General features: G+C 45.4%; 1 protein-coding gene across 1 annotated transcript; it reads right to left on the bottom strand.

The window, feature by feature from the left end:
- Positions 1 to 36,887: 36,887 nt before the first annotated feature.
- LOC147729341 (embryonic protein UVS.2-like) lies at positions 36,888 to 118,342 on the bottom strand. Its single transcript, XM_086959831.1, has 12 exons — positions 118,219 to 118,342; positions 116,181 to 116,205; positions 113,668 to 113,733; positions 97,068 to 97,208; positions 96,849 to 96,966; positions 75,911 to 76,086; positions 74,721 to 74,802; positions 72,049 to 72,176; positions 68,313 to 68,428; positions 63,886 to 64,111; positions 58,556 to 58,674; positions 36,888 to 37,139 (listed from the first exon to the last, which is right to left on the bottom strand). Exons 1-12 carry the CDS (start codon positions 118,285 to 118,287, stop codon positions 36,888 to 36,890), a joined length of 1,518 nt encoding a protein of 505 aa, XP_086815957.1. The 5' UTR covers positions 118,288 to 118,342.
- Between the last annotated feature and the right edge of the window lie 25,837 nt (positions 118,343 to 144,179).

The following is a 144,179-nucleotide window of genomic DNA, read 5'->3' as shown; positions in this document are numbered from 1 at the left end:
CCTATTCCTCCCCACCGCATTTCGAACACACATCACGCGGAGAGGCTTTGGAATTGCTCTTAGCTACTTTTAACCTTTACGAATCATGTAGTTGCCCCACAGGCCCGAGGTTACCAACATATGTGGGCAATGACACAGGCACAATTATAGACTATATCTTTTTATCTTCTAGTATTCTGCCTGAAGTTATTAACTATAAGGTAGAAACAACAGTTTTTAGCGATCATAACCCTGTGATTCTAGAGATCATATCACAGGGAGTCTTGGGAAAAAGGGAGATTGATGCTTTCTGTGTGACAGAATTAGTCCCGAGAGATCAGAATCGTAGACTGAAATGGGATCAAGTAACCCCAATCACCTTTTTACAGGAAACTCTGGCTAAAGTTGAGGGGGAGGTTGCCATTTGTTTGGATAATAATAATTCTGGTACCACCATGATAGAGGCTTTCAATGTTATCTGCCGTCAGGTCAATTTAGACCTGACCATAAAGACAATGCCTAATAGGCTCAGGGGTCCCAAATGGTTTGACTCAAATTGTTCCAAGGCTCACTCAATCCTCCTAAAGGCTCTAAAAAATAAACCTAGAGATAAAGAGCAGATAGCATCACTGAGGAAACAATACAGTTATGCTATCAGGGTGAGGAAATCTGAGATTAAAAAGGAGGCCTGGAATGATTTATTATTGCCTGATATACAGAGAGACAGCGCCAAATTCTGGGCAATAATAAACCACCCATACTTCGTGGGACTAGAGAATCAGAGAGCAGATTGCATTATACCAGACGAACAGTGGGTGACACATTTCAGTAACGGATCACTGAAAAAATATCGACGGACACAATATCGACTTGCCAGAATATCGTGGACAAAATATCGACAGTCAAAATATCGAGTTTGTATCTACAAACAGGTAAGTACAAAAATATCGAGTACAAAATATCGTTAACAATAATATAGATGTAAAAAATATCGACTTTATTAAAAACAGTGTTAAATTAAATTACTATTAAATGTAAATTACTAAAATATACTTAAAACTACTTAAATTAAATTATAATAATTAAATAATAAATGAAAATAATAAAAATAATTTTTTACAATCTTATTAGTTGACCCTGAACCCTAAAAATACCCCTTTACCCAAAAACCCCAAACTGACCCTGAACCCTAAAAATAACCCTTTACCCAAAAACCCAAAACTGACCCTGAACCCTAAAAATGCCCCTTTACCCAAAAACTGAAAACTGACCCTGAACCCTAAAAATACCCCTTTACCCAAGAACTGAAAACTGACCCTGAACCCTAAAAATACCCCTTTACCCATGAACTGAAAACTGACCCTGAACCCTAAAAATACCCCTTTACCCATGAACTGAAAACTGACCCTGAACCCTAAAAATACCCCTTTACCCATGAACTGAAAACTGACCCTGAACCCTAAAAATGCCCCTTTACCCATGAACTGAAAACTGACCCTGAACCCCAAAAATACCCCTTTACCCATGAACTGAAAACTGACCCTGAACCCTAAAAATACCCCTTTATCCATGAACTGAAAACTGACCCTGAACCCTAAAAATGCCCCTTTACCCAAAAACTGAAAACTGACCCTGAACCCCAAAAATACCCCTTTACCCTAAAACTGAAAACTAACCCTGAACCCTAAAAATGCTCCTTTACCCAAAATGTATCAATATTATTTAATTACCAATTAATTATTAATTAACAATAACAATAAAGTAAATATATTAGAACATTAGCTGTAATTATTTTAATAATTAATATTATTTTTTCCAAATTAATTACTTAAAAATAACACAAAATTAAATATATAAAAAATTTACTCTAATTAATGTAATTAACTAATTACAAATAATTAATTAACAATTCATTACTGATACAAAATATGTTCAAAATTATATTAATAATTAACTAATTAATATTAATTAATTATCAATTAATTATTAATTAAAAATATTAACAAACATATATTAATTAATTAATTATTATTAAATTACTTCCCACCCTATTCCCCTATAAACCCACAACCCGCTACAGAATTACATTACGCAATTATTATAAAAACAAAATTCATTAAATAAAATATTTTATAACATTAATACACACTATTCACACATATTATTACATAAAAATACACTATAAAATATTATGTATTATTAAAAATTTGATATTTTTGCTATCTATATTTTATACAGTCGATATTACTTCACTTACCTGAAAAACGATATTTTTGTAGTCGATATTATGTCCAGTCGATATTATGTCCAGTCTATATTTAAAACTCGATATTATGTCCAGTCGATATTTTGGAGTCGATATTTTGTCTGTACACCTTCAGTAACATCTATAGCTGTCCTGATACAACTCCAGACTGTGAAATGCCATTTACACAAGCAGTAACTACCATCTCTCCTTTTAGTTTAGAGGAGGTGAAAAAAGCAATTAATGACACACTCTATAAAAAGGCACCGGGGCCCGATGGGGTTCCCGCAGATTTCTTCAAGAGTGCCCCTGAACTAAGTGCCAAGATTCTCACAAACATTTTTAATGCTACAAGGGATCTCATCTTTCCTACTAGTTGGGCCAAGTCCACAATAGTACCGATCTTTAAAAAAGGACAGAGGACAGACCCGGCCTGTTTTAGGCCAATCTCTCTCATTGATTCCAGTGTTAAAATCTTGGTTAGGAAGACTGACTCAGCTTTTAGAAGGGAAGGGTGTCCTATCAAATGCACAATACGGTTTTAGAGCCAAAAGAGGAACTTTAGACCAGTGCCTAAACCTAGAACTGATCATAAATAAATACGTAATCGCCAAGGGGGGTTCTCTGTACATGGCCTTTATGGACCTCTCCTCAGCCTTTGACCTGGTCAACAGGGCTAAGCTGTGGAGGGTCCTTTTGACCATGGGCATTGACCCCCCTTTGGTTGGATACCTGGCTGAGCTACATAGGGACCTCAAGACCTCGGTCAGAGTGACCAGGGAAGGAAGATGCACTTGCCACTTTAAGTCAGAGAGGGGGGTTAGGCAAGGGTGTATCCTTGCCCCCCTCCTCTTTACTCTTTACATAAACGATCTCGAGGTAGTCTTGGCAGCATCCCACACCGATATCCCGCGTGCAGGTGAGACAAAGATACCTGTCCTCCTGTACGCGGACGACGCAGTTCTTTTGGCACGCTCCGGAGTGGCACTTAATAAACTCCTTTCATCTTTTGGGGACTTCATGTCCTTGTTGGACATGAAAACCAACACAGAGAAATCTCACGTAATGATTGCAGGAGCTGCAGGCAGGAAAAGAAAGTCGAAAACATTTTTTTGTGCTGGGAAAGAGGTCAGGAGAGTTCCATCTTTTCCATATTTAGGGGTGACCTTCGATGAAAAGGGCACTTGGGGCCCCCAGCATTCCGTTAAAAGCAACGCTGTTGCAAGAGCGGCAGCAGGGTTGCTTGGCTTTGCTAAAAAACTGGGAGCCCGCCCCATGGAAAGCATTATAAAGGTCTATAAAGCAAAATGTTTGTCTGTTGCCCAGTACGGTTCTGTTATTTGGGGGTACACTAATCATGACAAAATCCAGAAAGTAGAAAACAAATTTCTGAGAACCCTGCTTTCTGTCCCCCAATCGACTTCCACCTATGCAATACACACAGCGCTAGGATTGGGCTATATAACTGACATTTTAAAACTAGCCCCAGTTATTGGATGGATGAAAACTTGGCTTAACCAGGAGCTTACATTAAATCACATCATCTTAAAAGATTGTTTAGCCCTGGACAGAGCCCAAAACATCCCGTGGGTAAAATATGTACAAACGCAGCTAATTTTAGCCGGCTGACCGGAGCTTTCCTCATCTCCAGATTTGATAAGGCAGGAAGATCTTAAAATAGTAAAAAATACCCTGACAAATTTATATGTTATGGAGAGGGAAGCCATAGAGCTAAAAAAAAACATGGTTAGGAAACACTGTTTGTTGACATCTGTCCCAGGAATGGACCATACCTTTTCCTGGTAACTAAACCATACCATTGTTTCCTTCTAACGAGATTCCGTTTTGATTTGATCCACTTCATTCTGGGCAATTTTAAAATATGGAATAGACCCGATAATGCTGAACCATGTGATTGTGATCACTTTTCCACCCAGGACACGACTCACTTTACCATGTTCTGCGGCCATTATACTGAGATTAGAAAAAGATATTTGCTTCCAATTTTCCGCAATCTAGGTTTTATTCAGGTAAAACCAGCCCTGATGTTCCTGCAACTCCTTCCCAATGTAAGAGTAGCTTTTCATGTTGCTAGTTTTTTAGTTGCAGGAGCACGCATACATAAGCACCGCACAAGAACTAGGCACCTTATTCCTGAATATTGATTTCCCTTTTTTATTTCACTGATTTTAAACGCTTTTTTTTTTTTTTTTAAGTCTCTTCTTAATATTCTTAACATTTTCGTATAACTCATCTTGTACATTGTGATTGTAGAGTTTTTAAATATTGATTGTCTGTTAAAATTATGTACTAATTCGTGTTCTGATGAAATGTTGCTATGTAATAATGCTCGTTCTTTTATGATTTTTAATAATCGAATAAAGATAATTGACTGACTGACTGATTAGGGCTTGCATTATTCATCAGGATTAATTATCTGTGTGTCTGGGTGTTTCTGCCATTTATTGGAGCAGTCACCCGTGCCCTTGTATTATAGCATTTATATATAGCGCTTGCTCCTCCTGTCTGCGGTGCTGAAGCGCTTACTCACGCGCCTAGCTAGTGATACCAGGCCGAACGTGTTGAGGTTTTTATGAAACAACGCAATTTAAGTACAAATTGATAATTCTGCTATTGTTGCAGAGCGCTACAGATCATACGTCTGATGTAGCGCTTGGTGGCCCTGGGAAGCGCTACGTGTAGGGGGAATTCCACTGGTGGGTAAAGAGAGTGCGTTGAAGGTCTTTCTGCCCGTGGGATCAACCCGAGTTTTCGCTCCTTCGAGAAATGGGGGGATTTTTAATCACCCCCCAACTATGTCCGGCCGAAAACTGCTGGTTTAAATGAACCAATCATTAACCTCCACGTCACCAGCTCAGAGAATGTGGCATAACCACCTACCAGAGGCTCGGGCCAGAACAGCGTATTCATAACCTCATCACTAGCAGAACCAGGCTCTGGGCACCCCAGAAAAGGCTGGAACGAGGCAGCACTGCAGACAGCGCTTTGAAGTCATACAGTGGCAGTGTGCGCTATAGAGATGATGATAAAATACAAGAACAGTCTTACCTCAATGATGGAAAGTGCATGGTGGGGGTACTGGGGGAGGATGTGATGCTGAACGAAAGTGTTCATTTTGCTCAGCGCACAATAGTACTTTTCACACTTTTTTTTAGCTCGTTATAAGATAAAAGTTGTTGGGCTAAAAGCGGGTAACAAGCAAATGGCTGTTTTTTTTCTTTTTTAAAAGCGTTTTTCTTTGTTGCCAGTGTCAGGACACCTCTGGTAACCATGTGATTTATCATTTGTGTAATAAGCCAGTCGATGAATAACCTTGACACTTGGGGGTTATTTACAAACCTTAACTAATTTACGAGTGTAGTGTTACTACTTGTAGCTTTTCACATGGATCTCTTCTAGTGGCATTGTAAATGACAGTGCCATTTATTTATGTTTTAAAAACAAAAAAATAAATAAAAATAATGTCATGAGCAATGCCAATAGCTCTAACTTTAACAATGCTGAGACCATTGCATTGCAAATGCTTGTTTAAGTTATATGATGGTTCTGGTTTCCTGTGAAGGGATATGTAGTTTTAGTATTGTTGTTCTTTGAAGAGGCAGCTGAGTGGAAATAAAGAAAGGGGTATACATAATCCTCACCTTTAAGTCCTTAATAGAGTCTTAACTCTCCATTACAAGGCTACAAAATTCATTAATACATTCTAGCCTGTGATTCTTATGTTTACTCAGGTAATCGTGGTAGGAACATTAACCACTGAAGTATTTTACCAAAGATATCTGTTGGCCAAGTGATCTGTTCGTGGGATAGTTTAGGTGGTTAAGCACCTTCTGCAGAGACCCATGTGACTCAGTGTCTCTCATGGTAACGTACTACACCTCTGGTGGTTAATGCACTTGCTGCATAGATCCTGGAAATCAGCTGGTCACAGGTTTGATTCATCATAAATTACCTTATAAGGTTAATGACCCTGCTGCAGAGCATATCTCTTTTGCTCAAATCCAAATACGAGAAAATGTTTGTGGGGAATGGATAAAATGTGTCTGGAGAACTGATATGGTTGAAAGAGGCTTTACGATATTATTTTTGGGTAGAGGTGCAGGTCTGTGCTTGGGTCTATATGTTATTTTGGTTGTAAAGTGTTGTGGTGCATTACTAAGTGTGTAAAGTTACCTTCAATATTATTATGCGTGTAATACCGGTGTAAAATGCTGAAAGAGCTTGTCTAAAGTGCTGTACGATATTCAAATGCGCGTAAAGTGCTGCTGGGTATTAATAATGGTTTAGTGAACAATAGTCTGCCGCGGGAAATTGATCTGGGTTTGTGATCCCGGGGTGCCCATTGGATGTACATTGCCAGCTGTGAACGAGTGGGGGAGCGAGGTCGGTACTCGCACGAGCAGGGCAGAAGCTGACCGAGCAGGCCGCACCCCCATCCGTGGCTCCAGACAGTCAGTCGGCAGGTGGCGTGGTGGCCGGAGCTCCCGCTCAGCCGCAGCCTGCCATTACCGCCAGCCCTCGGGGCCTCTCGTCCGCAGTTTCAGGCTCATTAGCAGCCGCATCGCTTGCAGAGACGGCTCGCCGGTTGGAATCCCGCACATGCAGCGAGCCTGGGGCTGCAGAGACGAAGCTGCCCATCGGAGTCCCCCGGGGTGGGCACTGGTTAAAGATCAGTGACCCGGCCTGCCATTGTCCTCGGAGGCACCCTTGACCCGGTGGCCGCGATCACAGGGTGCAGACCTCACCTGAAGAGCTCTTTGCTGCTCACTGTTGGCCACAGCTCAGCCTCGTGCTAAAGAAGGAGGCGCCCGCGTTAGGGTCACCCACGCTCTGCTACCACTGCGCTACGGGTGCCCCGGTAGCTCATGCCAACATGTCAACAATGGGGTGTCAATAATGTACCCAGGGCTTTAAAACTGGGATATAAAAACTGAGGGGGGAGGGGGTCTCTCAAAGGGGCGTGGCCCGTGTAATTAGGGGCGTGCTAAAAATCTGTGCTTACTTAGCATAATGTGCCGCCTGACTTGTATTTTGCTGTTTCTGCCATTGCAGCCAGGTATATGATACGACAAGTAACATCATACCTACAACAAGTCAGGACTATTGGCTTTGTCCATGGTTATTAGTTGCATAAAATAAAGAAGCTGCAACTATGGTTTGTTGCATATAATATTGAAAACGATTCAAATGAAAGCCCTGGCGACCCTACCACAAGGTTGCTGCTCTTGCCTTTTAGAAAGAAAGAAAATTACTCTCCAAAGGATTTCTCTTCCCCCACAACGCTCACCTGGCATGACCTCATGCCGTAACTTCTCTGCTAGTGAGAAGTGAGCAGTGTGGGCAGCGCACATCGATGTGCCTGCTGTCTCGAAACGGGTCTCTATCGGGCTGTTTTGCGCCCTGGCACTTTTTCCAGACTGCAGTGACAGCAAACTGCTGTCACTGCAGTTCGGAAAAAAAACGAAAAGCCTGTGCCAGGGCTCAAAACAGAGCCCGATAGAGACCCGTTTCGAGACCCCCTTTAAAAAACTGCCGGTGCTCGGACCCCTTGAGACCCGTCCGAATTAAAGCCCCGAATATACCCTTTAAAATGTATGTGATTCTGGGACGCACTGGTGGGGCATAGGTACGATTGCTGCAGCGGGTGCAGTGGCACCGATACCCAGAGTGTGAGGAGCCCACGACACGACACCCCCTTATAGATCTAAGCCTTGGGACTGGGGTGCAGTTTCTCTGCTTACCCTAAAGCCTGTTGTGCTATTGGTAGAAAACTGCACGATGGCTGCGTTTTGTGTCGGAGTGACGAACCATCACCACCCGCCGTGCCTGTTTTTCGTGTTTGGATGTGTAACAACAACACTGCGTTGTCAACTACCATGTGTGTTAGCTTGGACATAACAGGATTGCTTCTGTGGGCCTGCGGGTGTTCTCTGAAATACTGCCTGTGGCTCGCTGGAGACGGCGTCCTGCCTGCAGCCAGCAGGTCATTGCGCATGCGTGGCCGCAGGACTGTTCCGCTCTCCCAACAATCCTTTCACCCTCTCCTGGTTGAGGCAAGTATAATACAGGTGGTGATTGTTAACCTCCACATTTCAGCACTGTGCGGCGTATTTACAAGCCCCTTGCGCCGCCGGTGCGTCACTTTTAACGCGGGAAAGTGTGACGTATCGGCGGCGCAAGGAGCTTGTAAATACGCCCCTGTGTGTTTCTGAGCCGGTTTAATGACTGTTTAGTTGTGACGTTTCCTCCATGTAACCTTTGCAGTTATGATGTCAGTCGAGGGGTTCATCTCTGCGCGTTTTTTAATGGACCTTTCTCGTTGCTGTTCCCATGGATTCTAGTTGACAATCAACTCACTCATTCTACCCGAAGTCTCAACTTCTTGCTGTACTTTGATGCATTCCGTGGTATTTCTCGCCCTAACTCTCCGAATCTCAAACCCCAGGATATTGCGGAAATAGATGAGCACATTTAACGGCATAAAACAGGAATTTAGCGGCACAAAAAAAAGTTTAGGTGCAATTTAGTGTGCTACAGTTCTTTCATTAATTATACTAATAACAGCAAACACAGACAGCCTATTTTCCCCGAGGTCTACCAAACATGAACGTCTACGCCGAGACATTATTTAAAGAGTTTGTGCTGCAAGGTCTTCATCTTCTCTGTTGGATCACACTCATTAATGCAGCTGAAATTAGTACAACGTACTGCTGGTGTTTGTAGGGGAAAAAAAGTAATGCATGGATGTACAGCTAAGTAAGTGAGCGACTTGTAGCTGATAAAGTCATGTTATAGATGCTGTTGCTTCTTTCATCATGTACAGAACTAGTCACAGGGACTCTGTACACAGCTGCCACCTGGGACAGTCTTGGCATGCAGTCAGTCATCCCATGCCAAAGCAGGTCAGTGTCAATGGCACCCGAAAGTTATGCCTCAGCTGCTTCTAGACCTAAAGGTTCAAAGTAGAGACAACGTCCTTGGTCAGAAGGGAAACATCGTTTACAACGCGGGATTGCATCGCAATGCCATTTCATCGCGGTTGGATGGTGCTCTAGGACAAGGAATAGTATAATTTACTATCCAACACCTTCCCTACTGTACGTAGACTGGAGTTGGAATAGTAAATTATACTACTCCTAGATCCAGCGCCCTCCAACGCAAGTGGTTTTAACGACTTGCGTTGTAAAAACCGCGATGTAATGTACCGCGATGGAAATGTATGCGTTGTAACGTCATACATCCGATCAGAAGCCTCGCTTAAACCAAGGATAGCCAAATATGTTCTTTTATCCTGGAATTAGATGCAATGTCTTTCAGGGTTGAACAGGTTAACTTGCTTTAATAATTCAATCCAGTTTTTACAATCACCCATATATGACCCTCAGATTATCTGCTCCCTCTCCCACCAAACAGATAAAATCCCAACCCTCCCTCAACGCATGTCATGGAGTGCATGGCAGCAAGCAGCCTTGAACTTATCTGGGAGAAAAACTGAGGTCAAGGTGGCGGGAAACAACCCCTCCAGATGGATGAAGCTGAAATGGACTGAGACCCTTGGTAGTCAACCTATCCCAAAATCAGAAGTCAAAAGCCTATTTTTTTTCTCGACAATAAAGTAACAATTGCCACACAAGCCAACAAACTGGCAGCAAGGTGCTTTGGCACACTAAGGACTGTGAGGAAACGGCGAGGATGGTCACCAGAGCATTCATACAGGATAGCAGTACAAGGTTTGGTCGTCTCCAGGCTCGATTATGGGCATTACTCGTACCTAGGCAGTCCACAGACCATCGTAAAAAAACTTCAAGTCAGCAAAATTGCTGCAGCACATATCCTACTGAAAATTCCCATACGTCACTCTGACAATCAATCAATCAATCAGTGACACTTATAAAGCGCGCTACATACCCGTAGGGTCTCAAGGCGCTGGGGGGGGGGGAGCCGCTACTGCTCGAACAGCCAGGTCTTCAGCTTCTTCCTGAAGGAGAGGTGGTCTTGGGTCAGGCGCAGGTCGGTCGGGAGGGAGTTCCAGGTCTTGGCGGCCAGGTAGGAGAAGGACCTTCCTCCTGTAGTCGCTCTTCGGATGCGGGGGACGGCGGCGAGGGCGTGGTTGGCTGATCGGAGGTGGCGTTTGGGAGCGTAGAAGTTGACTCGGCTGTTGAGGTAGCTCGGGCCTTGGTCGTGTAGGGCTTTGTGTGCGTGGGTGAGGAGGCGGAAGGTGATTCTTTTGTTGACGGGGAGCCAGTGAAGGTCTCTCAGATGTCCGGAGATGTGGCTGGTTCGTGGGATGTCGAGGATGAGTCTGGCTGAGGCGTTCTGGATCCGCTGGAGTCTCTTCTGGAGCTTGGCGGTGGTACCGGCGTAGAGGGCGTTGCCGTAGTCCAGTCGGCTGGTGATGAGGGCCTGGGTGACGGTCTTCCTGGTCTCGGTGGGGATCCACCAGAAGATCTTCCGTAGCATGCGTAGGATGTTGAAGCATGCCGAGGAGACGTTGTTGACTTGCCTGGTCATGGAGAGGGAGGAGTCCAGGATGAAGCCCAGGTTGCGTGCATGGTCTGTCGGTTTGGGTGCGGTGCCCAGGGCGGGAGGCCACCAGGAGTCGTCCCAGGCGGAGGGAGAGGAGCCCAGGATGAGGACCTCCGTCTTGTCCGAGTTCAGTTTCAGGCGGCTGGTCGTCATCCACTCGGCTACCTCTTTCATCCCTTCATGCAGGTTGGCTCTGGCGGCGGCGGGGTCGTTGGTCAGGGAGAGGATCAGCTGGGTGTCGTCGGCGTAGGAGATTATGCTGAGGTTGTGTTTGCGTACGATGGCCGCGAGGGGGCTCATGTAGACGTTGAAGAGGGTGGGGCTCAGAGATGATCCTTGGGGGACGCCGCAGATGACTTCGGTGGCCTCTGACTTGTACGGTGGTAGGCGGACTCTCTGTGTTCTCCCGTCGAGGAAGGAGATGATCCATTCCAGCGCCTTGTCCTGGATTCCGACGTTGCTGAGGCGCCGTACTAGGGTGCGGTGGCAGACCGTGTCGAATGCCGCGGAGAGGTCCAGGAGGATGAGGGCCGCTGTTTCTCCGTTGTCCATCAGGGCTCGGATGTCATCGGTGGCGGCGATGAGGGCGGTCTCGGTGCTGTGGTTGGCTCGGAAGCCAGACTGTGAGGGGTCGAGGGATCCGTTCGTCTCGAGGAAAGCGGCCATCTGCTTGTTGACGGTCTTCTCGATGACTTTGGCTGGAAACGGGAGGAGCGAGATGGGGCGGTAATTCTTGAGGTCGGTGGGGTCCGCTGTTGGTTTCTTGAGTAGAGCGCTGAGTTCGGCGTGTTTCCAGCTCTCGGGGAAGATGGTGGTGTCGAAGGATGTGTTGATGATGTCTCGCAGGTGGGGTGCGATGACAGCGTCGGCCTTGTTGAAGACGTGGTGAGGGCAGGGGTCGGTCGGTGATCCGGAGTGGATGGAGTTCATCGTGCGGATGGTGTCTTCGGTGCTGATCGGGGTCCAGGCGTGGAGGGTGGTGGTGGGGGGTGGTTGTTCGGTCATGGTGTGCGTTGGTTGGTTGTTGAAGCTGTTGTGTATGTCCGCGATCTTGTTGTGGAAGTATGAAGCCAGGGAGTTGCAGAGGTCTTGCAATGGGGTGATGTCGTTGTTTCCTGCGCTGGGGTTGGAAAGCTCTTTGACGATGTTGAAGAGTTCCTTGCAGTTGTGTGCGTTGTTGTCCAACCGGTCCTTGAATGCTGTTTTCTTGGCGGCGCGGATCAGCTGGTGGTGTTTCCGGGTGGCAAGTTTGAAGGAGGTCCTGTTGTCCGGTGTCGGTTCCCTTCTCCAGACTTTCTCGAGGGCTCGGCAGTTCTTCTTGGAGCTCTTGAGTTCGTCGGTGAACCATGGGGCTTTCTTGCTGCCGGGTCTGCTGGGCGGGGTCCTCAGTGGGGCGAGTTCATCCGCGCAGTTGCTGATCCACTTCGTGAGGTTGTCGGCGGCCTGGCTGGGGTTCGCTGAGCTGGCAGGAGGGTGCTGGCTCAGGGAGGTGGCGAGCTGGTCTGCTGTGATCTTGTTCCAGCTTCTGCGGGCGGCCTGTTGCTGGTGGTGGTGGGTCGTTGTTTTCTTGAAGGTGAAGTGGACGCAGCTGTGGTCCGTCCATTGAAGCTCTGTGGCGTGGCTGAAGTCGATGTCCTTGCTGGATGTGAAGACAGCGTCGAGTGTGTGTCCGGCGAGGTGGGTGGGGGTGGACACCAGTTGCTTGAGTCCCAGGTTGGCGAGGTTGTCGAGCAGGGTGCTGGTGTTGCGGTCGTTGTTGTTCTCCAGATGGAAGTTGAGGTCTCCCAGGAGGATGTAGTCAGCGGAGGGGAGGGCATGTGGGCTGACGAAGTCGGCGATGTCCTCGCTGAATTGTGTGCGTGGTCCAGGGGGTCGGTAGATCAGGGTGCCTCTGAGGGTGGTGTTCGGGTTGGTGTGGATCTGGAAATGCAGGTGTTCGGCGGTGGTCAGGGAGTTGTCGGTGCTGGTCGTGAGACGGATGGTGCTCCTGTGGATGATGGCGATGCCTCCTCCCATCTGGTTGGCGTTTCGGTCCCTCCGGACGATCTTGTAGCCCTCTGGGATGGCGATGGCGATGTCGGGAGCTGAAGAGGCGTTCATCCAGGTCTCCGTGAGGAAGGCAACGTCTGGAGCTGTGGTGTCGAGGAGGTTCCAGAGTTCGATGGCATGTCTGTGGACGGAGCGGGTGTTGAGCAGGATGCACTTGAGGTGGGTGCTGCTGGTGTTCGGCTTGGTGGGTGCTGGTGTGAGGCAGGTCCGGATGCAGGTGAACTTGCAGGCGTGGCAGCTGAAGGGTCCGTGGGTACGTCGTGGAGAGGCTTGATGGCATTCTGGGAGTCGGCCGGTGTTGAGAGCGGTGAGGGTGGCGGCGGAGTACGTCAGGCGGGTCGGTCGGGGTCTTCGTGGGCCAGGGGTCCTGGCACTGGGCGCGGTCCAGGCGCGGACGGGCGTAGACGGGCTTACCTTTGGCGCGCCTTCGGCGCACAATCGGCGCGTCCGCTGCGCGTGACCGCTGCGCGTTCGCACGGTCGCCATTTAAGGCGAAGTGCGCGGGTGGGCGGAGCAGCTGGGAGGCGGGAGCGGGGAGGGTACAGAATAGAAAAAGGGGCGGGGAAAAGCGGCGGTGGCGGGAAGGGAGGGCGGAGGGCGGCGAGGTAGGCGGACAACAAGGAAGGAAACCACAACACGGGGGAAATAAAAATTATACAGAACGGGCACAAATTCTCAACAAAACAAGGAAAACAAGGAAAAAACCAAAGTTATATCAAACAGGCACAAATGTTAGACAAAACAAGGGCAAAAACAACCGCAGCGGCGCCCGCCGGCAATCGGCAAAACGAGGCAGCAGCGAGGCAGAGGGCAGGGGCGCCCGCCGGCAATCGGCAAAACGAGGCAGCAGCGAGGCAGAGGGCAGGCAAGGGGCACACGCAGCAGCTGGTGGCCGTGCGGCGCGGGGGTGTCCCACAAGTGGGTCACACTCACCTGCGTCGCACGGTCGCCATTTAAGGCCAAGTGCGCGGGTGGGCGGAGCAGCTGGGAGGCGGGAGCGGGGAGGGTACAGAATAGAAAATGGGGCGGGGAAAAGCGGCGGTGGCGGGAAGGGAGGGCGGAGGGCGGCGAGGTAGGCGGACAACAAGGAAGGAAACCACAACACGGGGGAAATAAAAATTATACAGAACGGGCACAAATTCTCAACAAAACAAGGAAAACAAGGAAAAAACCAAAGTTATATCAAACAGGCACAAATGTTAGACAAAACAAGGGCAAAAACAACCGCAGCGGCGCCCGCCGGCAATCGGCAAAACGAGGCAGCAGCGAGGCAGAGGGCAGGCAAGGGGCACACGCAGCAGCTGGTGGCCGTGCGGCGCGGGGGTGTCCCACAAGTGGGACCACAGCCCTGACAAGCCGTCATTGGCTGCTAGTGCTCAAGAGGATACACTTTGAGGTACAGTGCAAGGCCCACAACGTGATGCATAAAAGGGGTCCTAAATTAACTGAAAATATACTTCCCCCTTACAACCCCACGAGAACTCTGTGTTCTAACTCCCAGCATCTGTTTGCAGTCCCTGGGATAATGAGGACCTGGAGGAGAGGAAGGCCCTTTGCTTTCCTAGTACCAAAAGTCTGGAACACACTCCCACGAAACCTAAGCCAAACCAAATCAGAACTAGCAGTCAGGAAATTGCTAAAAACAACCCTTTTCTAACTGCAATCCTTTCTGTATGATACTTGGTAGTCATAGCGCTGGGAAGCCCTTCATAGTAGTTATACGCTTAAGAAATCTCCATGAATAAAATAGAATAGAAATGTATGTGCTTGTCTATCCACTTTTTTGAAGGGCATCAGGGTCGGCTCTTGGCGACCCTGGGCAAGGAGCGTAGCCAGGTGGCCCAAGAGGAGGGGGTCCGGGCAGGGCGGAGCACGGAGGCCAGTGAAGAGGGGGGGTCAGGGTGTTTGGAAGTGGTACAGAGCTAGAGGCCGCCATATCCCTGCCACTGGGGCCGCCATGCAAATATGTATCCATCCTCAGAGGATTATTATATTAAGGAGATATATTGGCGTGGCGGCCCCTGTGGTTTGGCGGCCCTGTTCAGGTGCACAGCTTGGTGTGAAAAATGGGGGCCCCTACCTTACAGGATAAACCCTAGCAGGGAATCAATATTTTTAGGAAAAGAAGGAATTTGCACCGGGTTGTGTGCAAGGATTTAAATTACCCAGTTAGGACGCTGAAAGAAGGTTCAGGTACTTGTGAATTTGTATATAAACTATTTTTTGTTTAATTTTATTAAGTTGTATCAAAAGGTCTGTTCACATATATTTTCCTTATATAAAAAACATTACATATTTTTTGAAACTATACAGAAAGCATCCTATTATCAATGACCTTATGTATAAATCAATAAATTACAAACACAGATACATTTCAAATAGTTGATCAGTCTTTTGTTGAAATACAGAACCAATTCCTCTTCAACGTGTTTCAGCGGTTAGCCTTCCTCAGGAATTCTGTATTTCTATCTATAATTCATTGATACTAAAATAGAGAAAAACCTGATTTTAGTTCATTAGTCTTACAGATTTGATTTCAATTCACAGCGTCTCACTGATTACATTATTTACATACATTTTGATTATCCTTGGGACTGATATTTGTATAGGGAGCTTCTCTAACATCATAACGCATTAGCTATTTTCTACATGACCCTTGGGGAGTATGACTCATGTTTATGTATACACAGATTCACCCCTATCCGCTGATGAGTTCTTAAGATGTAACACTAGCTGAAAAAGTCTTTATATTTATTGCACTTTTGTTTTGTAAATATTGTATATAATGTATATATGTATATGTTAAGTGAGATGTAAATTTTGAATGTGAATAGGGGTTAAATATAGTTAAATGTAGGTATGTAATAGAATCAGCTAGGATGATTAGACACATGACCCTTTTGGTGTTAGAGAAGCTATCAGGGAAGGAATGGTAGGGCATCTGCCCTTTTTAGCCCCCTTGCTGTGCACAAGGCACCCAAGTCTTTGTGGCTAAGTTTGTCATAGCTGGAAGTTGCCTTGGTAGGGTCAACTGTCACAGGGACAGAGCCTGAAGCTCTACCTGTGTCAGACATGACTGCTAGTGAGGTGCAAGTGGTGCACTTACCTACACTAAGTGTTTTCCTACTGTACCTTGATAGTGAGTTGTAGTCAGGGTGTGCTAATCCCTTTAATCTACAACTACTAAATTCAGTAGAACTTAATATGCTAAGCTTTTGATTTATATGGACCTAGGGTACTTTATGTGATCTTTCAATTTGATAAAAAGATTGCAATGGTAAAACAACAACAAACTCACATCCGCACCGCTGCGCACCAATGTGAGAAGTTGGCCTGATATGTGGTGTTTCCAATTCTGGAACCACCTTGTATCAGTCCAAACAATCCCTTATGGTGTCTGGTTCTAAGTCAACCTTGTTAGACAAGCTATCCTAGGGGTAGCATGGACTAAGCAGCCTTAAAGGCTTAACTTAAGAGGTCGTGTTAAGCGAGCTGTTTTACCACATACAATCCTGTAATACCAAATGAAAGGACACCACACAAGTATATATTATAAAAATATATGTGTTTATTTCTAAATTAATCCCCAGTACTCTTTATGAGCAAAGGGGCAAAAGCGTTAAATTAAAAGCACAGTATAACATACAAAGTTGCACAATTATGGATAAGGGCGGGTGGCCACTCAAACCATATATTAAACAAGCATTGGAAATGCAATAGGTCTCGCAGCATTAGAGTTAGTGCTTTTAGAATTGTTTATGAGTTTTTTTGGTAAATGTTTAGCATTTTTGTTTCCTGTAGCCAATGCTAAAGAATTACAAATAAAAGCCATAAACATTTCTAAAAGCTCTAACTGAAATGGTCTGAGACCTATTGCACTGTGTGAGGGTGAGGTGTTGAGGGTGAGTGAGGGTGAGCGTGAGGGTGAGTGAGGGTGAGGTGTTGAGGGTGAGGTGTTGAGGGTGAGTGAGAGGGTGAGTGAGAGTGAGAGTGAGAGTGAGGGTGAGAGTGAGAGTGAGAGTGAGGGTGAGGGTGAGTGAGGGTGAGTGAGGGTGAGGGTGAGTGAGGGTGAGGGTGAGTGAGGGTGAGGGTGAGGGTGAGTGAGGGTGAGGCGTTGAGGGTGAGGTGTTGAGGGTGAGGTGTTGAGGGTGAGTGAGAGTGAGGGTGAGTGAGAGTGAGGGTGAGGGTGAGAGTGAGGGTGAGTGAGGGTGAGTGAGAGTGAGAGTGAGGGTGAGGGTGAGCACATAGTTGGACACAGGCGTATGTATACACATGGAGATGCACCCACATGGGTGCCACAACAAAGACAGTTGGGTACACAGCTATCCTATTAAAATTGCTTTAATTCCGACGTTAAAAAAAAGGGCCACCACAGATTTTAGCAGGCTAGTCACGTTGCCAACAGCTGTACAGAGATGTAAACACACTGTTACACAGCACACATGCACGCCGACTAACAACGCTCTCTGTAACCTGTCGTGTAGCAGGCGACCCCCACCACTCACTCACACACGCACCCTGCCCGTGAACCACCAGATTGATACGACAATTTGCTTTTCCAAACTGCTTAGGGTTGGGCCCGGGAGGGGCCAGCTGATGCAACACGGTGCATTACAGCACCTCTCTCTGAGGGCAGATTATATCAAAGGTGATTACTGACTCAGGATAGTTTAACCCTGGGATTACCAGCCAGAGACAGGTGGGGGGCAGGAGGGGTAGGGAGGGGCAGCCAGATAAGGAGAGGTGTTTGTGTGCGTCGGAGGAAGAAAGAGGCAATACAGCAAGGTGGGGCTGACAGGGCCGATAAAAGAAATAAATAATCAAGAGCGGGGCAGCGGTGACAAGCACAGTATCTCAGGCCAGGCGAAGGGGGCTAGGGGACAGCAGTCAGGGTTCACGTGCATCGGAGGGGCGCCGAGCTTTTCCCAATCCATAACGTGTTCACCTCAAAGGAGCGATATTTACTGTAACCTTTGGAGAGCGGCTTCGCCCCCTCCTACCTCATACACGCAAACACCTTTTTGTGGGGGGGGGGGTGTTCTCATAGACCAGTGGAAGGCAAGAGAGCAGAAGAGAAATATGATAGGAGCAAGGGCGAGGAGAGAGGGAAGGACATATTGGAAAGAAGAGGAGAAAGACAGGGGACGAAGTAAAGGTGGTGAGACGTAGGAGGGAGAATGAGAGAATGGTTGAAGTATGTCTGGGGATAGAGAAAAGAGGGGAATACGAAAGAATGGATGGAATAGGGGGGGGAGATGGGGCAGTGCGAAGGAGAGAATGTAGAAAGGGACAAGGGATTGGGGGGGGGGGAGAAAAATGCGGCAATACGAACATTAACTTTATCCATCTAGCTCCTCAAACCGCAGTGTTGTTCCCTTTAAGTGAATAAAAAAAACGGGGGTAAGGAGAGAACACGTGAAAGTACCAGACATAAGGAGGCAGAAGCTAGAGAGGGGGGAGAGGCTATGGCTGGAAAACGAGAGCGGAAAGGCGGGCGGGGAGCGCGAATTGTCGAAGGAAAGTCAAAGAGAGTGGGTGAAAAGGACGGGGGTGCGAAGGGAGGCTGCGCGGAGGAAGGAGGGAAGCAGAGACGGGGAGAAAGAGAGAAGAAAGCTGAACAGGGAGGGTTTAGAAAACTAGACTTTAAACGGCGAGCGGGCGGGCAGAGAGAGTGAGGGGGCGGAGCGGGGGTGTGGGAGGAGTGCGGGAACAGACGGGAGGGGAGGAGAGTAGGAGGAGGAGTAGGGGAGGCACGGCCTAGCGGCCGTGCAATCAAGAAGTGAGGGGGCGGGAGAGTAGGCAAGGCAGGCGGCTGGGGCCATGTGCACGCGCTTTTAAGCTCAATGCGCATGCGCATTGAGCTTAAAAGTCACGGGCACTGCAAGGAATCGCCACGATTCCTTGCAAGTTAGATAAAGAGTCGATGAGCCCCCATAGTCTCGCTTGCTCGATGCGCATGCGCATCGACAGGCGAGACCTAAAAAGTGGTATTAGAGATACCAATCGAACAGTGGTTAGGCCCAGGGCCTAGGGAATCGCTGGGAGCAGTCTGGACTAGCAAGACTGAAGTCGGGAAAAGCCAGCGGGATTTGGGTGCAGCACGTAAATTGCGGCTTGCACCAATGCAATGTCAATGGTGCGTAAAAGTTACACAAAGCGAGTTTAAAGATACTTCCGCTGAACCTAGAGGAACAAAACTTAGGACACAGACCCTAGAGGTGTGTACCAATGTGGGCACACCGGCGTTGCAATGTTACCTCACCCACAGGAAGCGGGTGCATAGGGTTGAAGTTGCGTCGAGTTTTGACACGCAGGCTCTTGGTGCTTGGAGCTGAAGATGCTGCAGGCGATGGGAAGCAGAAGTGTCCGGTGTGATCCAAGGGTGGAACGAAGTCGAGAAGTATCTGAAAGCAGAGGGGACAGAGTCTGGGTCACTCAGCAGTGACCAGGGTGGAACCAGGACGGAACCAGGTAATGTCGGGCGCAAGCAGATGGTTGTCGAGGAGCTTCTCACCGCTGTCACGTGGGCTCTGGGGCATCTGCGACGTCCAGGAGCAGGTCACAATTTGTCCCACGCAGGTTCTCGCCGTCAGCACCATTGGCTTCAAGATTAGAGCAAACAGCACTTGGCAAAAGCAATCCACGCGGAACCGGGAGATTGCTTCTCACTCAGACCAGGAGGGTCAGAGCGGGGGCTCCTTTTCACAGGAGCTGGGGCAAATTTGGAGCAACCAGAAAAGCAAGTCGGTTTAAGGTTTTCGTCGGCACAGGGGCCACAAGCCAGCTGGCAAGTGACCGGGCCAACGCGTCAAGCCAACACAAGCAGAAGGGCCCCACGCAGCACTCTTCGAGTGTGGAGGGGGTAGCTGCGGTGCAAGAGCAGCTCAGGGGTGGGGCTTCTAAAACCCCGGTGTACAGCTTCAAGGGTCACTCGTGGGCTGCACGGTCAGCGTCTTGTGGCCTTTTCAAGATGGCGTGCCCCACGCTACCGGTCGCCTCCACGGGTCTCAGCTCTGCAGGGACTGTGAATCGGGCTGGAGGAAGGCAGGCAAGTTTGATCTCGTTGATCTCTGTCACTCGAGTTCCGGCCGGAACTGCAACAAAGCAAGGGTCGAGGTGCTGGATGGTGCCTGTTGGCACAGGGTGGTCACTCCTTGGCCACAAGGGAGATTCTTCAGTCTTCTACATTGAGTAGGATGTCGAAGGGTCCAGAGTTTTGTTTCTTATGTTTCTTCAGGATAATCTGAGTTTCATTGGCACTGCTCCCACTCTTATTCGAATCTGGTGGGCTGGATTACCTGCTAGGTCCCCTCCTATGGGTGGGACCCAGGAAGGGGGTGGATACACCCCTTTCCTTTGATCCAGGCCGCGCTGGGACTGGGGCTGGTGTGCCCCAGAACCGGTTTGGCCGGATTATGCAAGGGGCAGCCTTGTAGTCCCCAGGCAGTGTCTGGTTTCTTTGAAACCTCCCTGCTACATTCCACTATCTCCTATCTGGGGCGGTGTAACACCGCCCTGCGACTGGAAACCCTTTGTCCAGGCCACCATTTGCTGAGTTTCGGTCAGCAGCAGGAGGCCAGACCCGTGTCTGTGGCAGAGGCATCCATTTTGTGGATCTGAGGCTCTTTTAAAATCAACCCCGTTTCAGTAAAGTAACATGTCTTCTCCCTCTAGAAGGGTGGAATGCTACCCCCGTCGCCAGAACTGGCGAGGGGGTAGTATTCCAATTCGTATGACACCTTACACGACATGTGTTGATAAAGCCAAACCAAAGTTGCTATATAACCGCGAGGATTATAAGGCACCAAATATTATATGGTATGGCATTATCCCGGATCAGCTTAGGGAGTTGTTCCCGACAGCTGCAGACAGGCTCAGCTCATGCCAGAGCTCCATCTCACATCAAACCCCACACTCTGCCTCCAGGATTGATAAGGCCTTCCATAGGAGTGACTCACAGGTTTATATGTGTCCAGATATAGGTTTAGATATAGGTATACTATATCTAAGCAAGGGGTGATTACACCCACTTGCACCAGCTGAGTGATCAGCCAGTTGTGTCAATTTAAGAACCAGCAAGGGGTGGCAAAAGCTATGCTTCAGCCCCTGGTAGGCCTTGGTGAAACCTATGCCCTGAGCACCTATAGTGCATGGTACAGAGGCTGACAAGGAGTCCGTTTACAATTGTGGTATGTACCTATAGCACATGTATTACAAATTTAGAGAGAGAACAGCAGGCTGGGGGTCTGATTAGCAGGCCCACAGCCTCATTAAGTCGAAAACCAGTGAAGCAAAAAGCAAAAATTGGGGTGACCATAGGATAGCAGACCCTACTCTCCTACACTCTGCAAACTGTGAGCAAAACGAAATTTGACACCCAGGCGTATACAGTCCCATAGTTACATTGAGGAAGATATACCGTGTCTGCTAGGTGAGTCTGAATTAGACAACCACTTTGTGATGAGACCACTAAAAATAAAAAAATCGGTACACAACATTCCCTAACATCAGGTGTCTCATCAAATATAACACTAACCTTTCAATCTTGCAGTTACTTTTTAAGTCATCCTTAGCTTCTAAATATATTTTGGAGAGATACCCCTCTTGAAACTGATGACTTCCAGACTCACTTATCAATTCATTAATCTTATAGTGACTTCTAGCTGCAGATTCCTTACCTTAGAATAATTCCCAGGCATCTTTCTGGATCTGGAAACTTTTCAAGCAGTACCTCTGCGTGCCGGTTGGTGGCGTTGTTCGACTGGGCGTTAGCTGCGTCTTCACTTCTGTCCCGTGCCTATATCGAAGCACCCCAGCATGCTGACATCAGTTCTTTTCTTTCTGCACCAGCCAGCACAGATTTGTTGAAAGCTACGTCCCAGTAAATCTTTGAGGATTTGTCAAGCTTTTTTTTAGATTTTGTCTTCCAGTGTGACAGGATATCCCCTAAAAAATGGCGGGGTCAAAGCCCTGTGGTGCCTGTCTGTGACAGACCCCCATCTGGTTTGTCTTTGGTGCTTGCAGTCATACCTTGCCTACAAGACTAGTGAGAACAGCTATTCCAAGAACTAACCCTGGGCATAGTTCGTGTAGTAGCACTACGCTTAGCTACGCGACGTGCACTTCGCACTACGCGAGCTACGTGAACTGCTTAATGCATTGTGCAAAATGCTGTTCACACTGATTGCACAGTGCTGGATGCTTGTACGCACTGTGCAATCAGTGCAAACCGCATCTTGCACAGTGCAAGCAGTCGTTTTTTGCAGCTCGAGTAGAATTCTACTGGAGCGGCTGCTTTCTCAACACGGACTTGTATTTTCTCATTGCGAGCGGTTGCGAGCATACTCGACCACTCGCAATGAGAAACCTGACCACCCGCGTTGATAATCTCCATAATCTGATCGGTAACTTGATGTTGCTGATCATGAACGAGGAAAAAGTCTCGTCCATGATGTGATTTTGCTCGCTCGTGGTCGCCAACTTGCCATTGAGGACTGCGAGCAAGCAAAAAAGGACCGCTGCACTACGTTACGAGTGTTTGCACTGTGCTACGTGCAATTCGCGTAGTGCAAAGTAGCGCAAGCTTCACAAATTATGCAAGCGTAGCGTAGTGAACGTTTACAGATATGTATTTTTCGAGCGTGTTTAGATCCATTTTAACTAGTAGTGCATTTACATGCATTCCCTTTGTCGATCGTTTAAAGTTATTTGTTATTGTTGAGCGTTCACATATATTCTGTTTTGCGCGTTTAGACACATTGTAACTTTAGCGCGTTTACAAGTATTAGCTTTGTAGTGTGTTGTTTTTTTTTCCGGCGTTTTGCGCGTTGAGATTTATTATCCTTTTAGTGCGTTTAGATGTATTTTTGGAGCGCGTTTAGAATCATTTTAACTAGTAGTGCATTTACGGGATTGTAGCGTGTTTAGATATATTTGCGCTTTCGCGGGCTTAAATATTGTTCGCCTTGTGGCGTGGTTGTAAGTGAAATTGAGTTTTTTGTTGTAATTGCACGTTCACTATCCTTACATGTTACAAACAAAGACCTTTAGCGCTATGCTGTTTGCTTATTTGCATCTCATTGATGCTGGGAACAATGAGATTACTATCTTTAGTGCCGATCTTCAAACACTTAATTATCTTGGCCTGGTTTCGTTTCGCAGCTTTTTGGCCTGGTTTCGTTTCTCAGCTGGTGCAAAGAAGCTGACACCTCACACTCAACTAGACTTTCTGTCGTCTGTTTTTTTCATCCTTTGTAACATCGTATTCCCAATTGAAGGGTAATGCAAAGTGGCTACCTGCGTGTTGTATGGATCTGGGTAGAAATCACTTATGTCATGGTGTACATAGTTGCAACTTTTTAAGTCGTTTTACATTTTTTCCCTGTTCTTTTATGAAATTATAAGAAATGGCACGCCATGTACTGACTTTGTTCGGCTAGTAGGGTGAATTAAGTCCCGTAAATATGCAAACAAAATAGAATAATTTGCAAGCGTAAAATTGGTTCACATGTAGCATGGCAATGCATTTGCACAAAAGTACACATTTTTATTTAAAAGTATGTTTCATTTTATAGGGTCTAAATGTTTAGGCTTTGATACATTTTTATTCCCAATAAATAACACGCCGTGGACACATACTACTTAAGGGTATTACCAGTATGAGTGGTTGGCTTTATTAAGTGAGCTAAATATAAATGTGCATTTAATGTAACAAGCGTGTGTTACTTTTTTTATGTTTTACAATTGCACGTTTAGTCACTTTTTAGGTCGAGGACCGAAAGGCTGCATTTGCGCAGTCTCCGGGAGGAGACTTGATGTTTTGGAGTATGGGGGCTTGAACCCGCCTCTCTCCTCCATTCTCCTCCATTGGCTGGCTTCCTAAACAGAGGCCAGCCATTGGAGGAGAAAGGAGTCACTCCAATAAAGCCCCGTATCTTTTGGATTCAGGGGCGTGTTTTTTTGCGTTCTTTCCACTGTGACATCATCTGTCTCTCAGAAGCCAAACACACGTCCCCGAATCCGAAAATGTTCGGAGCTTTGCTGGCCGAGGTCCGGTCGCAGAGTGTCCGCATGGGGCTCGGCCCTTCACAGGTATGCAGGAACACCTCGGCACAAAAGCGGGTATGGCAGAGAAGACCACTGTTTCTACTCCTAGACACCTTTCACCTTTCTTTTCTCATGAGTTCGCCCTCTCCCTGTCCTCTGTCTTTCCTCGCCAGCCCCTGCAGTCCTTTACACCTGTCCGTTCCTCTTCGCCCGTCCCCTTTACCTCATTGGTAGCTGCTCCCCATTTCACCCGTATTCTCACTCCCATATCTCTCCTGCTGTCCTTTTTATCAGTCCAAAATCTATCTCTTGCTCATTCATCTCTGCTCTCCGTTTATCCGTCTTCCCTCTCCCTCTCTCTCTTATTAGTCCGTTGTCTCTCTTTCACTCATCTGCCCTACTAGTTTGTCGTCTTCTTGCACCAGTCGGCCACTCTCCACTCACACATCCCCGCTCTGCTTCCCGCCTGTCGCCTCTCCCTCACTAGCCCCTGCTCTCTTAACTAGTCTGTCCCCAAATCCTCGCTGGTTAGTGCTAGTTTCTAAATGAAGCCCGAAATGTGCTGACGTCGTCCTTCCCAGCCAACCACATGCAACAATGGTGTAATGCTTGCTGTGGCGGTCTTTTCATGTCGCAGTACCTTTGGTAAAAGATGGTTGACCTTGGAACCGGTTTTCATCTTGAAATATACACACACACGCCGCAAATTTAACATACGCGTCAACGTTTTAGAACAGGATAGTGAACTGAAAGAATGGACCATTTTAGGAGGAGAAATCGAGGGGATATATTTTCCCCAGTGACTTCTATTGAGGTAGCCGGAGTTTTAGGCGGGAGACAGCTAGAATAAATACATCAATTTTTGACTTAAACATTTTTGAGTCTCTGGCCTGCCTTTGGCATATATGGTCTAATTACATTTCTTGCTTTCCCTGAGCGAGGTTGCGTTTTCTGCTCAAGCACCTTAATGGGAAATACCATGGCACTGCCACAATTTTTGGGCCATTTTTCCTGTTATACTTTAACAGTTCCCTGCAGCTCTAAAAGTAGAAGTGCAGGTGAGTGTGTGTCCCTCTAGTGGTGGTTGGGGGAAGGGATGGGATGCGGTTGTTGGTTGGTTGGTGGGTGATGGGTGATGGGCAGAAGTTTAAATTATATGATGGGCCGATTGCACAGCTCGCCTTGTCCTAAAATATAGGCCTGCATGAAACTGTGATTATTTTGGAGTAATCAGAGTCATTTTCCATTACACTTTTGACATAAATGTACCGATTGCACTCATTCGTGTAGTTATGAGTAATTTGGCCAACAATCCTACAGCACAGGAACAACAAGCTTAGTGAGCGCAAGTGGCTGCTGTCTGCTACTGGTTGTTTTCTGTTGGGTTTGTTGATATTTCCTTAGAGCATGCATCCCTTATGCCGGTCAGAGAGCCCAACAGACAGTCTTCAATGAAGGTGATCTAGTCCTAGTCAAGTATTTGGGGGGCTGGCCATGTAGGATCTTGTGAGTTAGACAGAGTGTTTTAAACTGGATTCTCTGTTTCACCGGCAACCAGTGAAGACGGCGTAGGATGTGAGAAGTCGCGGAACGACTGATCCTGGAACGTCTCCCGGATTGGGCGTCGGAAAACAATGTCTTGACCAACCTTCAGTATGGATTTCAGGAGGAACTTGGCACAGTTGAACAGGCATTGAACCTAACCCTTTTAATAGGCAAGTATGTTGGGGCAAAAGGAGGCAATTTGTACCTAGTATATGTCGACCTCAGTGCAGCGTTCGACTGCGTGATACATTCTAGGCTGTGGTCCATTCTTAGCGAACTGGGGGTTGATCCCTCTCTTATTAAATTTCTTTGTGAGCTCTATTCCGACGCCACAGCGTGTGTAAGATACGGGATTGGCGGCAAATTATTGCCTTCATTCTCAGTAACTAAAGGAGTTAGGCAGGGCTGTGTCCTGGCCCCTTTCTTGTTTAATCTCTACACTAACGGGCTGGAAACGGCCATGCTAGCAAGGAACCAGGACCTTCCATCTATTAACCATCGCCCCTTTCCCGCATTACTTTATGCGGACGACTCCGTTATATTAGCAAGAACGCTAATCCAGTTGCAAAAACAACTGGATAAATATTGTCAGTTTATGCTCTCTTTGGGGTTAAAAGTTAACAAAAGTAAAACCTTCGTTATGCACACTGGGCCCAAGGTAAAGAATCCCAAACCTGTTTACATAGAACAAGTTATATTGGAACGTGCTAGGGAATATCCATATATAGGCATTTGAATGGACGATCAGCTATCATGGAAACAAGCAGTGGCAAGCAAAAAGTTGCTCTATCAGAGAGCAACTTCGGCACTTGTTTCCTTTTCAAGGAAATTGGGTAAACCAGCCCCATCTGAGTTGCTTAAAATATATCAAGCCAAATGTCACAGCATTGCAACCTATGGCGCAGGCGTCTGGGGCTATGCTACCGCAGACGACTTACAAAAAGTCCAAAATGGTTTTTTAAATACTTATTGGCACTTCCTCAAAGTGCTCCAATATACGGTTGCCAAATCGAACTAGGCATCGACTATCTAACTGACAACATCAGATGTCAGCCGATCCTTCTATGGCACCGTATTTGGAATAAACCCCAATGCTGTCATATGGTTATTAAGTTTCCATAGATTGTGTTAAGTTAGCATGTGCTTATTAAATGTTTAAACGCCATATTTTCTTTCTGCTTCGGTTTGCACACGACACCTAGTTGTTATTACAGCTTTTAACCTAGACGAAAGATGTGATTTATTTGAGAATAATATATTATTGTACTGGTATCAGTCGTGCCTGGAACACTTGGTACAACTGTCTGCACATTGAGAACTGCACACTCTAACACAAGGTTGCAGCAGGCCTGATCCTCGCACTACGTTAGTCATAACACAAATAATGTTTGTGCCAACTTTTGGCTTTACGTGAGTTCAAGATACAGTTACAGGGAATGAGAAAACACACTTGATGCTGGACATGCTGAGAGCTGGTAGCTGTTGATGTGATCTCCTCCTACTGAGAATTCGAGGTATGGGTCCGCCCAGCTAAGAGCCCAGATGAGACCTTCTTAGATATAAAATAATATGCTACTTAGGGTGCGCGAAATATAGGTGATACAGAATTCTATAGATTTTGCATCATAATATGTTATCACAGTTTGCTTACTATGGATTAGTGACTATGCTGCTGACTCTGATTTTTATAATATGTATGTTGATATTATACAAGATACTGCGTTTGAGAATGTTGCATTGAAAAATAAACATTTCAAACTTGCACGTGTTCTCATTGCCTCCCAGTTTCGGTTTGGAATGATAATATAACAAAAGAGTGTTCATGTGTTCCACGATACCTGAGGTATTCTAAGTTCATGTTCTGGATTGTCTAAGACATCGGGAAGTATTCACTGCCGATGAGATACTGTAGCTAGCTTGGTAAGGGGATTTCTGAAACATAGGTGAGTTGTGGGTCACCCTGACTCACCCAGGTTCTAGGTCTCTGTGCACAGTTCTGTGAGAGAACGGAAACCCTGCGACAATGCCACTTAACTCGTTCTTTGATATCTGACTGTCTATCCCTGGTGAGTTGGAAAAAAATTCCATGGTTATTGTATGTCTCCAACTTTTTAAAGGATCTGAATTGCACATCTTACTTCACAGAGCCCTCTTCAACATCTGATATTAGTAGAGGTGCTCTGATAAAACCTCTGCCTAAATCATCTCAGGGATTTACGCCTCTCCTGTGAAGTATCTAAGCCAACAAATGTCCAGAAACTAATGGTCCAAGCCTCCCCTGGTATTCAGCCCTATCTAACTTTATTTCTTTCTAACCACGAAAAATTTGTTCTAACTAGGTTTCGTTTTAATTCTTTTTTTCCGCCTTGTCACTTTCCCCACTGAGTTAAACTGGTCCCACGATCTGACCAAATGTCCATGTGATGGTGTTTCACCTCAATCGACTATCCACCTAACTTTGTTCTGCCAATATTACGAGCAACCACGCAAGCGTTGGATCATCCCTCTCCTTCGACAAATGGGGCTGAGAACTTGTCGGCCAGCCTTTCTGGCACTTCAGCTATTAGACTCACAACATGTAGCTAAATATGTAGCTCTTTTTCTAAAATCATGTTTGAAAATACGCAGTAAAATTGGGTTATTGTCTTCTTGATTTCATGTTTATTAGAATTAATTAGCAAAATGGTTTTATCTAACGTTTTTAAACAATATTCAGTTTTTATTTGTATAGCAACACTGTGTTTTTATGTGATTCTATTTGAATTCTATGATGTACTTTTTATGATTCACTAAATGTCTATCGAATAAAAGTTTATGAAACAAACGAGTAATTTGGCCAACAATCCTACAGCACAGGAACAACAAGCTTAGTGAGCGCAAGCGGCTGCTGTCTGCTACTGGTTGTTTCCTGTTGGGTTTGTTGATATTTCCTTAGTGCATGCATCCCTTATGTCGGTCAGAGAGCCCAACAGACAGTCTTCAATGAAGGTGATCTAGTCCTAGTCAAGTATTTGGGGGGCTGGCCATGTAGGATCTTGTGAGTTAGACAGAGTGTTTTAAACTGGATTCTCTGTTTCACCGGCAACCAGTGAAGACGGCGTAGGATGTGAGAAGTGTGGCAGCGTCTGGGGAGGGCAAGAAGAGTGCTAGCCGCAGCTATTTGAGCCCTTTGGAGTCTATTCATGGTCGTTTGGTTGGTACCATGAAATAGACTATTGCAGTAGTCCAGGTGGGATAGGACCAAGGACTGGACTAATACTTGTCTGGTAGATGGTTCAAAGAAGCCCAGAATGGGCTTAAGGGTGCGTAGGCGTCCAAAACAAGTACCAACCACCTTTTTTTGTATGCTACTCGACGGAGAGAGAGTGATCCATTAAAACTCCCAGATTCTTAACATCCTTCTTTGGAATTGGGGGAGAGCCCATCGTCGGGGGCCACCACTGGTCGCCCCATTTCTGTGAGTCCCGGCCAATAAGGAGCACCTCTGTTTTTGAAGAGTTAAGTTGGAGGCAGTTCTCCGTCATCCAGCTTGAGATGGCTATGACATCTTCCCGAAATTTTGCCTGGTCTGATATGGTATTGTTAGAAAAGGTAAAAATAAGCTGTGTGTCGTCAGTGTACGAAAACAATTTGATCCTGCGTTCTTTAGCTAACAGGGCCAGGGGGCGAACGTACACGTTAAACAGCATAGGGCTGAGGGCAGAACCCTGGGGGGCTGCCGCATTTCAGAGGGAACTTGCTGTATGAATAGGGTGGGGCGTGAATCTGAAAGGAGCGCTCAGACAGGAATGATGCGAACCATGCCAGAGCCTTGTCCCTGACCCCGATCTCCATATTAAATAAACTACGTAGAGGACCGAAAAAAGTTGCCAGAAAATATAATTTAAAATCGGGAAAATTGAGCCCGCCTTTATCTAAAGGACATTTGAGTAACGCCATCAACCTGCGTGCTTTCCGATACCCCCAAATAAAGCTACTGAATATCCCATCAAGCTTCTTAAAAAATAAGATTAGAATCCACTCTATACCACTCTATGACCATATAACACTTTACCTCACTCCACTCTAAGCCCCTCCACACTATGCCCCTCAAATATATGTACATCCACACTATGGCCCTGCCCTCTATGCCACTCTACACCCCTTTACACTACTCTACACCACTATATTCTACTCCACTCTACAACACTTTACTCCACTCTGTGTTATGCACCTCCATTCTATGGCCACTGCACGCTACAACACTGCACTCCACTCCACTCAATCATACTCCACTTTATGTCACTCCACTCCTCAACACTCTCCTTCACTCTACACCACTCTGCTATCTACACCATGACAGTCTACACCACATCAATCTGGACCCCTCCACTGTACAACTCTTCACTCTGACACTCCACTATATGCACGTGCACTGTAAAACACTGTACAATACTCTTCTCCCCTCTATGTAACTCTCTCAATGTACTCCACACCCACTTTACTCTACACCACTCCTCTCTACTGTATGACACTACTCTAATCTACTCCACTCTACAGCACGCCACTCTGTGCAACTCTATTCCACCCCACTCTACAACACTCAATGATGCTCCATCTTGAGACACTCCACTGTACTCTACACCACCAATCTACTCAACTACATTTTACTCCATTCCACAACACTCCAGTCCACTCCACTCTACTCCACCACACTTCACTCTACTCCATGACACTCCACTCCACAAAACTTCTCTCCAAATTTTGGTCACTCAAGAACACTCCACATCACTCTGCGCTCGTTCTCTCTACACCACTACACCCTACTCCTGGACACTCACAACACTATGCCTCTCCATTATAAAAACATTCTTTCTACGGCTCTCCGCTCTTCTCCCTGCTACGCTGTGCTCCTCTATGAGACTCCACTCTATAACACTCTAACGCCACTCCACTCTATAAAACTTTAGCTCACTCCACTCTATGCTCCTCAACTCTACGCATCTACACTCTGACACTGTACTCTATGACACTCCACTCCACTCTATGCTCCTCAACTCTACGCATCTACACTCTGACACTGTACTCTATGACACTCCACTCTGTGACACCCCACTCAGTCTTAATCAACTTTATCTCACTCCACTCTATCCCACTTCACTGTGTCCCACTCCACTATACAATACTCAACTCTATGACACTCTACTCCAGTCTATGCCACTCCACTATACCCAACTCTAAGCCCCTCTTATCTACAACACTTTACTTCACTCTACTCTACGCACTTCCACTCTACACCCCTCCCTTCTATGCAACTCTGCGCCACTCCAGTCTACTATTCTGTACTCCAATGTACTCTACACCACTCTACTCAGCTGTTCGCCACTCTACTCAGCTGTTTGCACCTCTACTCAGCAGTATGCGACTCTACTCAGCAGTTTGCCACTCTACTCAGCAGTTTGCCACTTTACTCCACTCTACGACACTTTATTCCACTCTATGACAATATATTCTGCAACACTCCACCCTATAGTCCTCTCCACACAGCCCTCCTCTATCCTGATCTACTTTATGATACTGCACTCTACAACACTCCACTCCATGACACTCCACTCTATGACACTCTCCCCCACTCTACTCTATGCTACTCCACTTTACAACCCTCTACTCCTATCTACACTACAAAACTCTACGCACTTTCACTCTTTGCCCCTCCACTCTATGACACCCCACTCTATGACCGTCCACTCTACAACACTGTATAACACTCTTCTCCACTCTACGCAACTCTCTCTGTACTTCATACCATTTTACTCTACACCACTGCACTTTTCTCTATGACACACTACTCCAATCTGCTCCACTACTCATGTACACCACTCCACTCTACACAACTCTATTCCACCCACTGTACAACACTCAATGCTGCTCCCTCCTATAACACTCTACTCTACTCCACAGCACTCCACTCTACTCAATGACAATCCACTCTACTCCACAACACACACATCTACTCCATGGCACTCCTCTCTACAACACTCCACAATCAATACTCCTCTGAAATCTATGCCACTACAAAATTCTCCATTCCACTCTGTGCCCCTCCACACTACTACACCCCACTCCTTGACACCCCAGGACACTCCACAACACTTCTGCCACTCTACAACCATCCACTATACTCTACTGGCTTCGAAGCCAATTGGTCTTGCATATGCAAGAGCTATTGGCTTTGCCAATGCTTGTTATGATTGTTCTTCACACACCCTTGGAAATGACTAAGGGTGGGCGTAAAATCCGTTTCGCGGGCGAATTTGCGGATTTTCCGCGATTTTGCGATCCGCGAATCTCGCGAAATCGCGGTAAAATCCGCGAATCAGCGGGGACGAATTTTCAGCCAAGCAAGGGTTACAGCAGCAGGTGCAAAAGTTGAACCTAATTTCTTTGTAACCTTTTACAAAAGGGTTACAAACAAATTAACTTCAACTTGGACACCTGCTGCTAATTGCTTCCTGGCGCCTCGTTGCCTACTTGCTACTATTCTCTGACCCTGCTCTGACCCTTGAAGCATGGTCAGAGAATAGTTACAAGTAGGCAACGAGGCACCTGTCCAAGGAATTAAACCTCATCAGGAAGCACTTACAGATATAAAAAACAGGAAGAAGGGAGAGGATGGCAAATACACCTATTTTGAGTTGTCAGGAGGGGTTAAACTAAAAGAGACCTTTACAGCACAATTTTCATATGCATTTTGCTAAAAATAAAAAGCTGTATGTTCTGTAGGGGCAACTCAGGAATCTGGCCCTTCAGAGATCTGGCCTCTCTTTCTTTCTCTCGTTCTCTCTCTCCCTCTCTCTTTCCTTCTCTTTCTCTCTCTTTCTATCTATCTATCTATCTATCTATCTATCTATCTATCTATCTATCTATCTATCTCTCTCTCCCTCTCCCATAAACGACTGCATGGGTAACTTCGCTATGCAAGCGGCTCGCAAAGACACAAAAATCCCCGCGAACACGCAAAAAACCCAGCGAACACGCAAAAAACCCCGCGAACACGCAAAAAACCCAAAAATCCGCAAATTCGCGAATTTTGCGGATCGCGAATTCGCAAATCCGCAAATTCGCGGATCGCGAATTCGCAAAATTCGCCCATGCTTAGAAATAACAACACACTGTTTTAATTTGGAAAGCTTTAGGAACAGTTTTTATATTAAGTAGTTCAAATGTACTTACATATAATGGCGATATTTGAATATATCTTCTAAGAAGTTTACTATTATTATAAGAACATACCTTTCCTGTTAAAAATAAACTTGCCCCATGCTGTGGGCTTAACATTGCTTCAGTTATCTGCCTGAGAGAAGGTAGCCTTTACCGCAAAACATAGTCTCTCACCCATCTAGTCACCATCTAAAAGAACATATTCCACGTTGTATAGTAATTTTTAAACAAAGGCAAAGCAATATAACGTCTCTGCATTTCTGGTATAAACATTAAACTGTAACAATTGCCAATGATGCCCTTAGGTTACTTGCCAAAAGCTAGTAAATCAGTTTATATTGTATTGCATTGTATTTCACCATCATTCTTTAATTGCAGGTAAGGATCAAATATCAATCATTATATTTTTTTAATCTGTGCCTTTTTATGCTATTGTTTTTGTAAAAGATTTTAGGTAATCATGCAATAAAGATTTACAGATTGCATGGATGACAAAAAAAATCTCAATAATGAAGTAAACTGGGATTCAAAGCTGACCCAAATTGCTTTTAGCAATCCCATAAAACCACTAACAATTTTTAGACCCATATTGTTTAAATTTAATAGATTCATGGCAATAAAGTTTTATATTAATAAATAGAGAAAGGGTTACTTTGAAAGAAAAATATTTGGATAAGCATAGAGTTATTCAGCTTTTGCTTAGAAATATCTGTCCTTTCTGCTGCTAGTGTATGTTTCTGGTGAGTAAAGTGTGCTTAAATGCAGTGCTTAAGGCTGCAGTTCAGCCTCCTGTCTACAGGGGCCAAGCTGAGCAAAAATGTAAACACGCTTACAGATAGGTCCCCACAAGCCAAATATTTAAATGTTGTAAAAATTGGCACATATGTTCCTGAAGTCATATTTTATCATTTAGAAGACATTGCCTTATGGGGACCTGGGTTCAGGTTCCCACAGTGCAATCAAGTCCCCACCTCGTGAATGTGTTATCACACCCAAGTCCCCACAAGGATAGTAACACAAGACGCCCCCCACACACACCAAAAATAGAAGACCCCAATCAGAAGGGCAGGGTCCACTGTACCAATATAATACAGATTCTGTTACATGATCTGCAAAAGAGTCAACACTTTATTTTATATCTTTATTTCACTTTAGCAGAACATTTTACACTCAGTGTAATTCATCATCAGATGCATCACTGGCAAATTAGGATCCAGATGTCAGGCAGGTTGAAAACACGATTAACAAGTGGCAACCACTGTTGGCTATCTGCGACAACAACACACAATGGATCATATCAAATCAAATCAAATCAAATCAAATCAAATCACATATGACAGAAGTTCATCAAGAGATAGAAGCAGGACGACCAAAAACTGAGGCTCAGAGAGAATCAACTGCAGCACTTAAACCCTTCACCCATTCTTCATGTTGAACAGAGGTACATCTGGAGTCAGGACCCTCTGTGCAGCTGTGGCATGTCAGCTTCGCCTGGGTTAGGCTCTCACTGCAGTAAATATTGGAAAACAGAGAGAAGTTGTTGAGGTGTGAAAAGACTCATCCGCAGATTGATTAGCAAAAATCACTCAGGTTTTAATGCTAGCCAAGAAATATGCACAATACACATTTACTGTGGTGATTATGTACTTATCATTTGATCATTCTAATATATGAATGGGGTTTGCTGTTCTGTGAACAGTCATTCCCAGCCCCATGATAGAGTTGGTCAGCAGCACTTTGGGGTCAGTCAGACACCAGCAGTCAGTGTGTGAAGGCTGCTGGGGGTGCAGAGGTACCGTCTCCCCCATGCCATGTCAAACCCCCCACCCCAGTTAAATGTAAGTTTTGCGGGATAGGTCCTTTTTGCATCTCACAAATGAGCCCCCAGAGCAGAGATTAATTTCCAAAAACAAAACAATCAAAACCAATGTCCCTGACATGCAGGCAGTTTCCAGCAGCACATGGAGGCCACTGTTGTTTGTCCCTGCCCGGTTTCACCATGTCTCCCATGACAGACACAGGCGGGGCAGATCTGCTTCCAAAGTGGAGGCTGCACCTGCAGTCAATCAGCAGTTGTCCACCTCCAAATAAGAGGAGGGACTACGAGTTTCCCAGAGCAGGACCCCACTAATGTACAACTGGACTCCCCTCGGTAAAACGCGGATCCCCTTGTCTTCCATATTACAATGGTGGCAGAGGAGGCTATTTATTACCTGCCACTAGTGCCCGTCTTTACCGGGCATCTATAGGAGACGTGGCAGGCCCTGAAATGACAATTAGCAGCAGGACTGCCACTCCACCACCTGCTAAATGAACACCTTAGTCTTCCACTGAAAGGGCAATGACAAATGTCACTTCTACCAAAGTTAGATGGTGGGAGATGAGGATATTCATTAATTAGACTATTGCACTTGAGAATGTCACTACTACAATAGTTAGATTGGATATGAAGTTATTTATTTATTGACACTAGTGCCCATGATAAGTGTCATTACTACCAAAGTTAGATGGGACACAAGGCTATTTATTAATTGACACTAGTGCCCTATGACACATGATACTACTATCAAAGTTAGCTGGTGGGAGATGAGGTTATTAAATAATTGGCACCAGTGCCCTATGACACGTACCACTACTACAAAATGTTAAATGGGAGACAAGGCTATTTATTAATTGGCACTAGCGCCCTTGCACGTGGCACTACCACCGGAGTAAGGTGGGAGAGGAGGCTATTTATTAATTAATATTAGTGCCCTTGACACATGTCACTTCTACCAAAGTTAGATGGTGGGAGACAGGCCTATTTATTACAGGGCACCAGTGCACTTCGTTATGGGCATCATCTGGAGATGTGAAAAGGTCCAACAGTGGCCACAGCTGTATCTGAACATGTATTTGAATCACATGCACTGACTTCAGGAGAGAGTTGAAAACTATTTCAGAGCTCTAGAATTCAAGATTGTTGTTTTTTATAAAGTAAACATACACATGTATGTTAATCCTTGTCTACTGCTACCACACCAATCTCAATCACTTACTGACTGGTGCTCATGGGACAGACCTCACCATTATTCAACATGTTCACCTAGAATGCTGAATATTTAAGGTCAATTTGTACTTGCATATTATAGTTTCTCTGCCCCTGCTCCCCTATTTATTGAGTCTCACGCTCTGATCTAAATCGCACAACCCTTCATTAATTGACATCACATGTGATAGCCCAGGTAGGACATATGAAACATTAGGTACCCGGTGTTGGAACTTTGAGTATTGGTGGACATGTGAATGGTTTGGCCTTCCACCGCACTAGGGTCACACCCTTAAATCCATTCCACGTATAGTTTGTATGAATATCTTCAACTGACCCCTAAGCCAAGAAAGGCACCTTCAGGACCCCTGTGGTTGATAAGTTGAACTGCAGGGCCAACGTGTGCTAATTGTACACACTTTGGGCCCGATGTAGGTACCAAATACCGGTCGGAAACGGCCGATTTCGGCCGTTTCCGACCGGTATTTGGCCTACTGAGATGTAGGGGACCTTTTCTTGTCCGATTCTGTATTTTACCGATTCGGTAAAACTACCGAATCGGTAATTTTACCGATTTTTTAAATTTGGGATGTAGGTGGGACTACTTTCAGTCCCACAGGCTATTCAGATTCGGTATTTTAACACCCAATCCAATTGGGTGTTAAAATACCGAATCCAGGTGTGCATGCACATGTGTGCATGCACACCTATGCCATGTGACAGACAGACATGCCCTTAGGGCATGTCTGTGTGCCACATGGCTCACATGCCTTTTTTTGGGGTGCTGGAGGGTGTCAAAGTGGCACCCCCTGCACCCTTGCACAAATCGGTAATTACCAAATCGGTAATTACCGATTCGGTAATGCCCATTCATTCCTATGGGCTTCAAGGCCCTTAGGAAGCAATGGGGGATACCGATTCGGTATTTACAGAATCGGTAAATACCGAATCTTACAGATTTGGTATTTACCGAATCTGAAATACCTACATCTCCCCCCCTCTAATTTACCACTTCATAAATACCGATTCGGTATGATTCGGTATTTATGAAGTGGTAAATGTAGATTTACCTACATCGGGCCCTAAATTCTTTATAGAACATGGGGTATCTCTTCTGAACAGGATCAGTACCCGTAGGGTGCAAGCTAATCCCATGCACAGTAAACTAGAGTGCATGCCATGGTGCCGCACAGGCCTTCTGACACTTCTTCTCAGATAAGAGCAAACACCTCCCTGCTGTGCTCAGCCTCAGGGATGAAGAGCCGAGATAAACTTACCGAAGGTGTAGGTGGCCTGGAATCCCTTCATGTTCAATATGTCATCACTGTGGAACTGGAGCAGAAGGGAGCTCCCGGTGGACGTCACTGGTGGGACGAGCTTGGATCCGCAGTATTTGCCAATAAGCGGGGATGTGGTCTTGGCACCATCGAAAATAGACAAGGAGTCATAGGAGCATGTTGAATCGGGTTCAACGGCAAAAGATATGAACGTCAATGAGACCTACAGGGTGTAAAAGAAGTATGTGTTAGACCGTACATTCTCTGTCATGCCAGCAGGAGGTAATGTGCCATAAGGATGAAAAACTATGTGACAGCCGTTTCTGCCCACCTCTAACATGCCAGTAGGGGGCAGTGTGACATAAGGAAGGAGAAGTTTGTGTTATCGCTTATTGACCATCACTCTCCCACCAGCAGGGGGCAATGTGAGATAAGGAAGAAGCATGCTTTGGCCAATATTGATCATCACTGTCCTGCCAGCAGGTGGCATTTGAGCTTTTATATATAAAGATCAGTTCCTAGGCACCTCCATCGCCCAGAAGCGGCATTTAATCATCAGTGGAATAGCATGCTAGGTCAATTTCTAGGCGTTGCCTGCACAGTGCTTGCTCTGTGCTTGTGAAATATATTGTTCTTAATATATCTTTTTTTTAACACAAACCTTATTGCATTTTTGTTTTACAATAAGAATACAGCACATTAAGCCACTTAATACATTCAAATACTTCAATGGTAATATACATACCAATTAGTCTGTATTAGAAGCAATCAACATTTCAAGAAATATGCTTTAAAAAAAAAACAACGAACCCCCTGTTAACAGTGATTTGTCATGTAATGAATGATTTATAATCGAGATGTGTGTGCAGTAGGACACATTCCAATAGATGTATGCTGGTACATGGCCGGACTGCCTTGTAACATCTTGTTCAGGGCTGTCTAAAAGAAGGAAGCGTTCAACCTGGAAGTGAGTCTGGGGCAGGAGTTCTTTATGTGTAATATGTTCCATTTTCAGAATTAGAAATCAATGGCTGTGGTGCCTCCCACGCAGTGCTTAATTTATAAAATATGAAGTGCCTGGGCTCTGACCAGGAGACCACTGCAGCTTGCACCACTCATCGCCCTTGTCAGTGCTGCCAAAACAACTACTAATAATCTCTCTCGCATGCAAATGCGCCAGTTCAGATTATTCCAGGTCCCCACAGCTAAAGGAATGGCTGGGGATGCAGGTATTAGCAATGTTAATGTATATAGTATTCCTAAACAACCGTTGTTCTGCTCGTCTCTAAATTAGATATGCAGCGCCACCATGTGGTAGACTGTTCCAAGTATGTGTTGTGTTCCCAGTTCTGGCACGCCTGTGACGCCACGGGCGTGCAACGCTGAGTCATGTGACTTCCTATAATAAAGAGGGGCCCCGCACGCACGTACGCCAGTCAGGCACGCAGACGGAGAGCCATGAAGTTATACCCAGTGTCCGCTTCTGTTATTTCTAGGGCCACGTGTTAGGCCTAGTTGTCCATAGATACCCCTGAGTGTAGGGTCCGAGTGATTACCCCTAGGGCTGCCACTACCCACACCTATGACACAACAACTGGCGACGAGGGCGGCTGCCGAGCCCTCGCCGGGTGTGCGTGTGTGCCTGCTGTCTCGTGCGGTGGCCGCGAGCCTGTCTCCCGGCTCGTGGTGCTCTTGCCTCACGCCCGCACACCACACGCTGTGCGACCACGAGAAAATCACTCCGATCCCAGTGTACGGTCAGGTGAGACGTTTGCTGCTGTGCCGGGGCCGTACCGCACAGCGATCCTGAGAAGCGCACTGTTGCGATCGCCTGCCTGCGGAGGGGGCCGTGTGCGCTCCGACCGGTGGATCTATCCTCAGCGCCGCACCTGGCTTCCCTGCCCGTGCGTGAAGCGCGCTTCTGCCCGAGTTGCACGGTTGGTGGGGCGGCGCCCTGCCCCTTCCCACGCATCTCGCGGCGTCGGCCGCTCCCGCTGCAGGCCTCGTTCGCCCGTGGTGAGTGCGCTGGTCGCACGCGCCTCGCCACGCTCCCTGGAGGGAGTGCCGTTGCCCCAGCCATCTGCAGCGCCTTCACCAGGGGAGCGGGCCCAGCGGCCACACTCGTAGCAGCGGCCTACGCCAGGCCCCAACGGACTCTGTTCTCATCAGTCTCCCCGCCCATCAGTGGCTCGTCTCGACCTCTGTGGTACAATGGCAACGATTCCGCCCATCGAACCCTTCGTGGTAGAGGGGTCGCCATCATCATTAGCCCCTAAATGGAAAGAGTGGGTGGACAGACTTCTCGTATTCTTCGAGGCCACAAAGGTACACAAAGAACAAAAGAGAGCCATGGTGCTCCACTTAGGAGGCAAAGACATACACTCTATCGCCAGAACACTCACTGAAGCGACTCCCAAAACACATCACACGCTGATTAATGCCTTGAATGCTCACTTTGAACCCATGGCCAACCAGGACTACAAAAGGTTCATTTTCAGGCAAGCGCGACAGTTGCCGGAGGAGTCTCTGGACATGTACCACACAAGGCTCAAGAAGCTAGCACTGTCCTGCGGCTTCACGGATGTCACGGAGGAAATCCGGGGACAAATAATCCAGGGCTGCGCATCCGCAAAGCTGAGGGAACGAATATTGGAGGAATCAGGCAAACCATTAGCGGACATTCTGACCCTCGGTCGCACAAAAGAACTGTCCAAAGCCAGGGCGGCACACATGGAAGCAGCACTACAGGCAACAGTCAAAGTGGAACCAGTCAACAAAATCCAGGTACACCCACCGTCCAAGTGGCACAAGAAGACGGCCCGGCCACCGAATGTGGCGTCCGGACACCCGTGTGGATACTGTGGAGGCCTGAGTCACCCGGCACCAGAGTGTCCGGCTAGAGGGAAGCGCTGCTCAGGATGTGGCAAGCTCAACCACTTCGAGAAGGTGTACTGCTCGAAGAAATTCCGCAGGCCCCGCCAAGTAGTAAACACAGTGCCGGAAAGTGAACAGAGCCACAGTGACATGGACGATGACGAAGAAGAAGAACGGACGGTACACAAAGTGCATTTGATTGGCACCGCCACTCGACGCACCAGAAAACTCCCACAATGTCCCATCAGAGTGGCTGAACAAGACATCATGGCTGTAGTAGACACTGGAGCCTCCATCAACCTCATGAGCGCGGCACTCTACAGAACAATGACGCAACCTCCTGCCCTAAGTCCCACGCCTATCACCGTGTTTGCGTATGGGCAGGATACCCCCCTCAAGATCCGAGGCAAATTCAGAGCCGCTGTTCGCCATGGGGACAAAATGATCAACGTGAACATTTTCCTATCAGAAGATGGGCAGGGCATGCTGCTAAGCTGCAGAGCGGCTGAGGACCTAGGGGCCGTGACTTTTGCTTTTGGCGTTCACGAAGAATCTGTGCAGCAGCTTATAATGGAGTTCTCCGACATATTTGAAGGAATTGGACGATTCAAAGGCCGTGAAATACACCTGCACATCGACCCAACGGTACAGCCGGTTACCCTGAGACACCGACGCATCGCGTTCCACCTTAGACCCCAGGTAGAGGAGGAACTTCGGAAGCTGGAGGCGGCTGGCATCATTGAAAAAGTATCGGGCCCCACCCCTTGGGTGTCGCCCATTGTGGTCACCAGAAAGCCAAAACAGCCAGGGGCGGTCAGAATATGCGTGGACACGCGCCTCCCCAATGCAGCCATAAAACGAGAACGTCATATCACTCCCACCATTGACGACTTAATTGGAGAAATGGCCGGAGCCTGTTGGTTTTCGAAGCTGGATCTACGGTCGGGTTACCACCAGTTAGTGCTGGACAAGGAGTCGCGAAACATAACGACCTTCTCGACCCACATAGGTCTCAGGAGGTACACCCGACTTAGCTTCGGTGTCTCCAGTGCAGCGGAGGTGTTCCAGAACCTAATCCAAGAGCTGATAACAGACATACCGGGCGTGATGAATGTCAGTGATGACATCATGATACATGCCCGTATCATCCCAGAGCACAATCAACGGCTAGCCCAGGTATTCCGAAGACTGCGAGACGCCGGACTCACTCTCCACAGAGAGAAATGCGAGTTCCTACAACGGAAGATAGGATTCTTCGGATACATCTTCTCTGCAGAAGGGGTCAACCCAGACCCGGAAAAGGTCAAAGATGTCAAAGACGCAAAACCCCCTACTACAATCACAGAAGTTCAGAGCTTCCTTGGCATGGTCAATTACTGCGGGAGGTTCATTAGAGATCTTGCCAACCTCACACTTCCCCTGAGAGAACCCACGAAGGACTCCACGCCATGGACCTGGGGACCGGAACAGGAGAAGGCTTTCGAGGACATCAAGGCATCACTCTCAGACAACACGACCCTGGCTTTCTTTGACCCCGAAACCTCACCATGATAGCAGTAGATGCAGGCCCAGCTGGGCTAGGGGCGGTCCTAATGCAGAAACAAAGAGATGAACTGGATTGGGTGCCTGTTGCCTTCGCGAGCCGCTCGCTCACAGATACCGAGCAACGATACTCTCAAATCGAGAAAGAAGCCATCGCCATCCACTGGGGATGCCGACACTTTCACCTATATGTGTATGGCAAACCGTTCACGGTCGTGACTGATCACAAACCCTTGGTAGCCTTATTCTCGGGGACCTCAACAAAACCACCACCCCGCATTGAAAAATGGATGCTACAACTACATGAGTACAACTGCAACATTGAATACCAGCCTGGGGCAAGGAACCCAGCAGACTACCTCTCACGTCATCCCCGGCCCGCCACTCCGGAAGAGATGGAATAAGCTGAAGAAACGGAAGCCTATGTCTAGTGTGTGACGGCGCGGTCATGTCCACGACCCCTCTCAGTAAGTGACATAGCGAAGGCCACAGCGCACGACGTCTGCATACAGAGGGCTCGAGAAGCTCTTCGAAAAGGGAATTGGCACCGTGCCAAGGAAAGTTGGAAATCACTCACACCAGAAGCACAAAGGATAATGGAAAGTCTGCACCACGTGAAAGAAGAGCTGAATGAGGATAGCACCGGATTCCTGCTGCGAGGGCACCGACTGGTAATACTCTCTGCACTAGCTGAACAAGTGGTACAACTCGCACACGTCGGTCACCAAGGAATGGTTAAAACCAAGGCACGCTTGAGAACAAAAGTGTGGTTCCCTCTGATGGATGAAATCTACCGGATGGAAGACACACCTTAGTGGTAATTGATGACCACTCCAAATACCCCGAGGTGGAAATAATACCCAGCACGAGTGCTGGAGAGGTCATACCAAAGCTGGAAAAGATCATTGCTGCTCATGGGGTAATGCGCGAGCTACGGACTGACAATGGGCCCCCGTTTCAAGGACAAGAACTAGCTACTTATCTAGCTTCCCTCGGTACTCAGCATCGCCGCATCACCCCTCGCTGGCCACAGGCTAATGGAGAAGCAGAGCGATTCATGAGAACTCTGAACAAAGTGATTCGCATTGCGCATGACAAGAGCCAGTCAATAGAGATGGCCATCTTCACATTCCTTCGGAGCTACAGGCAGACACCTCATTCAACCACGGGGGTGGCTCTAGCACATGTCCTCATGGGGCGGGTGGTGACTGACTCCATCCCTCACCCCCCCCGGTGGACCCCTGAGGGGGCGGATGAAGACCGGATTGCGAGGAAAAGGCAGGCCACGTACGCTCAAATCAGCAAGAGCCGTAACAGTCAAGTTCAGTAGAGGGGACTTGGTACTTCTCAGGAACAGAGTAACCAGCGGGAAATTTAGACTGAACTATGAACGAGGGCCTTGGCGGGTGATCAGTGTGAAAGGCACCTGCATCATAGCCGCACGTGGGCGAGAAACAGTAACAAGGAATGTGTCACATTTCAAATGGTTCCATCCTGTACCAAGGTCACCCTGTCCTCCAAAATTCACCTCAGAGAACGAGGTGGCTTTCAGTCCTACCAACCCTGAAACAGTAACAAGACGAGAAGTCACTCGGAGGAGCAACAGCCATGTGGATTCGAACAGCGGGCTGAATGAAGACACAGAGGCCATGGAGAATAAGGATTGTCCAGATGTTGAGACTGACAGGTCACAGTCACCAGTCCCAATCACTGAAGAAGACACGCTGAAGCGGGGAGAATCGCAGTATGGACTGAGAAGAAACCCAACACCCTCCTGTCGCCTGCGGGACTACCTCACGTAAAACTATTCTGATGTAAAATCTAAATGTTGAAGCAGTGACTGTTCGTTATGTTAACTATCATGCCCAGTAATCCGAACAACAGTTGAGTAGAGTTTGCCAACTGCAGCATATCAAGGTGGACTGTTGAAATTTTGTGTGTTTTCATTTCTTCATGTTTTAGGAGGAATGTTGTGTTCCCAGTTCTGGCACGCCTGTGACGCCACGGGCGTGCAACTTTGAGTCATGTGACTTCCTATAATAAAGAGGGGCCCCGCACGCACATACGCCAGTCAGGCGCGCAGACGGAGAGCCATGAAGTTATACCCAGTGTCCGCTTCTGTTATTTCTAGGGCCACGTGTTAGGCTTAGTTGTCCGCAGATGCCCCTGAGTGTAGGGTCCGAGTGATTACCCCTAGGGCTGTCACTACCCACACCTACGACACAACTGTATGGTGTTAACAATTAGGTGCCAGTGCAGAGCACCGGAAACCAATAAAGTGCGCAGTCCCCTAGTTTAGTAACCAGAGTCACAGCAGGCCTCCACACTCTTCAGGCCTCCAAAGTCTGCAACCGCAAACCTTCCATTGTTGTGTCCCATTCCAACGATATAGGTTTTTTATGAAGGCCCCTATATTCTTCGCTCCTCAGAACCTCATTTTCTGCCAACCCCCATTGCAAAACTACCTCCTGACGGGCAACTACCCTAGGAGCGTGTGCAGATTTACAGCGCTTTGTAAGCAACCTTTTTGCCAAGAGCGGAGAGAGGCCCATAAATAGCGGGTCACTTTAGAGCTTTTGGGCCACGGAGTAAACCACAATATAGTATTCTCTAGCGTGTTCCACCTATGTAGGCCAGTCAGGTCCGTTAGTGCTGCTGAAATCCCACCCGATTAATCAATCAGAGAATGGCAAGCCCAACGCATATATACTCATCAGCTTCTGGAGCGCAACGGCTTGGGCAAGTCGAGGGGGCTGTAGGGAACATTGTGTGTGGGGTTAAATATGCCCTATGTAATATGGAAAATTAGATATATTTAAATCTTGAGTTGCATGAGTTTTTCTTGGGGTATTCTAGTAACCAGGAACACTCCTTATCTGTGAGCTCCCTAACCAGGTCAGTCTCTCATTTAGATTTCAGGGGAGTGAGAGGTGCCATGAGGTGTTCCTGTGGTCCCCAGCAGACCCAGCCTATTAAGTGCCTCCTGTATCCCATAGTATGAAGTGCTTGGAGTAATGCAGAAGTGATGGGCTCTTGGGCATCTGGCACCCGATGTTTTTTAACATATCAAAGAACAATAGCATGCAACAGAAACACAGATTCTGGCAGTCTGTGAGCCTGTACAAAATCAGATTGTGGCATTAGGGTGCCATCTACAAACAGTGACCCCCACAGCAGTTACCCCTGCCTGTTCCAATGCAGTCAGTCTGTGTGCCTTTAGTTTGCCTGAGGGGTTGGGCGAGCGCAGAGTGGGATTTTTCTTGCATAAGGCACCCGTGGAATGGAATATTTCAGTGCCATTTTCCAGTATGCCAGGGCTATGCGCAGAAAAAGTGAGCTGAGGCATCAGGACAAATCAACCTATGTAATCGCCCCTGACTAAGTTGGGCTGCTGTGCATCATATTTTAAACAGGTAATGCTCAGCCTGCCAGTAGGATATCCACAGTAGTTGTCCGGCTATACACCAGGCTTTGAAGGCTCGAGCCCCCCATGCTGCCCCTGGACTTAGCTAACATCTGGAGCCCCACATGCTGGACTTAGCTAACTGAAGTTTAGGTAGACTGACTCAGTGGCGTCCCCTCCCCATGTGAGATCCATCTGTATGCTGTTCAACAGTTTAAACACCCATTCCAATATTATCATCAGTAAATTTACAAAGTGGTACAGCAAGCGTAGCAGCATCACCATTTTCACCAGAGCCCGATGGGCCGCTATCGACAGGAGTAATGCGCCCTAAAACGACCCTTGAGATCTCAGGGGCACATTAGCTACAACTTGCGATAATTATCGCAAACCGCGCATAGCGCGATTTTTTTTATCGCCTCCTATCGTTGGATTCTATTACAGAGATAACGCAGTATTGCCAACGTTTATCTCCACAAGGATAAAAAATCTAGCGATAGCGGCAAATCCCATTTATAACGTGAGATTTCCAGCGATAAAAATCCTATCGCTAAGGAAAATCTTGCTAATAGGCAGGTGGGAACATAGCCGTAGAATCCCCCTCCAATTGACTATTATGGCTAAGTCAGGTTTTTACCAGGTGTGAAATCCTGGCTCTAATCGTGGTTAGCGCATGTTTTTTATCACGTCGCGGGTATTGCTAATAAACGATAGCTGTGATAGCGACTGCTTTCATTCACTACCAGTTTGGGTACGCCCATTTTGATTGTCATTAGTGATAAATATCGCTGACATGCAAAGCGCCCCCCAAACCGGTCGCTATCGCCTGGAAGCTTGGTAATTGGGTGATAACAAAATTGCTGCTTTTTCGGCAAAAAGTGCAGCTAAAGCGGCGATAACGCCCTTGCTAATATGCCCCGTGGTGCGTTAATCGTACATATGAAGGTGTCTTCCAATAGGTCTTTTATTTTGCGGTATACCCAATCCCAAGGTAGAGGAAGGTGCTTGGTGCTGTTTGTAGTTGTGTGTCACCAAATCCATATATGGGGTCTGTAAAGGTATTAGTAAAGGAGTAAGTATTAGAATAATATGCAGCCCTGGCAAGTGGTCAAACAAGAAGAGCTACTGGGCTTGCTCTACCTTGTCCTCCCGGAGGTCTATGAAATATGACGCATGTCATCTGCATATAGAGACAGGGACTGCACCACTCGATCTATAGGGGTAACCCTGTGGTCCGCCACCTGACGGATACGCTGCGTGATTTTCTCGACCGCTGCTAATATGAAGAGGAGTGCGCAAAGCAACCCTGCCATGGCCGTTGGTGATGGATATAGTAGTTTCACCCACCGGATATAAGCACGGGGTAGCCCGTAGTGAGCCAAAGCAGCAAGCAGGTAGTTCCAGCCTAGGATATTAAAGACTTGTCGAATGGTGGTCTCAGGCAAATCGATTGTTCCAAACAGGCGCCTTATGTTCAAGGAGGTTTTGCATCGGGGAACAGAGCCACATTCATCCATGTGTTTCAAGTGCAAGAGTAACAAGAGCAGTCGGTGAGCCAGAATTGAATTGATAATTTTATATTCTGTATTCAGTAACGATAGTGGCTTGTACGAGGATAATTCAGTAGGCAATTTACTGAGTTTTAACTGGGATGTTATAAGAGCGTCCCTAGAATAGGGGGGCAGTGTGCCTATATCTATGAATGTATTATATAATTTCTTCAGCTGCTGCACCAATTTTGTGACATAGGTGGAATAGAATTTCACCGGGATTCCATCACAGCCCATCGTTTTATAGTGGGCCAACTCTGATGGTGCTAAGAATCTAATTTGCCATAATAGGAGCAGCAAGCTCTTCACATTCCGGTGCAGGCACCCTAGACAGAGCTGCTAAGTGTAGAAACTCAGATATTTCTAAAGAGTTCGGAGGCGGCAGAGGGGTGTGTAAAGCGGTTTAATAGTCTCAGAACGCTGTTTTGATCTCCAGTTGTGTCACCACGGGTCCCAGCGTGGATGTGTTGATTGGTAAAATCGGTGTAGGAGACAGTTCCTCACGAATTAATGAGCTGGGAGGGTGCCAGACCTGTAGGCTTCTGTGTGTGTTCTCTGAGTGTAGGCTCTCTGGTCAATCAGTCGTAGGCATTCTAGCAGCTCGGCGTGTGTGATTCTGGCTTCTCGCAATTCAGCAACTGTCTCATTGTTCTCAATCGCTTCTCTTTCCAGGGGGTATAATTTATACCCTAAGCTTGTGATTTCTCTAATGACCTTGTGCCTCGCTCCCACCACTGCTCCAATTGATGCACCTCGCACTACCACCTTGAAAGCTTCCCATTCCACTAACAGCGAGGAAGATGTACCAGCATTGTTGGAGTTAAATGTATCAATGGTTATGGCCAAAGTTTCTCTAAACACAACGTTTTCTAACAGACGTGACTGCAGGTGCCCGGTTGATATGGGAACAGGAACCCGTCTCCATGAGAGAGTAATTTCTAGTGGGTTGTGATCTAATAACGTCTTACACAGATACACGGCACGCATAATGCAAGATTGCAGTTGTTGAAGACAGAGGAATCTGTCAAGGTGAAAATGATGGGCATGTTGGGTAAGAGTAAAAGGAGTACTCTCGCAAACCAATGCTACGGTTATGCAATGCATCTGACAGATCCCACCCGTCCACCCAGTGAAGCAACTCCTTAGCCTTGCGCACTAAACCCGTTCCAGGGAGGGTTGGGTGTGAACAATCAAATATCGTGTTGCATACTGCATTGAAGTCCCCCCCAACACCCAGGGGTATTGAGACCAATCCACCAATGCTGTTGACAGGTGAGCTAGGAAGGTGTCCTGCTTGGTATGAAGCACATATACAGGACAAGCACTAATGGTTCCCCATTCAGTGTACCCCTAAGATATTACAACCTTGTGTGTCTACCTTGGATTCAAGAACTCCAAATAGGACCCCCACCCACAACCAGAACACGGCACCCCTTGAAAAATCGGATTATGAGGTATAGTTGGCCTCTCCACGATTTACTCAACTACTGAGCTTTAGTGACCCTAGGTGGGTTTCTTATAAGAATAAGATCTATGCGCGGCACCTGTACAATTGCGCTAATATTCATGGGGCATATTCACCAGGAAGTGGTAGAGCACGGCGTTAGCCTCCTTGGCTTAACGGGGCGCTCCGCCACTTCTGAAGCGCAGGGCTGCACAATATTTAAAAGAATATGGTGAAGCCCTGCACAGGCGCTAATTTTGCTGCCTAGCGCCAACAAAGGCACCCTTGTACCATAGTGCAAGGGTACACGCGTTGAAGGGAATGATTTCTTAAGTGCAGGAAGGTGTCCCTTTGTGCACTTAAACAATCTGAAATGGCATTTTGAAAACTTCTTTCTGTGCTTCTTAAGGTAGCATACTAAGAAGTTACAAAATGTAATTTTAAATAATTTTTTATGTGTAGGAAGAGACACCATAAACAACCAATGGCGGTTTGCTGTTTGTATCATAACGCAGCACACATGGAAATAGAAAAAAGGAGGCAAAATTAAAAATTTCTCCTTGTTGCGCCAGGTTAAGACTAGGTTTTCCCTGGTCTTCATTTTGGCTAGGCCCCATATTTAAGCTACACTTGTTAATATGGGGCAGCCTAAAAATCAATGGGTGTTGCGGTGGAATGGCCACCACAGCACATATTGCCCACCCCACGCTTAGTATAGCGTGATAGGATGCCTTAGTCACAAGGCGGCGTTAAGCCACTGGAAGTGGCTTTTAAGCCACCTTGTGAATAAGGTGAAGCCCCTATCACCACCACAAAGTCGAGAAAAGTGACATTGAGATGGCGATATGGGATTGTAAATATGTCCCCATGTCTTTTGTGTGCAGACCCTATACCTCTAACATTCCAAGTAATAATGTTATAAGCTTTGGCTACCTTTGACATAATTGAGGTGAGAAGTTAATAGTAAATACAATTCCCCACACAACACAATCCCCAGTTTTCACAAATACATTAGGTGACCACATCAAACTAGAAAATCATTCCCACAATACTGAACCAGTGACCAAACCTAAGAACAATATGAACAATGAAAAAACCATATGCACTCCCCAACGAGGAATATATTATCTTCCCCATAAGGAGGTCTAGGTGTGCGCAGAGCGTATATGAAGCTATTACAGAACAACCAGACACAGGGCCCCAGTAGGTGAGGGTCAAGATGCAGGACTGCAGCCAAAATGCCCATTCACATTGCATAAGGATTCACAGCAAAGCAGGTAATCACAAACATAGGTTCTGCGTAGGGTATACCTTGGCTGGCAGTACAGTTGCTTTAAATACAGGCGGGTTAGCTTATAAGTATAAGTATGAATCCCACCAATAAGATCTACATGAGTGGACATGTGCATACTGAGAGTACTCACGTCATTTACCCCAAGAAGTTATTACTCATTTGAGGAGTGATCATCAGTAACAGGGCCATGCTGCTGTTCGATGTCGAGTCCGACACACTGTTCTGGAGCTGACGGGCGGCCAAGGGGCCTTCAGAACAGACGCAGATTGGAATGTTGCCAGTTGACCTTCCAAAGCCTGTTGTGGGGAGGGCATCTACCCCAAGCTGTCCCGGCTGTTTGATCCGTACCATCAAGTGAACATTGTGACTTTGGAGGAGCAGACCCTCTGGGGCTGAGTCTTGCTGATTCTGGAAAATGTTGCTTCAAGCATTCCCATGCCCTTTCTGGATATTTGAAAAAGTGGGCACATTGGTCATGAATTACTTTAAGCTTGGCAGGGAATAAAAGAGCATTTGTGAGGTTAGCAGTACATAAGTACAGTTTTATTTGCTGAAAGGATGCGAGTTTGCAACTCACAGCATCTGTGTAGTCCGGGAACAGGGAGTTCCTCGAGTCAGCGATGAGAACGGGTGGGTGCTTTTTCATGAGCCACTTGTAGCATCACATCCCAGTCTCTAAAGTTGAGGATCTCAGCCACTATAGGTCATGGAGGCACACCAGGGATGGGCCGCCTAGTGGGGACTCAATGTGCCCTGTTGACATGTGAACAGTTCAGAGAGACAAGTGGGAGCTATCTCTCTCCAGAGCCAGTCTTCAATGTATTGTGTTGCACGAGGGCCTTCTGTTCTTTCAGGGATCCCCATGATCTGTACATTATTTCTGCTGGCCCTCCCTTCAGCCTCCTCCACTTGTTTCTGGAGATGTTCCAACTGTTGACGCAGTTGAGTAATCTGTGCAGTTTTGTACTTGTTACTAGGGGGCTGAGTGGCTAGCGATAATTAGTTAGTCTTAACTCTATCTGATTGCCTTCACCTAATATCTGTAGTGATTATGCCCAGCTGCGGTGCTGCGGCTATGGAGTCTTGAATTTCCTTGAGGATAACATCCAATGTATCCATGGGGGGTGCTGTTAGGGCATGCTATCATTTGAGGATTGGAGCGGTGAGCACCCAGAGGGCAAGGAGAGGAATTACACTTGGGCTGCAGGATTGCAGTTTTTGGTTTCTGCAATCCCCTTTAGTGCTGAGGAGTGGTCTGGCCCGATCCGCAGTTACTGCATGTAAGGTCTTGGTTGTGTATAATTTAGGGTACCAGGTTACAACGTTGTGGGGGCCCAGTGCTGCACACAGTCACCCCTGTGTGAGTGCTGTTGTTGGTAATGAAAGGCATATGGGAGATCCTGTGGTGTGGCAGCCAAGGGTGTGTAGCAAAGAGGGGGATCTAGGTGTAGTCTGTTGAGTAGCGTACTAGACATTTTTCACCTTTAGTCCGAGAGACGAGATGGTGCTGATGGGCCAGGCAAAGCCCTGCAGTCAATGATGTGGGTGCTCTTGTTGGTCCCGCACGCTTAGTGCTGTGTAGAAAGTGTCTGTTCAAAAACAGCACACCCCACACACAGCCCAGACCAGGTCTGCCAACCACGAGTCTCAGCATTACTCTAGCTGCAGTGGTTCGCGCCGTTGGATCGTTCCTATCCCCCTCATTTCAACTGAAATTCTCTTGGGCCTCCTATCGCACCCTTGTTCAGTTTGATTTGGAAAGAACCAAACCAATAACTTGTTCCTTCCATAGACAGTGGAAGAAAGTTACGGAGGAAAACTTTCAAACTGTCTTTCAGAGGCCAAATATTTTGACATCAGACAACATTGAAGAAGCCCTGCTCAAATATAACTCGGCAGTCTCCACAGCCGTTAATTATATAGCATCTCTGAAAAAATGTACCCAGCCCTCCCAATAGACCACAGGCAGCTTGGTTCTCTAGCCAATTGAGAGCTCAAATACAACTCTTCAGGAAGCTGGAGAGGTTGTGGCACCTTTCCCAAAGTGACACTGACAAGGTACAATTTCAGTACTCCCTATCGAGCTACCACAAAAACATAAAAGCAACTCGGAAATCATATATCACCTCTCAGCTAGCCATGGCCGGCAACTTCTCCAAAACTCTATACCATATTCTTCAATCCTTTGTTAATCCCAAAGCCTGCAATAGTATAGAGGCCCCCACTCAATCATTATGCAATGATACTGCCCTCTATCTCGCTCAAAAACTAGAGCTCATTTATGAAAAAATTATTGGTGATGGGGATATATTACAGATCCACATGGCTACATATCAGTCCAATCTCACTGATATTAGAGACTTTCCCTACTATTTCAGTAATGGAGTCGAATCATGGATTAATAAAGTTAAATCTGGTTCTCCTGCTGATTACATTCCTGCAAAAATTCTTCCTTCCCAGGCCAAAAATATGTCTCCTTCTATGCTAACTCTTATCAACCTCTCCCTAAAAGGAGGACATGTGCCATTAGAGTGGAAAGTCGCGCAGGTTAGGCCTATTCGTAAGAATAGCAAACTTCCATGGACGGAACTCTCTAACTTCTGCTCTATCTTGCTCCTTCCGTTTGCCAGCAAACTGTTGGAAAAATATGTAAATACCCCCCTCTCCAACTTTGTCAAACAAACTGGATGCCAAGATCCTTCCCAGTCCGGTTTCAGGCCCAAATACAGCACAGAATCAGCATTACTAGCGGTCACAGACAATATCAGGATGACCCTCGATAATGGCCACTCCATGATTTTGGTGCTGTTGGATCTGTCTGCAGCATTCGACACAGTCTCCCATAACATCCTGACTAACAGATTGGAAGAGATTGGGTTAAGAAAAACAGCCTTACAATGGATGAAGAGCTTTCTATCTGATCGCTCTCAGGTTGTCAACCTAGGCCCTTACAGATCGGCCCCCATAGAATTATCCAAGGGAGTACCTCAGGGCTCATGTTTGAGCCCTACATTATTTAACATCTATGTTGCTTCCTTGGCCAATCTCCTGAGGTCCCATGGGTTCATCCCCATATCATATGCCAATGACACCCAATTACTTTTTCCATTCGACAAGCTTACCTCAGAAGTACGGGCGGCCTTCTACAACGGAAGGAGAGCAATATCACACTGGATGAGGAATAATTTCCTCAAGTGCAATGTGGGGAAAACAGAAATCATGCTCTTTGGAGAGGCACCCCTCTTGTGGACACCCAACTGGTGGCCGACAGATCTAGGACCCCATCCTGTTCCCAAGACGTTAGTCAAAAATTTGGGGATCCGGCTAGATCAGGCACTGACAATGAAGGAGCATGCTGCTCAGACTGCAGGGTCTTGCTTCCATGTAATGGGCCTACTACGCCAAATCTTCCATTTGCTCCCTGATTCCTCCTGGAAAACCCTTGTCCAGGCACTTATATTAACACCTTGGCTGCTAATGGTTTTCCCCTCCTGTGCTGATATTCTTTGAATACCATTGTTCATGACGAGCTCAGCTCGTCATAAGCACAGCTCAACCGTGCCTCATGACGAGCTGAGCTCGTCATGAGCAGCGAAGGGGTTAAGTTGCCTGGACTATTGTAACAGCCTGTTAGTCTCTGCCAATAAAGCCTCATTGGCCAGATTACAGGTAGTTCAGAACTCAGCAGCTCAAATGGTCCTTAACGTTCCCCCGAGAACTCCCTCCCGCCCTCCTTTGATGAAACTACACTGGCTCCCCATCCGCCAAAGGGTCAAGGGTCAAGTTTAAAATCTGCTGCACTATCCATAAAGCACTGTATTGCTCGGGCCCCTTTTATCTATCTGAGAAATTCAAGCCTTATGTTCCCCTGAGATCTCTTCGCTTGAGCACTAAACATAGGCTGGAGGTACCACGAGTAAGAAGAGCAAGACTAGAAGGAAGGGCTCTCTCCCATCTTGGCCCTCACTACTGGAATGAGCTGCCGCTACCTCTGAGACAGTGCTTAGACCATCTACAACTCAGGAAGCTGCCTAAAACGTCTCTTTTTCAGTACCTGTTAGCTTGCTGGGGCTTCACACCCATGTGCCGCTTAAGCGCAGAGATACCCCTTCGGGGGTCGATTCTAGCGCTATATAAGCATATAAATAAATAAATATTATGGTGTGGGCGCAGTCCGTGCAGCGTAGAGTCTGTCTGGTATTGCTGATGCGTTAGTTCAGGTGAGCCCCATCCGATGACTGGAAACTTTGATTGACAGAAGGGGTCAGTTGCTCCTGCTGCCCATAGCTACACCATGTCACACAAATTAGTAAGGATCAAGGTTCCCTGCATAAACCCGTGTAATCAGGGCAGTGTGCTGCTGTCACAAACTAGCCCACAATAGGCCCTCTAGTACAGGGGCAGCAAATCGTTTGGCACTAATACCAGATAGGGGCACTTGAAATCACAGCATCACATCTCCACCCCAGGCATTTGGTCATTCCAGGGGCCCGTGTTGGCAGAATCAGGGCCTCACCTCAATCAGTAGGATGGTAGTGGCAGGTGAGGAGCAAACAGGCCGCAACATGGAGTGGTGAGGGGACCACGCCAGGCCAACTCGCAGCAGCAGAAACGCTTGTTGGCAGTCCGCTCATGCCAAGCCCAGTCGCGTCAGTTATGCGGCCCTGATGTTGGGTATAGCTGATTGCGGGGTTGATGAGTGCTGGAGACCGCCTGCGTAGCCCATCTACGGCAACCTCAGAGTTCATTCAGGTGTCCGCTGCTAAGGCCACTCCTCTCTGCCCGCCATGTTGTCAGCGCAGTGAGGTATAGAAGTTTTCAGAGCTCCGGTTGTATTTCAGTCACCAAACACCGGCCGGGTATGATTATGCACAGCAGGGCACTGCTCCGGGGCTGAGTAGGAGGCTGGTGCTGCAGGTAGGTGTAGGATAAAAGTAGGATATTGGGGCCTGGGTCCGAGAGCACAAAGATTATGCAGCCACCATCTTGGGTGGTTGACCCATGTTTTTAATATATCTTAAAAGGGACATACATCCCGCCTACACTTTTTAACCCCTTCCATGCTCATGACGAGCTCAGCTCGTCATGAGGCACAGTTGAGCTGTGCTGATGACGAGCTGAGCTCGTCATGAATAAAGCAAAAGGACACTTTTCAGCACAAGGGAAAAATAACCACAGCAGCGATGTGGTTAATTGGTCCGTATGCTTGCCAGTTTACTTTTATTCGTTTCTTATGGTTGTAGCCTGTTCTCCCTTTGGTGTCTCTCTTACCAGTTTTCTGTGGCCTAACTACTCTTTCCCATCAACGTTGGTGGTTACGAAAATATATATTTTTCTTTTGGTTAGCGCTGCATATCGTTTACTGTTTACATTTTGTTATGTTTCCCTCTAAACACCTAATATTTCTATATTTAAATACTAAACAGGCATCCACAATTGCAGCTTCCTTGCAGTTAAAAGGGGCTTATTATAAATGGTGCAGCAGGTGCAGTGACACTGGGGCCAAAAGCTCTAGAGACCCCACTAAACACAGCTTTTAATTCATATTACTACTAAACAGACAGTCACAAGTGCAGTTATCTAACAGGCACTTTGGTCATGATTACAATGGTGCAGCTGGTACAGTGACACCGAGAACAAAATCTCTAGGCACACAACTAAATACATAATATTGCTATGTTTTACTACTAAACAGGCAGTCAGCAGTGAAGTTGGCACATGGGGCAAAAGTTGTCATAAATACTCTAAACACCCAATATTGCTATGTTTTACAATTAAACAGGCAGTCACAAATGCAGTTATCTTTCAGGCAGTAGGTTCATGCTGTGAATGATGATGCAGGTGCAGTGACACCAGGGCCAAAAGCTCTAGCTCAGATTGCTAAATTGTACTACTGAACAGGCAGCATAAGTGCAGTTATATAGCATGCATTAGGGTCATGGTTTCAATGGTGCAGAAGGTGCTGTGGCACAAGGACTAAAAGCTCTAGGCACCACTCTAAACACCTAATTATTCCATATTTATCTATTAAACAGGCAGTCACATGAGCAGTTACCTTGAAGGCACTAGTATTATGATTTCAATGGTGCAGCAGGTGTAGCTACACAGGGGCCAAAAGCACTAGTCTTGTATGGCGTTTTAGATTCCGAATGAATTTTCCTGATTCATTCCCTTATATAGGTACAATTCGCATTACCCTTATATAGGTATAGAAATCAAGCCCTTATTTAGGCATAGCCCATGCTACCCAAATACAGGCATGGCTACTTCCACCCGTTCACCAAACGTCACAACGATTTCTTGGAAAACCAGACTCTTAAGCAGAAGGGACTTCCCCCAGCCTGGATATTGATTTCTCCAAGAAACTCATTATTATGCATGAACAACTATTTCTTATGGGTTCATCCATGACGTTCATATGCCCGACTGTACGTCAAAGCTGGCATTCCTAAACACCTTCAAGGTATAATTATACCTTCACTTGCTATTGCAGAGCACGGTGTGGTTGTGTGCAGTTCGACTACCTACTTGCCCGACGCAGCTCGCGACAGCAAGTGCCGAAGGAAGCCGACCCTCCAGCTGACGCACTGACAAGAAGCTGTCCTCCTCTGCCGAGAATCCAGCTCCAGTGTTTCTGACTCCCCTTGCGGGGTGTTGGGAAATCGAGTCCTAGACAGAGATACCAGCCTCTTTCATTCTAAGGTATGGAGCTGATTATCTTGCAGGTACTACGCTCATGATGTGAACAGTGCAGCAGGTGCAGTGACACCGGGGCCTGGGCCTCAAGGAACCCCTCTGAACTTTAGAAATTGCTATATTTTAACACTAAACAGGCAGTAACAATTGCAGTTACCTTGCAGTTAAAAGGGGCTTGATTTAAATGGTGCAGCAGGTGCAATGACACTGGGATCAAAAGCTAATATTGCTATTTTTATTTCTAAACAGGCAGTCACAAGTGCAGTTACCTTGCAGGCAAGTGGGTCATTATTGAAATGGTGCAGCAAGTGCAGTGGCACCGGGGCCAAAAGTTGATTGCAGGCACTAGAGACATGATTTAAATGGTGCAGCAGGTGCAGTGATACTGGGTCGAAAAGCTCCTGGGGCCCCACCAAACACAAATTATTTCTACCTTTTACAACTAAACAGACAGTAACAAGTTCAGTTCTCTAGCAAGCACTAGGGTCATTATTACAATGGTAAAGTAGGTGCAGTGGCACCGGGGCCAAAAATTGCCATAACTCCTCTAAACACTACACATGGCTATATTTTACTACTAAACAGGTAGACAGAAGTGAATTTACCTTGCGGGTAATAGGGTAATGATTTACATGAAGCAGCAGGTACAATGACACTGGGACCAAAAGTTGTCATAACTCTTCTAAACACCAAATATTGCTATATTTAACTACTAAACAGGCAGTCACAAGTGCAGTTACCTTCCAGTTAAAATGGGCTTGATTTCAATGGTGCAGCAGATGCAGTTACACCGAGGCCCAAAACTCCAGGAACCCCTCTAAACATCAATCATTGCTATATTTGTCTACTACACAGGCAGTCACAAGTGCAGTTATCTTGCAGGCAACAGGGTCATTATTTGAATCGTGCAGCAGATGGAGTGGTACCATGCCGAAAAGTTGTCGCTCAATGATTAGAGCGGCAGACCCTGATGCAGAGGTCTAGCCCGGGACCAGGGTTCAATTCCCCGCCTCGGTGGGTCTTGGGCTCAAACTTCCACGGACCTGATAATTCTCGCCTCGGTGCCATTTCCAATCATGAAGTCCCACTCTGCAACTCTGGGCAATAGCTTGCTTAATCTCCACAACGGCCCCCACAACGCTAAGGATGCCTGGCCTCCACCTTCGGGGTACCCAGGAGTGGACGCCTCACAGGGAAAGCCAGGATGGGTTCCACAGCGGTATTCGTACAAGCGCCTTGAGACCCTTGCGGGTGAGTAGTGTGCTATACAAGTATCACATTTTTATTTTTTCCTCTAAACACCTATTATTGCTATATTTTACTATTAAACAGCCAGTCACAGTTGCAGTTACCTTGCAGTTAAAGGGGGCTTGATTTAAATAGTTCAGGAGGTGCAGAGGCATTGGGACTAAAAGCCTAGGGACCCCACGAAGCACCCAGTATTGCTATATTTTATTACTAAACCCACAGCCACAAGATCAGTTACCTTTTAGGCCTTAGGGCCATGATTGAAATGGTGCAGCAGGTGTCGTAGCACCGGGTCCAAAAGTTGTCATAGCACCTCTAAACACCAAGTGCTATATTTTACTACTAAACAGGCAGTCACAAATGCCATTATCTTTCAGGCACTAGGGTCATGATTTCAATGCCGCAGCACTTGCAGTGGCACTGGACCCAAACGTTGTGGATCTTTTTTCTAGCGTTAAGGCTGCACAGCATTTACTATTTACCCATACTTATATTCCCCTGGTTGCACGCATTTAAAACGTGCTTGTTTAACTCTGCTTTGTTATATAATATAAGAACAATAACTGTACATTCTTAAAACAGGCTAAGTGCAGTTATCTAGCAGGAACTAGGGTCCTGATTTTTTAAATGGTACAGCAGGTGCAGTGGCACCAGGATCTAATATAAAAAATGCCTTGAAAAAAACATACAGGATTTGCTACAAGATGCAAACTATGTATATAGCACAATAATTGAAAATGTCACAGTGTACTGTTTAAATATAGAAAAATTGTAAACGAAATGTAACACAATGCCAATGACAAGTGGACATATTTACTATATGCTCATTATTGTTTCAGAGTTTATGTTCATGTTTAAGTTTATTTGCAATAATTAAAGAAATGTGCAATTCAAAGTGAAAAAAATAAAAAATTGTCATATAAATCTGCAATAAAAAGTGCCCATGTCAATGAAACAAAATCTCACATGCAGTGTGTTTCTGTCATTTATATTGTACAATTGCTCGAATTCTTATTTAAAAATTTTATGTTAATTTTCATTTGCTTATCTTAACAATAACAAAATATCCAAACAACACCTTTTCATCTAGTCTTTGTAATCTTGTTGTTTAGGATTTGCAAAAATAGTGCATATGCAGTACTTGTATGGATTTTCATTCACCCTTTATTTATTGTCTCCATAGCTGCACCAATTTCATATCTAATTATCAGGTACATTTTTATATGTTTGTCTTCCACCATTTACCTAATCTCCTCACTTAATATTAACACTAGTAACAGCACAATATATTGCCTTTTTGTATATAAACAAGTCATAACACTTTAACAGGCTTTCTGTAACTTATGGTGTACCACTAATCAGCAAGCTACAATTTACAATAAAAAAGCATATTATTAATCCCACAGTTGAAACTTAATTCATTTACCTATTCTGGTATTAAACTGCGCTCTGTTGTTCCTTTTCTGGCATATCATGATGCCACACTGTCCTCTCTAAAGAGACAATCTAAATGGTTCTTTATGATTCCAGGGCCTAACAGGCTCTTATTCTCAGTAATAGAGTGACCTTAGGTAGCTCCTTCACTTACCTTGTATCCAGCTGGAGCCATGATGTAGAAGCCGCAGTCCATGTTGGAATTGTAAATGTTGGGGAAGTAGGGGGATGAGACAGTGCCAGGAGAGCTGGTGAACGTTCCGCCACATTTTACTGTCAGACAGAAGAAAAAAAATCATCTTAGTCCTCTGCAGCATAGAGTACTGGTCAAGAGTGTATAAAGTCCGCACACACACAAAACACAGAACACCATCTCATATTCAGCCCCCCAACAACTGTGTGCCAAATCGGAACCAGGAGTAGGGTTCTGCCTGGTGCCCCCTGCATGCTATTTGTGCCTCAGCTCACATGTCTCGAATAATAGTGGTACATGGCAAGAAATCGAAGACATGGCATGGAGTCCAAGTCAGAAAGGTCAAATTTACTGCTAGGATGGTAAATAATAGAGGGCCCTATTCACAGAACTAACTAAAGACAAAATCCTAAACTTACTACCAGTTTGGTATTCACAGAAGGCACTTACTCATTTTGATATTCACAGAAGGCACTAACTCATTTCGGTATTCACAGAAGTTAGGACTCCTAACTTTAGGACACCTAAATGCCTTCTGTGAATACCGAAAGTCTTAAAGTTAGGATTTTTCTCAGTTTATTAGTAGTAAAGTTAGACTTTAGGACTCCTAAACTGAGAAAAATCCTATCTTTAAGACTTTCGGTATTCACAGAAGGCATTTAGGAGTCCTACAGTTAGGAGTCAATCAATCAATCAATCAATCAATCAATCAATCAATCAATCAATTAATAATTTGTAAAGCGCACTACATACCCGTGAGGGTTTCAAGGCGCTCGGGGGGAGGGCACTACTGATCGAATAGCCAGGTCTTAAGTATCCTCCTGAAGGTCAGCAGGTCTTGGGTCTGTCGTAGGCTCAGTGGGAGGGTGTTCCATGTCTTGGCGGTGAGGTTGGAGAAGGATCTCCCACCGGTGGTTGTTCTTCGGATGCGCGGGACAGTGGCGAGTGTGAGGTCGGCGGAGCATAGCTGGCAGTTGGGGATGTAGCAGTCTGTTGAGGTAGGCTGGGCCGGTTTTGTGGAGTGCCTTGTGTGCTTGGATGAGGAGCTTGAAGGATAGCCTCTTGTCGATGGGGAGCCAATGCAGGTTTCTCATGTGGTGGGTGATGTGGCCGTTGCGTGGTACGTCGAGGATCAGTCGTGCTGAGGCGTTTTGGATGCGTTGTAGTCGTTTGCTGAGCTTGGTCGGGCTCCCGCGTAGAGGGTGTTTCCGTAGTCGAGTCTGCTGCTGACGAGGGTCTGGGTGACCGTCTTACTTGTATCTGTTGGGATCCATCTGTAGATCTTGCGGAGCATGTGAGGATGTTGAAGCAGGAGGAGGAAATGGCGTTGACCTGCTTGGTTGAGAGCGTTGAGTTGAGGATGATTCCCAGGTTGCGTGCGTGGTCGGTGGGTGTCGGGCTGCCCCCTAACTTTACTACTCCTAAACTGAGAAAAATTCTAACTTTAACACTTTCGCTATTCACAGAAGGCATTTAGGAGTCCTAAAGATAGGACTCCTAACTTCTGTGAATACCGAAATGGTAGTAAGTTTAGGATTTTGTCTTAAGTTAGTTCTGTGAATCGGGCCCATTGTTCATGTCCAGGGAGAAGTTCTGCATATAGAGGATCCCCGCTATCAGATGTCGTTGTCAGTACTCTTGTGGATGTAGGGTTGTGCACCGCCTTAGTTGTAGATAACTTTTACTGTGCTCATGGAAATCACTCCCCTCCTGGAGTGTAAAGTGTTAATACTAACTAGGTGCACACCTATAGACACATAGGTGTATCTCCCATGGCACCAGTGTGCTTGCTGTTAAACCAGCTGAAGTTTTTATCGCAAATAATTTCCAATCAAACGTTGTGTCTTGTTCAACAATAAATTGTATTTCACATTGTTTCTAGTTATATCACAATGTTTCTTCACTCATCATTTGTAGCAACATAATCCAATGCATTTCGGTGAATTTGTTCACCTTCGTCAGGGAATTTCTACAAACAAATAAAGGATATACATTGTAACTCTCTTTGAATAAATACATGTTGAATTCACACATTATTTAAACGTTTTGTTTAAACTACTAAGTCTCATGAATGTTCGCCCATATTAAACAAAAATATCTACAAACACTCGTGTTTAGCGCTGCTGTGTGGTCCTGTAACCGTTATGTTTAGCGTGTAGTGATTCAATTAAGCTAAAGGTCAGCTCTCCGTTAGGCGGGGGCTTAAAGATAGTTATCATGCGGTGTGTTTGCCGCTTCCATTCGGTTAAACTGAGTCTCGCCCTAGCTCACCTTGTGCTACTCACGAAAATCCTTCCGCTCCTGCCTGCGGGTTGTTATTACGGTTTGTGAGCTCGCTGGCTCTCGGTAATACAGCGTGACGCTGCGTATCTAGCGCATGCGCTGTGTGTGACTTTGCCGTTTTTTTTATTCTACTTCTACAAGTGTTTTTTTTAAACTGGGTTGACAATGCAACAAACTTTAACCAACGTAACATCGTGTGAACATTGCTTAACTGCAGCGGGTAGAGTTTAATCAACGCGCACCAAATAAAATGTTGTATGATATTGCTGTGCTCGTGTCTAATTCTAATGCATCTGTCATGTTATACAAGAACAGGTTTATAAGTAGCATAAAAATTCTGTTCGATCATTTAAGCCATGTGGCTTAAGACTGTTCAAGTAATAAATCCAGTGATTTTCGCGTTTCAACAAGTTCTTTTTGTTCAACGCTCCTTCCTTTTTCGGTACAATTTCCAAAACACAAGCTCTCAGTTGGTTTAAATTGTGTCGTTTTTCATCAAAATGGGTGGCTATCGTGGATTTCGTGGAATGGGTTCTGATGTTACTCTTATGCTCTGTCAATCTCACTTTTAATTTTCTCTCCGTGTGTCTGAGGACCACGTATGCCAAGAACAACTACAAATCATGGCACACAGATTTGCAACCAGAGGTTATCCAGAGGATATGATCCAGAAGTCTCAGGCCAGAGCACAAATGAAAACCAGACAAGAACTACTAACTTACAAGACCAGTACTAAATCACAAAGAATAACATGCGTCAGTAAATATTCAAACGTAAGCCCCCAGTTCAAAAGAATCATCTACAGGAATTGGCAAATAGTCAAAATGGAAAAGGATTTCAATGGAATATTTGATCAGGAACCTTTATTTGCTCACTCAAGAGGCAAAAACCTAAGTGAACTGTTGAAGAAACCTAAGCAAACCAAACCTCACCAAATATACAGAGGAACAGTACCGTGCTTAAATTGTGCTAACTGTCATAACATCATTAAGGGGTCGAATATTAGTCACCCCATGAAAGGACACAAAATACCACTGAGGGTCAATGCAACCTGCGACACCACCAATGTGGTTTACCTTTTAAAATGCCCATGTGGAAGTGTATACGTGGGACACACGGAGGGAAAATTAAAAGTGAGATTGACAGAGCATAAGAGTAACATCAGAACCCATTCCACGAAATCCACGATAGCCACCCATTTTGATGAAAAACGACACAATTTAAACCAACTGAGAGCTTGTGTTTTGGAAATTGTACCGAAAAAGGAAGGAGCGTTGAACAAAAAGAACTTGTTGAAACGCGAAAATCACTGGATTTATTACTTGAACAGTCTTAAGCCACATGGCTTAAATGATCGAACAGAATTTTTATGCTCCTTATAAACCTGTTCTTGTATAACATGACAGATGCATTAGAATTAGACACGAGCACAGCAATATCATACAACATTTTATTTGGTGCGCGTTGATTAAACTCTACCCGCTGCAGTTAAGCGATGTTCACACGATGTTACGTTGGTTAAAGTTTGTTGCATTGTCAACCCAGTTTAAAAAAAACACTTGTAGAAGTAGAATAAAAAAAACGGCAAAGTCACACACAGCGCATGCGCTAGATACGCAGCGTCACGCTGTATTACCGAGAGCCAGCGAGCTCACAAACCGTAACAACAACCCGCAGGCAGGAGCGGAAGGATTTTCGTGAGTAGCACAAGGTGAGCTAGGGCGAGACTCAGTTTAACCGAATGGAAGCGGCAAACACACCGCATGATAACTATCTTTAAGCCCCCGCCTAACGGAGAGCTGACCTTTAGCTTAATTGAATCACTACACGCTAAACATAACGGTTACAGGACCACACAGCACCGCTAAACACGAGTGTTTGTAGATATTTTTGTTTAATATGGGCGAACATTCATGAGACTTAGTAGTTTAAACAAAACGTTTAAATAATGTGTGAATTCAACATGTATTTATTCAAAGAGAGTTACAATGTATATCCTTTATTTGTTTGTAGAAATTCCCTGACGAAGGTGAACAAATTCACCGAAATGCATTGGATTATGTTGCTACAAATGATGAGTGAAGAAACATTGTGATATAACTAGAAACAATGTGAAATACAATTTATTGTTGAACAAGACACAACGTTTGATTGGAAATTATTTGCGATAAAAACTTCAGCTGGTTTAACAGCAAGCACACTGGTGCCATGGGAGATACACCTATGTGTCTATAGGTGTGCAACTAGTTAGAGTTGTCAGTACTCTCCCACATAACTAATCATATGTGTTCTCATATATTTTGTGCACAGTGTGATCTTTGACAACTCACGATCATCAGTGAGCAAGACTCCCCAGGCAGAGAAATCAGAAACAAAACACTGTTAATCTATGTACCACCCCCTGTTCCTTTCTCAGATTCAAGGGGATTATGTCAGTGCACTGGGCCAACGACATCTTGTATTTCATGGTTAGACCTCTATTGATTCTGAGAAACCATATGCAAACATGCCCAGATAACCTAGGAGCACAGCTCACTGGGTCCCAACAAGAGGCCTTTGCTTCTTCCCTCCCCTGTCTGAGAGCGGCCTGACACCAAGGGCTGTACCATTGCTGTACGAGGCATCTGTGACCTCACTCACCTGTCTGAAAGTGCCCTGACAATCAGGACTGTAACACTGCTACAGGATGCCTTGGTGACCTCCCTCCCTATTTCAAAGCGGCCTGACACCAAGCACTGTACTATTGCTGTGGAGGCCTCCGAATCCTCTGTCTACTTTCTGAAAGCGGACTGACATAAGGATCGTACCATTGCTGTAGGGGGCCTCTGAGTACTCCGTCCCCTATGTGAGAGCAGCCAGACACCAAGGACCAAACCATTGTTGTCAGAGCCTTCTGCATTCCTCCTCCCTGTCTGACAGTAGCCTGACACCAAGGACCGTACCATTGCTGTAGGAGACCTCTGGGTCCTTCGCCCTGTTTAAGAGCGGCCTGACACCAAGGACCGTACCATTGCTGTAGGAGGCCTTGAACCCACTGGCCGTGATGGAGCCGTCCGTCACAAACTCCAGCAACATCTCATTTCTGGAAGAGGTGAATGGCTGGAGCTCTCCGGTCCCACACGCTTTGCTAAGTAAGACTGGGGCTGCCTTATTGTTGCCATCGTAGATTGTGAGGTAGTCAGAGGCGCAGTTTGGGGAGGACTGGAGATCAAAGGCATCAAACTGCAGAAGAATCTAGATGAAAGAGCAGTAAATTAGACATATGACCTCTTGAGTGTCTATAACTTTCTATCCATCATTTGTTTAAACAGCACTGATTTTGAGTTTTTGATAGTTATCCCAGACTAGACTCAATCGGTGATTTTGCATTGACTCTCAAACAATACTCGCATCTCTTTACCTCGACTCTTTAATTCAGTGACTGCTTCTGGTTCCAGTGAAAGAAGGGGGGGGGGTGTTAATTATCATAGGGTTTGGAATAGCGCATGCCAGGTGGCGTAGAGTTAACACAAATTAAGACAATAAATGAGGTGCTACAAGTGAGGGAAAAAAAAACCCTAAACCCTCAATTCTGGACCAGGGTCCGACTATAAACAACAACAGGTCCTGTACACATGCATGTGAGTAAATGAACAATATGAAACAGTTTCCGTTGGTCAACGATGAATACACTGATGACCTTTCTATGAAATGTTGATTGTTAATGGTGTATTGCTTCCCGAGTCAGTCAACATGTGTTTCGTCAATGGGATGTAAACCCTTGACTTCTTCAGGGCTGGAACGGAGTGATTTGATTCTTAGACTTTGCAACCGGTGTGCGAGGGGGTGTGGGGAAATTAGCGCCTTCTTTCACATTATTTAGGAATGTAAATGTATCCATGACTTTTGGAAGGAGGTGACAAGAGTCATGTTTGAAGTCACCCAGCCATCGGAGCCGAGATGGCTGCTACTATGTGTTACTGGGGAGGAGAAATGGCCCAAATATACATTAATACGGCTGAAAGTGGCAGCGATGGTGGCTAAAAGAAACATAGCCAAAAAGTGGGGAGCGAGCCGAATACCAGATCTACTGGAATAGGAAAATTACTTATATCGGTGCTCTGGGGCAGAGAAGGTAGTCTACAAAGCCAGAGGATGCCCACAAAAATGGGATACCATCTGGGGTCAATGGAGGGTGATGGAGCAGGGTGAAGAGAAAAATGTTGTTCTAACCTGTGAAGTAAATCTCCCATAATATATAACTTGATTAATAAGCATGTGGTGAAAAAATATTAATCAACTTAGTTTAAAATTGCATACATTACAGGCGGGATTAACTAATGTGCTTTATGTTGCATACGCAAAGAAGAAAATATTTAACTTACCTTTGTCTATTGTCTTTGTCAGTATTATTCAATTTCAATTCAAAAATCTTTATTCGATTGTAGATTTTACAATCATAAAAGTACAATTCATAAGTACACGTTTAAAAACATTGCAAACAATTCATTTCATATGGCAAATAAAAGACACAGTGTACAGTACAGAGAAAGGGATGGTACATCAGGCACTATGAGCATTAGCAGTATTTGGTTAAAAACATAAATAACTGTATTCTTAAAAGACACCTAAAACATTCGCAGCATAATTAACCGTCCATACTTTTCCTAAAGCAGATGGCTTTTTTAAAAAAGTTACAGACAAATAATGTACAATCGCTATTCAGTAGTTGTAAATAGTAAAGTGCAGGTTTGATTTGTGCAAAACTCAATTTTTTAAGGCACGGTTTAAGATATAGTTTCCGTGGGATGGAGTAATAGGGGCAGATGAAAAGAAAGTGCGCCAGATCTTGCGGAGACTTTCCGTCGCAGCCACAAGCTGGCAACACTTCACCCCGTTGAGCCCCACTTGGTACTGCCAGTAGAAGATGATATAGATCAAAACTGGTCAGTGTTAAATCTGGCTGTTTAACTAATGGCATGTGCTTCTTATTTGTGCTTCTTATTTGTGCTTATGTTATGTCTTTTGTGATAAAAGCCTTTTGGAATTCGTGCAGATACTGAAGAAGAAAGTAATTATAAAAAGCTGCATTTGTGTTGCTTTGGCTAGGTAACATAATTAACCCGGTTAATAATTAGAAGGGTAACAGAATGGGTCTCAATTCTTTAATTAATTGATGTCTTGTGTTTCTTTAATAATAGTTTCCAAAGTGAGGCCTAAAAAGTGGCTCGAGAAAAATATGGCTGACAGAGAAGCAGACGTGAAAGAAATCTTGTCCAGAATGGAGCCTTGCATTGTGTAATGGAAATATTTGCTGAATAAAAAAGACTTTGCTTGAATAAGATGTGCTCTCGGAGTAAAGGCCCAAGGACAGGATCTGTGAATGTCTGCCAAGGTTAGGAAGTGAAAAGAACAGTACTCGAACAAAAAAGTAACACTTTCTAGGAAGCCAAATGTCATCGAAGGGAAGGATAATAGGGCTAATGAGAAGCCCGGACTTGGATAAAATATAAGAATGACCTAATGGTGGACTGAAGTGGCTCAGCCAATGAGAGATCTGGATTTTGTTGAAAGTATACAGAAAGTAGAAATTTTTAGATGGTGAAAAGATATAAAACCTGACATCATGAGAAGGGCAAAAAGCTTGCTTCCCGATTCCTGATTGACGTGCTGTTGGACTGTTGGCGCACGTAAGGACAGCTTATTTAATTATTATTTTCCTTTTCAGGTGAAGCAAAGATAGACAGGGAAAAAGATGTAGGGTATGGAAACTGTTATTTGCTAATAATTCATGATTTTGATCTTGCTTGAATAAATGTCAGTCTAATATTTCATTTCCTAATAAAATGCTGCTTTCTTATTTGCTAATAAAATAAAGATTCTAAGCCTAAATGCACTTTCTTTGCTAATAAAGTTAAATAAAATTAGATTTTGAAATGACAAGCTGGTCTTGTTTATTCATTGTCTAGTTACTATCAGTTGATCCATTTGCCTTAGTGACCTGTTTAATTAATAATAAATGTTTCTAAAAACCATGGTAAAGATAATAAGCTGCATTTGTATATAATAGTGTAAATATTAGGTGAGTGAATTTATTAAACAGATCACATGATTCAGTTGCTCAAAAATGGTCTCATTGGTGTTATGGGCCTGTTTAAGTGTTACATGAATAATGGTGAGTATTGAGGTATTAGGTAGTGTTATTGAGACAGATTTTCTACAGGAGCGCTGGATCAAGGGCATACAAGGGTTACTGAAAAGGGGGAAAGGGAGGGCAAGGGAAGATGAGGGAATGTGAGTAACTGCATTCCCTAGTAGTCTTGGGTTCTGTGGGCCACACAAGATGGGAATCTACCTGGGAAGTAAGGAATTATAGTACTGAAACATGTGTAATCTTTGTCATATATGTGCAAAACATGCCCTGAGTTATTGTTCAATAAAAAGAATAAAAATAAAAAAAAAGAGACATGGCATTCGAATGCTGTCGTTGCAACTCCTGTTTTCTCTCTTGGTGCCTCTACTTGGAACCAAACCTCTGCTGGTGCTCACGTACCTCTTGTGAAGAAGATACACACTGGGTTCCTGATTGCCCATGCTAGGATGTGGCTCTCCGTCAAGACCACACACCTAAATGAAAAACCTAGAGAGCTGACCTGGTGTAAGCTTCAAGACACATGGTACAGTACGCTCCTTACTGGCTCAAGGTGAACGCCCTAGACCTCTGGGGGTAGAATATCGAGCAGAGAAATATCACATACAAAACATTGCAGTCAGAATCTCAACTGTCAGAAAACATTCTAAGTATGTACAGCTAAGTATACATTAACTACTCTCCACATCACCTTACCTTAAGGCCATATAGATATATATTGTTGAGATAATTATGAGATTAAGTATAGTAAGTTTATACTTACTGATACATATATTGCCTTTAACCATATTTTGTGATATTTTGGCTATGATTTTTTTGTAGAACTATATTCAAAGCTCGATATTCTTGTGCCGTACACTCAGGAGATAATACCTATGTCTGTGCACGCCAGTGTTCTATTCTCCTACACTGTTCATTAATAGGTTAACACGTACATATCCATATCATTTGGGGAACTCCACTGACATTCTCTCTCATAGTTGCTCCTCGTAGACCTACTCTTGAAGCTTTATTCCGTCTACTCTGTTGTGGCAGCACTACTGTAAATTTCAATAATACCTTCTGATTGGTTCTTCCTCGAAGCTCCGCAGCCATGGTGCTGATGTCATTGGTGAGAACATTCCAGGGACAGATCCTCTCCTTCCCGCTCATGGACCACTGTAACCTACCTCAGCAGCTACCTCTGCCACCAATTAGGCAATTCCTAACCCAGTGTACTACTGTAAGTCCCACACCTAAGCGGCTTAGGACTCCGGCAGGAGGAAAGTGCGACTAGCCCCATCAGCTTCTCTGTGAAGGTCGTACCTTATCAGATGGCACTCGGATCAGGTAAACACAGTTGACGTTGTTTGGGTACAAGGAAGGGTTATTGGGAGATGTCACGGTGCCGGTCGGGTCAGGGAATATAGTGCTGCAAACACCTGAAACCAAATATGAAAATTAAAATTCTTTAAATATTTATGTCTTGAAACTGCACAATGACCCTAACATGTGGAGTTTCCTCCCTCCAGCGGCTCCTACTGAGAATTAGTCAGTTAGGTTCATTCATATTTAAGCTGGCATCTAATAGCTCCACCAAGAGGAAGCCCCTTGACCTTAAAATTGATTCCTATGGCTGGTTCAGGTTATAGCAATGATTTGAAGCACAGACAAGAATATAAGTACCACACTGGACACATTGTACTTCCACACAAACTGCCCTGGTGCAGATAAAATGGAAGTAGAGGTAGGATAGATTTTTAGTGATTTAGATAAAATGAATGTCGGAAAAAGCTAATTATATTTGGACCAAGATTAGAATCTTTCTGCCACTCCACTTACTCTTTACTGGTCTTATCAGGACATCATTAAGGATCCTGTCAGTAGACCGAAGCTGGCGTTGTAGTCAGGTATAAAGAGTGGGAGCTTATTTCCATATGAAGGCTGGGATCCAATTAGTAGCGGATTCCTGGATTCAATGAATCTATGCCAGGAGATGAATGCTGGGATCTCATAAGGGAACAAATACTGGAATACTCTCATGAACGGAATACTGACTTCACACCAAGGGTAAATGCTGGGATCCAGTCAGGGGATAAATGCTGGAATCCAGTCAGGGGATAAATGCTGGAATCCAGTCAGGAGATAAATGCTGGAATCCAGTCAGGGGATAAATTCTAGAATCCATTGAGGTGATAAATGCCGGTATTCAATCTAGGGATAAATGCTGGAATCTAATAAAGTAATAAATGCTGAAATCCAATCAGGGAATAAATGCTGGAATCCAATCAGGGAATAAATGCTGGGATCCAGCTAAGGGATACATGTTGGAATCTAATCAAAGGGTAAATGTTGATATCAACCATGGGATAAATGCTGGAATTTATTCAGGGGATCCATGCAGGAACTCACTTAGGCAGTACATTTTGGGATTCCAGTGTTCAATAATTGCCTGGCCAATATGTGATAAATGCTAGGATCCTAGCAGGGGACAATCACTGGTAATCCCATCAGGGGATAAATACTGTCATCATGTCATATGATGGATGCTAGGATCCACCATGGGAAAAAAATGCTGGGATCCCACTGGGGGCAAGTGCTGAGGTCTTACCAGAAGATAAATGCTGGGATTGTATCAGGAAGAGACAAAGGCTGGAATTCAGCCAGGGGATAAATACTGGGATCTCATCAAGAGATAAATGCTGAGATTTCATCCTAACAGTATAACGAATAGAGGAATTAATGGTTGAAGGTTTTAGTTCCCAGCCGGGCAATAGATGCCTTCCTTCGCTGATGATGGTGGAACATTTTTATCTTGGCTGATATGGTTAGATCTATTTGCTTGACCAGCTCTGAACAGTGACTACTGTGTATGATACAGCTCTAGAATGGTTCTGATGATTTTCTAAGAGGACAGACACAAAGGGCCTTATTACAAGTACAGCGGTCCTCAGGACTGCCGTACTTGTGGTGGCGGTCCGACCACTGCCACCACTCCGGGTCCACCCACAGTATTCTGAGTGTGGTGGTCGGACCGACAAAAGATCATCAGCTCCATCGGGATCAAGGTTCCTGTGGCGCTGGTGGTCTGCAACCAGCCTCAGTATGCTGGGGTGCCGGTGCTGGCACCTCCAGGCATATTATGAATTGGCTTTCAACCGCTCACTTCATGGCGGTTAGCCCATCACGAAAAGGGCAGTGGAGAGGCAACTAAGGGGGTCCTAATAAATCTTCCAGTCAGATCTGGGTCTGGGGGTACACATGTTGAGTCCCCTGGAATTGTACCCCGTCCCTGCACAGTGTGGCAAGAAGGCAACACCATGCAGGAAGGTGCTACGTGCGCTTTCACGGTCATGGTCTGCTGCAAAGACTCTCCTATGAGCCTTCCACAGTCACCGCAGTGAGACCGCGGCAGCACTACCCTACCACCCTGGCTTACATTTGTAATCCAGTGAGCGTACTCAAGACGGGCTTGGTGGTCTTCCTGTCAGCTCGGCTGTGGTGGGCCAACAGGAGGACCGCGAAACTCGTAATAAGGCCCAAAGTGTCACACTAGAGGCCTACAAGTCATCAGAGGGGAAGGTTGAATGTGGAGTACCCCAGGGTTCACTCTTTCACCCTCTCTCTCGTGTTATTCAAGCTGCTATTTTCTATCATTAGTGCCAGGGACCTGAAACAATGCTTAATATAGCCTTATAGCCCGCCGTAGAGGGCTATACCGGCTATTAAAGGCCCTCTTCAGCGTTAAAGGCCCCGAGCCGAAGGCGAGGGCCTTTAACAAGGGAGAGGGACTTTAATAGCGGTATAGCCCATCTACGAAGGGTTATAAGGCTATTAGAACATTCTGTCACTAGGGGACAGAATGTTCTAACAAAAAAACAAAGCGTTTTGGAAGCGTGAGGGGGTTGGAATCCCCTCAGGCTCCCTGAAGCCTTTGTTCACAGTCAGAGCTGTGAACAAAGAAACATTGGAATGTTGGAGTTTCTGGCTTATACCAGCCATTATAAGCCCAGAGCACTCCATTGTTTTCAATGGAGCTCCCAACATTCCAATGTTCTAATTGCTAATAACATAAATATCTATGTGTATGTGTTGGGCCCATAAGCTACGGGGTTGAACAAAAGTAGACTCAAATTTAATGGAGCACATTTGAGATGCTCTGCATAGGCTCAAGTCACAGACGTTTGAATAACCTTACTCAGTCCCCAGTTCTTTGAGATCCCATCCACCTTGACTAAGAAAGCTCAAAAGCTGAGGGTCATCTAGAATGCAGAATTTAACTTTGAGGCACTGTAGTGCTTTCAGGTTTATTCAGCATATGACATCTCAAACAGACATTGCCCTACATCCAAAACAAATGTAAAAAAATAATATCTGGTTCACTGACTGATTCAAACCTAGATTATACCAATTCCTTTATGAGTTGGCTTCCAAAATTCTATCTACTAAGATACAACATGTACAAGACATGGTGGCACAACTTAAAACTATGGATATATCATCACATATCAGAAGGCTAGGCTTCATGGCAACCTATCCAAAAGGCCATTATCTTCAACAAAGCATTTGTTGTTTTCAAGTGTTTCCAGGAAACAGCATAATCACAGGCTGTTGGATAAAACCCCTAGACATCTTCCCTCTTGTAACTCAGGCTCATGCGCTTATATCTTCTCCACAATGGAAGTACTAACATTCAGGAGAAGGGAAACTGCAGATTCTTACTAGTTGGCCCAAAGATTTTGAATATACTGCCTACACCTGGTTATTAAGAATAGAATACTCAGCTTACCTTTAGGAAAGCTTTACAACACTCTACTTGAGTTCTCTGTTTGCATATGGTATTTTATACTAGTCATTTAGGGATGCTGGGGTCTACACAATAATTAATTGCACAAGGTGCGCTCCAAAATAAACTTTAAAAATAAAAATGTCCTAGGATGGATGATATTGGTAGAAATTGAGTTTGAATCATTAAGATAAATATAATATTACAGCCTAGGAAGAAAATATTCTGTGGCTGCTATGAAATTTCAGTGTCTATCTGCAGGCATGCATTCCTTACCACACTGGTACAGGGTGTTGATTTTGGAAATGTCCAGGTTGCTAAGCCCATCCCTCTGTCCAATGGGTGGGTTAGGAATTGGCTTGGGGACGATGCTCGGCTGTCCAAATGAGTTACTGAAAGCATACCTGGGAAAGGAAGCCTCACAGTTAAAGTGCATAGTGTATGTACCATTATAATTCATTATTCACCCATAAAACTCTACAGCGACTCCAGGTGAATCTACAGTGGGAACAGGTGAGGGTTAAATATTTGGTGTTTGCTTAAAACGTTGCATTTCTAATCTCAATGTTTTTCTAGACCTAGCCCCCTACAAAACCTAACCAGATTAGTCTAAAACATCTCAGTTCTCCTTTTCATGAGCCTCAAAGCCATGGAGCTAGCACACGCTCACCTTAGCGCCCTCACTCAGACTCATAACCTCAGATCCTAAAAAGCACTGATTTGAAAAATGTCTCCACTCGGGCTTCATGTCATTTGATCTTGCGACAGAGATTGGCATTAATACTGAGGTACCATCCTCATGCGATTCATAAACAATGGATCCTCCACTCTATATCGAGTTTTTCACCAATTCACCTGCTCTTCCTCACATGTGGCCATTCCAGTCTATGGGAACATGTGCACTGACACAGCCATGACTCAACTCTCAAATTCACTTGCTTACCTTTACCATCAACGCCAGTTCCAAACTGTGGTGCCCATATGCACCAAAACAGCCATCACTCTGTACCCCGCTTCTCATTCGGAGCATCGATCCTAATAGTGATGGCCACCAACACAGCCTTGCTGGCACCACTCTTCCACAACACAAGAGGAAGTAGAGAGGTACTGATAGAATCACCCTCCAATTAGATATGCATAAACAAATGGATTCTATCAATGTGAAGTGACAAAAAATATAATATTAATTTCTGTGAATTGTGGGAAGATTCACTCTCTCTTAAGGTGGTAAAGATGAGAGCACAATGTGCTTGTTAAAATACCCCTCACACACTAAAAAAATCCAATAGTGTCATGCTTCATCATTGGGGTCTTCCCGTCCCTCTACGGGGCGGGGCGTGCTACGACCTGGCGAACTACGCGGGAGCACTGATAATGTGACAAGGCTATGTGATGGTGCAAGGTGAGTTGTGTCAGTGAAGTGTAGGGACCTAATAATGTGTGGGAAAAACAAAAAGTTAAAAATCCTCTGGCTAGTGGAAAAAAACAATTTATTCACTTTCCTAGCTGGGGACGTTAAGAAGGGGGTTTTGGGGTAGAGCAAATAGCCACTACCTGGTCTACATGTTTCGTAAGCAGTCCCCTACTGCTTACTCATCAGGACCTTCAGTAGGGGACTGCTTACGAAACATGTAGACCAGGTAGTGGCTATTTGCTCTACCCCAAAACCCCCTTCTTAACGTCCCCAGCTAGGGAAGTGAATAAATTGTTTTTTTCCACTAGCCAGAGGATTTTTAACTTTTTGTTTTTCCCACACATTATTAGGTCCCTACACTTCACTGACACAACTCACCTTGCACCATCACATAGCCTTGTCACATTATCAGTGCTCCCGCGTAGTTCGCCAGGTCGTAGCACGCCCCGCCCCGTAGAGGGACGGGAAGACCCCAATGATGAAGCATGACACTATTGGATTTTTTTAGTGTGTGAGGGGTATTTTAACAAGCACATTGTGCTCTCATCTTTACCACCTTAAGAGAGAGTGAATCTTCCCACAATTCACAGAAATTAATATTATATTTTTTGTCACTTCACATTGATAGAATCCATTTGTTTATGCACCACTCTTCCACACCCATGCATTCCACTTTACGGGAAGATATTTACTGACACAGCAATGAGTCTACTTCCCTTTCTCACTTTTGCCCTCCTAAGGCGCTTCTACATTCTGGCACTCAAGACACCAGCCCAGCCATCGTTCAATCGCTCCTCTTCCCTCCTAACACACACAGTCAGCACTCTGGAGCTCTTCCTCACAAATAGAGCCTCCAATATGCACCATGATCTGCTCCCTTCCCCCAACCATCAAAGGTGAAATAAACACCACCCTCTACTTCCCATTTCCTGCTATCTCAGCGCTGATTAAAAAGATCAGAATCACTGGGTGTGAGTTAGGGTTGGTGGATGGAAGGTTAGGGCGGTGGCAAAGGACATTACCTACGCCATCCCGACAGTACTCCATCAGCGAAATGTAGACAGGACCGACAGCCCAGCTGTCATCTCTACATAATAAAAGGAACCATCATCACTGCGGTTCCTTCCAATTATTAAAGGTTTTCACCCAGGTTGTGGGGGTCATTATTGTTTTCTTCTTGTCCCTCAATGTTAGGTTTTTCCCGTTGGTGATGGACAAGAAAATATTACACCGTCCACCCTAAATAGGGCAGGCATTGTCATGCCATTCCTCAGATGGCCGCTACTCCATCTGGCTGTCACAGGAAGTATTTCATCAACAGTGCCAACAGGGGCTCTGTCGACGGGAAACTTAGAGTCCGCCCATCTTTAAATGAAGCGGGTGGTCCTAGGGTTTGGCGGGAGGGTAACCGTCATGTTTGCAAAGGAGTACCCTGTCCGCCAACAACTAAATCAGGGTCACTGTCTATATATAAAAGCCTTTTATGAGAGTTTTAAACTGAAGATCTCTTCTTAGCTGCGCATCGGAGACTTACATCCCATAATGCATCACGGAGGAGTAGTCGTACTCCAGGCCAAGGTTGTTGGTGTTCTCTTTGTTAAAGTTGCCGATGTCTCCTGTTAAGATGAGAAGACAGTTGAGATGAGTTAGTGAGGACTGAGCCTGACAGGGCACATTTCAATAAAGTGAAGGTCCCAGCTCACTGGGGGGCGGTGTTCCTGTGTCATTACAGGGGTTAGAAGTAGTCTATTGGCAGAGCTGTGAAACTGGGAACATATGGGGGTGAGTTCATATCTGGGCCTCGGCACTAGAATGAAAACATGAGATTTTAGGAAAATACCTTAATTGCTTCAGTGTTGAATATGACATTGTTATCAGCCAGGGTTAAAGATAACTCACTGTTGTGTTATTGAAAGAAAAGTCATCATGTTTTTTCTTTATGAAACCTTTTTGCCTCATAAAGTGATCCAACCCCCTTGATAATCTCCAGGGTGAACCCTGGACCTTAGATTGGATTGCCCTTTGCACTGCCTTGCATTACTTTGCGTCAAGGGGACATTCAATGGGTGATGCACACTCATAAGTATGCAACAACCCAGGGTGTTGACATCATTCCCTATCTGTAGACTTTGGGGTAAATCCAGTGACTCCTCAAGGCAAGTAGAGCGGAGTGCAATATTTTCATTTCTCCTAGTTTTTCCCACTTTGCATGTCTGCTGCATTGTGGAGCCCACATACAAGTGGGAAAAGTCTGAAAGCATAGTTTTGTAATATTGCATTCATGCAATGCAGCAAGTTAAGCTGAACACTTCTGTGTACATCTGAACCTCTTTCCTCTGGAGTGGGGCACTGCAGTTAGCAGTCACTGATCCTCATTATCAATTTCGGGGAAATGCATTTTAAATATGAGTTACAATGTATCCTGTGCCAGGACGTTTTGTGTCGGCAAAGAACAAACTGTTTCAAATGAAGCTCTGCTCCAGTTAATGCCTTCAGATGTGGCAACGTTTGGAAAAGGACACCAGCCTGCTGTGACAGTGACAAATATTGATCACCATAGCCAAGGGACAGATTGATAGAAAGGGTGTGTTGGTGGACATCTGTGATCAAACCTAAGCTGAGCCAATAAGGGGTCTACATCAATGCCATGTTGAGCCGATCAGGATTCTGAGTGGAACTCAGTTTTCCCTCTCAGTGGTAAGTGGAGCCCGTGGTGTCACTGACCGGGTATGATGTTGTTCCACATAATGGTCACGTAATTGTCGCGGTCGCTGCGGCTCTGCTCGTGGTAGAAGCCCAGGGCGTGGTTCAGCTCATGCTGGATGATTCCTCTGGACATACATCCCCCGGAGAGAGATACCTGCTGTCCTCCCCCTGTCTTCCCAACGTACGACCAGCACCTAGGGGAGAAGATGGACCAGAGAGATCCATAAATCACAGGAATAGCACCTTCAGCGAAAGAATATAACACTCTTACTGTAAACAAGGCATCAACCTGTGCGTCTCCTCTCCGACTCTGGTAATCTGCAAGGGAAGAGGGGTTCCAGGACAGTGACATTGCACAGTCTTGGTTGGGATGAAAGACATTGCATGCAAAGGAAAGCGGTGTCATCCTACACCAGTTTGATACATTTCTAGTGTGCCCTCTGATATATTCTCCCAGTGTACACCACATCAGTCTTCACTGTTGTCCTTGGAATTGAGTTTCAGACTCAGTCTTAAAACCTTTCTGTTTGATACCTCTCTCACGGTTGTGTAATCTTACAGTTCTCTCACCTTCGCCAGCTTTCAGCTAGTGCCGAGACACCGGGGCAGTATAACCCTAGATTTCTAAGGCAATAGTAACACAAAGAAACTTCAGTGTAACTTCCTTAATCTATATATATATATATATATATGTATATATATATATATTCAGTCACCTCCTGGTTGTATTCTTTTCACAGAAACCAGAGTCGAAGCCCCAATAGTGCGCAAAAAAGGTTTATTAGGCACAAAGAAAAATTACCCTACGCGTTTCGAAGTCAGCCGACTTCTTGCTCACGGGTAAGTCGGCTGACTTCGAAACGCGTAGGGTCATTTTTCTTTGAGCCTAATAAACCTTTTTTGCGCACTATTGGGGCTTTGACTCTGGTTTCTGTGAAAAGAATACAACCAGGAGGTGACTGAATATTTATGGGTCGGCGACCCTGTCGAGAGCCCGCCGAAAAAAGAGGCAGGAACACGCTGCTTTTTCGTGTTTGGATACATATATATATATATATATATATAAAAACAAATGTATGTCTGTATGTCTGTTTGTCCTTTAAAATTAGTACACCATTCATCCGATCGCCATGAAACTTTGAGAAGTTGTTAAGTACACTCCCGCGAAGATTTCTGGCAAAACATTTTTTAAAATATCGGCCCCCCAGGGCCCTCATAATCTTTCGAATACTGAAATCGTCAGCGAATTTGCGAGCATCTTCTACAGTTATTCTCCCCAAACGGAAATCGATTGGTCGATCTACATCTGAAGCACAAAAGAAAAAGGCATTACGAGCTTCAGAAACAGACGAGCAACGGGAAGCAAGTTTAGAAGCTGTTTGAATACAAACTGCTCAAGCATGTTCTTCTCAAACGAACGAGCAACGAGAATCAAGATTGGAAGCCGATCGAGTACGCACTGCACAAGCCCGTTCTTCTCAAATGAACAAGCAACGAGAATCAAGACTGGAAACAGATCGATTACGCACTGCTCAAGCCCGTTCGAATGAAACAGGAGAGCAACCGGAATCAAGATTGGAAACAGATCAATTAGGCACTGCTCAAGCCCGCTCGAATGAAACAGGAGAGCAACGAGAATCAAGATTGGAAGCCGATTGAGTACGCACTTCTCAAGCCACACATTGAAATGTTTTCCATTTTAAAATGAATAAGTTTCAATAAAAATGACACAATGTAAATTGAATGTTATCATAATGAGTTTCCTTGAATTTCCTTTCTTCTGAGATCGCAGCAACGCGCGACGGGTAAGCTAGTGATGCAATAAATGTATTTATGTTGCCAATTACGTTCATAAGGAGAAAAACAGTTTCATCTTGCGCCTTGAGACCTGTTTCCGGGTGAGTAGTTTGCTCTCTAAAAGCCCCAGATTGATTGATTGATCTTGACATGACACATATATTTTTTTTTACAAATCTTTTTTATTGAGTAAACAAAAACAATTCCCGTGCATTGGTACATTATTCGACACACTGTTACATTAGATCAATACTTCAAACAAGTGCCTCATACAGAACTAAATCATATAGACCTTACTCTCCCACGTGGTCCACCCAGATTCTCGTCTATTTTGCGGGCATCCTCTACTTTCAATTACCACCCTTTCCGCCTGCATGCACCAGTCCATATAAGACTCCCAGTCTCGAAACTTGGGATTGAGTATGCCCTTTCATGTTCTGGCTATGTTGCATTTCACAACCATATAGCTGAGGGAGACCCAAACTCTCTCGGTTCTCGCCAGATCAGTTGCATCCCATATATTGAGGAGTCACACGCGGGTGAGACCTCAACAGTTTGATGGCAGGCTGAGGACAGTGCTGATGTGACCCTCCCCCAGTTTGTCTGAAGAATCGGGCAGCCCCACCACTGATGCAGCTATGTGCCGGTTCGACCACATCGCGTGGGACAAGCAGAGGAGCTCAGGGCACCCACTTTTTCAAGCACCTGACTATTGTAGTAATTTCTGTGTAGGAGTTTGAGTTAATGAGTTTAAACTAGGAATGGATCACCACTCCTGGGGAAAGCCAACGCCTCTTGCCATTCTTCACCATCAATATCCCTGATGTCCTCCACCCACCTTGCATGAACTCTCCCAAGTGTGTCCAGTGTATTGTTGAGTATTTTGCGGTATGTCAATGAAATACCCTTTTCCTGGAGGTAATCGTTCAGAAGTCTAGCCTCAAGGGGCCAGGAGGCCGGCAATTCTGTGCCCCTGGGTTTCGCCCTTTGTAACGCTTGCCGGGCTTGGAGGTATTTAAAGTTTCTTTGCTCTGCAATTGGTAATCCCGTTGGAGATCATTGAAAGGGACCACCACGCCCCACGCGTGGTGGTCGCCAACCCTTGAGAGATCTATCAATTCTCACTTGCTTAAGCCAGGATGCTTCGATAACGTGCCCAGTTGGCGTGTCAAGCAATGGAGTGACTTGTGTAATTCTAGCTTTCTACCCCAACGCAGTTTTTGCAGTGTACCATATGTCAATTATGGTGGAAGTTGGGGTGTAGTTAGGTGCATAGTTCCTCCCTCCATAGATTGAACTGGGATAATTGCTGGGGAACAGATTGTGTCTATCCAGTTTATAAGCTGTCCCTGGTTGGTGCACACAGTGATTAACGACCACCAGCTGGGATGCCCAATAATAGCTTTTGAATGCGGGCAGGGCAATACCTCCTCCATACCAGCTTCTCATGAGTTTAGTCAATGCTATTCGGGGGGGCCCGTTGTTCCAAACCAAAGAGCTTACCTCTGCATCAATTGTATCGAAATTTGTGCTGGGACCAAATAGGGTGTGTTTTGCAGTGCAAGGGAGTGCCATCCTTTTATAAAGTATTTCTAAATAGAGGGGTTTTGTCCTACGGGTCCTGGCTGGACAAGTTACATTTGATAAAGAAGAAAGTGCCAGGACTCGGTTTTAACAGACCAGAACTGGTTTATTCAGCTGGTGTGTGCCTTCTGTTGTTTATTTAGAGAAGGTATGCATTTGTCATAAGTCATGCATTTCAGAAACAATTTTCAAATTTCACAATATACAGAGGCTGAAAAAATCCCTTTTACTGGGGATACGAATAAACGCAATATTTTGTGCATTTCAATACATTTCAAAACAATGTGTACAAACAAGAATAAATGAAAAATAATTCATGAACGATTATGCCTTCATCATTTTTTTCATAAAACAGGCATTAAATCCTGTACACCAAAACTCATTCAGGTACATTCATTATTGTGTCGCTGTGTTGTATGCCTACAGCCAGATGGCCGACGCGTTTCCAAACCCTTCTAATAATAATCCTTTTATAAAGGGCGGCCCTGCTCAATAGGGTAAGGGGCAGGGTTTTCCAATGTTGGACGTCAGCTTGGAAGCGGCGCAGTGAAGGAGCCAAATGATCGTCATAAAAAGCTGCTGGGTTGGTTGTGGCATAAATTCCCAAATATAAAAAAAACATCTGTAACTATCTTAGCCCGCAGTCCCTAGGCAGGGTTGGGCGGTCCCCTCTTAGAACATAAACAAGGGACGTGTCCCAGTTTATGGTATAACTTCCAAAAAAGAGCAAATATGTGTAGGACACAGTGAATGGAAAAGTAGGGTCTGCCCAAGTAGAGCAGAATGTTGTCAGTGTAAAGGGAGATTTTATCCATCCAGTCCACTGACCAATTGAGGCTCCTAATGAGGGGGTTCCCCTGAGCCATATCGCCAGGGGCTCCAGGGCCAAAGCAAAGAGAAAGGGGGAAAGGGGACATCCCTGCCTCGTTCCCTTCTGCAGCATGAATTTTGCCGATCGACCCCCATTAACTGTAATTCGGGCTAACGGCTCCAAATAAAGAAGTCGTACCAAGGATAAAAACCTCTCTCTGAACCTATATCTGTCAAGTGCGGCAAATAAAAAGGGCCACTGGATCATGTTGAAAGCCATCTTGGAGTCCAGAGACATAATCACTGCCTCTTCCTGAATTGCGCTGAAAGAACACGGGTTAACCCAAAAAGTCACTGGGACCTGGGTGGATGAGTGATACAGACAAAGTGGTCCCAGATAGTCAAACAATTAACTAGGCGATAAAATCACTTGAGTGAATACAAAGACACTTATAACAACATTGTTTTTAATCACAACGTGTATCTTAAAAAATCATTCATAAAATAAATACATAGTAAATTTCATATATTGCCCCTAAAAGATGGAGTAGGGAAGGGTAGTGATGGGATAGTGAAGGTATGGAAATTACAACAGTGGTCACTGAGACCGGAATAAACCAGAAATAATAATAAGTTAACACAATGGAAAAAATAACTCATCAGTTAATATAGTAATCATGCCTCAAATAAAGTAGAATCACAAATGATAAGTCAAGGAGGAGGCTGAACACAGGAGGAAGTGTTGACGTTTCGACCAAGGGGAATGCAGTCGTAGTATAAACCTTGCTAGAGGGTCTTCATCAGGACAGGGGAAATTGGGGCAGTGAATCTTGAGTTGGTACGGAGATGTAATGAGTTAGGTTCAGTAATGGTAGGCTCTCAAGGGTACGACACGGTGGCTGTGTCTGATGTATTAGTTGAAAAACACAAAAAGAGAAGACCAGGTCAAAAGGTGGTGTCCTGTCCAGTATATTGTGCAGAAATCACACGGGCACACATATGTAAAAGAGATAGAGAGTCTTTACTGGGCTAAAGGAGTCCCATCAGACCGCCCATTATGGCGGCATTTCATCATATGGGGATTAGTGGTTGTACCAGGCATCACCTGGATCAACTCATGGCAGTGCATGAGTGGAACCAACACATATAGCCACAGTAATGCTCAAAAGAATTCGATAGAAAGTCGTGCAGTGCTATTGAAAATGTGCTAACTAAAATTGGCTACCCAGTTAACTAACCGTGATTAGTCTGGGTGTCAAGATTAAAAACACGCCTAGTAGTGAGTGAATAAGACTACCATGTGGCGATGTGCAAGTGGTCGACTAGTTTCAGCTAACAGGAGTATTGCTCCAGCTTTCGTCAGGACCTTAAAAAATCGTATATGAAAATCATACACACATGTGAGAGGAAATATGTTGTAACAATAACATGTAGTATACTCAAGGAAGTCATGTTTCCCTATTAACAACTTGGAACCCCAGTGTCCACTGCTCACAGGAGAAGATCTTCTTCCTGTCAAAACAAAGAAAAAACACATTGTATTCATTCACACAAATGAAACCATATGACGCCACACACGACACCCAGACAGGGGACACCTACAGAAGCAATTTGCATTCTGCCCAACCTATAAGCATATTAGCTTCATCACTAGGAGGCATTTCCTCAAAGTGAAACTCACCCAGCTTTGTGTGGGTAAAGAGCTCATCTCGCCCGGCAACTGCTCGGGAAATGGAGGCCCCGCTCTGGTGTGCAAAAGAAAAAGACACATATTAGCACATATATCTTATGTGTCCAGTCGAATCGCTTTGCACACACTAACCCAGTAGAAGTGTGACAGACTCATATCCAACCCGTCAAGCAAGCTACCTCCGTCGCTCTCCCACCTATAGTGTTTGATAGCATAAAACTCTAAGGGCAGGACTATGCTTACCAAGTTTTAAACAGTATAAAGGACTGGGAATCTGTAGTACAAAATTGCCTTAAGAAGGAAAACTGAAGGCAGAGTAGTGCCATCAGCCAACAACTGTCCACCAATGGTCAATACTGTATGTGGCTCAAGGTACTGTGTTATATGCTGATGGAAGCACAAGGTCCAAAGACTCCGACATAATGGTATTATAGGTATCTGATGTATTAGTACCAGTTTGCTAGAGATAGCATCTCTCGGTGACGGATACCGCGTCTTTTGCCGGTGCTGGGTGTAGTATAAGAGTGATGGAGCTCTACATGTTGAGGAAATCTTTCGGAAAGAAAAACACCGCAGAAGGCGGGTGTTCGGATGGAGTTGTGGTGTATAAAGGCAAACCGTTGTAGTATCCAAAGAGCGAGGTCTGTTGGAAGGTGGGACACCGCAGAAAACCGGGGTTCAGATGGTGTTGTAGTAAGCAGCACACAATAATCGCTGTGATGTTTAAAGGCAAACGGTTGTTCAGGGGTCGTAATATCCAGAGAGCGGGGTCTTAGACAGGGTGCGATCACAAGCTTGTGATACAAATCTCAGGAGCAACAGTTATTCCGGTCTAAGTGACCACTGTTGTAATTTCCATACCTTCACTATCCCATCACTACCCTTCCCTACTCCATCTTCCTGAATTGCAACTGCCCTGCCTAGAACACCATGAAGGCGTTGAAGGTTCAGAGCGGTGTTTCTAACCAGCACAAAACCGGATTGGTCCAGGTGGATCAATTTATGTAGATGAGGTTAGAGACGGCCTGCCAGGATTTTAGTTAGTATTTTGACTTCTGGGTCTGGGAGGGAGATTGGCCTGTACAAGCCACAGCGCTGCGGGGAGCTTACCCTTTTTGTGAATATCGACAATGTTGGCCAGTCTCTGTGTTGCGGGCAGAACCCCCCTGTTCACACTTTCATTGTACTTTCGCATAAGGTATGGGGCAATCGTGGTTGCGTTTGATTTATAGAGCTCAATAGGGAGGCCACTGGGACCATGGCTTTTCTATGACAAATATCTTTAGTTTTTTTCAAAACAGCACACACAGTGCTCCTATAATGTGGTGGTGCAGTGAATGTGAATAGAGTGATTAGAAAGTGCACTTGTGCTATATACCACAATATATATCCATGTGACTGATTGAGAAGTTATGGGGCCCTATGTAGGTAATCTCTATTTACCGATTCTTAAATACCGAATGTTACCGATTCTGTATTTAAGAATCGGTAAATAGTATGTAGGTAAAAATTCGGTAAATTTTACTGATTCAGAAATATACGGTATTACCAATTCGGTATTTACCGATTAGGTAATTCACATTCATTCCTACGGGCCTGAAGGCCCATAGGAATGAATGGGAAGCCATTCACTATTACCGATTCAGAAAATACCAAATTGGTAATAGGGGGAGCATATTCAAGTGTGGCAGGGTGTCATATTGACACTCTGTTGCCCCCCTGAATTGTGCATTTGTGCACATGTGGTGCACATACATGCCTTAAGGTCATGTATGTCTGCCACATGGCACTTTTAAAAAAGCACGAATCCTTAAATCAAAAATGCACTCACTTAAGTGTTCCCTACATAGGATTTAAGGATTCGGTAATTTATTGATTCGGTAAATTTCCGAATCTGTAAATCTAGCCACCTACATTAGAAAAGGCTAAATACCGGTCGGTAACGGGAAATTTACAGATTTTTGCCCGATACCGACCGGTATTAAGCTACCTACATATGGCCCATGGTGTTATACATGGCTCTCAAAGTGTGAGTGGCAGAAAACCTCAGTAAGAATATACAATCAGCCAACATATTGGGTTGTTATTTGTCGATGTTTCGACCCCTTAGTACAGTTATTTAGAACGGGATCATCATCTGGACAGAATAAGAACAGGAGGTACCTAAAAGTAAAAGAACCATGTTACAGACTACATGATGAATATACATTTAATTATTTTGTTATATTTAAAGAACCAATTACATGCCAGATGATATTGGCAAAAAAATGCAGTCATGAGGTGTGAGAGTGAAGGTGCATGGGAAAACCTCATCCAGCCCTGGGCAAATCACTGAAATGGAATAGGTAATTTTTTAACTCCGTTATGACCTTAAAGTATGACTAAGGTATAAAAACATTTTTACAGCCCTACCGAGGGATTTAGCCATCCAGACTCATGAAGGCAGCCAAATTGGACATACTCTTGTACTGACTTGCAGGCTAAGCAGAGGAATCTGAATCATGACCCTCAAGTACATGAGGCATCTCTAAAAGAAAAGATTGCCATATAACTTATACGTTGAAATTTATACTGAAAAAAGAAACTGAAAAACTGTTTTATTTTCTCTGCTTGCATTAGAAACAGGGAGGGGAAAGCTGTATACAGAAGAAAAATCTGCATCTCACCGGAAAAAATACATAATTGTTTGTATATGTCCACCAGGGGAAAAGAGATCTGCGGGAAAGGTTAAATAATTACTGCCACTTAACTAATGAATTGGTATCTCTTCAACTTAAATTACAAAGTACAGCATCTGTGCACCAGGAGGAAAGCTAGAACCAATCTACTGATTCAGTAAGCAAAGCAAAAGGTTATGAGAACTCCCCCACTTGAAGGAGAGCACCAAGGACTTGCTGAAACAAAATGTATAATTACTGGGACACACTTTATGGGAGTGCCAGTACCCGGGCTTTCAACCTGCTCACCAAGATTAAACACCTGTATGCAATTGGTTCCTTAAATATAACAAAATTAATAAATGTGTTTTCATCATGTGATCTGATACATGGTTCTTTTCAGGGGCGGCTCCTCCACTAAGGCGAAGGAGCGCCGCCCCACGACGGTTCAGCACTGCAAAATAGTCTATGTATAATGAACATACATCACATTTTCGTGTTGATACTAAACAATAATCACTCTTAATGTTGAACATAACACAAATTAAATTCAATGTTGTAATAAAACATTTCATTCATTAGATTCTTCTGCATCTTTAGTTCGATGCCCGATGCATTTCGGGACGGTGGGGTCCCTTCTTCAGGGGTATATATTCACTCAACAGATTTGTGTTTGTAATTATGTTAAATAGTAAGTATAGAAAGACACGCCTGTATTTAATTTGAGTTATGGTCAACATTAAGAGTGATTATCGTTTAGTATCAACAAGAAAATGTGATGTATGTTCATTATACACAGGATTGCAATATGTCTCAGGGAATCTAAGATATTGCATATAAACGTTACAGAATACATCAGTTTAGTTTCTTGATTATTTTTGTAAAATAAGGGGGTTGTGGTCAAGAAACCCATTGAACAGTGCATGGTACCGGCAGGTCTCCCTGCTGCTTATAACGCTTTAAATATTAGGCCTCCGTGTTGACAGCGGAAGCAGTACCATAGCACCAACGTTAGAAGTTAAAAGATATACATTATTGAGTAATCTAAAACCGGAGTGCACCTTTTACCCACTCACTGTTATGTCATGATGAAACATTTTTGCTTCTTATGAACACAATTGGCAAAATAAATGGATTTATTGCAACATTAAGGAAGTTATACTGAAGTTACTTTGTATTACTATTGCCGTGGAAGTCTAGGGTTAAACAGATAGATTCATCAAGCAAAATTGCGATAGCAATAGCTGCGAATTAGCTATTGTGATCGCAATTAACAGAAAAGCAATTCATAATGTGAAAAACAATGAAATTGTGAAATCGCAAAATTAAAATAGCGAAATTGCAAAATAAATCGCAGAATCTAGGAGGAACCCCTATGGCGAATCAGAAATAGCGAGAATCCATGGATTCTGCGAATTATTGTGCGAATTCGATAAATAATCGCAAACGCAATTCATGAAAACTCGCAATTACCAAAAAATCTGAAAATCTCTATTTGCGAGGCGCAATTTAAGGAGAAGCAAAAGCAGGTGGTAACCATGAATGAAAATAAAAAATAAAAAAATTCTAACGAGCCATAGGTGCAGTCCTGAACAAACACACTTAAGGAATCACAGTAGGAGCATGAGGACTCTCACAATGCCAGGACTCTACATGGTGGTCAGGCGGCGAAGGCTCCAGGCTGCAGCACGGAACAGACGCAGGATCCAGGAGCGAATATTCCGGCAGCGGGTCACCCTCCTGGGCCAAACTGCGGAGCAAATTTACTCTAAGTACCGCCTGAATGGGGCAATGATCATCAAGCTGATCCGGGACCTAGAACCCCTGATGCAGCACCCAACAAGGAGGACCAATGCCGTGCCCACAAATGTCCAGGTCTTGTGCGGCCTGCACCTACTGGCCTCCGGAAGCTTCCAGGGGATAGTCGCTGCTGCAGGGGGGATATCCCAGAGCACCATGTGCCGCTGCCTAAGGAGTTTCCTGGAGGCTATGCTGACCCGGCTACACCACTACATCTCATTCCCGACCAGCCAACAGGACTTGAATGAGACCAAGCTTCAATTCTACAACGCAATTCCCACATGTAATAGGATGCATTGACTGTACCCACATCCACATCTGCCCACCAGCACAAACGGAATACATGTACCGCAACCGCAAGTCCTACCACTCCCTCAATTTCCAGATGGTGTGCAACGCTAAGACTTTCATCAAGGACATAGTGGCACAGTACCCGGGGAGCACACATGACTCCTTCATATTCCGGCACAGCGGCATTCACACACGACTGGCCAGGGGAGACTTTGGCGAAGAACACCTACTAGCTAAGTACACATGCCCCCAAATAATACACTGTGATAGCCGCCGGCGAGCCGAAGACGCGCCAAAGGTAAGCCCGTCTGCGCCCGTCCGTGGCCAGATGGCCTTAAAATTTACTCCGCGGCTAGTCTACAACCGCAATACACTGTTGATGATGGGTGGCTACTCGGATACAAATGGCTGTATCACCGTTGCAATGGCGGATGACCTGCAGTCCCTCCCCCATCACTAGTGTCAATTGCAAGCAGACTCTTCCCAAAGTACTTTGGCAATCCTTACCCTCCCTCACAGCCCCACACACTGTCTTAGAAGTAAAAAAAACGATCATCACCAAATGTATGCTACTTAACGCCAGATCCCTGGTAAAACACAGCACTGAACTGGCGGAGCTCATCCAGGACTCCAAGGTTAAGATTGCCTTTATAACCGAGTCATGGACAGATGCAGCATCAGGTCCTGATATCGTTATGGCTACTCCTTCGGACTATATCTGTCTTACACAGAACAGAGAAAGGAAAAAAGGAGGAGGGCTGGCCATCATCTATCATAAGTCACTCAGAGGGATAGTGAAGCCTGGTGTAACCGACTTAGACGAAGCATTGGTTTACAACTTCACCCTCTCTGACCATCAAACCCTCAGAGGCTGCCTACTTTATAGGCCACCCGGCGCTAAAGCACCTTTCCTCTCAGCTTTGAGTAGCCTACTAGAGGAAGCTATCTGTGCCAACTCCTTCACGCTACTAGGGGCCTTTCATTTTCATCTTGAGAAGGACTCAGACCCAGACACTCAGGATCTCCTAGATCTGTTACAGGGGGTTGAATTAACACAAATGGTCCGTGGCCAGACTCACAAGGCAGAGCACACCCTGGAAGGTATTTTCTCCAACCATCCTAACCTAGAGGTCATGGCAGTTCAGCCGGTTTCCTGGTCGGACCATGCGGCAGTCTATTTTAATATTATCTCAGCCCCCCCCCCCCCCCCCCCACCCGCCAGACCCACTCAGGCCAAAATCCCCCTTAAAAGGATCAGGAAATGGAAAAACATAGAAGGCTCAACACTGGTGGACCTTCTGACATCCTCTTCAATGCCCCCATCAAGTAATGTGGAGGAAGCAGCCTCAGACTACACGAGCTGGCTGGATGTCGCATGTTTGAAGCTAGCACCCCCAATCACCTATCGTTCCACCCGCATTAGCCCCTTCGCCCCTTGGTTCTCAGAACAAATTAGGGACCACAAAACTCTCTGTAAAAAACTAGAAAGAGTGTGGCGGATAAACTACAGGGAGGAGGACAAACAACTGCTCAATGCAGAACTGAGAGTTTACAAGGAAAGGATCCGCCAGGCTAAATGTGAGTTCTTCTCTAAACGTATTAAAGAAGCAATTAACTCTCCCAAAGAACTATTTACCACAATGTCCTCGTTGGCTGCCCCTAAACCAGTAGATATACCACCTAGTCGCCAATTGTGCGAAGACTTGGCCAAATTCTTTCTGAGCAAGGTAGAAAAAATCTTTCATCCCCTAGACAGCCAAATCATGTCCAACGCCTCATACCTTACCCCTGATACACATCTTGAGACCAATAGGAAACTTGAATCACTAGACAAATCCCCCCCATCAGTGAGGAGGAGGTATCAAGTCGGCTTATGAGAATAAAATCAGGCTACCCTGACGACCCTTGCCCAGCTATGATTGCTAAACTGGCTCCCGCAACCATTGCATCTGGACTCACCCCCCCTATTCAATATCATGCTGGACAAGGGGGAATTTCCCCTGCGCTGGAAACAAGCTTCCATCCTGCCCCTTCAAAAAAAAAACAACCTAGACGTAACCGATCTGAATAACTTTCGTCCCATCGCCAGACTCCCCCTCCCCGCTAAAATCATGGAGGTTATACTGAACACACAGCTTAGCACCTTCCTAGGGTCAGAAGAGAGGCTGGACTCATCCCAACATGGATTTAGGGCTGGACACAGCACAGAATTGGCGTTGATAAAATCAGCCGAAGACATACGAATGGAGCTGGACGCTGGGGTAGAGCCGCCCTGATCCTGCTGGACCTATCAGCGGCCTTCGATACGGTCCACCATAAATTATTGGTGGAACGTTTGAAGGCCAGCGGGATTCAGGGAAAGGCACTCGACATCTTGAAAGCCTTCCTATCTGGGAGGACTCAGTCGGTGGCCTTGGGGGACTTCGAATCTAAGCCATTTGTGCTCCCCTGCGGAGTCCCACAGGGGTCTTCCCTGAGTCCGACTCTTTTTAATGTCTACGTCTCCACCCTAGCGCCAGTAATTAGATCCTTCGGATTTAATCTTACATCCTACGCTGACGACGCGCAGATCGTGGTGTCGCTGCGCCAGGGAGAACTGGACAGCACAGCAGATCGGTTTAGATGTTGCATGCGGGAAATGAGCAACTGGATGGCAGGAAACTGCCTTAAGCTCAACTCTGCAAAAACAGAGGTGCTACTGTTTTGGGCAAAAGACAATTTCTGGTCCCCTCGCTGGTGGCCAGAGGAAATGGGGTCCCCCCCTTCTCCAGTGGCAAAGGTAAAAAATGTTGGTGTCCTGATGGACGAATCTCTGTCCTTCAGGCCACAAATTAATGCACTGTCCTCTGCCACCCATTACGTGCTTAAAACTATCCGGAAAGTCCTGCCATTCCTTCCGGCGGAACATAAGAAGACAGTAGTGACCGGACTGGTGATGTCCCGATTAGACTACTGCAACGCTCTATTTCTGAATGCCCAGCAGGGACTTCTAGATAAACTTCAAATCCTGCAGAATGCAGCAGCACGCTTGATCACAGGCACTCCCAAGTTCGCCTCCGTCTCCCAGGACCTTGTAAAGCTACACTGGCTGCCAGCGCGGAAAAGAATTTTGTTTAAGTCACTTTGTGTGATTTTCAAGATGCTGCATGGCCTGGGCCCCCAATGCCTGACCCCTTTCTTCCAGTGGAATAAGCCAGCGCGAGCTCTACGATCAGCCAAGCAGGGGCTGGTTGTCGTCCCCAGAATAAGAAAAGTTATCTGGGGAGGCAAAAGTCTATCCCTAGGTGCCGCCAAGGCATGGAACGCGCTGCCGTCAAGTCTCAGACTGACCCCGACTTGCTCAAATTCAGGAAAGCTCTTAAAACGTGGCTCTTGCCTCGCTAACTTCCCTGCCCACGCCCACTAGCGATTAGCCAGCGCCAGGACACCTTCGGGTAACAGTGCGCTTTAAAAATGTCAAAAATAAATAAATAGTGTAGCTGCGCAGAACAGGCACTCACCCTCTGCTCCTATCATTTAGGTGACAGCGCCTACGGTCTCCTTGAGTACCTCCTCACCCCATACCTCAACCCTGCAACACCACAGCAACGGTGTTACAATGCTGCACACATACGCACAAGAAATTGCATTGAGAGGACATTTGGCCTTTTGAAGAGCAGATTCTGCATACTTCACAAAACTGGTGGGGCCATCAAATACGAGCCTGAGGTCTGCTGCCGCATCGTGGCCGTGTGTGCTATCCTCCACAACATTGCTACCAAGCGCAGGATACCTGTAGAGATATCTGGCAGTGAGTCGGAAGGGGACAACCGACCACCTGCACATGTGCATCATGCACGCGGGGAGAATCCTGCAGAAAGACACAGGCGCCGCAACCAAATCACCATTAACTGTTTCTAGTGCACCCACTCCCCACACCCAACACTTCACTCATGCATGACAAATGTAATAATGACATGAGTTGTATTTTCGTGACAACATAAATTTTTATTGTTAAATCACAATAATGTGGCCTTTGTTGTCCATGATTACACATGAGGACAGTATTGCGTCATACGTCCCCATGCAGGTGTAGAGGGCTTGCATATAGATCCTGCATGGCCCGGCAGACAGAGTGCAAAGTGTCACTGGCACCTCCGTCCAGACACACCGAGTCGCCTCTCAGAGTCCTCAATGGCAGTGTTGGCCCGTGATGCTGCAGTGGGCCTGCTGCTGCGGCGGCGTACAGTCACCGGAGGCAGGGAAATGCTGCTGTGGCTTGACGTGCCCTCGCAGGCATCATCACCCCCCCTGGTTCACCATGGGCTGTCGGCTGCAGACTATGCACTGCTGCTATCACCTGTTCCAGTGCTCTGGCAACGTCCTAGCAACACTGGCCCATTTGGACCTGCATTGCGGGAAAGTTGTGATGTTGCATTGCACATTATGTAATTTGACCTGGTGTGGGCTGACAGGCGGGTCAGCAGCTGACGGTGGCGGAGGCGGGTGATATCCTGCTGGGATACTAGGATCTGGCTATTCTCTCAAACAGTTGTGGTTATCTGTCCAACATTTTGAGCGGCATTCTGTAGCTGAAGATGTATGGCTGCCAGGTGACGCGCCTGTGTCTGATGTACCGCCAGCATGCGGCGTTCAATGGCCAGGCCAGGATCACGTACATGGACAGCCCTGCCCCCGCGTGTTGAGGCGCCATGCTGCTGGCGCCTCAGTCCGCTAGACTGCGACCTTACTGCGGCTGTGCGCCTCGTCTGCCTCCTGGCTGCAGGTGGTGTGGCCTGTACCACTGCCGTGGGTATCAGTTGGGGTGGTTGCTGGGCACCTGTGGCTGCAGGGGTGGCCCTGTCCACATGGGGGGGTGGTGGTGGTACAGCTGCAGGTGGCTGTGATGGTCCTGGTTGTGTTTCAGGTTGGCCTTCACCCTCGGTGTCCTCCGGGTACTCCTCAATATGTAGGGCCTCGCTGTCGGTGCTGGGTTGTTCTGCAGCACCTGTGATGTAAATGGGTGCATGATTAATTATATTTATATTGCACATGAGATGTTGCTACATGCATGCAGGCTTGCTTTCCCTGACTGGCTTCTGGAATTACTTTGAATTGACAGGTGTGGCTGTGTTGGGCTATCTGGGAATTCAGTTTACACTACAACTACCACAATGCATTAGGGCATTTCAGGTGTGCATGGCCTGCATTACTGGGGTTGTGATATTGTTAGCTCAGGAGTCATGGGCATTGTTAGGGGACAGGGTCGCAGTCGCATGGCACTTACCTTGGGATTGTTGGGTGGGTCGGGACCAGTCAAGCTGGGTTACCCCCACGCAGGCTTCTGGAGTTAGAGTGTCCTCCACAAGGTCCTCCAATGGAGTGTTGGGTGTGGCAGTGGGGTCCCCTCCATCGGTGGCAAGTCGCTCCCCAAGCTTCTCTGCAATTCATTCTTTGGCACGCCCTCTGAGTTCGTACCACCTCTTTTTTAAATCGTCTATTGACCGCTGGGTCACCCCGACAGAATTGACTTTTGCGCGGATGCGCAGCCAGATGCGGCGCTTGTCAGCCTCTGGAACCCTCTGGGAGTCCTTGCCAAACAGGCGTGCATGGTCCTTACAGACCCCCTCAATGAGGAACTCAAGTTCTTGCTCCGAAAACTTTATCTTCCTCTTCCTCCCTGGGGCACTGCTCCCTGCTGCTTCCTGGGACATTTTGATGGTGGTTAATGTCCTGCTGTGGTGCTGCAAGTTCACTGTAGTGGAGCTCTTCCCAGTACTGCTTCCACTTTCCAGCTCAGTGATCTGAATGAGGGAGGGAACAGCCTACTTCCTGGTTGTGATGTCATCAATGGGCTCCAAATGCGACTTTCCGTTTTTGCGATCTCGCAGTTAGCGAGATCGCAAATTGCGATTTCGGTAATTGTGAGATCGCAATTTCAACAGGGAAATCGGGCGATTCTGCAATTATTATGCGATTGGGGCAAAATCGCAATCGGCAATTGCGGCGGATTGCGATTCGCTTATTTTTTTCGCATTTCTTCATGAATGCCATTCTGCGAATTCTAAATTGCGATTCGGTAATTATCGCAATTTGAAATTCGCAGAATGTTGCATTGATGAATTTATGTGTTAGTTCCCTCATAAGGATCACCTTTTCTGTTAATCATAAATTGAATAGAATCTGTGAGTATTGTCAGGCTGGGGAGACATATCTACCAGCTGCCCATGGATTAATATGTTCAGTTCCCCATAACTGGGATCCATACTCCAACACAGTTAGTGTTCTGGTTGTGTGTGGCATTTTACAATTGTCTTTGGCAGCTGAGAAGCATATGCATTGAGAGTGGTGTCCTAAAATGATGGGTCCCTTCAGGATGTTTTTATCTTCTGTGTACTTGTTTCTGACCTCTGGAATCTTTGCATTAGAGCTCATGAAGCTTTTGTTTAGACTAGAATATATAGTACATCTCTTTCCTGCTAGGTCCAACATTTTTGTCCAGCAAATGGCACTGAGACCCCCTCCTGCCCAGTGTAGTGATGAGCAGCGCATAGAGAGACCTGTCCAGTCAAACACTGTAGCACTTTGTCTAGCACCTTTGCTCCACTGACCAGGAGAATTAAAAACACCACCATATTAAAAGAGTGAAGACCCATTCCTAGCCATAGCAGAGAACAGCATAACTTTCCCCTGAAGGATAACACTTCGTAAGGACTCCTACTGCCCTGACGTACTGCAAGCATGCCAGGGCATTTCTTGAGGTTGTATTTAGGTCACATGAGCAGCTTACATCTTCTATATTTTAGGTGTTCTCTAATGTTAATTCCCCAGCTGTCCTTTCTGTACATAGAATTCCCATTCAAAATGAACACATTAGCCTTTTTACTGTATTTTATTGTTAATTGTGTGCATTCACTTTTATTGTACTGTGAGTTCCAAACCATCAACCACCTCCTGGAGCAAGCCTTGGCTACTCAGCCTTGCTTCTCCTAAGCAGTCACAAGTACAACAGAAGTAACTTAGTTATTCAGTTGTGGTGCAATTGGCCCTAGGATACCAGTGGTAAATCATGTGGCACAGTACGCATCAACCACTGATACAGCTCAGTAACCACTGACTGCCCCGGAAACCTTATGAACATTTTAACAGTTTATTGAAAAACAACTGTAAGAAAAGTATCACTTACAGACCTCAGTGACCACCCTCAGAACTGTCCAGGATGGCTTCTTTCAGCTAGGGAGTTACAGCTTCAGCAAGTGAAACTCATCTGGTGTTGATTATATTTGAGGGACGTAATTCACTGACAGAAATACACGCCATGCTACAAGAACACATCGGCAGACCCACAGAGAGCCCGGTGGAGGGGGCCCATCACAACACTAGGGACTGAACAAATTCTACAGGATCCAGTCATCAGAATCTCTAGGGAATCAACAAAGCATAGAGGATCCAGCCATCAGCACCTCTAGCAACTGAACAAAGCACACAGGATCCAGCCATCAGAACCTCCAAGCTATTTATATAGCCCAGTGGTGCCCAGCATTGAGAGCATAAAGCAGTAGGTGTGATTGCATGGAACTGCAGATCTATCACACAGAATCCACAGACCCGTGTGGTAGACTGTCACTGAGAGGTCAAAGCCATTTGGTATTATTTCTCACAGAGAGGTGAAACTCCATGGAAGGTCCATCACTGAGTCCACATCACATTGAGAGCCTTTTACTGAGAGTCCACTGCCCATGGAAAGTTTTTTACTTAAATTCTACTATAAATGGAGGGGCATCTGCCACTGAAAGTGTCCAGCCATTGAGGGTCAAATCACAGTAGAGGTTCTATCACTAAACACACCACAGACCATGAACAGCCCTTTCATGAGTGCTGACAACCCATGGAGGACCATTTGTCACTGAGAACCCACAGGCCATGAAAGGTCTACCATTTAAAATCAACAAGGCATGCAGGGTCTTTCACTGTGTGTCCACAACCCAAAGAGGGTCATCATGGACAGTCCTGGAACCATGGAGGGACTTACACGGAGCGAACACAACCCCTGGGGATACCTCAGTGAGAGCTCACAGGACATGGAAGATCATTCACTGATGCACCAAAAACTATGGAGGGTTTTTAAGTGGTAGTCAGCAGTTTGTTGATGATCACTAACTGAGGGCTTTCTGCGGATGTAAGGTCAGTGCTCATTGATGGTGTTGTACCATGCTATCAGTTGTTTTAATATTGAACTAAAACAACTTTACCGAAAAACGATGTAGAGGATACACATATTATTCTAAACTAAACATCTATATAGCCTGAAGAATTACATATCAATATATAGTCTCCAATGGGTGCACTGTGAATGAATTGTGCTGCTGCATTTTGTAAAAGTTGAAATTTATGGATCAGAAGCGTAGGAAGACCAGTTTAGACTGAGTTATAAATATCTGGTTTACTTAATATCAAGCGGTACAAAAGGGGGTGGTGATGGACGGAGAATCTGAATCAATCAAACACTCACACCCAGTCAACAGATCTGGGTTTAATCCATCACCGTTCTTTAGCCCACTCTGCCACCCCAGTTCAGACATGGCTATATGCAAATCAGTCTGACCCTGTGCCTCATGGGAACAGTCCAGCCCGAACTGCCAAGCCATGTTTTCCCTGGACCGGAAACTAGCTTCCGAGGACCGGTTTCTGGCATTCCAGCCGTCTTCAGCCCGGCTTGCTTGAATCCAGTGGCAAAGTGAGCAAGGGACTCACGTCTGAGTATACCCTGCCACACTCATGGCGGCCAATAGCGGTACAAAAGGGGGTGGTGATGGACGGAGCATCTGAATCAATCAAACACTCACACCCAGTCAAAAGATCAGGGTTTAATCCATCACCGTTCTTTAGCCCACTCTGCCACTCCAGTTCAGACATGGCTGTATGCAAATCAGTCTGACCCTGTGCCTCATGGGAACAGTCCAGCCCGAACTGCCAAGCCATGTATTCCCTGGACCGGAAACAAGCTTCCAAGGACCGGTTTCTGGCATTCCAGCCGTCTTCAGCCCGGCTTGCTTGAATCCAGTGGCAAAGTGAGCAAGGGACTCACGTCTGAGCATACCCTGCCACACTTATGCGGCCAAAAGCGGTACAAAAGAAGGTGGTGATGGACGGAGCATCTGAATCAATCAAACACTCACACCCAGCCAAAAGATCTGGGTTTAATCCATCACCGTTCTTTAGACCACTCTGCCACCCCAGTTCAGAGATGGCCATATGCAAATCGGTCTGACCCTGTGCCTCATGGGACTGGACCAAGATCATCTAGGAGTCAAAAGGCAGAAGGATATCAGTCTTCTGGAGTACTTTCAACATAAAATGTCTAGTGGATATGAGTTTTGAAATATGTAAAATAAAAGATAAATTGGAATTGAAACTCAATCCCAAAAGCTGATTGTGCTGGATTGGAGGGGGTATGAAAGGAGCTAGGTCACCAGTGAGAGGACCGCACTTCTGGATTACCTATCTGAAGATCTCAGTTTTAGTGGTACCACTCATTGGGAACAGCAGATTTAAGTAAACAAGGGGTAAAGGGATTGCCTGAATCTAGCTGCCCCACTTTACCTTTAGCTTTAGCGAAAACACAATGGGGCATGAAGCTGAACAACAACCGCCTTTCATCTCTGAAGGAAACTTTTCCAAAGTCATGAAACTACACTGATGAATGTGAATATTTTCACTCCACTAACTTTTACCCCATACGAAGCATCTTAACTTTGCTGTGTAGCGATATACTGCTCTACCATGGGTCTTATGTGTGCTGTAGATCATGCACATTAATTCGCATTGTCTTGTTACACTCAGGCAACATGGCTGTTAACATGGCTATTAACAGGAAGTCTATGTGATTGAGCCCAGTCTGGTGTCATGCTGAACTCAGGATCAGTCCTTAGGGTGCTGTATGCTCTTACCCATCCGCAGGCAGGGTCTGGAGGTAATGAATGTTCAGAGCCCTATCTGCCTTGTTTCTGAATGTAGTATTAGTCCTCAGGGTGTTCTGTGCTCTCACGCATTCACAGGTAGGGTCTAGAGGTAATGCGTTTATCTGATGGAGCGCTAACCCGTGTGATGTTGAATGTTCAATCAGTCCTTAGTTCTCTTACCCATTCCGAGGCAGAATCTGAAGGTTATGAGTCTACCTGATGGAGCCCTATCTGGTGTGATGCTGAATGTAGGGTCGGTCCTTAGCGTATCCTGAGCTTTTACGCATCCACAAACAGGATCTGGAGGTAATGAGTATATCTAAAGTAGCCGTATATGGTGTGATGCTGATGGTAGGATCAGTCCTTAGGGTGTCCTATGCTCTTACCCATCCGCAGGCAGGATCTGGAGGTAATTCGGTTCTGAAGTGTGAATAACAAAGCGGATACAGGTCACTGTTGCAAACTCACTCATTGCATCTGTGATGGCAGCCACATCTTCGGCACCTGGGGGACAACAGAGGAAAGGAGAGGATGACATAAGGTGAAGCAACGGGGAAGGTATCTATGAAAGACAATGTTGAGCATTGGTGTAAAAGTGAACTGACTGTAATTGGAACTGAGGGTGTAGGGCACAGAGACGATCCCATCACTGGATTTAAGCCAGAAGCAGCTGTTGTTTGTACATATCCTGGCACTGCGGCCTGGTAGGATGGCAATGTCTCCCTCGTGGACCAGCTGTGAGCTGCCTACAACAGCAAAGCACAGAGATAGTATTCAGTGTCTGTCATTACACAAGAAGGATCAAGAGCACATGGAAGAGAAGGAAGATGAGTTTAGACCTACAGCGCAATCTCAAGAAAAAACAAGCATTGGTTAATGCATAAGGTTTTGCCTATGTGAATAATAATAAGCTGGTTTTTGTTGTAGTTTGGTGAGTAGTAGTACAATATAAGTTACATAAAGTCTGTTGAAGTGTTATGACTTGTTCATGTACAAAAAGGCAATATATTGTGCTGTGACTAGTGGTATAGTGCCGGTACGAACACAATTCTGAAAAAATGATATAGGGAAACAATACAATGAATTGGTGTAATAGCAATAGTATGTCTTTAGAGGAGTTCTGACAACTGTTGGGCTTGGTGCCTTCACCTTCTGCACCATTCAAATCATGCCCCTAGTGCCTGCAAGATAATTGCATTTCTGAATGCCTGTTTAGTAGTAAAATATAGCAATATTTGGTGTGTAGAGGAGTTATGAAAACTTTTCATCCCGGTGCCACTGCACGTGCTGCACCATTGAAATCATGACCCTAGTGCCTGCAAGGTGACTTCACTTGTAACTGCTTATTTAGTAGTTAAATATAGCAATATTTGGTGTTTAGCGGAGTTCTGACAAATCTTGGCCCTGGTGCCTCTGCACCTGCAGCACCATTGAAATCATGTCTCTAGCCTGCTAGATAACTGCATTTGTGCCTGCCTGGTAAGTAGTACAATGTAACAATATTCTGCTTTAGTGGGGTCCCTAGAGCTTTTGGCCCTGGTACCTTAACACCTGCTGCACTATTCAAATAAGGCCCCTTTTAACTGCAAGATAACTGCAATTGTGTCTGCCTGTATAGTAGTAAAATATAGTAGTATAAGGTGTTTAGAGGAGTTCTGACAACATTTAGGCCGGGTGTCACTGCACCTGCTGCACCATTCACATCATGACCCTGATGTCTGCAAGGTAACAGCACTTGTGACTGCCTGTTTAGTATAAAATACAGCAATATTAGGTGTTTAGTGGGGTACCTAGAGCTTTTACTCCTGGTGCTACTGCACCTGCTGCACCATTCAGATCATGACCCTATTGTCTGCCAGATAAATACACTTATGACTGTCTTGTTTAGTTGTAACATTCAGCAAAAATATAGGTGTAGTGGGGTCCCTAGAGATTTAGGCCCCAGAGCCACTGCCCCTTTTGCACCATTTTAAACCTGCCCCTAGTGCCTTCAAGATAACAGCATTTATGACTGCCTGCTTAGTAGTAAAATGTAACAATATTTAATGTGTAGAGGAGTTATGGCAACTTTTGGCCACGGTGCCACTGCACCACCTGCTCCATTCAAATCATGACCCTATTGCCTATAAGATAACTGCACTTGTGACTGCCTGTTTAGTAGTAAAATATTGCCTTATTTGGTGTTTAAAGAGGATTCTGGAGCTTTGAGCCCCAGTGTTACTGCACCTGCTGCACCATTAAAATAATGACCCTAGTGCCTGCACTTGTGACTGCTTATTTAGTTGTTAAACATAGCAATGTTTGGTGTTTAGAGGAGTTCTGACAACTTTTGGCCCCGGTGCCACTGCACCTGCAGCACCATTGAAATCATGGCCTGAGTGCCGGCTAGATGGCATTTGTGACTCCCTGTTAAGTAGTAAACATTAGCAATATTATGTGTTTAGTGGGGTCCCTAAAGTTTAGCCCCAGTGCCTTTGCACCTGCTGCACCATTCAAATCAAGCCTCTTTTAACTGCAAGGAAGCTGCAATAGTGTCTGCCTGTATAGCAGTAAAACATAGCAACATTAGGTGTTTGGAGGAGTTCTAATAACCTTTGGGCCCGGTGCCACTGCACATGCTGCACCGTTCAAATCATGACTGTGTTGTCTATAGGGTAACTGCACTTGTGTCTGCCTGTTTAATAGTAAGGTATAGCCTTATTAGGTGTTTAGTGGGGTGTCTAGAGCTGTTGGTCCTGGTGCTACTGCACCTGCTGCACCATTGAAATCATAACCCTACTACCTGCTAGATAAATGCACTTGTGCCTGTCTTGTTAAGTAGTAGAATTTTGCAATGATCTAGGTTTAGTGGGGTCCCTAGAGCTTTTGGCCCCAGAGCCACTGAACTTGCTACATAATTCAAATCATGCCTCTAGTGTCTGCAAGATAACTGCATTTATGACTCCCTGTTTAGTAGTAAAATATTGCAATATTTAGTGTGTAGATGAGTTATGACAACTTTTGGCTCCGGTGCCACTGCACCTGCTGCTCCATTCAAATCATTACCCTATTGCCTCTAAGGAAACTGCACTTGTGGCTGCCTGTTTAGTAGTAAAATATTGCAATATTTGGTGTTTAGAGGGGTTCCTAGAGCTTTGGGTCCTGGTGTCACTGCGCCTACTGCACCATTGAAATCATGACCCTACTGCCTGCAAGGTGACTGTACTTTTGACTGCCTATTAAGTAGTCACATTTTGCAATATTGTGTGTTTAGTGGGATCCCAAGAGCTTTTGGCCCCAGTGCCTTTGCTCCTGCGGCAACATTAGAATAAAGCCCCCTTTACCTGCAAGAGAACTTCAATTGTGTCTGCCTGTATCGTAGTAAAATACAGAAATATTACGTGTTTAGAGGAGTTCTGACAACCTTCGGGCCAAATGCTTCTGCACCTGTTGCACCATTCAAATTCTGAACCTGTTGTCTGCAAGGTAACTGCACTTGTGGGCGCCTGTTTAGGAATAAAATATAGCAATATTATGTGTTTACTGGGGTGCCTGGAGCATTTGGTCCCGGTGCCACCACAAGTGCTGCACTATTGAAATCATGACCCGAGTGCTTCCTAGATAACATAACGTATGACTGTCTGTTTAGTTGTAAAATATAACAATATTAGGTGGGTTTAGTGGGGTCCCTAGAGCTTTTGGCCCTGGTACCACTGCACCTGCCGCACCGTTCAAATCAAGGCCCTTTTTGCAAGGTAACCACAATTGTGACTACTCGTTTATTAGTCAAATATAGCAATATTATATGTTTAGAGTAGTTCTGACAAGTGTTGGGCAGGTGCAACTGCATCTGTTGCACCACTTAAATCATGACACTTTTGTCTGCAAAGTAACTGCACTTATAGCTGTCTGTTTAGTTGTAAAATATATAATAGCTCTTGTATATTATCTCTATTTTTAATGCGTGATGTTTATTACAACATTTAAGAATTTGATCATAATGACCAAATCCATTAAGTTAAAAGAATAAATCTGATAAAGCCTGCCAAGTGTAAAGAAAGGTACAGAGACATGCATATGAAATGCCACAAACATTCTAATGCTAAAGCATCTGCATTACACAATTAAGTAATTAAAAAACAGCATTCCAGCATACTGTTAGAAACGGTCTGCCTTTCTGCTGGAAGAGATTTTATCTTGACATTGAATGGGGCTTAAACAGTGTGATCATTATACAAGGTGGGCTGGGCAGATTTTAAGATCAGCTGGAGACGCTTCCCTACCAAAAACACCTATAACACAGAAAGACCCTTGGAGCTGATTAGAGATAGCAGAGGGGTGTCCCTTGTATGGGACGGTTTCCCTTACCCATCCGAGGGTGGCATACTTCATCATAGGGTAACCTCCTCGCAATGTGAGCCTGGTCACAAAGCGGGCTGCACCCCCTCACTGAGAGGGAGGAGCTCAGGGATGTTAAGTGTGAGATAAGCAGTATACTAAAACCTGTAGATGAGCAGGTGTGGTGAAGGTTGAGCAAATGTTTGTGAGAGTGAATGTGAGTTAAAACTAACTCCATGGGATACCAAAAACGTTATTGGGGCATCCCAGGGTTAGGATTAAGAATAAAACCTATTGCAGAAGTAGATTAAACCTGTCATAGTATAGTGATGGTCGACATGTTTCAACCTCATACCCTCCGTATAGCTGTAGCAGCTTTCTTCAGGACCAAAGATGTGAAGTTTGTCTCTCAATGTTTAACAGAGACACACATAACCAAAATAAGGTATACTGAACCATTGTTGGAGTGAATTGTCACTCAGATAGGGTCCCATTATATGTGTGGTACCTGCTATATCAGGTAGCTACAGACTCCTGCACCTCTGCACGATGCTCGAGGGGGAGTCTATATCCTATGGGGAAAAATATTAAGGGAAGTAAACCAATTGTAGGTAGAGGACAGCTGGCAGTTGTCTCCAGGGGTTTATTTTCAAAAAAAGGGGGGAGATTTTCATAGTTTAAACCTGTGCAATATAAATCATGAATACAGTAATTCTGTTGTCAGAACCTGGACTCCCAAAGCAGGAGTTACCCTGTCTGTTGAAAGATTCACAGGTCTGATTTGTATGTTTCGTAATGCGCTCGTTTGTAATCTCTCAAGTAAATACATCGCCAAATCTGGGGTGTACCCGAAACAAAACAACCACACCCGCACCATGTGGGGGCTCTCGCGCCTATAATATATGATATTACAGGGCGGGTTCGGCATCCCAAAGCTGATGTTATAAAGAGGCATATGACCAGATACAGTAGGCCCATCGTTCCGGAGCACCCTGCACAAGCCCGTCAACAAAAACAACAGGTACAAGACAACTTTATGAATTGTAATTGGACAAAAAAGAGAAAAATCTCCAAGTAAGAGGAAAATATCTTGCCCGCAAGTATTTGAGCCGCAGAGCGTCTACCGATTAGTTACAGTATGGAAACAGTTTGCTCAAATTAAATTGGAGCATCCCATGCAATGTATTATGTTCTATGCCAGGCACTGTTAGAACCTGTATTCTACAATTGCAAAAAAGGGGGGAAAGAAGGGGGAAAAAACTTACCTTGACCACAGCGATTGGTCGGCGTCCAATCATTCCTCGGACATACATTTTCAAGAGGAAGGAAAGAGTTTTTAATTCAAACGGCGAAGCACATGTCCCGGAAATGCCCTTTCTGGGTGTGATAGCACTACAAACGGGCTGGGATCGGTAGTGAAAAGGACACTGCTCGCACACTTCAAGAATCATGGCACTGTACTTCCAGGTTGTGGAGTCATATTTTCAGCAGGAGGGGAGGAGAATGTAGATAAAGTGGCAGATACAGACTCCAAACTCCTTTTTGTCTGCGCAATAGCCAAGTTCTTGGGGTGTGCATGGGCTGCTAGACACAAGGCACTTTCTGCATCCCTGTTGCTAGTTCCCGTCATTTATTATGTCCTTATTTTATTTCCCTTCCTTCGAATTCTTTATGCACTTCTATTTTTAATTGGAAGGTTTTTGCTTCTTTGCACATATCAGAGTGTTTTTAATTTTATTGTAAATAGTTCTTGTATATAGTGTTCGTTTTTGATGGGTATATCGTAAAAATCTGTAACATTGTTTTTTTACTATGTTCATATGCTTTTAGGATACTTGTGTCGATTAAAGCAAATTTGAATTGAATTGAGATAAAGTGGCAATGCGCATATCTTGACCCGCCCCTTCCTGGCTTGGTAGGACCACAGAGGCGCTGGGATTGGTAGAGCAGAGGAAACTGCTCGCGTGTTGTAACATCTAGGAATAATAAATCCTGGTTGTAATAGTAACCAATGTAATTGTGATTGTAAAACATAATCGAGACATTCATGAAGGCCTAAGGAGCTATTCTCCAGGCCGGTCACGTGAGCCTGGGGGGACGGGGAGCGGTCTCATGGTTAAGAGTTACAGTACTCTGGAGTACAGCATGATAAGTAGTGGGACATGCAAAAAGGCTTGGTTCTGTCATTAAAAAAATAAGGTGATGATTCAGACATATTCAGTAAAAGGCAAGCCGGAACGGGTACTGTTAAACAATTAGAGCATAGATCTGCCAACAGTGGCTGGAAAATGATTACAACAAATTAATCAAAAGAAAAATAGACACTTGTAACAGTTCTGAACCAGTGGTTAGAAAATGAAACGTCCTCAAAAACTCAATGTTAATCGAAAATAGCGGTATATATGTTTTATCCGCCCCACATTGATGTTGTGGCAGTTATCATTGGGCGTTCCAATACGTGCTTAGTGCCAGCCTCATCCAGAGGCACCTCTGGTATAGAATGCAGTGTCCAGAGATTATGGGTTACCCACACCAAATGATGAACAAAACAGTTCAAGAGTTCATGGAAAAGCAAAAATGTAAAAAAAGAGAAGGTCACCCTTGTGTTTTAATGTGAGGTGAGATTCAATTATTATAAAATGAATTGATACTACAACAAGATCGAGTTACTGGATCTCTTTAGTATTCCAATGGACTTGTCGACATGTTTCAGCTCCTTTTGGCCCTGCGGGATCTATGGAGCTTTCATCAGGACTTACACACATATAGATTTGTCACTTACACAATTCGTGTAGTAAGCTTTGAGTGTACCTTTTCTGGTCCTCAATTATGGAAACTCGCTCTCCACAATCTGTAATAAAAATGAGAGGGACACACAACAGTACAGAAAAATATTAGACTGATATGGTGTTAGTGGTGGGGGTATCGTCAGGGAGGAGAGATATTGAAAACCTCCTTTTAGATTCACAGCTTCTTATTATTGCTGGAGTGTTAATTTTGAAATCGAAGGGAAATGTTAAGGCATGGGATAAATTCATGCGGATTTCATCTTTACATTGGAATTCGTAATGGCTGTGTTGTTGGCTGTATCTCACTTACCCTCTATCTACAAAAGCTAGTTATCGATTTTTTACATAAGGTACGGGAAATGGTAGCTCTAGGTAGGTCTAACACACTCATTGTATGAGGATGAGGGGGACAGCATGATTTTGCAGCTATTATGTGGTTCTGATATCTCTTTATAACGATGGTGTCACATGTAGCTAGACAGATAGTAGTTCTCGCTATCTAACGTGATCGTTATGTTTGTGTTTCAGTTCCGCCAATTAGCTCAAGCCTTTCTGTCAAAAAAAGAGATTGCCCCACAGCAGATTATTTAAAAGAAGCCTGGCGTTACAAGGTGTAAATGTAGCTTTAAACAGTTAGCTCAAGCTTTTCTGTCAAAAAAGAGAGATTGCCCCACAGTAGATTATTTAAAAGAAGCCTGGCGTTACAAGGTTGGAAATTTAGCTTTAAACCTTTCTCGAGAGAGCGATATTATCACGTTTTATCATACCTGTGTTTGAGGAGTCTCAATCTCCAACGGGGGGTACCGCTTCTTGGAGCGCAGAGCTGAAGACAAGGGGTTGAACATTAGAAGTGCCGCTCTCGCGTCTTACCGGTATGTCTGGAAAAGTTGGAACTGACTCCGCCATTACCCGTGTGGTATGTGCTTCACTGACTTGTGCTGACTCTGCCCCCTGAAGTGAGGGCTAACGTATTGAGCTCCTATTTAAAGGGGCTTTTGCGTTGTAAGTGAAAAGAAGTATCTTTCAAACAACTTTATGTCTCGTTGTATCGGCTCCAATGGACAATAGTCTTTTGGAATAACAATGAAAATATTGAATTTATTAAACATTACTAATCCGATATGACAGAGGATCATTAGACTTCTATTAAGAGGGGCTTTGACGTTATAAGGAAACACAGATTCTTTTCAAACAACTTTATGTGTCGTTGTATCGGCTTCAAAGGACAATAGTCTTTTAAGATACAATGAAGATAGTTCTTTTATTAATCCAATATTAACAGAGGATTGCAGTTCGTTGGTAGTGCTGTGTTGTAGATAGAATAGATGTTGTCCTTTTCTTAGGCAGGTTATATAATAGAACTAGTCTTAACTATTGTCAGCAAGGTATATTATTTAGCGAATTGATGCCAAGGAACATTGTCGGTAAGTTTTGAGTCGGTTCACCCACCTCTGTTCCTTTTCGTAGAGTATTATTTCGGTGTTCTGTGATTTTTCTGTTAGCATTTCTATCACTGTCCAGTGCTGATCGTCACAGGAATGGTTCATTTCTATGAAGTGCGCACATAGTTTCGTAGTGTTCTTTTTCAATCTTATGTTGCTTCTGTGTTCCCCATTTCTTGTTTTAACTTTTCGGCAAGTCATCCCTATGTATTTCTTCAGGCACGGACAGCTTACCATGTAAATAACATGGGTTGAATTGCAATTAGTATGCTGTCTCTGCGTCCATAGTAGGGTTTCTGATAGTTGTAATGTTTTTGATGCTGTTTTTGTTTTACACGCTACACAGTTTCCGCAAGGGTAATGGCCTGTTACGGGTGTCATTGAGACATCTCTGTTTTTGCTGGTGGTTTCTTTTTTGTGGGCCGTGTATGTACCAATACATCTTTCAGATTTTTTGTTCTTCTATTGGCAAACCTCGGTTTAGGCCAGTCAAATCTCCCGGTGTTTAGTATATGCCAATTTTTGTTTACCAGTTTTTGTACTTCATAAGTCGAAGGGCAGAATGTTGTCACACAGGTGGTTAAGTTTGGTATTTGTTCTTTTGGGTGGATCTGTAGTAAACAGTCTCTTGGTTGGTTGCTCGCTCGCTCTTTTTTTACATTTAGAGATGGTTTTCTGAGTGTAATCTCTGTTTCTCAGTTTTTCACTCAGTTCTTGAGCCTGTATTTTATAATCCTCATTTTTACTGCAGTTTCTTTTCAACCGTAAAAATTGGCTGTATGGGAGATTATCTCTTAGTGGTTTCGTTTGATAGCTCTTATAAGATAACAGGCTATTTTTGGCAGTTGGCTTAGTGTAAGTTTTGGTTTGCAAGGTATTGTTTTCTGTGAAAATTGTAAGATCCAGAAAATCTAGTTGTCTGTTATTGGCAGTATAGGTGAATTTTAGCCAGGGGTTAAGTCTATTCAGCCAGTCCATAACGATTGTTAGGTCCTGTTCTATATTCCAAATTAGAAGAATATCGTCAATATATCTCTTCCAGTATAAAATACTGGAAGAGAAAGTGTTTGAATCGTTCAGGACATGTTGACTTTCGAATTGACTAGAAACTGCAGTAAAAATGAGGATTATAAACTACAGGTGTTCCTCCTTTTTTGTGATTTATATTGTTGTTGCCACCTGTCTGGTTTAGATGTATTGTTTTTTTGTACACCAGCGTTTTTCTTGCTTGAGATTATTAGTATGTCAAAACAAATTTTCTGAAATGTTGAAATAAATGTATAATTTTGATACTATTAGGCTATTGTGAAGGGCTTCTTTAACTCATACATTGGATATCTTTCCAATTTTTAGTATTTCTCTCCCCCTGAGCCTTTTGTTTGATATAATAAGTACTTTGTTCCAGGTCCGGGGTTTGTGGACCGCCCCTGTGGTTGTTAATTGGCAAATGATTACAACATTTCTACTAGAAAGTGTAAAATTTCTTCAAGAAAGTAAAAAAAAAAATAATAAGTGGAGGCAGGCAAACAAGCTTGTCAACAAATAGGTAATGTAGGACCTCATAAAGTCAAAGCAGCCAGACAGAAAATTTGGGCAAATACCTGCTTGTTCACTAACCAGCTCACGCTGGGCGCTCTAAATTATCCTGTGAACAAATCATCTGCTAGGAACACATCTGTATTGTGTTTAATGACTCACAATATGTTCACTGAAGTGTTCTCAAAGTACCTAAGGTCTTCCTAGCATGGATTGTACCAGCTACTGTGCTCCCAATTGTTCCGTTTATGCGAAGGTGTCATGTATGCACTAAGCAGGACCACGGAATGTCATCATCCAGACCCTCTTTATCACTTTTGAGTCAAAACACCCATCGTTGTTCTCTTATGAAGAGGTACTGGGGTACATTGGTAGTGCAGGAGGTATGTTCGGTTTGTCTAGAACTGTCCAAGTTAGATCATCAGGTCTGTGTTTCTTTTCTAAGAAATGTGTAGTCAGTTTGGTGATTTGTTTAATGCGGCGTATTGTACTTTTGTGTTCTGTAATATGTGTTTTTATTTTCTTTGTCATACTGATGTATCTCAAGCCACAGGGGCATGTGATAAAGTCGAAGAGACGATCAGAGTTACAATTAGTGTGGTCTCTCTGCCCCCAGGGTCTATTAGTGCCTATGTCTATATGGGTTGGATGACTAGTTTGGGCGCAGACACCACACAAACCACAGTGGAAGTGTCCGTTCACCGGTGGAAGACTCCAAAGGTTGGTCTGAGTGTTTGTGATGGTAGACTGTGGTCGTGTGTGTATCAATTTGTCCTTGAGGTTCGCACTTCTCTTAAATGCAAACTTAGGGGGTGGTAAAGTCAAAGAGCCTTTATTTAATATTGCCCATTTTTTATTGATGGATTTCTGCAGCAGACTCGACATACTGCTAAAAGTGATACTTCATACCAGTCTTTCTTCAGGTTCCTTAGGGGGCTCTATTTCTAAAGGGGCCTCCCGAATATTGTTTCTGGCTCTTTTAGTTGACTTACGTTCCAAGAATTATGGATATTGATGGTCAACTACTTGCAAATGTAAATTGGCCACATGAACTTTATATTTCTTGGTCTCTGAGTAGTTTCATCTTAGCCTTAGAAACTGACTGAATGGCCGCATGAATTTAAAACTCTTTCCATCCTCTTGAAAATTTTTGTCCAAGTTGCGATCGGACGCCCACCACTCACTGTGGTGTTTTTTTCCCCTTCTTTTCCCCCCTTTTTTGCACTTCTACTTTGCAGGTTTTAACATCGCCTGGCATAGTACATGATACGGTATGCTCCAATTTAATTTGAGCAAACTGTTTCCATACTGTAACTAATCGGTAGACGCTCTGCTGTACAAATACTTGTGGACCCGATATTTTCCTCTTACTTGGGGATTTCTCTCTTTTATGCCCAATTACAATTCATAAGTTTGGCTTGTACCTGTCGCTTTTGTTGAGGAGCATGTATGCGGTGCTCTGGAACGATGGGCCCACTGTATCTGGTTATATGCCTCTTTATAACATCACCTTTGGGATGCCGAACCCGCCCTGTAAAACCATATATTATAGGCGTGAGAGCCCCCACATGGAGCGGGTGTGGTTGGTTCGTTTCGGGTACACCGCAGATTTAGTTATGTATTTACTTGAGAGATTCCAAACGAGCGCATTACGAAACATACACATCTGACCTGTGAATCTTTCAACAGACAGGGTTAGTCCCGCTCTGGGAGTCCAGGTTGTGACAGGATTACTGTATTCATGATTTATATTGAACAGGTACAAACTATGAATATGCTCTAATTTTTTTTAAATAAACGCCTTGAATCAACTGCCAACTGTCCTCTACCTACAACTGATTGACTTCCCTCAATATTTTTCCCGTAGGAAATAGATGCCCCCTCGAGGATCGTGCGGAGGTGCAGAGGTCTATAGGTACATGACATAGGAGGTAACACATATACCGGTGGGACTCTATCTTAGTGACAATTCACTCCAACCACTGGTTCAGTATACCTTCTTTTGGTTACATATGTCTCTGTTAAACATTGAGAGGCATACATCACATATTTGGGTCAGAAGAAAGCCGCTACAGCTATACGGAGGGTATGAGGTTGAAACATGTCGACCATCACTATACTATGACATATTTAAACTATTCCTGCCATAGGTTTTGTTCTTAATTCTACCCCTGGGATGCACCAATAAAGGTTTGTATATCCTTTGGAGTTAGTTTTAACTCACATTCACTTTCACAAACCTTTGCTCAACCTTCACCACACACTGCTCATCTACAGGTTTTAGAATACCTCTCATCTCACACTTAAAACATCCCTGAGCTCCTCCCTCTCAGTGTGGGGGTTGCATCCCACTTTGTGACCAGGCTCACATTGCGAGGAGGTTACCCTATGATGAAGCATGTCACCCTCGGGTGGGTAAGGAAAACCGTCCTTTAAAGGGACACTCCTGCACTCCTCTGCTATCTTTAATCAGACCATGGGGCCTTTTTGTGTTATAAGGCTTTAACAGTATGAACAGCTTTAGTAGAAGTATTGTAAATGTGTGCAGCCAAGGGAAGTTAACCAAAAAAAAAGTTCCTCACAAAAGCAAATAAATACAGTAATTCGGCTACTGATAAGAGCCCCCATTTAAGATATATTAAATACAAGAGATCTCACAAGCATAGGGCAAGCCCTGTGGAGGCAACACCTAATAAAAAATGCAATAACCCCTTGTGGTGGAGGAAGATGGGGCCATTTCAGGAACAACATCAAACCATGGCCTATGCATAAACTTAAGAAATCAAATTACCATAAGTACAAAATAAGGCCTCAGCACATAGGTATGCACAGTGAGTGATTGCAGCTGTTAATGTTTACTGGAAATGGTTTCTTGTGTCTTATATTCCTATATTGTTGTCATTTTGTCATTTCAGGAGTTAGTAATGGCACTACTAAAATCATTTTATTGACTTGCCATGATAACATTGAGCATATTAAGACAGAAAAATCAGATTGACAACTGCGATTACTAACTGCCTCTTAAGTACGCCATATTTTCTCTCAGCCAACACCACCAGTAACATCACAAACGTGGACAGTGGCATCCATTTCACCCTGTCACCACCCTAGATTCCATGTAATTCTTTGTCCACACTTTGTATTGATTAAGTCTTTAAATCTAAATTAAGATTGTACATGTCATTATCTGTGTTACATACAAGTATGAACCAATATATAGAATTCTTTGAATGCGTTGCAGCGCAGTTGAAGGTCTTTTGCAAAGGTTGGTCACCTTTCTGTAGCTTATTGCTATGTTTGGGTGTTAAATTGGTACACCTTGGCTCAGGTTCACAGCTCACTGTCTTGAAACAGAGTTCAGTGCCCAGATGTTTTCTCTTACCGTGGTTCTCTTTGGTGATCTCGAGGATGCCCGAATTCACTATTTCACAACAACATCTGGTGCCCAGAAGCCTGAGGTTTTCTCTTACCCTGGTTCTCTTTGGTGATGATCTGGAAGACACCTGGCTTCAGGCTCACAGCTGACTATCTTGTAACAAACTGTAGTGTCCAGAGGCCCTGAGGGTTTCTCTCACCCTGGTTTTCTTTGGTGATCTTGAGAATGTCTGAGTTTAATGTCTCAATTGACTATTGCGTATGTAAAGTCTAGTGTCCGGAGCAGAAAGTTGGTTCAGTATATACTATACCAAAGTAGGGTATAGCGTGCACAGAGTCCAGTGGATCACCAGAGGCTTTAAAGACGTTAAAGTAGATAATACCTCACTCTCTTTAGTGGTAGTGTGGTTGAGCAGTTAGGCTTATCAGAGGGCTGTGTTAAGCATTTGTTGTACACACTCAGGCAAGAAATGATTACACACTCTCAATGAATAAATCCAAGGCCAATTGTTTTGTATGAAAAAATATGCTTTGTTACTTTTATTTCTAGCACCAAGAGAACCCTGACGCAGGTAAATACCAGTTTTAATAAAGAAGTACTTTTCAGGTACAGTAAATTGCGTTTGCAAAAGCAGTCAAAAATACATTACAGTATATTGGTAATATTTTGCAATGTCAAATAAGCTGTAATAGAACTTAGCAATTGCAATATGTGGACATTTAGTGCAATAGGAAGAAATTCACTGCAATCTTATGGAAGGACAACAGCGATGCACATTTATAGGTAAGTGCACATCCAGTCTTTGGGGGTTTACACTGGGCAAGGATCAGCTCAAGGTAGGTACTTCACCAACAGCAACACTGGGGCGGCCGGGTGCAGAGGTCACTGGGCCCAATGTTAGCCAATGGAGACTGGTGGCACCCACAAGAGGTAGTGGTTGCAGGTAAGTACCTGTGGTTTCAGGAACAGTCCCTTACGGTTAAAGCAAACAAGGGGGCCAGAAGGTAACACCAACCATACACCACCAGCGGCACAGGGGCACCCAATGCAAGCAAATAGAAATCTCTGTCACACAAAGAGGATGCAGGTTCGGACCAGGTGCTGGATGAAGGTGACCAACTGCTGGGCAGGTAAGTGGCGATGTCGAGGGATGCCTGGGCACCATCGGCTGGGCTCGCTAAGGTCAGGGCTGAGGATGCAAGGGTGCCTTTAGGTGTCAGATCTTCTTTACCGGAGCCGGTTGCAATCAGGAGGGCCCTTCATGATGCGGGCTGCAGGCGTCTTTGTGGAGTGCAGGAGAGTTCAGCCACTGATGGAGTCAAGGTCAGGTTCACTGGATAGACTTCACTGCACAGGTGAGTCACTAAGACTTGGGCCGGGGGTGTTGGGTGCAGAGTGGCCAGGAGTCATAGTTCCAGCTGGATACGTAGTCCTTATAGTTATTTTCTTGTGGACAGGGTAGATCTGGTCTTTGTTGAAGGCAGTCTTCCTTAGGTTTCTGGAAGTCAGGGGGCATCTTCTTTGCAGGGTCTAAAACGCGGGAGACAGGCCAGTAGAGCTGGGGCCAAATCAGTGGTAGTCTGCAGGCTGGGCTGCACAGTGTCTTCTTTATCCTTCTTCTTATTAGGTCACAGGATTATGACAATCAAAGTTCAGGGGTGCCCCTAAATACTGAATTTAGGGGCGTTACTAGCACTGGGAGGCAGTAACTAATGAGCTACTTATGTTTAGGGTGACTACACCATTTGTATGTCCCCTCCCTTTGGGGAGGAGGCATCCCCTGACTTTATTGGCTAGAATCATTCCATTCAAGATGTAGGATTTTCTAAGGAGGTATCTCCACAATGCAAGGCATTTTAGGGCTGGTACGGGCTAAGAGGGAACACACCTATCCTGACAACTAATTTTCCCGCCAACTTTGCCACTAAAAGTGGGGCTGGGTCAGGGGGGCGGGCTTCACCACTGGCTGGAGAGGCCCTGACGAGCATAACAAAGGGCAGGGAGCCTCTGAGGCTCACTGCCCTGAATGCTTTACCTGCCTGGGGGTAGGTGCAAAGCAACTCCATCCCAAGCAAGCTTTTTTCCTGGCCCACGAGAGCATAAGGGCTCCCACCTCAGGGAATTAGAAATATGTCGGAGTGTGGCAGGATGGTGCAGACCAGTCAGATGCACACTAAAGAGTTGGTCAATGTTCAGGGGGCATCTCTAAGATGACCTCTGAGTGCACTTTACAATAAACCCAACACTGGCATCAGTGTGGGTTTCTCGTGCTGAGAAACTTGATACCAATCTTCTTAGAATTCAGTAAAGCCATCATGTATCTGTGGAGTTTGTAATGACAAACTCCCAGCCCATGTACTCAGTATGGCATCGCTGCCCTTAAACAATGTCTATGACAAGACTTAGACACTATAGGGGCCTATTGCTCATGCAGGTATGCCCACACCTGTGGCATAATGCACCCTGCCGTAGGACTGTGGGCATGGCATGTGTGCCATGTCACATTTAGGTTTTGTCTGCACAAAAACATACAGTCTGCAATGGCAGTGCATATATGTTAGGTGAGGGGTCTCTGAGGGTGGCACAATACATGCTGCAAGACTTAGAGACCCTCTCTGGTTGCAAGGCCCTGGGTACCACCGGTACCTTTTACAAGAGACTTCTATGTGGGCAAGAGGAGTGCCAATTGTGGAAACAAAGGTACAGTTTTGGACAAGTACTTAGTTACTGGGAACCTTATTAGCAGGGACCCAGTGCACATTCAGTCAAAGTGCATCAGATATCAGGCATAAAGTGGATGGTAACCATGCAAAAAGAGGCACTTTCCTACACCCAGAAGCCTGAGTTTTTTTTTCACCTTGGCTCTCTTTGGTGATGATCTGGAAAGACGTCAGGGCTTGCGGTCACAGCTAACTATCGTGTAATAAAGTCTATTGCCCAGATGTTTGAGGTTTTCTCTTACCGTGGTTCTCTTGGATGTCTGTGTTTACTGTCACAGTTGACTATCGCATAACAAAGTCTAGCGCACAGAAACCTGAGGTTTTCTCTTACCTTGGTTATCTTTGGTGATGATCTCAAAGACACCTGTGTTCAGGGTCATGGTGACTATCTTGTAACATAGTGTAGAGCTCAGAGAACTGAAGTTTTCTCTTACTTTGGTTGTGTTGCTTGATGATCCTGAAAATGTCTGGGATCAGGGGCTCTGCTGACTATTGTTTAACAGAGTGCAGCACCCCGAGGCCCTGAGGTTTGCTATTGCCTTGGTACCTTTTGATCTCGAAGACACCTAGGATCAGGGTCATAGTTAAATATCATGTAGCAGAGTGTAGCGCTCTGGGGCCCTGAGGTTATCTCTTACCGTGGTTCCTTTTGGTGATATCGAAGATGTCTGGGCTCAGGTTCACAGCTGACTACTGTTTGACAGAGTGCAGCGCCCTGAGGTTTGCTCATATCTTGATTCCATTTTTCAAAAGCGCCTGGGATCAGGTCACGGTTGAGTATCGTGTAACAAAGTATTGCACCCAGAGGACCGAGCTTTTCTCTTACCTTGGTTCTCTTTGGTGATGATCTGAAAGATGTCTGGGGTCATGGTCACAACTGACTATTGTGTAATAAATTCTAGTGCCCAGAAACCACAAGGTTTTCCATTACCTAAGTTCTCTTTGGTGATAATCTGGAAAGATGTCTGGGCTCAGGGTCACAAGTAACAAGGTCTAGTGCCCAGAAGTCCGAGGTTTTCTCTTACCTTGGTTCTCGCTGGTGATGATCTCAAAGACGTCCGGTCTCAGGGGCTCCTCTGAATGCCGGGCGTCTGAAAGAGAAGGCACATTCCCAGCTTTACATCAGCTGCTCGTGCACAGGAACAGGCGATTCAGCAAGCATTTATTAAAGATGAAATATTCACTGGATCCAAATATGCATTTGTGTTTTCTTTGCACAAACTGTGTATCTCTGCCAATTCTCATATATGTTCATAGATGCTGTGTGGGAGGGGTGAAATGCGCAGAGCCCTAGGATATATGTGGCAAACAAGGATCAATGTGCAGACCCATCTGTCTTATGGAAGCTCTTAAAATGTGTGACTTTCTAAATCCTTTCCCAAATACTGGTTGTAAATACACACTGGAGCGGTTCGATCAATAAACTGCTCCATTTCTGTGAACCAGTCAATGGTGCTCAGGATTTGGTTCTCTGTGGGCTTTTCTTAGGCTCTCAATTCCCGGTCTTGACATCTTGATTTTACGCATGCAGTCAGTGGTGTGAATGCTCCTCCTTTCATCCTTACACCTTGAGATAGCAGCATTATGTTCATGCACAAGGTTCACAGGCACATCTTACTCTCTCTCCCTTTGTAAATACACAAAATCTAATTATTATTATTATTATTTGGATATATAGGGCGCAAGCGAATCGTCCCAAGGAGGATCTCTCTGCACCTGAATAGCAGACAACGCTGATCCAAGATTGCTGGTTAATGACCGAACAACCAGGTTTTGAGAAGTGTCTTGAACTGCCTGAAATTGGGACAAGCATGAATGTCATCTGGCAGTCTGTTCCAGTGGAAAGGGGCAAGATATGAGAAGGAGCAGCCGCCCATTCTGACTCTCCCGATTCTCAGGGAGAAGAGCAGCTGTCGGTCTCTCGATCTGATTTGGTGAGAGGTGATATATGGCTTTAGCTTCTTCCTTAGGTAAGCTGGAATCTGCCCCTGGAGTGCTTTAAACACAAGGCACAAAAGCTTGAATTCTGCTCTTTTCCTACCAGGCAGCCAGTGCAGCTGTCGTAGAGGGGGTTCCGAAGAGGATTGGACAGGTCGATTGAAGGCTAGACGCACGGCTCTGTTCTGAACAACCTGCAGCCTAGAAAGTAGATCTTCCCTGATCCCTACCAGTAGGGAATATCCGTAATCTAGTCTACTCACTAGATGTGCCTGTAAAAGGGCCTTTCGGGCCGAAAAGGGAATACAGGGAAAGATCTTTCTCAGCATTCGCATAAGGCCGAAGCAAGTGCCCGAGATGGTTTTCACATGCTCTTCCATGGAGACTCTATCATCAATTATTTATTTATTTTTTTTAAACATATTTTATTGATTTTTAGTTATGTCATATATCCATACATTACAGTTTACATTATTTATGTCTCCCACAGTTAGCCGTGACCCATTACAACCATATAACAATTTTCATGTACATTCTTATAATAAAATGTTCAAAGTTCTCCAACATTATTAACGCATTTTATGTTCAACCAATATATTCACAGTTAGGTCTTACTTGTAATATGTATTTGTCTTAATGAGAAAGAAAAACCCCACATAAAATCTCTGAACCCCCCCCACCCGAACAACTCTGGTCACAGTTCTTTTAATTTCAGCATTTCTGAACCATGAGTTCAATACCAGTTTTCCGGATTGCATGTGATGAAACACACTGTATATCTGTATTGCACTTTGTGCCAAGGTCTATCATCAATTATAACACCCAGATTTTTTGCACACTTTTTGGCGTAGGAGGTTCACAGAGCTCCGATGGACACCAATCTGAGGCCCAAAGCTACTCTGCTTTTCCGAACAGCAGGATCTCAGTTATATTGGTATTAAACTGTACAAATTCAGAGTCATCCATGTAGCTATTTTTAACATGCAGTTTTTAAATTTTTCTCTGGTCGACGCAGGATCTGTCTCAATAGTGACTATCACTTGGGTATCGTCCGGTTACGAGATGGTATCGTACCCACAAGATCTAATGGTTGTGGCCAGAGAGGACACATAGGTGTTGAATAAAGTGGGGCTTAAAATCTAGCCCTGGAGGACCCCCTGGTCTACAGCCATGGTCTGTGATGGAAACGTGTCCAATTAGACGCGCTGGGTTCTATCAGCCAGGAAGCTTTCAAGCCATTTTCAAGTTTTTTCTCTGACACCAATCTTTTGTAGTTTATCCAGTAGGATTCTATGAGAGATGGTGTCAAAAGCTACTGACAAATCAAGGAGAACTAGCATTGTGGGTGTCCCTTTTGTCCAAAGCCAGCCTGGTCGTGTCTGTTACTTCAGTCAATGCAGATTTGGTGCTATAAAGCGCAATGGAAGCCTGAATGAGAAGGATCATGTAGGTTGTTCTGTTCAAGGTAGCCCGTACAGTAAAAAAGGATTCTGTAGATAGTGCACAGTGCAACCGCCACCCTTGCCTCCGAGTACAGCACTTTGTTAGATACAGGAGCTATGCTCAAGCTCAAACATATTGTGACTCAAAATATACTTACGATTTTTCTCCAGTTCATAGAAAATCTGCAAAAGAGACATTATGACATTTTAATCAAGTAAAAGTATTCGGATTGTAGAACTTTAGGGTACCCTAAAGCCATGTTTTAAAAGATGACATAAGATGTAGGTTGTGCTGTATGTCAAAGTATTGAAATATAATTAAACACAAAGAGAGAAAGGGTATAATGTAACCACCACTGGTCCCCTTAAAGAATTAATGCAATCAACAAAAGAAGGAGTAATTCTAAGAAGGATAACTATTTACTGCAATGAACTAAAAAGGAAGCAATTTCTTTTTTAAAAGAACCCTCACTCATCAACCTAGTTGGTGATATGCTTCATCATGGGGTTCCCACCTGAGGGGCCAAATGCCACCCAGGTGTGCTATGATGCCTGATTACAGCACCTCGAAGGCTATCTATGGAGCAGAGGTGTGGGGTTTTAGGGATGCACAACAGATACAAGGAGAGGAAGACAAATTTGTAAAAAACTGTTAAAGCTTCCCCAGAGCATCTCAGCAGCAATTACACACAAAGAGCTTGGTACCCCATATATATCTAACCTGATCAGAATGAGACCAATTTTGACCTGGTTTAAAATCTGGCTAAACCCTAACGCTGAACTAACCAGACAGATCATCAAGGATTGTTTACGGAGAGATAGATGGCTCCAAATCCCCTGGTTGAAACACATCAAAGAAACACTCGGGTCCATTAACCAGGAAATGTTATTCTCTGACCCCTCAAATGTGGATACCCCCTGCAGACATTATGTACAAAAGCAATTAATGGATAAATATGATTCCAGGAGGATGGAACTTGACCCTACTAAATCCTCGGTAGCAGCCCACTCGCTTGTATGTAATGAAATGGGCATGGAACTGTATCTCTTTTTAATGTACAGTCAACATGAGAGATTTTTAATGACTCGTTTAAGGCTCAATTTGTTGCAGAATATTTTAGCTTACCCGTCTGGTTTTACGCTAACAATTGAGCAGAAGGGTGCCTGCGGCTGCGACAATAGGTCTCCGCAGGACACCCTTCATTTTGTATTATTTTTGTATTATTTTGTTCTTTTTATAAAATCCCGCGTCAGAGATTTCTGGTGGACATTTTGAAGGAATCAAAAATTAACCATGCCAAACCTGCTTTACTATTTCTGCAAAGAGCAACTGAGATGCGTACCTTGTGTGCTATTATGAGTTTTCTAAAAATTGTGATCAAATTAAGAAATACAAGGGGTTGATGGTGGATGAAATGAGATGAAATACAATTTGCTGCTCCGGTGCACTCTCTATGAAGCAAACCTGTGAGGCGTCACACGCTGTGTAATGCTGTCACTCATGTACTCTCCTGTACAGGTGCACTGCAGACCTATTTATTGTGGTTACTGAAGTTCTTGGCTCTGCAGATGCCCTCACAGTCAGGTTCAGTACACCTGAGAGGCTTCATAGGCACACTGTTCCATATAATTATTTTACGGCAGCTCTCACCTGCACAGGTGTAGTTACAGTGAAGCACACCTGAGAGTCTACAACTGAACTGAACCATATATAACATTGTTATTGCGGCTCTCACCTGCACAGGTGTACTTACAGAGATGCAGACCTGAGAGTCTACACATACACAGAACTATATATAGCACTATTACTACAGCTCTCATCTGCACAGTTGTACACACATAAGAGTTTACAACTGCACAGAACCTTATATAACACTGTTAATGCAACTCTCACCTGCACAGGTGTAATTACAGGGATGCACACCTGACAAGTCTACTACTGCATAGAAGCATACATAACAGTGTTACTGCGGCTCTCGACTGCATAGGTGTACTTATAGTGTTGCACACCTCAGAGTTCCCAACTGCATAGAACCATATATAACACTGTAACTACAACTCTCACCTGCACAGGTGTACTTGCAGTAATGAACACCTGAGAGTCTACAGCTGCACATATGCATATATGACACTGATACTGTGGCTGTCACCTGTACCTGCTCTCAGCTCTATATACCATTGGTAAGGGGGTCTCACCTGTACAGGTAAACACCAGCAGGTGCTCACCAGGCCCACTGCGACCAGGGCCCAAACTCTTCTGTCCATCCTTGGATTCTGGTGCAGTGCTCAGGTCACCAGAGGACAATGTTTCTTCCTTCAGTGAGATGATTTGTGGACCCAGACCAGTTCTTTATATACCCAGAAGAGGCTGAGCATTCTCCAATCAGCTTTCAGACCCAAGGAGGACACCTCTTTCTGCACAGGTCACAAGGTGTGTCTGTCCTGGAGAGAATACATTAGGTTCACCTCTGAGGTGCCATATCCAAGTTAATAATAAGCAGCTTTTAAGTGTGGTAAATTTGGTTTGTGACAGACTCTGCACCATGATATATTGTTGTTTGAAAAACCTTCACTCTTTATTCTTTCAGTAAGAGGGTGAATTTGTGATTGGACACAGACGCATCTCCAAGGGTTTCACTCCTCAAACAACACAGAAGCTTGGGTTTAATTTCAGAGGCTCCATCAAGCAAGAAGTCAGCCCTACTGACTGAATTTCTCGCAAATTTTAAGCTGCACTCCACCCATAGAATACAAAAAAGACCCAACCTGAATGGACCCCCATTCCGACCTTTAGAAATGTCTCTACCATAGACTACATCTTTATCAACGAAGGGCTTGTCCACAATCTTTGCAACTTCACAGTGGACGACAGAGAGGAAAGTGATCATAGGCCCCTCCGCGCCACATTCAATCTGGCGCGGGTACAAGCAGAATTACAAGTAGTTATTGGAACTACCACGGGGGAGGAACATCACAAAGTGCTTAAAAGAATAAAATGGTCAATCCATCTCAGTCATAGCCTGCTAGACTATGTAGCTAGAAGGGAGGAAGAACCTAACCCAGTTCAAACTAAGAACCCCATTCACCTCTGGGAAACTCTGACCTCCGATTTATTGGTACGTCTGGGCAATAACCGTCACCCAAGAAGTCGCCAATTCCACTATAATTCTCGCCGTGTAACATTGTGGTGCCTGTCACAGTGTAAGCGAGATCTAAATAAGGCAATCAGGGCACAAAAGAAAGGCACTCATCTGACAGGGAGATACTCCATTGCTGCTCTGCGAACTGACTATAAAAAGAAAGTCTGGGCCCACAAAAAACGGCAGACTGAACAGAATTGGTTGACTGTGTTCTCCTTAATTAAAGGAAATGACAATAGCAAGCTTTGGCGTTCCATCAACAGTCTGACCCCCAGAGGAGAGCAAAAGGAAAATAGTGTTGCAGGGAAAGTGTGGGAACAGCATGCCAAGGGGCTGTATACCTGTGAGTCAAATCAGGCCACTGCAGGAAGTCGTACGTGGTCCAAGGTGGCGGCGGAAATTATCGAACCCGAAAGAGTTACGTCAGAAGGCGTAAATCGGACCTGCACCGGATCGTTCACAGAAATGGAGGTACTAAAGTGCATCAAGGCCATTAGAACTGATGGCGCTCCAGGCCCAAATGGGATTCCGGCCCAGGTTCTGAAAACTGCCTCAGCCTTTTTTGCATCCAGACTCACCCCTTTATTTAACCATTCTTTTGCCACGGCAACGTTGCCATCCTCTTGGAAAGGTTCTATTCTATTCCCCATCCATAAAAAGGGGGACCACACGAACCCGGCCAATTATAGGCTTATAGCTCTCCTCGACGTAGAAGCAAAGATATATGCCCGCCTTCTTCTCAGGGATCTGGAGGACTGGACAAGAACGGTATTCTTCCGCCCACACAGACCGGCTTTAGGGCTCACAGCTCCACTCTTGACAACATCTTAGCCCTTTCCTACCTTGCGAAGAAGGCCAATATGATGAACAAACCGCCCCTGTTCTGCTGTTTCATAGACTACTCCACAGCCTTTGATCGAGTGAATAGGGGCCGGCTCTGGGCAAAACTCGACTCGTGGGGGTTACCACAGGCTCTACTAAAAGCTATAAAAGCGCTCTATGAGGGCACCTGGGTCAAGGTGAAGCTAAGCCCTACAATAACAACTGCAAGAATTGAAACCAACTTGGGCCTCATGCAGGGGTGCGTCTTGGCCCCCATGCTTTTCAACTTGTATACTGCGGACATGGGGACAGCTCTGAAAGATGCCAACTTAGCACCTCCAACACTGGGGAGGCTCGTCTTGGGAACACTCCAGTATGCAGACGACACAGTGATCATGGACCACACTAGGGTGGGGCTGCAAAGAGCCTTAAGCAGTTTGGCATTATACAATAAGTCAAATGACTTACGGATCAACGTGGGCAAGACCAAAATTGTCATTTTTGGCAAATACCCCCTCAAAAAAGAAGCTTCATGGTCTCTGGGGGAGCACCGTATCGTCACCGCCCCATCCTACAACTATCTGGGCACCTGGGTCTCTGAGAGTGCCTCTGCAGCCAGACATCTGAAGGAGCTTAAACCTAAAATTGACAAAACCATTCTGTCGCTAAGACGCTTAAGCCACCGCTTGGACAGTCCCTCAGCAGAACCAATGTTGACAGTGCTCCGGGCAAAACTGATCCCTGCCATTGCATATGGGCACATAGCCTACCCTGGTGCATTTGACAAAGTGGTCAACGCGGCCCAGGCGAAAGCCTATAAGTTGGTGCTACAGGCCCCTAGATACGCAAGGAACACTAGATTAAGGCTAGAAATAGGCCTTAAGCGACCGGAGCTGGTATTACTTGGGGACCTTTTAAAACTCTATATTAGAGTATTGAAAGCGCCTGAGCATTCGCTAAAGCACCCCCTAAAATCAATCTTTGAAGAGGTGGGCTCTCCCTGGCACTCAAAGGTAGGACAAGCTATTGCAGCATTGAAAATCGAAAGAAGGAGTTTGCCCCTGCACAAAATTCCTTTCTCAGCCTGGGCCCAAGCTGTTAAGCGCCAAGTCCGGATTATCTCCTTTGAACTTGACCTTGCATCTCTTCGGCACAATCCACTAACTCAGGCCCTGGGCAAATCATATATTCCAGGTAAACCCCAACCTTACCTGCAAGATCCAGTATCCACTTACGCGAGAAAGAACATTTTGTACTTTCGACTTTTGGCCCTCAGGATCATGGACTTCAACCGCAAATGGGCCCGTATGGATGGCACCTTGGCCTGTCGCCTATGCAATTACCGTAGGGAATCCTGGCTACACTTGCTGTGCTGCTGCACAAAGCTGGCCAATGACCGCCATCGCTTGCTGCTTCCGATTTTAAGGAACACGGCCCATACAACTTGTAGAGAGGCCTCGGACTGGTGCCTCTCAGTCTCCACGACCTGTTTGCTAGCCAGATTTGGGAAATTTATACACCAGGTAAAAATGGCACTCGACTCCCACTTAACGGTATTGTCTGCAAAGTAACTGGAAGCCTTCTGCCCCAGTTATCGAACTTGGTCTGGTTTAAAGATCCACGAAGAATCCATCTTTCGTTAACAGCCCTTGGTACATGAATTGACTCTACCGAACTTTCATGTGCCCCCCTTTATCAGCTGGGAAACACTTATATAACCTATGCATCACTCCTTTTTAAAAAACCCAGTTTTGGACAGCCAATCAGGACTAATATGTTAGTATTTTAACTTAAAGTGACTCTCACTTTTATATTTGGATGGGACTTGACAGTGGGGGAGTCGGGAAGTTCATAAAGCTTTTTATTCTTTTTTTTCTTATTTATTTCATTTTTACACTGTAAAGATTTTAAGTAATCATGCAGTTTAGAAATAAAATTGTCAAATTGTACTTCCTCAAACAACAACAAAAGTCCTTGAGGCACCAAAAAACCAAATTTGTAGATAATAACAGAAGACACAAAAAGTGCATCTGAGTCGCTGGACTTGCGTCTGAAGAGCAGATTTAATTTTGCAGATGGATCAGAGTTTAACAATTGTAGATGGTAGGCATGACTGGATGATGAAATGAAAAGTGTACAAACAAAATGCAGAGGAGTAGGATTAAAGGCAGTGTTGTAGGAAGAAGGGCCGAGTGGGAGGATGAAAGGAAGGGTGGGAGGATGAATGTTATGGTGGGAGGATGGAAGGAAGGGTGGGAGGATGAAAGGAAGGGTGGGAGAAAGAATGTTATGGTGGGAGGATGGAAGAAAGTGTAGGAGGATGAAAAGAAGGGTGGACAGATGAGAGGCAGGATTGGAGGATGAAAAGAAACGTGGATAAAAAAAACTTAATAGGAGGCTGACTGAAAGGAAGGGAGTAGCGAGAAAAAGAATTGTGGAAGACTACTTGGATGTAAAAAAGGCACACATTGACATTCGCCCTTACGCCCTCGTGACGGAAATCTGGTGCCCATTCCTAAATTACATACCTCAATCTCAGCTCAACATCTCCCTAAATTGAGAAATTCATACATAGCGTATGAGAGCCCGCCCACTGCCGGTCAGCTTTTCACTAATACGCGCTGTCTTTTAACCTCAAATTATTTGTTTTTATTCAAAGAGCATGGTGTCTTTTCTTAGTGCAAAATGATCCCATTGTGTCCAAAACGTGCTAGAGGATGCATTCTGCACTAAGAAAATAGCACAAAATGCTTCAGAACATGAACAGCACTCGCCAGCAGCGGCTCGCACTCTCTGAGGCGCTTGTTTATGAGAGGCTTGCGCCACCGGAGCGTCAATATTTTTCTGATGCTCCAGCGGTGCAAACCTCTCAACCACATCTACAAGGCCACTCTGCGTGGGTTTGCATGGCCTCATAGATATGGAGTAAGACAAGTTGCTGCATTGAAAGCTGTTTCAGTATAGCTCGAGGAGTACGTACTGTGGTGTGCCCGATAAAAAAACATTCTCCCACTCCTTGTCAGACAACGTGCAGCCTAATTCTGTTTCCCAACGTTTCTGTTCTGCAGTGCGAGCCCTTGTGAGCGCTGTGGTAAGAAAGGAGTAGATTTCAGAGATGAGGCTTTTATCGTCATTTTTGCTAATTATCCATTTCTCAAACAGCTTAATCGGTCGTAAAGCTACGGAACGCGTCTCAGCTCCTAAGACCCAGTGTATCATCTGGAAGTGCAAATAAATAATCAGTGGCGGACAGATTATAGTCCGATTGTAGTTCCTTAAAGGGGATAAGACCTTGAAGGTCAAATAAGTGCCCTAGGCATTTACAACCCCCTTCTATCTAACGTGCTGTGGACCTGCTATCCCTCCCCGGCGGGAAGGCGGTATTCGAGAAAAGCTGGGTCAAGTTGGCCCTCTGAGAGACCCTGTCCCATGCGAGCATTGTCGGACACGTGACTGGTGAGGAATAAAGTACCCAAGCGCATGCAAATTTCAGTAACCAGGCGTCTCGCTACTGTCTGCTCCATGAAGACTCAATATTCCTTTGTCATGGAATGATTCCACTCCACCAAATAACATAGAAGCTAGGCATGGAAGTATCGAGTGATGTTAGGGAAGACTAGACCCCCATTCTTCTTAGGCCGTTGGAGATCGAACCTCAGACAAAGCCCTCAATCGCCACCTGTATTTGTCGCAGGGCGTGTGGCGGGGGCTCTAGTGGCAATGTTTGGAACAGATGTAAGGCACGCAGTAACACATTAATTTTAACTGCGGAGTCTCCCAAACTACATCAGGGGTAGGCGAGGCCATCGGTGTATGTCTGTACGGGTCCATGATATTAGAGCAGAGTAGTTCACCTCTGCTGTTTTCGCTAGGCTTTTGCCTCCGACACCCAGTCAAAGGCAAAGCGATTCCGTAGGGCCTCCACTGTTGGCTGGCTCGCGGTAAGATTGAGTACTTGAGATTTCTGCATATTGATTTTAAAGCCAGAAAATTGACTGAAGGGGGCACTAGAGGGCGCACAGCGGAATGGCTGCCTTGTGAGACTGCTCTGCCGGCTAGGTCGCAACAACGGCATTATGCAGCGTTAGCATGTACCTAAATGACATCAACGGGGTCCGGAGGCCGTCGGAACCAGCAGCGACGCGGAAAAACGTAACACACTGCCCGTGGATGGTATACTGCTCCTGTAATTCACTTTTTGAGACATTGCAGAGCTCCGATAACACTTGTGTCAAGATGGCGGCGCCCTGGGTATGAAATGACCGGAACTCTGTTACAGCCAGCGAACACACACGGTGAGCAATTTCGTGTCTTGAGGGCCTCCCCTGCCCAGAACAACCGCTCCGACTCCACTATCTCTCATGCTGGAGAACCCTGGAGCAGTCTAAACTTAACTTGAGTGTGATATTGAAATGGTGCGAAAGAGCAACAACAAGATGGCGGCGCCCATGACCTGTAACGAGGGTTAGCTGCGGAAACTTCAGGGACAATCCCCTACCAATGTAGCTCTTGCCTAAATTATGCTCCATACACGACGCAGTCCCAGACGTGTGGACTAGTGTATTCACGCGGTAGAAAGCATACAGCACAAGCATTAACAGAAGATACAACCCATTTCACAGCTATGTGATCGGAGAAGACTCGCCGCTAAGATCCCTATGCTAGTGCTGTGACTCAGAGGGCCAGACCCCGTGCTAGGTCGCACCATCCAGAGCGGATTAAAGAGACACCGGCCCACTCCCTACGACAAAGGGGGAAAGGCGCAAGGTTGATACGCAGACCTATGGTTTCAAACCAATGATTCGCTATTACGCTTCCACCCCAGACGGTACTCTCCAACGACGCTGCATAACCAACTAGCTGACACTGCTAGACCAGTAAGTGCGTGTCTCTATACTATTGCCGCGAAATATCGAGCATAGTGAAGGTGTACCTACCCTACGAACTGTGTCTGTGCTAGCCACCCGCACTCCTATATCGTACCTCAGCAAACTAGCCGAAAAACCACCATGGGTAAACCGGACAGGCTACAACCCACGCTGACCTTTTCTGCAAAAAGAAAAACAAAAGGAGCAACTTCGCAATCTGACACTGAGATAGACGGCAAAACGGCGCAGCCCAACGGCATGGAACAGGTCCTCAAAGCCATTCAGAAAAGCCTGCAAGATGTGCATGGGAAATTGGATGTGATATCACAGAGAGTGGACAACATGGCGGCGAAGTTAGATAAACATGGTGAGCGCATAGAAGAAGCCGAAACTCGCCTTTCTGCAGTAGAGGATGAATCACATACCACCACACAGAAATGTTCCGAGATAGACAGACTCCTGTAAGTTATTAGAAACAAGTCAGAAGATTTGGAAGCCAGATCTAGACTTAACAATGTCCGAATAGCTGGCCTTCCGGAGTCGACTAACACCGGGAAAATGGAGTCTTATATTGAAGATTTGATCCGGACAATCTTAGGGCCGGAAAACATGTCCTCCGTCTTCATAATTGAGAGAGCGCATAGATCCCTCGCTCCTAAACCGAAACCAGGCTCACCTCCACGGCCAATAGTTGCCCGTCTCCTGAATTACAGGGACAGAGATGTCATACTCAAGTTGGCAAGAGAGAAGGGGAAAATCGAACACCAGGGCAACAAGCTGGAATTCTTCCCGGACTTTACGATGAATGTTCAAATGGCCCGGAGAGAGTTTGCAACCGTTAGGCAAAAGCTGCGTGAATTCGGCATTGACTATGCGATGTTGTACCCAGCCCGTCTGAAAATCTCTAAGGATGGTAAACAAATTATCTGTCAGACACCGAAGGAAGCGCAGGAATTCATCAAGAAAATTGGAAAGAAAAGACGTGATCAGAGTGGAACCGAACAAAAGCAAGACTTGGACTGACTACATGATGCCACGTAAATATTCAGCGACACCCGTGCCACACCTCACTTGCTCTGTCTAAGCACCCATTGACTGAACTACACTGTTATGTTGCATTTCCTGATCCACCCTTGTGTGGGGCCATGCTACGCCTGCTCTTTCTGTAGTGCCTGATCTCCGCGGGGTGTTGGTGGATTTAGCAGACAGGCGCCCATAATAGACGTGCTTAATGAGTGCATAGCAGTGAAGGCGCTGGCTGCTCAGTGGGGACGTGTTGGGAGCACGGGAGCACCTAACAACAGACAATATCGATGCTGTGAGTATGTCCATCCCTTCCTTTTGTCCAAAAGACACTTACATATCGGACTCGAGGACCGTCGTACCCGAGCCAGACATTGTACCCGCTTTACTGTCTATTGTTATTGGAGTAATAAGTGTTTATTCCTACTACTGCCAGTCTGTTGTTGTTACGCTGTATGATAGAGATGTTACTGTCATGAAACACTGTACCTCACATTTATATAATTCAGAGGGAGAGGCGAGAACCATTTGGTACTTGCTTTCTTATAGTGAACCTGGCCACATCCACTATGTTGGATGAAGTTGTGCGACCTCGGTGAACCCCCCAACAAGGTGTTCCCCTACTCTTGTTTTGCTAAGTTATATGTTCTGTTTGGGGTATGTCTTTGGCATGATTGGGATGCCGAAGTGGGTGGGGGAAGGTGGGGGGATTTGAGGGCGTTTGTTTTGTTACACTGCATTTGAGAAGCACTGCCGTACTGCAAGGGATATACAGAAACATAGCTGTACCTATACGGAAGTTATCTGGGAAACATTCTGATTGTGCAGAACACTCACAAACATGTAGGTGTATATACTGGTTGGGAAATGACTGAAAATCTTTCCTCCAGGAACTTGCGGCTCATAATCTGGAATGTACGGGGTCTAAACAACCCCAAAAAAATACGACAAATCCTGGCGTATTTAACGAGGCTTAAGATTGACAATGCTTTCCTTCAGGAAACACATATAGACTCACACGCCTCCAATCGGATTGGGACAAGATGGGCGGAATCGGTACATGGTGCCGCGTATTCTTCATACTCAAGAGGGGTCCTTATCCTAATTCGCAAAGGGGTCAATTTAAAGTCGAACAAGTTCACCCAGACAAAGAAGGGAGATATGTTGCAGTGTCGGGTATGCTTAGAGGATGGAGAGTGTCCCTACTTAATATTTACGCACCAAATGTAGGTGATCCAGTGTTTTTCCAAATGCTATGGCAAAAACTAAATGAGCTCCCAGATGTCCCATTGATATGGGGGGGAGATTTTAACACTGCGCTAAAGCTGTGGACAGATCACCTCACTCGATAGAAACACACAAACGCGCATTGCAGAAATAGAGAGATATAATGTTGGAAAAGCAATTAATAGACCTTTGGAGAATGACCCACCCAACGCAACTCGAGGCCACTCACACTACAGCTACACACGGTAGTTGGTCCAGAATAGATTACTGGCTCGGCTCCCCAGATGTCTCATTGTGGGTAGAGGATGTATCCCACCTATGCTGCACATTATCCGACCACAACCCGGTGCTTCTGACCCTCAAGTTACCAAATTATATACCTCCGCCGTTCAGCTGGAGGTTTAATGGGAAAGCATTACAAGACCCTATCTATTCAGAAAGCTATTATAGATTACTTTGAATTGAATGCTGCCTCTGTAGATGACCCCGGATTACTATGGGAGGCTTTCAAAGCCAACATACGGGGAAGCTGCATTAGTACTAACGCGGGCATTCTAAAAGATTTACGTCAGCAACTGGTTCAGCGAGAGCAGAAAATAAGAGCACTGGAACTGGACTATAGTCAAACAAATAATCCCACCCTACTGGGGGAAATACGAACCCTTATGTCGGAATATCAGGTACAAGCAGAAGAAGAACTCCGATATGTCTCTAAACGCCATGTGGCTCGGAGTTATGGGGAGGGGGGCAGGCCAGGAGCCGCTCTGGCAAACAAAATATGCACTCCACGACCACCTCCTGTGATATCAGCAGTTAGAGACGGTGCAGGCACACTGATACACGACACACAGGGTATAATAAAGGCATTCATGCACACATATGGCAACCTATACACAAAAGAAGATACGGCTACGGCTGAGGAAATTGCGCTATATTGCGATGACATTGCTATCGCCTGGCTATCGGACGCTCAGAGAACATTCCTCTCATTGCCCATAACGTTAGAGGAGATCACAGAGGTCATTCAGGCCCTGCCCAATGGGAAAGCACCTGGCCCTGACGGGTTTACGGGGGAATTTTACAAGGCCTATGTCGATCTACTGGCGCCCCATATACTTGCGATGCTTGGTGATGCGCACGAGAAACTGATATTACCACAAACACTAAGAGAAGCTATGATTTTAACGCTACTTAAACCAGATAAAGACCCCGAATACTGTGAATCCTATCGCCCTCTATCACTTATGAACGTAGACACCAAACTATTATCTAAACTATTAGCGAATAGGCTGCAGCACCTGATGACCAGGCTGGTACTACCTGATCAGTCGGGGTTCATTCCAACACGCTCAACCTCCCACAACACCAGATCACTTTTTGCGCTGTCACACTACCTATCCCCTACAACCAAGGCGGCCGCTGTATTGTTAGATGCTGCTAAAGCGTTTGACACAATAGCAGGACTTATCTGCACACGATATTATTTTGAATGGGTTTTCCTCCAATGTTTCTACAATGGGTAACATTACTGAACACGGAGCCCACTGCCTGCATACCGGTCAATAAATACGTCTCAGAGGCAATACCCATAGAAAGAGGTACCAGGCAGGGTTGCCCGTTATCCCCGCTCCTGTTTGCCATAGCCTTAGAGCCACTAGCCTGCAAAATACGACAAGGGCATCACTACTCAGCGCTACAATTTCCGCAGAGACCCCTACACATATCAATGTATGCGGATGACATGTTATTTATTTATTATTTATTTTAATTTCTTGTAGAGCGCTAACAATCATCCCAAAGGGATATCACGGCGCTGAGATTACTAAAGTGCGGATGCAGTGGGCATAGTTGAGTGGATTAGTCAAAGTGGGGGAAAAGGAAGGTTTTTAGTTGTTTCCTAAATGCCAGGTGGCATTCTGTGAGTCGGAGGGCCATAGGCAGTTCGTTCCACTTATTATATGTACGGGACCCGTCAACTCACCTAAATCCATTGTTGCAGGAATATGTTAAATTTGAGCGTCATTTCGGCCTTAGAATCAACTGGGCAAAATCAATCATTTTACCACTGACTGACACCACACAACATTTCACCACAGATTATCCCTTAGAATGGCAAACGGAACCAGTGAGCTATCTAGGGGTTTGGTTCCACAGAGACCCAGAAGTGGTCATCCGCACAAACTATGGTAGAGTGGTCTCGATCCTGGAGGAGAAAATAGAGAGATGGATCCACCTGCCCCTATCACTAGCGGACAGATTGGCGATAGTTAAAATGGTACTGCTGCCGAAACTTTATATCCATTTAATAACATCCTCATCAAGCCTCCCATGGCAGTGTTCCGTTGGCTAACTTCGGTGACACTGAAATTGATATGGGCAGGGAAAACGGCTCGAATTGACCTGCACTCGCTGATGTTGCCATTCGCCCGTGGCGGATTTAAAGTTCCCGATTTCTTTCTGTATTACCTGTGCGCCCAAGCCCAATACGCTCATTACTGGTATCATAAAGTCCCGTTTCTTACACATGTGGCAATTGAAGAAGGAGATGCCCTTCCAATTCCGTTAGATGCTATCTTACCACACAAACGCCCTCCACTACATTAGCAGGATATAAATACCATAGACACCACAAATGAGGCTTGGAGGCTCATAGCGCAGAAGACAAATAAAACTCCTATCTACGCCCCAAAACTGCCACTCCACTATCACCCGCACATAACCGTAACACACGAACCTGTGGGAATGGACCTCCTTAAACAAGTGGGGATGGATAGCATGGGTGACCTGTTCCATGAAGGGATGTTTAAGACGCTGGACAATATCACGTATGTATAGAACCAAACGATGTTGTTTAAATTCACATATTTTCGTCTTCAGCGAGCAGTGAAAGCCCTGTATCCGACATATTCTGCTGAACCACAAACACTCATGACATTGCAACTCCTACTCACATCCCCCACCCCTGTTCATCTAGTCTCCAAACTATATGTAGAGTTACAAACTGAAATTGGGGCAATGCCGCACAAGGCAATACGAAAATGGAATGATTTCTTAGACGATCCCGTAACTGACGATGAGTGGACTACCATTGGCACAATCACAAAATTATTGACGCTTAACGGCAATTTGCGTATGATCCACATTAAGTACTTACATCAGACCTATCACACTCCGGCACGATTGTACAGATTTGGTCTCCGTACTTATTTTAAATGTCACAGATGTGGGGTGGAGACAGCGGATTTTATACATCTTGCTTGATACTGTCCAGGAGTGGCAGAATACTGGAGAACAGTAGTGCGGAAATTGGGAGAAATGGTTGATGTACCAGTAGAATGTACTATCAAAACATGCTTATTGGGATTATTACCGGGGGTCCGGGCATTAAAACGTAAATTCTGCGCAATAGCCCTTCTTTTGGCAAAACGCAGAGTCTCACTCACCTGGGGCAGCAATAATCTACCGCAAGTCAAGCACTGGATACAAGACTTGGTTTATTGCAAAGACACTCTCCAGACATACGAGGAAGAGTTACCACTACGGTCGAGACCCAGAGACTATTGGTGCTATCTTATTTCCTAACTTAATATACCCGATATTCAACTGTGAATTGCCTACTCTGGAATACAAGGGGTTAACAAAAGTGTCTGTACATATAGCTGATTGCCTTAGGATACCATAAGAAAGCATGCACTATTGTAGGCGGAGTGTTGTAATGCAGTGGATTTCATAAGTTATTCTGTACTGTATGGTTGTCACAGGGTTACATTGTCATGTTTTTGAAATACTAATAAATAAATAAATAAGAATTAAAAAAGCAAATCTGCTATAAATCCAAAAAAAAAAAAAGAAAATTGACTGAATGTCTGAAGGTCGTTCACAATATCCGTCAGAGAGGACAGGGGGTGTGCAACTGGTAAATCAAATAGGATGCCTCGCGCCCGGGGGTTGTCTCAAAGTCGTTCGGTCAGAGGCTCCATATATAGGGCGAAAAGCAGGGGGAAAAGGGGACATCCCTGTTGAGTTCCTCACCCTGCCACAAAGTGATCAGAGAGCAAACCATTGACTCAGACAGCCGCCTGAGGGGTGCTGTAGATGCTCGCGATCCAGCATCGGAACCGGGGTCCCAGTCCGAAGCGCTCAAGAGTGGTGAAGAGGTACGGCCAGGGCACACGGTCAAAAGCCTTTTCCGTGTCAATCGCGAGAAGAAGTACTTCCTCTTTTGACCATTGCACCTTGTCGATTAGGTGACAAATGCGTTTGGTATTATCTCCACATTGCCATACCGAGGAGAGTGTTGTGTCGTTCCCATCGTTAAATGCTATATAGTCAGTAATACATCGCCTGCTGTCAGCAACTACTTCTGGAGACCGAAGCAGTGAGTCTCTCAGACGCCAGCATGAGGTGGAAGCAGAGCGCTCAGGGGAGAAGCGCAGGGACAGGGTAATGGTAGACTCCGCAACCAAGGCCCAGGCAGCTGGGGTGATCAAGTGGTCAAGACGGACATATGTCTTGTGTGCGGCAGAGTAATATGAAAAATCCTTCTTGTTTGGGTGTAGGTAGCACAACGCATCCTCTATCCCCACTTCGCACAGCCAAACCCCTCCTTTCGCTGATAAAGCGCCTGCGCCCCCGGTGCAGGAACCAGCATGATCCAGTGCCCTGTTCATCACAAGATTAAGGTCGCCCCCCAATACCACCATAGGGTCAGGAGAATGCAACACCTCCGCGCCTGCCTCTAATAGGAACTTCTCTGGGCGCTCATTAGGAGAGTAGATGGAAGCAATAGTGCAGGAAGAGGAACCTAGGTGGAGCCGCAGCGCTAAAAGGTGCCTTTTAATCTCCGAAACAGGCCCCACTACTGAACGCCGAAAATGCTTTGCCACTAGGATGGCCACCCCTCCCCGTTTGCTGTTTGCAAAGGACCAGAACTGGTGATGAAAGTGACTGTGATACATACGGTGAGTATCAGTTTGTAATAGGTGGGTTTCTTGGAAGAGGAATATCTCTCCACCCAAATATTCCAATAAGGATGAGACCGCCCTCAACTTAACTGGGTTATTAAGACCCCGGGCGGTGAGACTGACGATTTTAAGAATCAGATGGTAAGGAAGGGGTTGGGTGAGCTCAGTTGGAGCACGCGCTGCCCCGTGGTAGAAAGAGTGCAGAGAGGGGGGTATGGATAAAGATGGGCAGGTGCGCACGGCTGCTGTGCATGGGACTGATAAAAGGACTCACTGAGGAGAGACCCTACCCTATCCCAGAAAAGAAAAAACAACCCCAAGAACAAGACAACAAGAGTTGCAAAAGCATTGCAAGACCGACCTTGAACTGGCCAGCTTCAGTACCATGAGGGGAAAAAAACGCAACAGAGCGGGGATGACACATGTCCCTCAAGGGGGTGGTGATGATTCCGTTCCGTTAAGACAAAAGGTGTCGGCCCTCCAGCCCATCCGAGTTGAGAATTTCATGCTTGAGCTAGGCAAGAGTCTCAGGTGGGGGATGAATATTCATGGCTGCTGGTCAGTGAGGCTAGGACGTTTTCCCTCGCTTTCGCTTGTGCTACTGCGTCCAGGACAATGGGGTGGTGAAGAGGACCTGCCCGTGATCTGCCAATGGCCTGGTCTGTTGTTACTGGAGGTTGATGCCCTTTGTTGACGCAGCGGAGCCACAGGAGGAAGATCCAAAAGGTCGGAGGCTTCTTGCAAAGATCTCAATTGGCGTGGTTTCCCTTTGAAGTTAAAATTATGTGGAAGGGGTGGCCCCACGCTTTGGGGATCTCTTTTTACCTCCGGTGCTGAGCGATGGGCCATAATTCTCATCTTTTGAGCAGTGTGACCGCAGAAAGGTCCTGAAGGAGCAGCGGGGTAAGGCAGCGGAGCTGTAAAGGTTGCATGTCTCTGGCTTTACGTAGGATAAGCTCTTTTAGTTGGAAATTGTGAACACAAGCTAGGATATCCGGTGGTAGCGCGACATTCTGGTGGGGCAGGCCAACCCGATGGACTCTGTTGATCTGTACCTCAGTTGTGTGTTCGGGCCTAGGATATGTCTAAAAAGGGCTTGGACAAATTCACCAATATCTCCTTCCTCCACTCCTTGTCTCACTCCTCGGTTGCATATGTTGTTACGGCATGAGCGGTTCTTGAAGTCCTCCGCATGCCCCTGGAGTACAATATGCTTCTCTTTGTGAATAAGAATTTCTTGTTGCATCATCTCTATTTCTTCGACGCGCCCGTTTTCGTGCTCCTCTAACGTCGCAACCGGGTCCCCTATTTCCGAGACAGCGCAGCGGACCCCACGGAGATCCACTGCCAATTGGTCTTTGAGTTCCTGTAATCATCTTCGAGTGCTGAGAAGAGCGAGGTCATAATGGCCTTTATCCTTTGTGCCTGGTACATCTGCTCTGTCTGCCGCTCCCACCGCCATCTCCGATCCCTAACTCGCGGTCTTGTCCTGTAGCATGTTTTTTACAGAGCGATCCTTCCTAGACCGTGCTGTCGCCATGGGGTCTATTTTTCAGCAGTCTCCGTGTGGTGGGCCTCCATCGCCAAGGAACGCCTGCGGTCCACAGATGCTTGGGACGTGGGTGGTGCGGGCACCGGGGGGGATAATCGAGGCCCAGGGCACGAGAAGATTAGGTGCTGTACTGGCGCATATATGTCCGCTCTCTGCTCCTGTAGGGGTACTCGCAGGACCTGCCTGTAGGCCTGTGTGGCGTGCGGTGAGGTGCGGGCCGCTGGGAGAACAGATACATAACACCAGGGCCTACCCTTTCACTGTAGGGTCAATAGCGCGGGCTAGGAAAATCTTACTGTCCGGCAGTGCAGGCGGGTCAGAGCAATTTTCAGAGCTGCATTATGTGATACGGTACGCCTGAGTGGGGGGGTGTGCTGCACTGTGCCGATCTCACACAGTGGTCCCCTCCACTGCACACTCCGTGTTGGAGATTACCAGGTCTCTTCCATGCATCCCTGGGAGACCGGGGTCTCCCCTGCGGCTGTCACAATGAAGTTCTTGCAGCGATCTGGCACTGTTCACTAGGCCGTTCCCAGGAGCGGATCACACTTGATGGGACGCCAATCCCCACAGAAGAGAGCCAGCAAGGGGGCAAAGCAAGCAGGCCCGATGATAATTGTGCCCAGGGACAGGCTCCACTCCGGGCAAGGCCTCACGGGAATACCAGGCACCCTCACCTCCTCAATAAGCGTTGGTTCACAGGCGCCGATCTCCACTAAGCCCACGGCAATCGGCTGTGTTGCCGGCTTCAGGCCGGTACGGTGAGTCACTGTGGGGGCACCGGGTTGCTGTTGTGAGGGCCTTGCGGGACAGCAGTGCAGGCACGGCTCCCTCTTCCGGGCTCCTCTGCAGGCCGGGCCCACGCCGTAAGGGAGCCACACCGCGGCAGGGGAAGCAGTGCGCCGGCAAATGGGCCGCAGGCAGGCCTCAGTATTCCGGGAGGGCCCGTTCTGTGGTCCTCAGAAGCTCCACAGCAGGCGGAAGCAGCCGAACTCGCTAGCCGCTCCTCGGGCTCGGTAACCACGTGGTCTCCCTCTGCACCTGCCGAGGTCACAACGATCACCCAAGGGCTTGGTAGACAGATATTTTCATGATACATGCTTTTAAGTTGCTAAAATATATTTTGAGCTCTGTTCCCTTGTGAGAGGCCACAACGCATGAGAGCAATTTAAAGGTCACCACATCTGGCCTTCCTTGCAGAGTGACTGGATAGTCCTTTGGTTCTATGGTGTGTTAGGGTGGTTGATGCCATGGCCATTGTTGGGACCTTGACTCGGTCGACCCAAAGGATCGGACAGACATGCTCTCTGAATCGGAGGAGTCTTTTGTTGATTTCTTTTGAGAAAGTTCCTTTGAGTGTGTCTTGAATGGTAGATTTCTGAAACGGGTAGGCCGTGACAAGCTGCTCCTCGAGTCGGCGTTATCTTTGGGATATTTCTCCGGGTACCTTTCTCGAAGTGTCTTCGGTGTCAGTTCGATGGAGAGGTTGTTTGATAACCATGTGTTTATTTCTTGTGATTGATCCCAGGATACTTTGTCTCTGCCTCTCTCCTATGATAGTACTGGCCTCCTCTCACTTTCCTCGTTGTCTCGGGTATCGTGGTTGCGTTTGTCTTCCTCTTTCCGGGGTCTGAATGAATCATTCCGTCTTATGTGGTTTGCTACTTCTTCACGCTTGTTTGTTGTCCTGACATCTGTACTATGGGTGTGATGTGTCCCCTTGCTTAATGCTTCTTCGGACTCGTCTCCAGAATTTGACGAGCAGTGAGGTGCTCGTGCGTGTTCGTGTACCAATTTCCAGGGTTGATGTGACTGGTCAAGTCTTCTACAATTTGTCTTTCTTGCACATTTGTTGGATAGGCTGTCATCTGGTTCATTAGTGCGATCTGTCCCACTTGACACTTCATCTGCTTTAAAATCGTTTGCGCCATATGTTGAATGACTCCTTGAGGTTGTATCAGTGAGGCTGTCGTAATCCTGGATCATCCCGGTCTTTTGTGTTGTTGACTCAGAGTATTTCATGTCATTTTGTCTTTCCTGTTGTCTTAACTCTGATCTGCCTTCACCCTCCCTGTTTCTGGTTTTGTTTGTTTCTTGGGAGTTATTCACAGACATGAGAGATGTCTCTTTCCTGGTCTCTTTGTGTCTTGCACTCGGGTACAATTCTTTTGACATTTCTCTTGCTTTGATCCGCTCTCCAACTTCGGCCTTCCTGATGATTTCCTTTAGCGACCAATGCCCTCGAAGGATCTTGCGCTTTGTATTAGAACTGGAACAGCCTTCAATTACCCGGAGTCGAACTGCTTCCTCATTTGTAAATATGTTGAAGTGGCAGCATTGTACCAGACTTTGCAACCGGGTGATGAAGTTTGGCAATGATTCGCCTGGGTCCTACCGTGCTGTGTTGAAAGCGATGCGTTCATAATCCACGTCTTCCTTTGCGTTGAAATGGGTGCGTAGCGTCTCTTGGAGTCTTCCATAGGACTCTGTGTCCTTTTCAGAAAATGTTCTGATTAAGCGTCGGCCCTCATGACCCACAAGTTGGAGGAGTAGCATCAGACATTTTCCATCTCTTCGCTCACCGGTTGCGTCAAGAAAATCATCCAGTGATTACAGCCACCGGTTCCATTTGGGACCCAAACTCTGAATGTCAGTCTGTGTCACTGGGGGCGGCACTTCAATGCAGGGATTGGACCGTTGTGTTGCTTTTCCCATCGCCATGATCTGATACGGTCACAGGACTGTTCACTTTGCTACCCGTCTTCCTTGCTGACTCTCTTCGGCCGAGATCCTTGATTTGGTCGTTTCCTTTGAGGTTGGTAAGCTTCGCAACTATCTTAATATGCTTCAGTGAGTGAGACTTGGATTTCTTAAGTTCAGAATAGCGACCACTCAGCTACACTATGCGTGACTCGTGACTCAGCGAACTCCCGCTTCCTTTAGAGTTGCTTGCTAGCAGCAGGTGGTTTGTGGCTCTTCCGCGATGAGGCATGGCAAATTTGACATTGTGTTCATTCGTCTCTTTCCGGACTAGTGCAGGTTATCCAATCACTTCGTTGATGAGAGAAGGCTTCCTTGATATTCATTTACTCATGCTTCTGAATCATTTATTTTCTTATCTTCCGTTACTTTTAATTGTTTATCTTCACATGGTGCTGAACATTTACTTTGGTACTTGTCTTTTGCTCATTTGTGGTCACTATTGCTTTTGTTTGACTTTATCCTAGTGTGATGATTGCATTTGCCAGTGCTTGTTCGTTTACCTTTGCCAATGCTTGCTCTTTTACAGTTACCAGTGTTTGGTCTTTTACAATTGCCAATGCGTGTTGCTTTACATATACCAATGCTTGTTCTCTTGCATTTGCCAATGCTTGTTCGTTGATATTTACCAATGCCTGCTCTTGTGCATTTACCAGTGCTAGTTCTTTTACATTTATCAATGTTTGTTTCATTACAGTTGCCAATGCTTGTTTTTCACAGTTGCCAATGCTTGCTCTTTTACATTTACCAGTGTTTGGTCTTTTACATTTACTAATGCTTGTTGCTTCACATATACCAATGCTTGTTCTCTTGCATTTGCCAATGCTTGTTGTACTATTTCTTTTCTTGTCTTTACCAATGCTTGTTTTGTAGTTGCTTGTGCTTGTTGATTCTGGACACTGCCTGACCTCAAAATGGCCGCTCACAGTCTTCACATGGGGATGTCTCTCTGGCAGCCTGACTCTAAGATGGCCGCCGCTATGAGATCTCGTCTCTCACGAGATTTGGCCTTTCTTTGCTGCTGCAATCACTCGGCACCCATTCAGGCACTCACCGGGTGCAGGGGCCCTCTCCTGGATGCAGAAGTTGCCACTGGTGCGGTACCGGCAGCGGATGGTTCGGAGATGACCGGGGTGAGCTCCCGACGTCACGTCCTTCCGAGTTAAGGGCTCACACTTCAGGGTGAGTCTCCGGTTCTTTTGCGCGCGATCGCGCTCCAATGCGCATTCACCGCTCCACGCAGCCTTCACGGCCACGGAGCTTCAGGACAAGTATGTCTGGCGGCTTATTCTTCGCCGCAACGCTCTTTTCGATCGCGACAGTCGCGAAGGCGGGCTTTTCACTCGCACCGCCGGGGAACAGGGTCATACAGCGTCGCAGGATCAGCACAGGTTACACAGTGCGCCCGATCCAACCCTCGTCGCCAGCTGTAACATCGTGCTACGGAATCACGACAGACACAATCTTATATCTATACATAGCTTTATTTTGTGCATCTGCTCTCTACCCTGTCCCTAGTCTAACTGCCTCGAGTTCATACCCCCAACTCCTCCCGTTCCAGTTCTTCCCCCTAGCTCCACCCCAAACACTAGACTGCATCACAGTATTACAATAATGTCACAAGCATGGCAGCACGAGGAGAGCTGCACAGTGTTAATCATATTTTAACAGCTTTGACTCAGATGCCGGCGTTGTGGAGTCTTGCACTGAGGGTGTGGTGGAAGATGATGTTGTAGGTGGCCGAGAGATCCAAGAGAATGAGGGCTGCAATTTTGCCTCGCTCAAGGAGGGTGCGGATGCTGTCTTTAGTGGCGAGTAGTGCAGTCTTGGTGCTGTGCTTGCTTATGAAGCCCGCAGGGTAGAGGTCCCGGTTGTGGTTTGTTTCGATGAACTCGAGAGTTTGGCGTTGATGGCTTTCTTGATTACTTTGGATGGTAAGGGTAACCAAGAGATTAGACTGTAGTTCTTGAGGTCCTCAGGTAGGCAGAGGGTTTCTTCAGCAGTGAGTTGATCTCTGCTTGCTTCCAGTCTTTAGGGAAGGTGGTGAACTTGATGGAGTAGTTGGTGCGGCAGATTTCGGGGACAATCGAGGTGCTGGCTCTCTGGAAGAAGTGGTGAAGGCATGGATCAGATGGGGCTCCAGAGTGGATGCTCTTCATGATTCTGAGGGTATCGTCAGAGGAGAGGGTGTTCCAGTTGGGCAGGGTCTGCTGGGGCCAAGAACCATTGAGTGCTGTGGTTGCAGGTGGAGTTGGTGGCTCTTGGGTTGCTAAGCTGTCGTAGATCTCCTTGATCGTGCGGTGGAAGAAGATGACAAGGTTATCACAGAGGCTTTGGGAAGGAGGATTGTAGGTATTCTCAGTTTTGGGTTTGGCAAATTCTTTGATCACAGTGAAAAGTTCTTTGCTGTTGTGTGCATTGGCGTTTATGTGTTTCTGTATGGCCGTTTTCTTTGTTGCTCTGATGAGGTAGTGGTGGTTTGCGGTGACAGCGGTTTTGAAGGCTGCATGGTCTGCAAAGATCTTGCTGTTCCTCCTCTCCTCTCAGCTGGCTGCAGGTGCACGTGGACTCTTGGAGGGCAGGAGAGAACCAGCTGGCTTTCTTTGAGGTCTGCTTGATGAGGGGAGCCAGTGGGTTGGCGCAGTTGGAGATTCATAGTTAGAGGTTACGTGCTAAGGTGTTGGCTTCTGTGAATGTGGGTGGGAGTTGGCTGAAGGAGGATGTGAGCGGGACTTCGGTGACCTTTTTCCCTGTTTCTTCGAGGACATGGTGTTGTACGGTTAGTTTTTTTGAAGGAAAAGTGGAAGCAGTGGGGGTTAGTTCAATGTAGCTCAGAGGTGTGGCTGACAGAGATGTGGCTGCTTGGGATCGAATGTGTGTCCTGCTGAGTGGGCTGGCGAGGTAACCATTTATTTGAGTCAAATGGTGGCAAGGTTCTACAGTAGGGATGAGGTGTTGCAGTCGTTGAGGGTCTTTAGGGTAGCTTGAGTCTGAATACTTTCTAAGATAAAATTGATAGGGGCTCTACCTGCTGCTTTATTGTGTGTTGGCATCCACTTAGTTCCCTGGATGCTAGGGATAGGTTGTGTGCTTCAGTGCCAGGTTGGTAGCTAGCCAGCCCCAGTCGTTTGTACAGTGTGATCTTGCAAGTCTGCTATGATTCTTCATGCTGCTAGAGGCCTCTTTAGGGAGAGAGCACACCGTATTCTCATGTTACAGAAGGCGCTGGTAGGAGGGACTGAGGAGATGCTTCTTAATATACACCTTCCTTTCTGTTGTGCCATCCTTATACTAGAGCTTTCCATCAGCATATGTGGGTACCTTTCTTGTTCTAGCGCCTTAACCCGGATCTGCCAGCTGGCAAATGGATATATTTCTGCTAGTATTATTTTGGAAAGAGTGCAGTTTTTCCAGGTGGCTGATGTTGATTTTTCGATGTGTTGCCTATCATGGATTTGAATTGTAGTTGTGTCAGATGTCTGCTGTATAATGCGCCAACTCTGGGATATGTTGCAGTACTTACAAGTTGTTTGAACTGTTGACAATCTCTATACTTCCATGTGAGGTGTATTCTAGCATAAAAACTGTGGTGTTTTCCGAGTGACAGTTTGTGGGATCTCTGGTGTGGACTTTTCTAGAATGTTCTAGTTAGGGTAGTTGAGTTGGTGCGTACATTTGGGGAAATGTACCCCATGATGCAATGTCTGTTGTAGTCTGTGTACTTGCCTCTGTAGCTTGCGAAGTGCGTAGTGTTGCAAGTTGTTCAGGCGGTCATAATGACATGCGCTTGCTGCCATGTTTTCTTGGGAAGTTGGAGTTACGGGAAGCTTGTTCCCTGATGGTGAGTGAGCTGGACCTGTCACTTCCGCTGTGTATACTAGGGAGTATGGGGCTGCAGGAAGCCTAGTTTCTGGTAATGAGTAAGCTGGGTCAGTTAGTCCTGCACATGCCGAGGTGGTTGGTCTTGAATTTTGCTTGTGTGCAAATGAGATGTGTGCTTCAACGATGTCACATGGGTTATTGGCTGGCAAGTTATTCAGAAAGATTGGGAAGGGCTTCTGCACTGTTTTTGTAACCAAATGAGAAGTGGGATATGGGTCTGCTTACGTTGCTACAAGAGGCTCTTTTCGGGGAGACTGTGTAAGTGCGGGACAAATTGAACAGCGGAAATACAGGTTTTGAGTGCTTCTTCAGGCGCTTCTTTGTTCTGCCAGAAAATGGTTTGTCATTAACTGTGGTGTCCACTTTGTTGCCCGTGGCTGCTGAGGCCCCTGGATTTAATTGAGTGGGGGTTATGCGGTTTTTTCAAACTTTGGTTGCATTTCTTTAGTGAGACAAGTTGCAAAGAGGTAGGAGGAGTATCAGTATTACCGTAGGTAATGGGTTTGAGTGTCCCATCTGGGATGACCTGCGGATTGTTCTTGCATTGCTCATGCAATGGCGGTTGACTTGGCTTAGGTGAGTTTGGAAGTATCTCCCCAAGTTTCAACTTGGCGACTAGTGACGCAAAAAACTCCGGAACTGTGCTGAGTTTCTCCCTGATTGTGAGGCATGAACAGTTATCACCTTGAGAGCCACATTCAGCACCTAGTTTGGCAGCTAGTTTGTCAATTTTTTCCTCCATCTCAGTTACTACAGTGGTAATGGTGTTCATGGTATCCATCCGGAGCACCAGCTTGTGTGACTGCCACGTCAGCGTGTTAATAGCGTCGGCCAATGTTGTATTTATTGATGCTAGAAGTGAGTCTCCTCTAGGGTCAGCTAGATTGAGACATACATTCCAGTGCCAGCATTTCCTGGAAGGTGGAGTTGTACACCAAATAGCCAATAGCACGAGGTGAGAGACATATCCTTCTTAGGGTAGATCTAAAGCCCCCTCTACATATTTTTTAAATGGTAATAATACATATTGCTAATAGCTGGGCCTGCAGCTTGTCCTAAAAATGCAAGTGCATAAACTAAACACCCGTGGAGGCGGAGTATGACGTCTTCTTTTGCACAGGTGATTAACTCCTTCTGTCCTTGAAGAAATGCCTAGAGCTCCTCGAGTCACAGAAACGCCATGACGAGATACTAATAAGCTGCTCTTTAGTGTGGTGAATTGGGTTTGCTACAGACCATGCCTCTTGACACTGTAAAAAGCACACGCTGCATATCCTTTCCTTAAAGAAGGTGAGTCTGCGATTGGACACAGCCTCTCCTGAGCCTCTAGGCACCAAAAGATCTGAATCAGGGAGATCCACTGATGAGACAACAAGCCCTACTGATGAGCTGTTTGTGCACCTGAACTGGATATTTCATTTATTCGAACCCTGGTTGAGGTTCTTTTCTAGTTAGGTGCTGAAACTAGAACTGAGTTACAAGGCTTGAGGCAGAGCGACAGATCAGCAGACAGACGGATTGATGCTTTGGTAAAGGAATGATGAGTGGAGAATTAGGGTCTGATTCACAGAACTAACTTAAGACAAAATCCTAAACTTACTACCATTTTGGTATTTACAGAAGGCATTTACTCATTTTGGTGTTCACAGAAGGCACTTAATCTTTTCGGTATTCACAGAAGTTAGGAGTCCTAAGCTTAGGACTCCTAAATGCCTTCTGTGAATAATGAAAGTGTTAAAGTTAGGAATTTTCTCAGTTTAAGAGTAGTAAAGGTAGGACTCCTAACTTTAGGACCCCTAAATGCCTTATGTGAATACCGAAAGTCTTAAAGTTAGGATTTTTCTCAGTTTAGGAATAGTAAAGTTAGGACTCCTAACTTTAGGAGTCCCCACCCCCATGCTAAGTGTTTTTTTTTATCTATTTGGCAGTAGTTTGCGTTCAGGCCCCCGTAACCTTTTGTCCACATAAGGTGTCCTTGTCAATTTTGTGTCCTTTTTTCCCCAACATCCTGAGTATTCTAAAGGTACCCACGGTTTGTGGATTTCACTGGAGGAGCCCGAGAAATTAGCCAAAATACAGCTAAATTGTCTGGTTTTTTTTAAAGTGCTGCAGAAGAAAGCAGCTGTTTTTTTCCCTGCAAATGGCATCAACGAAGGGTTTGAGGTGCTAAAACACCATCTTCCCAGCTTTCAGGAACAGGGAGTTGTTTGTCAGAAAACCGACATTTTCTACACAGTTTTGGCATTTTACTGGGACATGGCCTAATTTTCTTATTTTTTGTGCATTCAACCTTCTTCTAGTTAGTGGTAGAAATGGGTGTGAAACCAATAATGGATCTCAGATCTAAAAAGTAAATAAAATTCTGAATTCAGCTAGAAGTAATTTGGATGGATCCTTCAAGGTTTTCCTATAGAAAGTAACAATTGAAATAAAAACATATTAGCATTTGTTGGAAAAAAACAGCCCTTTGTGCCTATGTTTTAACCTGAACTTCTTCTAAGTCAGACAGATTCCTAAAAGCAATATACTGTTGGACCCTTATGGTTGTTGGGATATATACGACTTGGATAAGACTCGGGGGTTCACCAAGTACCCAAGGTACCCAGAGCTGATAACTGAGCTGCACCTTGCAATGGCTTTTCATTGTGTTTCAGGAATACCTCAGTTCATTAGGTAAAATATAAAAAGTGAAAAATAGGAATCAAGGAAACCTATGTATTTCTAAAATGGGAACAACATATGGAGTTTAGAAGCGGGGGTTATCTGCACATCTCTTAAATTTTGGGTAACTCATAAAAGCATGTGGCTCTCTCCAGGTTCTGTTATCTAGAATCACTTGCAAACCTTAAACTTTGTAAACAAAAACATATTTACCTCATATTTCTGTGATGGAAAATTCTGGTATCTGCAGTGAGCCACAAACTTTCACCCAGACAGCATTTCCCCAGGTCTTCCGATAAAAATGATACCTCGCTTGTGTGTATAGGCCAAGTAACCCTGACAGGGAAGGGCTCAATACCATTTGTGGAGACATCAAAATTATCTATCACAAATTGCCCTGGTTTTTTAAGGGGGGGGGTTACCTCTGTTTTTGGTTCCGGGTCAGCTGGCATCAGGTGACACCAACCAAACCCAGACTTTCCGAAAACTAGACACCCCGGGGAGTCTAGGGATGTGTGACTTATGTGGAACTCTCGATGTTTTCTTACCCAAAATCCCCTGTAAACCTCAGATTTAGCTAAAAAAAAATCAAAATGTTCTTACATTTCTGTGAGTGATCAGCGCACTTGCGCAGATCTATCACCCAGCGTTCCCCTTGATCTCCCGAGAAATATGATACCTAACTTGTGTGGCTGTCCAATGCAGAATCAGCCTCAAAACATATATAAAAAAATATAGTGCATAGAACTCTCTGTGCTATACCCTAAATCCCTATATTTTTTGCCCTTACCAGTCACAGGCTCTTGGCCCACCCACACAAGTGAGTTATCATTTTACTCAGGAGACAGAGTGGAACACTAGAGTGTTCGGAAATTTGTCCCAGTTGAAAAGTGTTAAGCATTTTTTTTTACCTTTATACAAACCAAGACGACATTATAAACAACTGAATAACCTGATTAAAAAAAGATTTTAACATTAAAAATGTCTTCTAGTTTTTTTGTACTTACACTACTGACAACTTCTTCCTGCCTGTTCTCATGCTTGTTTGTTATAAAAATAAATTATATGGGGGAGCGGGACATAAATAACGGGGGAGTCGAGTTTGTAAAACTGTAATTTAATTAGAACACGAGCAGCGGACGCCGACGGACACTCGGGGAGAATCAACAGATGCCAGATTCTGAGGGCAGACTGATTAGGTGGTGCGCTGATGCAAAAAGGTGGTGGTGAGTGACGAATGCTGCTCAGGTGGTGCCAC

Source organism: Lissotriton vulgaris, chromosome 2_2 (assembly GCF_964263255.1).
Source record: "Lissotriton vulgaris chromosome 2_2, aLisVul1.2, whole genome shotgun sequence".
Taxonomy (NCBI): Eukaryota; Metazoa; Chordata; class Amphibia; order Caudata; family Salamandridae; genus Lissotriton; species Lissotriton vulgaris.
This window is presented reverse-complemented; position numbering and strand designations above follow the sequence as displayed.

What these genes read in the sequence shown, in the direction of transcription:
- LOC147729341 (XM_086959831.1), bottom strand. Translation starts at nt 118,287, where the DNA reads ATGGACAGAAGAGTTTGGGCCCTGGTCGCAGTGGGCCTGGTGAGCACC. An exon ending in GCTGGTGTTTACCTGTACAG is followed by an intron (nt 116,206 to 118,218) that starts GTGAGACCCCCT and finishes TCTCTTTTGCAG; the next exon opens with ATTTTCTATGAACTGGAGAA. An exon ending in CACCCTCAGTTCCAATTACA is followed by an intron (nt 96,967 to 97,067) that starts GTCAGTTCACTT and finishes GTTGTCCCCCAG; the next exon opens with GTGCCGAAGATGTGGCTGCC.